Here is a 122,035-nt window from a genome sequence, read left to right as displayed (position 1 = left end):
GGCTACGGCGTAGCTTCGACGCAGAAGCATGAATCGCTGGCTTTATGTCTAATTAAAATTAGCACCTACATTTAGCATTTAGCATTACTATTAATGCTATTATTATTATTATTATTATTATATTACCTACCGTGATTCATAGGTGTCTTCCCCGCCCAATATTAATCATGTTATTCTCTGGTATTTGATGGATCTTTGGTCTTTTTTTGTGTTCTGAATATTCTGTTAAATGAAGGTCGAATGTTTGAGCTGGGGGGGCATCCGGGATTTTTTTTTTTACTTTCCTTTGCATTTTGAGATAGCGTGACACTTTTGTGAATTTCTCAAGAAATTATAGCAGTTCTTATTTTTATAAGAACAGTTACAGTCCCGCACAGAAAATTTGTAAGCAAAAGAAAATACCAATAGATAAATGAAGCATGATGAAAAATCAATAGTGTTATTATTAGTGTCACAGAGTATGAATCTCTCAAATTCATCTCGGTGGAGCTTGTACAATGTAAGATTTCCATTTTAATTTCTATCAATCCGCCCCCCCAAAAAATGTAATTCTATTTAAAACCCAGAGGATTAGGCTGCTTTATTTTACTGCCTCTGTTGTCCTGTGATTTATTACACCCCATGCCGGCCTGCAACCAAAAAAAAAGCAGAAATATTGTGATTCATTGGAAATCTCTTTTTGAACCCCAGATAATCCATGATTGGCATAGTATGATCCTCTGAAGCATTAACATGTGGGAGCGGAGCTTTAAAAAATGATTCCTCATGTAAATCCATCTGCGCTGAGATGCGTTCAGTAATACCGCCGGGGTGATTCCAATGATGTAAGCCACAGTCAAACTTCCCTGGGTGATGCGAGCACATCGGCAGGCAATGCATCGTATCACACAGGGATTTGCATCAGGCAGGTGGGCTGCCTGGGCCGTGAATCCACCGCAGAGACCAGCAGCTGCTCTCCAGATTTGTAACTACTACTTGTCCAGAATCAGATATGACTTTTTTGTGAACCACAGAATCTTTTGTTTTGATTATCTACCAAACAGTGGCAGGAACAGACTATACTTTAGTCTCTCATCACTTCCATATCAGATAGGTTTTTGCATAAGAATGAGAATACACCACACTTTGGTCAAACCAGCAGCAGACCACCCTACACTGAGATGAAAAAGTAGATAGCTTAACCTGGACCACATTTAAATTATAACAATGGTGTTAACAGCAAAAAAGGGCTTAATAACCTTCTATATAGATTTATTTATTTTTTTAAACCATAAAGTAGTTCCTTTCTAATTCCCTACACCAAGGAGGTCATGCTTTCACCCATGTCTGTTTTGTTGCCTGTTTGTAAGCAAGATTACACAAAAAGAACCGCCACACACACACACTTTGTTTAACATTGCAATATTGGACGTTTTCCCACCTTTTGGATTTGTCAGGTAATAATAATCCATGGGAAATCTAGAGTGTTTGAAAAATAAATGCAGCTAGATTATTGGGCTTTGGCAGAGGTAGCTATGCCCTTTGAGCCATTCTATCTATTTGATTGTCAGCAGGATTGCTCCAGAACGACTGAATGGATTTCCACAAAAACGTGGTGAGAGGATAGGCCACGAGAGAACCCATTCAATTCTGGCACGGACCTGGACAAAGGAACTGATCCAGGATTTTTGTTGCTTTAACATTGTTCGATTTTTTTAGATTTAATGATACATTTTTTTAGAAATAATCAATTGATCTCGGGTCCCAAAAAAATTGGCTCCTTTAGGAAACTGATATTCATGAGTTTCGTGCGGCTTGATTGAATTTAAGCCGACTGTTGGGCTTTGGTAAAGGTATGTACTTTAGTTGCTCCTTCTTTGTCAAACTTTCAAATGTGCAGGTTGTTTTCTTGTGTGGAAAGCTAGAGTCAACCAACAATATATAGAAGGACGTAGCATAGACAGATAGGAAATGAGAAGTGGGACCATCTGTCAGTATTCGGGAGGAATGGAAACGGGCCTCTCTCAGGCGACGTTTCTCTGATCGGTCGTGTTTTGCACATTTGTGGCAAATTACTCCATCAGACATTGCCAGCACCTGTCCGTCAGACAAAGGGGAAGCCTGATGTCTCACAGACAGGTGAGTGACGAGGACGAGCTCGGGGCACAAAACCGACCAGAGGCAGTGGTGCTAAAGGAAAGAGGAGCGAGAGAGAAAAAAAGGGAGGAGGGTGAGAAAAGCCAGCGAGTCTTTTGTACTTATATTCCCTCGGGTGAGGCAGTATGAGTCGGTCCGGGGCTAATTCATGTCAGAGTGGATATGTTGTTTCCTTCAGAGGGCGAGCAGAAGGCTGATAAGATTCAAGTGGAAATGAAGTTGGTTGCATGAGTGGACAGATGTAACACCAGAGAACAGGACAGAGATGCAATGACTTTTTCGTGGTATTTCTCTTGTGTTGGACCTGATTATATCTGGAAGAACCCGCTTGGCACAATAGAAAGCTTACATGGGTCAATGCATGTGTTTGCAGATACAGAAAATGTTTGGTGTTCAACTTTTTTTCCAAATGCAAAAATAAAACTTGCATTTCCAAAATCCTCCATAATCCAGCATTGTCTGTTCAGCATATTTGAAATGCATTAAACGCAAGGTCACATTAAATAAAAACATAAATGTGTTATTCAACGAAAAACAGTCTCAATGTTATGGTTGTTCCATCATAAAGTTGTTGAAAAATAATTTGATACCAGCAAGATATATCATCTACGTGATGATAAAATCAACAACCCGCATTGAAAGAAATAATCTATATTTAATTAATTATATGTATATGTTGTAACACTATGTCGAGATGAAAAAAGAATGATCTGATGTTGTGCTGAAATAAAAAAATAACAAACAGTAATATGGGGACATCTTAAAAAGCTTTAAACAGCCCAAATAGCCCTGGACTCCTCAGCGTTAATATTGTGTATTAAACTAAATTGATTGGGAAATATCTTTTAGGCAATTATTTTACATACAGACTTACAACAGCTATTTAGAATAAAAAAAGAGAGAGTGGCAGTGTGTTGGGCTGGTAGTTAGAGGCAGGTGAGAAAATCAAACAGATGGTGAGGTCGGGGCTCTGTGTCGAGTGCATAATGCGGCCTTAGACCCGGGGAAGCGATGTCTAAATTAATATGATTTGTCCACCTTTGATATGTAAGAGGATTAAACCTTATGTTCCAACATGGGGCTCTGAATAACCTGGGATGAAAAGTGACACACAGCCGAATAGAATTAGCGGCTCCTGAAGGACTTCTTCATTCTTTGTTAACTTCTCCCCTAATCCTTATTAGGACGCGCAGGTCTGAGGGAGCTGCTTGTGGCTGCAGGGACATGTGCCCCTATTGTGCGTGTGATGGTTAATCATGCTGTCATGGCAGGAGGAGGGGCAAGCAAATGGGAAAAGAATGAGGGATCAAACAAATGCATAAAGGCCCCCTGCTCTTCATGGGTGTTACCCAGTCTGGCTGAGCTCTGATCCGCCTCCACGGCATTAAATATGAAGTGCAGAGCCCAGGCACTGGGTCCCAGCATGGGCACATGAAGTATATCACACATGTGTTCACGCGCTCACCAACAGTACGTTTAAGAAGTGTTTGCAAATTTCAAGCGCGACCATTAAAGGTTCAGTGTGTAAGATTTAAGTGAAAGGGATTTGTTAGCAAAACTTAAACATAAAATAATCTGAGTGGTGTTTTCACTAGTGTGTTTCATCTAAATTGTACGAATTTTTGTTTTCTTTAACCTAGAATGGGCCCTTTATATTTAAAAACTTTATATTTACATCTACGGAGGCCACCATGTGTTTTACAGTAGTCCAAACTGGACAACTAAACGTACTAGATGTCACTAAATTCTACACACTGAACCTTTAAGTGGAAAAAAAGTGTTTGTGCACATCGAACATCAGTGGCATCATTGAACATCATTTCCTAAAACTATTTCAAATATTTGATTTCAATTGAGTTGTGTAGTGAACAGAGCCCCTCTTTCTTCTCTTTGGACTTGCTGTTTATTTCAAGAACAATCATGCAATTTGCCCGCCAAGACAAATGCACGGATCTCTTTCACTTCAGTGTTAAATATTGAGGTTCTCTCCATGTACAGTAACAGTGCAATTATACATTTTCTTATATATTTTTTTTTTTGTTTATTTAGAAGGATCCCCATTAGCTCTACCCTAAGACAGAGCTACTTTTAGTGGGGTCCACATAGAAGACATACATACAGATATCAAACATTTAAAACATACATTACAATACCTATATCAAATATTTAAAACATACGTTAAATTACAAATATCAAAAGTTAAAATACATTGAATAATGATCATACAATTATATGTTACAAATATCAAAAATAAGTTAGTGGTTATGCAGTTTTACCTTTGTCATGATATAAAATACTGATAGGTAATTCCATAGAAGTGAAAACGTCAAACCATGTAATGGAGTCCTACACATTTATGTACAGTCCAGCACCATCTAGTGTCACAAGTATGTTGTACCCAAGTGTTTCATTATTTGCTTTTTGAACATACATTTACGTGTCACGTTTATAATTTCTGTTGGTAGTAGGTTCCATGACTTCATGGCTCTGTAACCCACAGTACGTTTAAGAAAATTTGTATTAGCTCTGGGGAGAGAAAACCTTCCCTCTATTGCTCGTCTAGTGCCATAGTTATGAGAGGCTACATTTTTATTTAGTTGCCTATACTGATCTGCTGGTGTTTTAGACTGCAAGAGGCGCCATGTTGATAAGAGAAGTGCAGCAGCCATCCTGTCTTCAACTTTTAGCCACTGGAGACTGGCATGCATGCTCTGTATGCTGGTTCTGTAAGGACACTGTAGAGCAAAGCGTGCAGCCTTGTTCTGTACTAGCTGTAATCTATTCAGGTCTTTCATGGTGGCATTTGTCCATACTATTTGGCAATAATCCAGCTGTGACAGAACGAGGGATCTTACTACCAGTGTTCTTAGATCAGGTGTCAGATGGTTTCTGCATCGTCTGACTACAGCCAGTGCTTTGCCCATTTTATTGACAATAGTGTCAAAATGCTTTGACCATCACAGTTTGTTATCTAGGGTGACTCCCAGTAGCTTGGATACCTTTACTTGATTGATGGATGTTCCATCTATGCACAGTTTAAGCTCTGGCTCTGCTCTAAGTGAATGATTTGACCCGAAGATGATACTTTTTGTTTTAGTTAAGTTGAGAACCATCTTGTTTTGAAGGACCCACTTTCCAATGTAACTTAGCTCCCTGTTTAGGATGAGTGCCAGTTCTTCTGCTGTTTTTGCTGATGCATATACAGTAGTGTCGTCTGCGTACATACTTAGATTTGCACTTCTTAAAACTTGAGGTAGATCATTAGTGAAAATAGAGTACATTAGTGGGCCTAGACAGCTTCCCTGTGGAATTCCACTTTCCACCAGCACACTGTCCGAGTGACTTCCATTAAAGAAAACTCTCTGAGATCTATTTAATAGATAACTTCCCATCCAGGTAGCTGCAGATGGTTTAAAGCCATAGCACACCAGTTTTTCCAGAAGAAGGTTATGTTCAAGGAGATCAAATGCTGCTGTAAAATCCAGAAGGACTGTTACCTGTCCAATTTGAAGATCTTTACACACGTGTGAGAAGCCACTCATCCTCCTGCAGATTTCTGTGACCTCTTTCTTTGCCTCTCAGCAGGGGGGTGGGGGGCTGTCAACACCATGGAAACACAGCGTGCACAAGGCAGCCCACCTCATTTAAATGTTCACAGTAAAAGTCACATATCGACTAATAATTTCCTTCTCTGACATTGTTGGTCTCATTTCTTTTCAGGGTTTAAAATAACTTGAGTTGGATGTTATTACAAATCTGTTACTTGGAAAAAAAATGTCATCATCACAGCTGTTATTGTAGTTGAAGGAGATGACAAACTGAATTTAATGTCCGACTGCATGATTTCAAACTAGAATAGCACTCAGTAAGGCACACGCAGTCCGGGGAGATAATGAGGGAATATATTGGGCATCGCATGATATAGTTTTTTGCTTTTGTGAATTAACATTATCCCGGCTGATGGTGGCTGTTTCTTGCTCAGAACAAATGCATTTTTTTATTCCCAAGGTTCAGTGACACTGATCCACAGAAATACTGACAGTCCAAAGACTCCTTGCAAACCATAATGCAACTTCAGACTGAATTGAACAAATCGACTGCCTCAATATTCATCTTGTTCACAACGATAATTTTAATCATTCAGACAAAGATCATCATTCCAAACATTGGAAAAATTAATTTTCAGAAATTATTGGATTTGAATTCTCTTGCAAATCCTCCCTCAACTTTCCAGCTCCTGAATCTGTCGTTTGTATTGAGGTCATGTGTCAGTGGTGCTGAATATCTGACCATCTCACTTGGTGGGTGGATCCCTGAGCCCAAGTATTTCTCGGCATATGACAGATCAGTGTGACAGTCCATGAATATCTCCGTGAGTCGCATGCATGCAGGTGTGGTCAGAACATTAACTGATATATTAATTTAGATTTTGCAATAAAGTCAGTGTGCTTAGCAATTAGCACCAATATACAGTTACACCATGACAGTTTGCTATGTGCCTTCAAAGAGTTTTAGAATTTGAATGGGTAATCTGAACAGAATCTAACTTAAACCATACATACATATTAGAAAAGAAATAGAACCCCAACAAATTACATTTTTACATCCTTCTATTGGAACTATGGATAACAACATGTTTGGCCTGACTAACACAAACATATAAAACAACAGAAAGGCAAATTATATATTAGGTTTTACTTATAATCATGCTGAAATCACAAAGAGTTTTTGAGCAGGGAACGTCACTTCTAAAATCCAAATATATTACGGTAAACAGTGCTCAAAGCAAAAGATATGTATGACTGCTATAGAAGGTTAGAGGTGTTTACACAGGTTGCTGCTGTGTAGATATCTTATCCAAGGCCGGAGCAATGTGTCTGACCAGAAATGTCCATCGTGTTCTCTTCTCAGATAAGAACTGAGCAACATAAATGTGAAATGTTACTCGTATCCCTCAGGGGGGGGGGGGGGGGGGGGGGGGGGGGTTCACCTGCCCCCTCACCCCTCAACCTGCAAACCCCTCTCTCCCCATCACCAGCCGACTTTCATCAAATCCTACAGTGCACAGTCTGACCCCATGCAGCACGCTCACATAAACACTGTGGCAACACCGTCATGTAAATGAGGCCCGAGCCTTTGGGAGACCTTTTTTTTTTTAATCAGAAACACTCCTTGCCAGAACAGCTCACCATTGTCCGCTCACACCAGTGCGCAGAGAGCGTGCAGGAGTCGTATTCACCGAACCAAAGGTCAACATCAATACTGATGCACACAGAGACGCATACATAAAAGGCAATTCAGGCTGTTTCTACTCGTTGCTGCTGTCGTGCTCAGTGGGTCTCCTCTCTAATTCCTATATGACTCAAATCCTGCATATGCTTATTCTCTTTCTCCTTTCCTATATCCTCCTGTTCACATTTTTACATTTCTAATAGACAAAAAGAAACAAGAGACGACTGGTGATGGGAGATAATAAACAGTTCAAGTGGGCAGTGTTGATGCAAAGCAAACAGCTGTAGATTATTTGTGAAATCGACTCCCCTCCAATGTCTGTGGAGTCCCAGCGCACCAAACCATGCGTGACATTGACAGCAGTGTAACCTCGTGGTGTTTCCAGCGGCTGCAGAGCTCACCATTAAAAAGTTATTAAATTATGAACTGATAAACATCGGGCTCTTCACGCTTGTTTGTTTGGAGCTTCCATCCTGTGAATAAAGATCAGGGCTGAGCCAAGAGCCCCCACCCTCATCCTCCAGCAGTTACACAGCTTTCTTTGAATCCAAGCTTGAAACATACTTCTATAGCACCTCATTCCCTTATTTTACACAATTCTAGTTTTTATTATTGTAATGGGTTGTCATGCTTAAATTTCTTTCACAGGTTTCGTGGGAATTTAATAGTTTGTATTGTTACATAATCAATAGTATATGAAGATGAGCAATGTTTGATTACACACCGACTTTCCAGGAATCAGGCATACTTAGGGATTTGTTGCCAAAGGTCCACCAGAGAATTATTTGTAGTTCACCGAAGGAATTTTCCCTGTTTCCTGTCTGTTTGCTAGAACTGCAACTCCGCAATTTTGTGTGCAGTTGGTGGAAACGCTGTGGATAACGTGGACTAATGGAAACAGAAGAGGAGTCGCTGTGTTGCAGCTAATTTCCATCAACGACGTTCGTCATATTACACAAAATATTCAGGCCACACACAGACAGGATTCTGAAAAGAAACAGGAAAACCAGGGGGTGAGTTACACGTCTGAGAGTAAGTCCAAAGGCGAAAGAGCTTATAACTGAAAGGGAAACATAACATCATGAAAACATAGACGTTATATTTACCCATTTAAGACAGCACATATACGGTACTGCTTGTATGCTTTATAAGAGGGACATCCTCCAAGAAGTGAATAATCCCTTCAACACTTTTTTATTAGATGAAACAGTAGCTGTTGTGATCAACTTAGCTTTGTAGCTAAGATCTCGTTTTTTCCTGTAAGTTAAGACATTTAAAATAACATCACAAATAAATAAAAAAGACTGTGACCCTTAAGACTTTAACCCCTATGTCGCTTTAAATAGATGACATCGTTCTTGCAACAATCCATTTTCCTGTGGCTGGCTTTTGTCCACCTGCCCAAACATTTTCCCTGTGTTATGTTTACACAAACATAATTGAAGATGCATTATTGTTGAAAAGGGTGAATGTAGTTCCAAGTCTAGCGGCAATTCAGCCGTGTCTTTCTCCTCAACAACCGTTGCAAGTTACAATGACAAATACTGTTGTTCCCACGTATGTTTTTAAAAAACAAGAATGGCATAATTGAAGTAGTTAGAGCAAATTATTACACTTGTGGGTAAATGTTCTTTAAACTGCCATTAGAGGTGAGGAGGCTTTTCTGCCGACTAGAAAACGGCACGGAGAGCAGGTGGAGGGGCAACAAGCTTCAGCCTCCACAGTGGGCCATAATAACCCCCTCCATTAACACCTCCCGGCTCCCATTCTCCTGTGGGATTGAAGTGCTTTGACAGTTTCACGTGTGAGGCCGGCCACTTTTCTTCTTATCTGTATCACAACCGTTATGTGATTAAACTTTGATGTTCAGCATTTTGCTTTTTTAAAATGTTTTTTTTTAAAATTATCTTCAATCAGAAACCATCACATTTAGCCGGTCAAGCCAATGTTTGCCCTTTCCGCCTGAAACTGCATTTGATTTTTTTTGTCGGTAACGTGCAAGCAATTCACCATTAAAAAAGTTAATAATACAGATTTTTTTTTCAATTTTCTACAAACACCAATTTCAGGGTTAGTGAGAGGACATACATTCTGAGCACTGTAAAACTCACACGGTTGAATTTCTCCGTAATTAACAGTAAGAGCTCTTCAGTTGAAGAGTGTCAGCTTTTCTGTGGTCACTCCTCTCAGGTGTGGTACAATTAGACCAATTACACGAGCAGAGTGGCACTTGGTGCTCAGACAGGGAAAGTGTACAAGTCTGACTCCACTTCACATGGCGACGAGAGAGGAGTGCACGGCTCACTAAGGTTCTGAACTCTGGCCGGACGTCTGTGGTTTTTCCCTGATCTGTTGGACGTTCTCCGATGTGATGATGGTCCACTTGTGTCTGCCACTGAAACCCCTCTTCTCAATCATCATAGAAGTGAGTGTAAATGTGTTCATGCATGGAGAAAATGTTCTAATGACGAAGAGAACTATTGATATGTGGACTGTATGAATAGAAAATGTCAAGACTTGTAATAATGCATGTTAATGATACAGAAACACTGTATGCTGTAGTTTGAATAGTGCTCATAATCAGGTTCCAGCAGCCAGGTTCTTATTACCCTCATCTTGCATCTCTGCCTCACTCTGGTCGTCCCCTTGAGTGTTGGTCTTTTGTTTTGTTACCCCACTGGTCGACAATTTTTAAAATAATGTAACCAAGTTTAACATCTTATACACAGAAAGGGTTTTGACTGGGAGGTGAATGAAGGCTGGGCAGGGGTAGGGGACCATTATCATCATTTGAAGCTGAAATTGAAGAGCGATCGCGTCACAGCAACACGACTAAACTGTCCCAGTTGGAAGGCTCCACCAAATGCAGCCAACAAATGTGTCTTTCCACCCCAGAGCCATGGAGGCTCCACCAGGTGAAGTTATGTGTCAAAAATAGGTAGTAGGGGTACAAAAAAACACATCTTTTCAACGTTTTTAATCAACTGGATAACTTCTTTGTTCGGAGCTCTGTTGCTAGGTGAAACTCCAGTCCAATCTTAACACAACCTGTGCACTAATTTCACTTAGACAGTTAAATTGTCTTAGTTTAAAGACAGGACTCGTTGAAACATTCCTCAACAGAGAGCAACACAAATCCACATATCTTTGCTGAGGTCTACCTGGAAATGACACTTCAGCTTCATAACTGGGATCTGGCCCCTGTCTCATGTTATGGCAGTATTCATGGCAAGGTATGCTATCTGATAATAATCTGCTAATTATCAAACAAAAGAGAGCATTGTCCTTCTAATTAGGTTATCTTGGAAAGTGCTGGCGACAGCTAAGGGAGTCTGGAGGTCTGGGCTGTAAAACTAAAGGCCAAAGAGGCAGTTTGAGCGAGGGATCCTGGGAGACGCTCATGTTTTATCATTAGGGTAATATGGTCCTTTATCAAAAGCCCGGGCTACTGCAATTACCCCTCCAATCATTTATTTAGGTTCTATGGGCCTCATACTTAATCCTCATATATGTAGTTAAACCTGGGCACCATTAAAATGGTATGTCAGGAGAAAAGTGTGGCTCATCTACTAATGTTCTCCTTCTATCTCTCCATCTTCTTTTCTATCCAGTTATGGTCTATCCCTTAGTATAGTTATTTATATTTATTCAATTGAATTTGATTTAGCCTTTAATCAAACTAATGATTGAGTCATCTGCATAATACTTTATCAATATTGCCTTGTTCATTGCAGGATAATGGAGATGCTACAGGTCAAAGGAAGACATTTGAGATTGAAATCAAATTAAATATCATTGAAAATAATATTTACATTTTCTGCTCTACTTAGTTCTTCTATACTACTGAGTGTGTTGTCATGAAAAATGCAGTCAATTACATTTTTTATTCCATATAGTTAAATGGTCAAAATTAGCTGTCATGTAGTGTTTAGTCATATAAATTAGCCATAAATTATAATTTGAACAAAACATTTGGAATGTGAATCATGATACATATAACAGCAGTTTTTAATTTGGCAACAGTAATATATTGTTATTGTTGTTATATTGAGATGAAAAGATACCGACTTTAGTATCAGTAATACAGTGAACAATAAAACGGTCAGACAGCAAGTAGGACAAGAAAAAGCATGGAGAGGAAATCATTTTACCAGTTAACATAAAAATAACACACAGTCATTAAGGAAGTAGAGGACAATCAATAACTAGAGCTAATTAATATTTAGACATCACTCTCTAGATTCATGCCTAATAGGCTGACACACATTACATTGAAACTGGCACAGTGAATAAATGAGTATTCACGAAGCAGGCTTCTGTCAGAGTCGTCTTCAGGCATTATGAATATAACCATATATCAAACAGAATTGTTTCTACAAATAAGTTCTAGAGTCCAGTCATATTTAACAGCTCACGATATATCAACACGTCTGTGCACTGAGGACGTGGAATATGCAAATATGTAGCCTTTGTATTTTAATGAAACATTTTTGTTAATAAAGACTCACATTCTTTCAATTGAAATCTCCTCCATCTTTTCCCCGAAACATAATAAAATGACTAATTTTAGCATAATTTGAAAATACATTTGCTGAGAAGTGATTAATCAAGACACTTTTAGTCCTGTGCAGTAGTGCCTCCTGGTTAACATATTAAAGAACGTGTTAAATTTTAATGTTTAATTATAAGATTTCCAAATGAAACATTTATGACTTTTAATGATTCAGGTGCTGATTTTTATTTTTATTTGTAAGTGTATCTGTAGCTTCCATGTCCACGTTAGAAAAGCAATGGTCTAAATTGATAGTTAAATATCATCAGAATAACACTCAGTAGAATTGGTTAATATAATAATTCAAATCTGACTTACAGATGTATATTTTATTGTACTGTTAAATGATCTTTGGCTCGAATAGGCCTCAGGACAGGTGTGTGCACTGCAGGCTAATGGTTTAAATGTGGAGCACTTGATAAATGAGCCTGAACCTCACACCAACAGTGGACTTATTAATGTTTAAGTAGCTGCTCCACTCAGTCTGAGTGATTTTCTTCTTTGTCCATTTTCTGTGACTCGTCCTCTCTCTATTGCACATCAACTTTGAGGTGAATGAGATGCTTTCATTGACTTAAAGATGTTTTGGTGGATGAAAAAATGTGCATTTGTTTTTTTTTCAGGATTTCAGGATTCTTGCTGTTTGCACCACAGGGGTGTATCTAAGGGTGGGGCCAGGGGGCAGCTGAAATCAGAGTCCGCCCTGATTGCCCCTGACCTGACAGTAGTCTCTGAAAAAGTCACTTACTGACAATACTAACAGAATCATTTTTTGAATAACACAATGTACTTGAACAAGGAATAATTTTCGAAAAATATCTAATGGTGTGTTGCTCGGCTCAACGCTACGGGGCTAGCAGTAAAGACAAATGCAACTCACAAAATCAGGAATCGTGCATTGATGTTGGACATATATTGGCCATCTTTGTAAATTGTGGCCCCCTCATAGCCCAGATTTAGATAAATCCTAGATCTGCCACTGTTGCACCTGTATTACTGTTTGGAACACAAACATTTCTTTGGTTTCGTTGACTAATTCATGAACTTTTAAGATCCTTGTTCAAGATCCTCGTGTTTCCTATAATAACCATCAACAGAAAGGAGGTAGAAAATGGGAGTGGACTCTGTCTTGGCATCACATGCATCCATCAAGCATTGCAAAGGCACATTTTACCGACGGCCAACAAATTCCAAATCAGTATTGGTAATGATTATGCATCACTGTACTGAGCTGAAATGTGTGAGACGACACTGAAATCAATATGACCTGCAGATCCTTCCCCTCCGTGGCAGGAAGGGGATCTGCTGGGCCGAAATCATGATTTATGTCAACAGTCGGAGGGATGTCAGGTTGAGCAAGGGATGGAGGAGCGAGCCAATGATGATAAATGCCCCCGTCCCCAGTGCACGCCTCTGTGACCGGAGGTGAAGCTCCTCAGTGCTTCTCTCCATCCCTCCTCCATGGTTCTCTTCAGCATTGGGTTATGGTCTTCTGGTGCCACTCTCTCTTATCCATGCCGTTTTTTAATTCTCATCAGATACAGATCCTTCCTCTTCTCGCCCGTGTTGCCCATCTGTTGTCATCTATCCCGTGCGATCTCTCTTTGTGGAGACCAGTGCTGCTGCCCATGATGGATTCCAATGATCCAGCGCTTTAGGGAGCAAGGAGCGACGCAGTCACCTTTAAGCTGTGGCTGAGCAATCCGTCTATGTCAGATGCAACCCCCCCACCCCCCTGCTGTACATTAAACTTGGGCCAGACAGACAAGACAGGGAACAAGAGGAAGAGGAGGAGGGTGAGGAAGAGATGCAGCCAAGATGCTGTCTGGGATACCTGCGATTGAGAAAAAAAAATGGCGTGAGAAGAAGCCAAATATATTTATCGTCTGCCATGCCATTCAAACAACAAGGTTTGATTGAGTCTTATATCCTACACGTAGTGGGCAGTGTATAGAGTAGTAATAAACCACCTTGTGGGTTGAAAGAAATATAAGTGTGCTGCTGAGTGATTAATATAAAAATCAAACTAAATCAAGAGACACTTGATGTTATGTCGTCTTAATTTGATAATATGATGGTGAGTAAGTAGCTTAATTTGGATTATTGACATTTCTGTAATTGCCAATGATTTCATATTAATTGAATCAGTATTGACTTCTGCATCAATAAAATCTGCTACAAATGATATGTTCATTCATAACAAACACACTGAAGTGGTCATCAGTGAGGATTAGCATCAAGTAAGCATATTATCCTTTAAAAACGCACATTCTTAATAGACCAGAGCTATTGAAAATAATCTTCACTGGTTGCCATGGCCACCCTGACCTGTGTTTGCATCCTCTTTTAATTTGTGTTTCCTCCAGCGCAGGTCAGGTACCCGCTGATAACAGACTGTTAGAGTGAGTGAGTGATTGTGTGGTAAACCTGTGATCGACCTGAGGTAAGACCCCTCACCACTTACTTTACCCCGCCGCCAACAGGAATAAGAAAGAATAGATGAACGAATGAAAGCAGTTTGGTATTTTAAACCCAGCATGTGTTTCACTGAAATGACTGTCTATACACATTCAGCAGGCGTCTGTTGTGGATGCATGGTCGCGTCCTTTAACAGTGTGTGGTGGCAGGAGGGCACGAGGCGTCGAGTGTTTAAGTGACGCAGACAGATAGCAGTCAGACGTGATTAGTTCGGGCTTGGTAAGCAGGAGAATCAGCTGACAGGAGAAAACAGAAGCGGAGAGGCAGCAGTGGAATGACTGTGGGTGTTTGGCAATCAGGCAACAACATGCAATCAAAGTATACCTTATATAACATTAATTGAAGTCTGTAATGCATATATAATGAAATTTATACAATTCAGTTGGTGAGATGTATTGAAATGTGTTTATGCTGATCTGGTTTCCACTGTGCTTTTCCACCTCCGCCAAGGAGGTTGTGTATTCGCCTGCATTTGTTTGTTTGGTTGTCGGTTTGTTAGCAGGATTATGCAAAAGCTATACAGGACGGATTATTATGAAACTTGGTGGAAGGGTTTGGTAGATTTGGTGCAGATCTGATCAGATTTCTATTAATTTCTTGACGTATAATTCATGGATCTTGATGAAAATAATCTGAGATGTTAAGGTGATTGATATTAGTCTGTGCAATTTGGTGCAGACCCAAAATACAATTCTGTATCTATTTAAACGGGGTTCGGGGACTGATGGGCCTTGGCGGCGATATTTGTTCTCCAAATGCCATTTTACATTAGTTTTCTGTATAATTAAACTCCAGCTATATACTTTGAATGGGTTTTCACAGTTTGACCTTATGTCTGTGTGTATGCTTGTTTATGCAACATCTACCACAGTCAGATTTTTACATAACTAGGCATTTACATACAACAATGTCCCTGCTGATTGGGAAATAAATGGAATGGAATCTACTTAACATGCCGAGACGCATGAGTAAATAAGAAAGCCCCACTCACCGTGACTCCCCATTTGCTATGTGGCATGACTCCCTGACACCTCCCTGCTCTTAAGCTTCTATAAACAGGATTGTCTGCTGTACATTTACATATGGGATGGAGCGTTGATATCCCAGCACACCTGCACACTGTGTTGGGAATGTTAGTGGAAAGGTGAATTAGCTTTTGACTAAAATGATAGAAAAATACTGACTATCAAAAAACAAAAGCTTCGGATTACTTATACGATGTTACTTATAGATGTTTTGGCAACATATCTTTTTGAAAGCCTTTCTAAAATCGTTTTAGGACCAATACAGGATTTTGTAAAAATGGTGTAGCTCCCTAAACACGTCTCAAATCTAAAATCTGTATGGTGCTGCATGATAGAAAAGGACTTGATAAACAAAAAGCACTGAATGTGTTCATCTTTTAAGAATTATGTTCAATGAATTAGGAAAAAAAACGCTGAAAGATGATGTCAAATTTAAAGATCATCCTTTTTCCACAGATCCCCCCCCCCATTACCAGTCGAACAATCAATCTCTATCGGTGGCAGCTTGTGATTAGAATTTCCGTTCCGAGATGAGTTCTAATATTTCAGGTTTACTGGTGCAGGCTGAACAATAGCAGAGGTGCCGGTGCACAAACAGCTGACAAAATGTCTTTTCCCGAGCACGCACATGATCTAAATACTAATCAAACATCATTTACAGCGGGCTTTATTTGAGGCTCCTGAGACTGTCCCGTCCTGCTCTTTCACCATGGTAACCGGAGATTCATTTCAGAGGTGTCATGCTGCATTACCGTCTCAGCGGCTCATCCACTCCCCATCCGCCCTCTGGCTCACTCGCTATTGTCCCCCCACCTCCGCTCAGACCCCCTCAGTCTGGAACCTGCCCTGCATCCTGCGAGGAAAACATCTCATCTCTCTCGCTCTCTACCTCAGAAATACAGAGGTGGGATCTTTGTGCCACACACACACACACACACACACAGAGACATACGAACAGGCACAATTACAAACCACAGAGAGTATAGACACACTTTGGGCTATTTTCATACACAAAAACACACATGCCTAAGCAGCTATATACTTTATCTGATTATTCTGGCACCTGTTTTATTTATGCTTTAGGTCTATTTTGTGGATATAGTTTTATTCTTTTTCACATATTGTCTTGTTTTCGGGCCTCTCTCTCTCACACAGAATGACAGCACATGGATTAAATTCGAAGGGAGATGTTTGAGTTATAGTACCTATCTATTGCAGTTTGTATAGGACCCACGGTTGAGTTAGGAAGCCAGATAGATAACAACTGGAGTAAGGTACATTATATCTCTGACTTTACTGGCGACAGACAGAGAAAACAACAATGGTTTGGCGATAGGAGCCAAGGTTTCAAAACATTTCTCTAATAGAGTAGCTTGAGAATAAATTATTCTGCGTAAGATATCATCCGTCTCCAGGAAAAAATGTCTTTCCTTCACCCTGTAAGGTTTCCCTCACAGCACCTATTGAAACAGAGCAACGTGTGATGGTGGCAGAGTAACAAGGTGCATTATTTAAAGGGGAGTGCTGGCCTTCTGAGCCAATTTCTTCCTGAAGATGAGCGAATCTTTCATTAAATCTCAAAACCCTCAATTATATTTTATTAATCTTTTTTCTATTAACTCCAGGATTCCCACTTTTTCATTCACCCTTTATATGACCAAATAGTGGCTTAAAGAATCCTGTCTTGCTTTCGGACACTTCAACATATGAACTGCAGGGGCTGGGGACAGACTCACCTGTGATTGGAGGACAATCTACTCTACTTCCTTAGTGGCCTGTGTTAGTCACCTGGTCAATCCACCCTATGTTGTTTTGTCCTTGATGACCAGACACCCTCTTTCCACCTCTGCCATCATTCAAGCCTTTTTCAACCCTGCAGCCTCCTATGCATCCATCCATCCCCTCACTCCTTCATATACTCAGCTTATCTCTCAGGTTCATCATAGCAAAGTTCTTCCAGAGACAGATTTTCTGTGAGGTTTAACATGAGCAGCCTAATATATTTAATACTACTACCACTACTACTACTAATACTACTAATAAGAATAACAATATTTATTTACAGTAAATAGCATTTTACTTAATAATGTTACAAACTGCTTAACAAGACGAGGTAAAAAACATTAAAACAGGCAAGGTAGTTGACTAAAATGGACATTGACCACATAAGAGCATAAAGCAGCGAAAAAAAATTAAAAATTAAAACCGTGCAGATAAATGCAAATTAAACCTTTCAGTGGAAAGAATACAAGATAAGTTTGATTTCTCCTCCCTCTACATCCAGTCATCCTTATCACTGACTGGCAATGCTACACAACATCACTGACACTTAATTATGAAGTCGCACATCGCTTTGCCAATGAATAAAATCTCTTTCATTAGAGAAAGCACAATACGTGCGTTCTCTTCCCTGCATCCCATCAGTCAAAAGTCACGTGATTGATGTTGACACATGTTGACACACAAGCAAGCAGAGGTGTGTGCAGATGTTTCTTGTCCTTCAGCAGCCGTTCTCAATGAGTGGCAGAGGCAAATATAACAAACAATCAAAAGCAGGTTAAAGACAGTGATAATCTTCCTCCCCAATGACAATAAGTATAAAAATACACTGGATTATTCCTTTCTTTCAGTTTGCCAAACTGTGTGATTCAAGTTATCTGTAAAAGTGCTCGGCTTATTGTGACTTTTCTTGTAAGCTTATGCCTCTTGTGAGTCTACAAGTTGGAGATGGCAGCAGATTCACGCAGTTCTTTGTTTGAATGAGTCGTGGTGATCAGAGTGTATTAAGGAAGCTCTGACCCTGTGTGGTTGGAGAGCGAGATTTGGCATTTTGCCACATCAAACCACACCGGAGGCGTTCGGAGGCTTCACCCTTTGTTTAGTGCAAAATGGATTCCTGGGGCTGCACTTTGTAATAACAAAGACAGTGAGAGCGCTGTCTGCATGTGTGATTAGGACATGGAAGCCCCCTCCCATCAGCCATTGCTCTTTGAGCCCTGCAACACACACAGTGCTGTGGCAATACGCATCATTTTCTTAGATTAAAAACTTGGTCATGGAAAGAATGAAATCATTTTCAGTCTTACAAGAATAAACAAGAGCTCACATTCTCATTCAAGATCAGTTCTCAGCCCTGCCAAGGTTTGCTCTCCTGTCTATTTATTTGTTGGTTTGTAAGCAAGATAACACAAACAACTTGATGGATTTCCATTAAACTAGATGGAAGGTCGTTGTATTACTCAGGGAAGAGCCCATGACATTTTGGTCTGGATTCGGATCAGATCCAGGATTGTTTTTTTTCACATTGCGACATCAGGCTTTTTTCAACATTTTCACTATTCTCCCAGGGAATAATTCATTATGTAATTGGTGTGGCTTGGTTGAATTTAAAGGGACTGTTGGGCCTTAGTGTAGACATGTCCTCTACCAAGCACCATTCTAGTATTCAAATTCTATTACATTTAAGTTTAATGTCTGTACATCAGTCCGTTACAATATAACAAGGCATCAGTGATTGTCATGGCTCTTAATCAAAATTGCAAATGTCTTTGTATGAAAAAATCTTCTGCACATGTAGCATATTTAATTAAAACATAAAGATCATTAAACTTCCAAGAGAATGATTTGCACGCCTATAAACAAACAAACGATAAAAGTCTTAAATATACAGCACATGTAATATATGGTGCACAGACATGTCTTCTATAAACATGAAGTGCGGTGGCCCGTACACTGCAGGTCTATGTGAACAAAGGTCAGGCGTGAGAGGGTCAGAGCCTCAATGGAGCAACCAACCCCTGGCGGCAACCTTCATTTCTCCAGCACCTGATGCTCCCTCAAAGGTGAGACAGCTTTAACCCGTCCAGCTTCCATTACTGAGTTGACATTTCTCCTGCTATACTCCCTTAATGGCATGTTAACCACACTAATGGAACCCCGCTTCAGGGAAAGAGAGGTTTCCGGTAAAAATACTGAAAAGGAAAAAAAGTATCATAAATGTGATCAAACTGGGGAATGTTTACATTTTTCTATCGGAAAGTGATAAAAGAAACTACCCTAATTAATTTGTTATCTGGTTAGACAGGTTATTATTGTGTTATTGTGCATGTACTACATCTTTTAAATGTATTAATGTGATTCCAACTTGCAAATATCACATGGCAGGTGTTATGGGTCCCAAGATTGGTACCACAGCAACAAAGTACATTTCTTCATCGGTGGACTTCAGGTCGGGTGTACTTGGATTGTCAGCTGCGATGTCCCGTGCCAGCTGGTATGCGTCGCTGCCCGAGAGTTTGAACAAGTTCTTTTTGATGTTCCATACGAGCTCTTTGCGTGCGGTGAACAGCTGTGCAGCATCACTGTTATCGGTGGACTCATCCACGGCCAGAGACATCAATTCGGCCTTCCTCAGATTGTCCAAAAGCGTCTTGAAAACGTCCGATGCAAGAAGCTCCACTTTCCTCCTATTTGAAGAGTCAGATATTGGAACTTGCTTGATGGAATCGATAACACTTTTTCTTGTTTTCTCATCTGCTACCTCAATGGATGCTAGCATACACTCCTTGACTATCTCGGAGTCTGTAAACGGCTTTTTCTTTATAGCCAATATCCATGGCACACGTAACGATGCCACCGTTGCTCTCTCTTGATCCGTAGAGGCCCGAAATAAAGTTTGACATCTTCGCTCATAACAAGATTTGAGGCTTGTTATCTTCTTATTCCGAGCAGCAGAGCCCAGTGGGAAAGTGACATCAAAGTTAGCATGCGCCGTCTTCAAATGCCTTCTCAAATTGTACTCTTTACACACGGCAAGGCACTCATTGCAGATTAAACATACGGGGTTCCTACTATCCACAGTAATAAATACGTATTTCTCTGTCCATTCATTTTTGAACTGCCTATTTTCTGAGTCAACTTTTCTTTTTTTTTAGGTGGAGAGAGAAATTTTTGTCTCATTAGCGCACTTTGAAAGGTACGAGTCAGAAAGGTCACAGTGATGCACTCTAGAGCAGCGGTCCCCAACCTTTTTTGCGCTACGGACCGGTTGGATGTCAGACAATATTTTCACGGACCGGCCTTTAAGGTGTGGCTAGGGAGCCTCACTACGGAGCCCCTCTGGTACGGCCTCTGGTGACATCGGTAGATTTTTTTTTATTTAACGAAATTAACGAATTGTTTATAAGCGGCCTCAAATTAATTATTGTGTGGTAAGTTACCAGCAAGATGGAGACAGACGGATACCAAAGCTCCATCACGCACACGCTGCGCTTCTGTGAGCTTTGGAGAGGTTTATTTGTCATTTAAAAAAAATTCCAACGATGTCACTACAGATATGATGTCTGAAATGGCAATAGAGTTTTTAGTGCTGTTGTGGCGATCTCGGGGTATTCTGCCGTGACTTTTATCCAGAACACCGGCAGAGTTGTTTTCTCGAACATACTATGAGTAACTGCCATTTAAGTGTTACTTAATTGTAAGTCTCAAAAATTGTTAGTATTTTTAAAGTGATATTTTTATTCATGCACTTTTCGAGCACACTCCGGGGGCCAGTCCAAAGCATCTCGAGGGCCGGTTTCGGCCCGCTGGCCGCCTATTGAGGAGCCCTGCTGTACGGGGCGCAACTGCTCCCGTGCCAAACGTTCCACCTGAGTGCTGCTGTCATTTCCTAGATAATCTTAGATTACTATTAAAGTAATTAAATAAAATATTTTGGGGCATACCACACAGGCCCCTGTATTACCTCTGTCTATGTTCCTCCACCTATTTTACTGAGCATTCAATGGGGCTGAATCCTGCTAAACCCACCACAGCTGAATGCATATTCTACTCTAGACTCTATGAACGGGTCATTACATTAAACTATCCCTCGTAATTTGCATCCCCGTCTCCGCGGTGAACGTCCTGTGCGCTGCGGGGCTGCCGACACAGACAGGGAGCTCTAATGTGCTGCTGTATTAGTGGGTTAATTGCCATGTCCCGGTCTCCATTGGATTGTGAGTTGGGGCATTTTAGCTTAATTGCGAGCCATCCGCAGCCCACCACCAGTGCATTGTGGGAGAAGCCAGTGTGGGAGAGGGTCTTCACGATCCACTTGAGGGAAAGCTGACCCCTCATAGAAAACAGAGGAGTAGACCGCCACCTGCTGGCACTGTAGTACAACACACTTTAATGACTGGTGACTGAGATACAGAAGTTAAATTAATTTATACTGCAATACCTAATTTCTACAAAGTGTGTCACATTTTATTTATTTATCGTAAATTTGGGTACATCTAATGCTTCAATGTTCAGGCTCTGTATCTGCAATCTCCTAAACCGGTTTGCGCCCAAGGAAGGGAAATGTGAAGTGTGTAAAATGTAACTTAAACTACACAATATGCACCCAATTAATACACATTGGTCAGTTACTCATTTTTTTCTATTTTTTATTTTATTGTTCAGTCTTTATCGGAGGCTACTTTATCGGAAGCTACTTGTTATCAGATGTTTATGTTGCTTGATTGTTTTAATAACCATCAGATAATTAGAAAGTAAAGTGATCAGATATATGTGTTATGTTAACGCAATTGCATCACATTCAGCCTTTCAGTTCGGCGGTTTGATCCCAGTCTTCCCCGTTCCCTTTGCCGAAGTGTCCTTGGGCAAGACACTGAACCCCAAATTGCCCCTGAAAGCTGTGCTGCCCATGTTTCACTGTGTAAATGGGTTAATGGCAAAAAACTAAGCTGGAAAGTGCTTTGAGTGGTCATCAACACTAGATAAGCACTTTATCATTTACCATTTACAGACCATTTAATTACAAAGCCGTATTGAATAATGGATGAATAACAACAATAAAAGCCATTAAGTCCACTTGAATAACAGTCTATTAATACTAATTGTTGGTTTCTATTATAGAAGATGCATTTTTCTCTCACCCCTTCACTTTACATGTGGGATGTGGAGATGAAGATGATACACTCAGTGTTTTTCCTCTTCAGGAAATTTACATTTTAATGGCTCAAGCTGCATCAGAGTGAAAGCTCAGCTGAAATCGAGGGTGACTGCCCTCAGACAACCGACTAGAACACACCCACATAAACACAAGCAGGAAAAGTACCTTGATACGGTCTTAAAATTGTATATAGAGACAAAGAGTCTGTGGTCAGGGAATAATGTGGTAGATTAGATTAATCCGCTCCAGGTTCATATATAATCCATGTGATTTATACCTTCTTATATAGTAATTATGGCAGTAAAAAGATCTTCGTTTCACATACAAATACACATAATGAACATCAAATCATGCGAGACATGATTGAAGCAGATTCCTGAATCTAAATAAACTATCAATTCTAAAAACATGTTGTGTTGTAACTCCATCTGACCAATGTCAGAAATATGTACAGATTCTGTATACAGTCTTAATCATGTCCCATCTTATAATTCATTTGCACTTTAACACAGGTTCCCTTTTCAACTGTGCAATATTAATTTTCTGTCTGCGGAATTCAATGGCTAGCGTGCAATCCATTTCACTTGTACATTCTGTTTACACTGTACATTAATTGTTAACATTATAAGTATTGCATGTTACTTATTTTTTCTTTACAGATGTGTATTCCTGACTGCCCTCTTGCTGCTGTAACACAGCAGGTTTCACAACTGTGGGACTAATAAAAGTTAAAAAATCATATTTCTGTTCCTCCTGTTGATGTAATCACATTGAATGACATTTTAAAGTGCTATTTTTTTCTGTTGTGTCATGGAGGACTGAGTGTTGGATAGTGAGAAGTATGAGCACCACATACATATAATTATACACATACATGAGGTAACCAGAGCCTATATGAATTAGGACCTTGTGCATGCTTCCATCTAGTGATGAGCTAGTGTATCACCAGCTTTTATTTGGTGCTCAAATCATATAGTACAAACTGTATGTATTAAAGTAACAACTCTTCTTATAATGATCGTAAAAAAGTGAACTCTAGACTAGTTTCAATGGTGTGTGATTATACATTTTTTTTCAAAAGACTCAATGGATGTCAAAATGTCCCCTGTGAAAAAGTGCCCTTGTGAAAATCATGGTGATCGACGAATCAAACACGACAAAATTTTAAACAACAATTAATTTTATTATTAATCAGAGGATTATAGATATGTGAAGGGGATTTTGGTTTCCTGGATGTGGCTGCACCAGCTGTGATGCTGAAAGAAATATATTTGTTAGAGTGTAAAGGATGTGCCCAACTGATACAAGGTCTATCTACAAAATTTAACACAAGCAGATGCACCACAACAATGTAACCCAAAATAATAATACAAAAAAATCCATGCACACTGCAGGATTTTATTTTGTTCAATGGTCTGCATTGATAAATTGGCAAAACCATGTAGTCAATTGAATTTCAGGGATTTTATTTCAGGTTCTGCAGATGTTGAGGTGCAACCACATTTTGGAACACACACAAATGTACTAATACTACTTATTCTTTGAGGCAGACTTGACAGTGTGACGTTAAGCACAGCTGATGGGTCCCATGGGAATCCTCTGAGGCGATATGCAGTGGGAACCAGTCAGCTATGGTGGGAAAATATCCAGAATCTTTTGGTTTTGTGTGCAACTGGGAAAAAAACGGAGCACACTTGCAGTGCTGAGAGTGTTCGGCACAAAATAATAGTCGAGTGAAAGATTAGCAAACATTTTCACATGTTATTTTTCAGGTTATAGTCAGTCGTGAGGCACTCATATTGGACAGGCAGTTTATTTACAAATAGCAGACCCAAACATACAAAAACAAAGTGATCATGGCCAATATTCCAAAGAATGTTGGGTATATTTGGGATTTTGTATCCAACACACCTCAATAATGGATTATTGAGTACGATCCCCCCTTGATCGCTGACTGCTACTGGCTCAGGTCGTCAAAAAGTACTCCAAAACATACAATCACCGACGGTCATCAGCAATTTACATTATAAAAATATCACCATGGTGACCCACAGATTCACAGTTGACCGTGGAGACAGAGACGTATTTACAGTAATCCACACGAGGGGAAATATGGAAAGAATATCATCATTTGCTGACAAAAAGAAAAAGAGAAACGTTGGAGGGAAAGATGAGCAGTGCAGAGAGGGTCCCACAAGGCCACGCTTGAGCAACTCTTGCTTTAAGGTCTCTACATGGACACCTCTTTAATCGTTTTTTTTTCATTTGTCCTGTGAAGACCAGACAAAACAGATCAGTCAGAAACAGGATCAACTTTTGAGTGAAAAACTTACAAGATCCTCATTTACAATATGATACAAATAAACATGCAATATCTCAACAAACATTTTTTATCTTAAGATTGAATATCCGTGGACGTATTAGATAAAGGAAAAGGTCTTTGTAATATAGATAATATGTGTTGTATGAGGGGATTATTCAACCTGATGATAAAATACACACTCTGATGTCAACAGTTCAGTATGAATATGAAAATATAGATAATATCACATCTCCAAAGGTGATGCTGTTAGATCTTACTTTAGTGTGGAAAAATATTAATTGTTCATCATCATAACAATCATCACACCAGTATTATTGGTTCTTTTTCTTTGGTACTTCGTAAATAGCCTGCATTATTTTTAGTACCACAATTCTTTATTTCATTTATTTCTCATCTTTTCAACAGTTATTTATGTTTTCACTAATCTATAAGCTACTTCAGTTATTGGGCTCAAACACGAGGATGATAATAATAATAGAAATAATAATAAGAATAGTAATAGTAATGATCATAATAATCCCCCTAAAAAGAATCATGCCAGAAACCCCATTATCCCAAATGATATTGATTTGAGCAGCAGAAGGAGGAGATCTCACCTCATAGCTGTTCTGCAGTTTACAGCCAAATGTGGGCAGAAGGACTGGGTTTAGTATCTATGATTCTGTTGGTGCTGAAGGAGCAGGGGGGGAAAAAAGATGAGGACATGCTAGCAACTGACCAAGCACATAGGAAATATACAAAAACAATGAACTGTTAGGCTCAGTAGAAAATTGTCCCTAGTTACAAAGCAGCATATGGCTGTAGCATGGGTCTAATGTAATGACTTAACATAAACACTGGATGGTAAAACATTAAGTTTTTTTTTTTGTATTAAAAGAATATAGTCTATTGGCTCATCTATTCATTTTAAATACATACACATAATCTGTAAATAAATAATACTTATATAAATAAACAGTTGTATTTGTGCAGAGCAGTTTAGACTAGAAAAGTGCATTTTTACCCATCTGGTGAATGAAGCATGAAAAGTGGAACATGCATATGACATGAGAGGACAAACCAGCATGTTGATGACATTTGACACACGTCCTGTTACAGTTGGTCGTGGATGGAGGATGTTAATAACCTCTGGTGTCTGCATAGGATGAGGAGAAAGTGTTCTTTTCTTTAATATGTGAGCCTCATCATCAGCTAAACCTCCAGGTCTCACTGATGATGGACATGTTGTGGGGGTGAAGATGGTGGTGGATGGCCCCCTCTGCTGGTGAAACATGAGATGACGACAGGGTGACGGCCAGATGGGAGAGGATCAGGACAGCACACTGGTGTTGTGTGAATCCACGTCCTGCATGCTCATGACGTCTGTACTTACTCCACTCTCGTATAACGGGTTGTCGAAAGCTGACTCTTCCGTCATGTTGTCGTACGGTGGAGAGGACGTTGGCATTCTGATCGACTTCCCCTGCAGTCTGAGAAAGAAAGACAAGAAACATCCAGTAAAATCCTGTAAAGGCTCATTTGATGGTTGCAAATGAAAAAAAATCAGGCATCAAAAGTCAGTGCTTACTTTGCAAAGTAGACGTAAATCCCGAGGACAGCCACCAAGATGATGGCTGTTGGAATAAATACAGCAAGGGCGATGTTGGTTCCTTCCATGGCATAGTCCTTATTAACAACTAAAGGGGAAGAAAAAACACAGACATTATTTATGTGAAATATGCTAAACAAGGGAAAGATACCACAACCGTACAAAACTCACCATCCAGCTTGCGTTCATTCTCATACTGGGTTGCAGATGCTAAAAAGACACAGTTGCAGTTAAGTCTGAGAATATTACACTTAGACAAGAAAAATTATGTAAAGTCTTTGTATTTACAAACAGCAACAAAATCAAGAGCACATTCTGTTCCAGCTTGCACTGCATGTCCGAATGTGATGTTTCTGATAGCTTTGGTACAGTGTGTTGCTGTGGTTTACCTCTGCAGGCAGGGGGGGTGCTGTTCCACTGGGACGGGTGTCCGGGGATGCAGTAGACGGAGGCCTCACCCTGCAGCTCGTAGCCAGAGTGGCAGGAGAAGGTCAACGTTTCCCCTGCCTGGTAAAAGGCCTTTTCAGAGCTCTGCACACTGGTGGAGGCAGCGCCGGGGTTCCTGCACGGCTCGTACTTCTCAGCTGAGAGGAAGGACAATATCTTGCATCACAGAAAATATTTGTATGCATCTTTTTCAGCGGGTGAAATTAGAAATACTGCACTTTGCTTGTATTTTTTACAATTGCAGTTTCAGTCTACATGCATTTATTTGCCCGAGGTCATCATTACCTTGACCTTGACCTTTGCCCTCTGAAATCTAATCAAAATACCCATGTCAAAGTGACAACTAGTCAAAATTTAAAAAAACGAAACCCAAAAGGCAAACTTGAGAAAACATGTTCAAAATGTTTTGTGAGGCCACAATGACTTTTTACCTATGACCCCCGAACCCTAATAAGTTAATCCATGGATCCAAATTAATGTTTGTGCCAGATGTAATGAACGAAAACCATTAGGCTACGTGACCTTGACTTTTGTTCTTTGACCACCAAAATGTGATCAGTTCATCTTTGAGTCCAAGTGAAAGTTTTTATTCCAAAACTGAAGAAAGCAACTTTGACCTTCAACAAACAAAATCGAATAAGTTTATTTTTGAGTCCAACTTGTGTTTGTTCGTGATTTGAAAAAATCCTTTCAAGATGTCCTCAGACATTGTGTTCACAAGAATGGGACAGGTGGACGGGAAGACATGTATAAAAAGACAGGCAAGATTTTGTTTTATGCTTCATGCTGTATGTATACAACAGTGTATATAGCACTTGCACAGTGTGTAAGAGTATATGTGCACGTGAGTGTGACTTGTGTGACTTACGAACACACTTGGGCAGCCTCTCGCTCCACTTGGGTGCGGCTGTGTCCCGGTTGTAGCAGGTGAGGAGGCTGTTGCCGGACAGGACGTAGCCTTTGTTACAGATAAACTGTACCGTGGACCCAACGATCAAACGACTGCCTGAGACCACTTTACGACTGTGCTCCACATTTCCAGGGTCCCGACACGTCATAACTGCAGCACAAAAACAAATTAGGATTACTTTTCTAATATAAATGACAAGCAAATAGTAAACTGACAGATACTTCATGATCTATAATCCCAGGCAAGATGCATGAATACTATCCACAGTGTGGGAACTGCAGCTCCTGTAGCCTTCTTCTGATACGTTTGGTTTAAAGTACTTATTTGATGGTATATAAACAGGGTAAAATGTCATGATTGACAGCCAATACCGAATTCTGAAACGCGTGGATCATCGGGACCTCGATTTCGCGGCTCCACCCTTTGATCGCTGCTGCACAGACTCTGACTCTAAATGCTCAAGACGGCAGCTTTCGTCTGTGGGATATTTTGGCTTCATTTCTGATTAGTGAGAGGAAGTCCGGATATATTTATAAACAGACTATGGCTCACACGGTTGCAAACAGGAGGGTGTAGTCATAACAGACAGAACAAAGTAGAAGTGCTTCAGCAAAGAAAGTCAAGGTTTGACCGACACTTCAGTCTACAGGGTGTTAAACACTGCTTTGTGGCAGTGTTTGCTATTGTGAAACAGTCACATTAAAAATCGAATTACAGTATATACCTGCGTCATCAGTCTTTATCCAAAACCAAGTTATAGTGTGTATAAACACCAAATAAACTTTGTTTTCTATTCCTGCAAGTGATTATGAATTTTCTTTCTTTCATTTCTGTAAATAAATACAAACTGTAGGAGGTTTTTCAAGAGCTTTCGAAAAATCCAATAGACTCAAAATCAAGGTTTGCACTCAGAGAATGAGAATTGCATGATGTAATCGAATCAAAAAAATGAATCCAATGTGCTCACGGCAATACTTTAACCGAATGAATCTGAGAACATGGAACTGTGACGTCTTTCTCTCATTCACACGCTCTTCTCTCCGTGTGCTTTCCTCTCACCTTCCTCACACCTCGGCACATCACCGCTCCAGGTGAGATCCCACTGGCACATTAGGATCTCCGAGCCGACCAGCTCAAAACCAGGATAGCACTGGTAGGTGATGACAGTGCCGTGGATCAGATCGGGGTGGGACGTGCTCTTCCAGCCGTTGGTGACCTCCGGCAGCTCCGAACATGTGTCGTTCCTCGCCACCTCTGAGGAGTTTGGTTGGTAGAATTAGGAAAATTTCAAATCCCAACAATGGTGAGCACAATGAGAGAAGACACTGGTGCTGGGAGAAGGGGAATAATTCAACGTTGCTCTTTCTGGCATAGTAGATATTAAATTATCATTCTTTATACAGGATCTAGATTTCAAAAGAGACAGATGAATTTGTTCCTTGAGGAAATCCCGACACCTCAAAGCCACAGCTTCGTCCACAGAGAATGAATTTGACTGCGACTCTGTCTGTTCAGTTCTGCACCAAACAGCAGCCGCTTGCAGAGGAAGAAGTAAATACGGGCTTGTGATGATTGCTGTGGAGGAACACAGCATGTGGTTCGGCACTAGTCAATCTGTGTCTCTCTTAAATGCAACATACAAGGCCAGAGACACAAAGCACTGGGCCAAACCAGCTGATGTTCAAGTGTAACCTATTATTGTCTCTGTGTGTTTGGTGTTATCTAATCCTGTGCACCTGGGATAAGACAGGAAACCGACTGGCGGAGGCACAGCGAGAGAAGGAGGCAAAGAAAGGAACAAAGATGCTTTATTTTCCTAATTGGTAACCTGCTGAGTTCTAGCTACGACTAACATCTTGTGTTCCGTGCTCATTACCAATTTTTGGGTTTCTTGTGTCTTGCGTGGGGAATATTTATCCTTCAAATAAAAAAAAAATCACATAAGTCTAATAAAAACTGAAAAGGAAATTACATTTAACAAAGAGAAAGCCTCCGCCAAGGCTGATTGGCCTCTTTATCACTGTATTGCATATTGAGATACATATATGTAAACATTAAGGTTCTGCAAACTGTTCACATGCAGAGGGGGAAAAAATCTTTGATATAGCTGAAAGGAATATGTGTAACAGTTACGATGAGATTCCGCCTATACAAATAATTATTTAGAATCACAAAATCGGAATAACTATCAAGATTCCCACCGAATTTCACCAGTACAGTATATATATATCACGCATGATCTCTACTTTATTTCTTTATAATAAAAAAAAAAGATGAGCCTCACAATTTTAAAGGCAGTAGAATTCATTTGTGGATCCACACCAAAATATAATGGGTTCCTTCCTGACCCATAGCGCATCTATCCACTAAGTTTTGTTGAAATCTGTCCAGCTGTTTTTTCGTAATCTTGGTCACAAACAAACAAACCAACCAACAAACACAGACAGCAGTGACAAGTTGACAACATAACCTCCATTAGCTGGGTAACAATATGCCGAGTCTTACCAAAGAAGTGGACCACAAAGCCATTGTTGTAGCCGTATATGTTGGTGGCGGGATCTGACTGAAACTGGATGGTGACGTCGGCCATAGACGTGTAGAGCTTGAAGTGCGACCGCGTGCCGCTGTACTGACCGAGGATGTTGGCTGTGAGGTCATCGCCATCGTAGAAAGTCAGCAGGTCGTTCTTACCCACGTGGAGACTGGGATAAACATAAAGACAAAAGAGGTCACATGTCGTCCTCATGATTAAAAATGAATGTGTTTCATATACAGAGTGCAGCTACATAGGACGTCCCACGTCTGCGGTTGTGTGATGTGTCCGCTGTGTGTGTTTTTAACAGTTAAGTGACTGCTACACACTTTGGCAGATGAAAAGCAAGAGCCGAAGACAGAAAGCGATGTCAGCAGTACTCTGAAAATATTTCAATCTGTTTATATTGGATGGAATCTGACGTGAAGTAAACACTAAATAATTCATGATGTATGATTCCGGCCCCCGAGTGTGGTTCTCATGAATATGTACTGATGTGTATATGTGCAAATATATGAGCATAATTTCCTTAAGGTCACTGGACTTATACAAAGGAGTGTACTGTACAGTACTGTGTAATGTTTACATACAATTTAACGTAAGGCAGCCATGACGGTTTGACAGAATGTCGGTAGAAAATGATTAATTTAAGAATGCATTAACCTTTTCCATCTGGTGCTTCATATGTCCTTGCCCTCTTTATATAGCATCAGTAAAGCTTGACATTTATTCGCACACAGGGGATGATGAAAAAAAGTAATAAGCATCAGAAGTTGTATTTCCCTGCTGATATAATAAGCGGGGGAAACTAGTTGCTCCTCATGTGCCTTAAGGCTGGTGTCAAAATAGCTCCACAGATTGGCTGGATGATGGTTAATATTCACAAGCTGTGCCGCCGAGGACTTAATGGTAATAATTTGCACTGTGCCATTCTTCAAAACACGCGAAGGGGTAATTCTTTGAATCAAATGCCCCCTGCACAAGCTCTTCACCCGATTGGCTTGTTTTCTCAGATTTGGCAGAAATACTCTCCTGCCTTTCTCCAAACTGCTAGTTGCAATACCTGGAAAAAGAAAAATCACTCAGCCACACTGTGATCACACCTTCTTGTCAAATCCTCTGTTATTGTCTTTTCCCCTGCATTCATTCCTCTTTGTCACAAATTTACTTTTACTTTGACAAAGAGAAAAGAAGCACTTTGTTTGGTGTTGACCTTTTTTTGAAGACAAAAGGCTGCAGAACTGCGTTTTTTGGTCAAACTCAAGGAGTCAAAATATGAACTACAAATAAATGTGGCATCACAGGCTTGTTTCTCTTCACAGAATAAATAACAGAATAGAAATGCCGGTTCACACGTTGACGTCAGAACGAAGGGAGACAGAGGTGCACAATTATAATGCTGACGCAGCGTTTGTGCTGTTGTTTTAGTTCTTAGTAAAGAAAGAAAGTCACAGAGCACCTGATTGACACACAGGGGATTCAAATCAATGGGCTCACAGGACGATCGGCATGCACATTGAAATAGACTTCACAGAGAGGTCAGACTTTGTTGCAGAAATTATTATTCCAAGGAACCGACAAACTGAAAATAGAAAAGTATGGCTTAAAACCATTGATTCCAAATATCCTTGCAAAGCAGTAAATTCAAATTCAGCTATACGTCTGTAGAAGAATATAAAAATCTCTGTAATGTGTACAATTTTGAGTGAAATACACAAAGACAAAGATTTGTTAAAAATATCCTTCATCCTGGTGTGAAAAATATGAACGTGAATATAGATGCACACTCCACACCACCACAACAATTACCAAGCAACAACATTTGGGAGCATACGAAAATGTATAAATAATAAAAATGCTAATTCAGTTTTCATGCTAACACAGTGCAATGACGCATCCCCATTAAAGTAGCTGCAAGCAGCAAAAATACATCTCGTTTCCATAATGTTTTAAAGATGAGGGAGGAAAATAAAAGTAAAGAATCATTTGTTTTTGTAACTGTGGTCATCTGATTAAAAAAAGATCGTGATCCCACTGAAACACAAGAATATTAACTTCTCATGTCAAATTCAACGCTGTAGACATTTTACTCTCTGATTAATCAGTTTCGTATTTGTCTCTTTCTAAAGTTTGAGAATATAGATGTTGGAAGACTGACGAATCCCTCTAGCAGATCTATTTCTACGTTCACGCTGATGAGCTTGCTGATTCCACTCACCTGTCCACTCACTATACAAGTCAGTTTCAAATGTGGGCCGAGTTTTCTTTCCTTTAAACTTCAAGAGAGCAAGATGTACTGAAACATTGATGATGCTTAAACATGAAACGCTCCCAGTCTGCTCCCGTGCTCCCTTTACTGGCAAATCCTCAGATTGACCGGAGCTGAATATTGGCAGACTGCTGCTTCTACACATTCTCTGCAGCTTTTGTTGAAACAAACACAGCCACTGTGGGTCGGCTCTGTTTGTGATTGACGGTGCTTTACGGCGATGAAAGGGAACAAATGACCCGAGTCTGTTTACCTCGCCTCAATCTCCTATTCGCCACCTCCCCCACAGAGTCTCCATATAATTTCTGAGCAGAAACAAGCTGCAGTGGAAAATCAAAAGAAACTCACCCACTGCAGCTCTAATTACCCAGAACACTGGAACAAATCGTGCCTATTTATGTTGACTCTATCTGACTATACATGAATGAGATATAAATCTGTACATCCATTCAGATGAGACGTATTGAAGCTGAGACTTGAGTCCCTCAGGGTGACATTTTAAGGGGGGAAAAAACATTTTAATGCCACAAATTCTGTGAAATATGCTGCGGGTAAAACTTTAGCCGATAAATTTAGTTTTTACCTGACAAAATAAATTATCGGTTTTCCATTTCCTCACTGCCACAAGAGAAATATGGACCAATTGCCTGTCGTGGGTAAAAAAAGAGTTGAATAATCTACCTGCTGATATGAGATTAATTAAGATCTTTTTATTTATAGATTTCCCTCGTTATTAATGAAGCTTTCACTGTATAAATACACAGTACATCTTATTATATTTGGGCCTGACAAATATATCTGGTTAGATCTGGTGATCCAAACACACTCTGCTGTTTATATGAGAGTTGCTGCTTTGACCACCTTGTGGCTGTAATGATTTATTAATGAATGTGATCTGTTACTGTGATTCTTTTGTGCTATTTGTTCCGTCCCTCAAACTTCTGGAACCTCATCACCAAACTCTACTTTTTCCATCCGCCCTTGCACTTCTCCATTTTCCTCTGCGAAAAACATAAATCTACGATATCTGTTTCACTCCCGTTCAAGAATTCTGGTCAGATTTCTAGACAAGACGCAAGGTCAAGAGAGAAGCCATGTTGTACCTGCAGGGAAAAATATCCAGATTTATAGTCAACAGCAATAACAAATCCCATGTTTCCCACTTGACACATCGCAACCTCTCTTCTCGGCCCGGGTTCCTAAATAGCCTCTCGAGTCGCACTAACTCATCACGAATGCTGCAGTCGACCTCGGGTTTTCGAATTCTCCAACTGACCCCGACCGCTTTTTGCTCCAGCGTCTGAAGTGTATTTAAAACCCTGGTGACGACAGTGAAGGATGCCAAGTGAACAGAGCCTCTCGGTCTGGACTCGCACAGCAGTCTGCGGTGAGTCACTACAGGCCGCTCGGCTCCTTCTACGTGGCAACCTGGCAATCACTTCGGCCAAATGTCATCCCACCTGGCTCTTTTTTTAAACGGTTTCACCTGCGGCCGGGGAAGGCAATCACTCCCCGTCCCGCTTCGCACTGATGACTAACGATGGCGAGAGGAAATTCACACACTGTCTCCTTATATTCATCGTTCTTTTCTTCTCTATAGAGCGATGTTAATTTCCACAGTCCGTAAGTCAGCGAAGGCAAAGTTCCAGAGAAAAAAAAAATCCCTTTTTCTAAACTTCCCTGCAAAACCAAGGGCAGTGGCTCAAACCTGAGGGGATGACAGCTGTGTTTTGTTGGAGCCTCTGGGCGTTTTGTCACCATTCGCTGACCTGTCAAGTCGAGTCTGAAAGAAAGACAACAAATCTCCCGCAACTCAAGCCGAATAGAAATTGCTGTTTCGTGTCGAGATTTCAAATGCCTGTATCTTCCCGTACATATATTTAAGCATTTGAATTTAAGGGTGGGAAATAACACATTTAATTTCATATACATCCCACATGGGTGGATTTACTGTTGTAATGGTATCAGTCTCCACTAGAGGACTCTGTAAACCCAAAATGTCCAATCTGAGACGTCCCTGATCGTGCTCAGGAGAGTGACACACACCACTGGAAACAAGACTTTCCTCACCGTCTTGCCTTGTGGGACAATTCTGGATCTTCCCTGAATGCTAAAATCCACCTGTGTACCTTTTTTATTATTATTTCTTTTTTTTTACCTTGCTGCGTTCCACAGGTGGGGATATCAGCTGTAGCTCTTGTCTCCGGCTCTCGCTCGGGCCACGCTCCATGCTAATTAGCAAAGAGCCAGCCCTCCTGTTTGGCCTAAATTAATTAATCAGACTTCATTATGCGCCCCGCTCCTCTGTAATTGCCAGCACAGACACGGCGATGAATGATAATATAGAAAAGGTTCTCATTAATGTGGGAAAGTGTGTGCCCACCCTTATAATGAGGCAGCTCTCATCCACAAGAGCCTTTTTTTGCCACTTAAAAATGCATAGCACACGCGCGCAAATAAACACCCGTCCGCCCCAAATTACATGTTGACCGAGCGCTATGCTGCAACCTGAGCGGAGCAGACATGAGGGGTGGGGGGGTCCGCGGGGATCAGACAGGCTGTGGGTTTTTCCGCTGCCACGCATGACCAACCTTGAGATGAACGAGAGCCGGCCACAGCGCCATCGATTAACAGCGAGTGGCCTCATGTGGCTCAGATTAAAACAAACTTAAGGCCGTGTGCGATTTAAAAAGAATTCTCTGAATGAAAATCAGTTTACGTCAAATCAAACTTGTTTTTTGGCTGCATGGAAAAATCCCCCCTGATCCTTTTTTTCTTCTTCCTTACCCCAGATGCACCGGTTGACTTTGAACATCAGTCATTAATCACTAAGTCTTAAGCTTCGGCGAAAAAAACGAGAGAAAAGCAAGGCCGCACAAACTCCTTAGTGGCATTCAGACATTGTGTATTATTGGTATCCTACGTTTGATCTGTGGATCATATTTCAGCGATGGCTCATATCTCAGCGCCTAAAAGCCGGGGAGATAAACAGTTTGGGGGTATTATGTGCATTGTGGTCATGCAGCTGCATAGAGAACTGGGCCCGTGAGGAAACAACCACACTTTCTCAAATCTCTCTGCCTCTACGCCACAGATATGAGGGAATCCCTTGAAAATGTTTGTAATCGAAAACATGGGTTGGTATTTTTAGAATAAATAATAAATGCGTGCAGAGGCCGAATTGCATATCATTGCTCGCTAAATATGGGCTGGATAGGATGTGACACAGCCAAGTTATGTCAACCACACAAACGCTGGTGCTGTCGGTTGATGCTGTGACATGGTCGGTCAAAGATCACCAATGTTTAACTCCACGTGAAGCCTCTCTGCAGATTTTGCTTTTGCCACAGGAGGAGAATGTTTTATTCGCCCCCTCACTCGCACAGATTGGAAAAGAACTGGAGTCAAGTGTTCGCCACTGTGGCCGTGACTTTAGTCAATGTGGTTTGAATTTAATTCAAGAACATTTCTAATTGGATAAATCTAATTCTTTTTCAATTAAGTTGTTCAAATTATTTTATGAGTTCAGTGATAATACAGTCATTATCACTTAAGGAGAAAACATTGTTTTGATTAATTTTAGACGATGTGCAAATTGTTAAATTTCTCAAATACAAAAGATTCCTCAGCTTTTAACCTAAATAAATGTAATAAATGGACATTTCTACCAAGTGGTAGTGTCTTGAAAAAAACATATTGTTGTTTTCTTCTGGAACTCATCTGTGTGGACTGCAGGAACCTCATTCAATTAAACCCAACATCACACATGCATTCTTACAGCAAGAATGAGTGACTTATGAATATTGGAAAGCCAACCTTGAGAAAAAATGGCTGCGTGCATTGATGACCAATCGCTAAGAATAGCCTCGGTTTGAGATTTCAGTGACTCTATTTTTCTTGAAACCTCGGGCAGTATTCCTGCTGGTTTAATTGTAACCTCTCTCTGCCCTCTTGTGTGCAAGAGCTTCAGGCGATAACACAAATCACTTATGCTGGATGCTCTCTGTGCTCCATAGGATGCATGTTTGCTGAAATATTGTGTGAATCACTCACACAAGGCAAACGAATGAATCCGGAGAAGGGGGAGCAAACGGAGATGGAGATTGTTTGATGAAAACAAATAAATGTTTTTGTTTGCACTCCAGAGCAATAAGTTGGGTGAGAAGGCAGGGACGTGATGCGTGTGTGGTTCAGGGGGACACTCTAGCGTACATTAAGAGAGATGGGTGAAATGGAGTGTGTGTGTGTGTGTGTACATGTGTTTCTTTTTGAGTGTGTGTTGAATTACAGTTGGGGGAAGGCCGGATAAGTGGCTCAGAGAAGTTCACTGCCAGAGCATATTCATTTCAAAGCCAACTCTGAGACACACACCAGGGAAGAGGGAGCAGGGAGGCTTACTGGCTAATCTGGTCAGAGAGTGAGCTGGAAGGTACACAGAATTCTTAATGTGGCGAGTGGTGAGAAGAAAAAAAAAACTAATTAGCGACTGCAACCGCTTCCCCAATGTGTGTGTAACATGTGACCGAGAAAGAGGGGGGGGAAGAAACCAGAGAGTCTGTTTGTGTCAGGGGATGAAGTGTTTAGAAATCACTTGGCGAAATCAGACAGGAGGTCAGATTGACCTCCAGATGTTAGTCCAACACCTGAGCACAGTCTCTTACACTTGGATGTCAAGCATGATCCTCTTGTCCTCTTCCACATGGATGCCCCAGATGCAGTCCTGCCCCTTGTCGTAGGCCTCGGGCCAATTGGGAGACAAAACCACGCCGGCGGAGTCGGTGATCTCGCCGCTGCACACAGCTGCAAAGCACAGACACACATAAGGTTGATGCTGAGAGATGCATTTACGCTGAGAATCACTAAGAAGACAACATTTTAGAGCACAATAAATAAAATATAAGCAATCTTGGGCCAATATTTTGGGGCTTCTGTAGATATCCAGGTCAGGACGTCATCTTCCATTCTCAATACACTGTTTACAGACCAATATTTCTCCACATAAAACACAATACAATGACCATTATAAAGGTCCAGATAACATTTTGGCTACTCTATTAGAAGCTATCTGCATATGAATAAAATGGCTGATTCATTTCAGTCAATGTGTTCCTCCTCTGTTTCTCTCCGCACAGTCTGTTTACCTGCTGGCAACCAAAGCCTGTGATCGGTCAAATTAGTAATGGAAACCAGAGGGATCAAATCTTGTCCCTCTTTGAAAAAGATTGTTCAAATTCACGTGTATAATCTGTGTTAACAGATCATGTGATTTGTAATGTAACTCGATGAAAGATACTACAAATATCTACAGTTCTGATGATTGAACTACGACATAACTTCATAGGATATAACCACAACCTTGATGCTTATTGAAAAACCCAGCTGAAAAGCAGTGTGCAAGCTCTTTGACAAGAAAACTGCATGCTACCACAGAACTGCTTGGTGACCATGACCAAAAGGAACAGAAATTAAATTTCCCCTTATCTGGCTTTACTAGAGAGCTTTTCAATTTCACTGTGTGTGGCAAAATGACTATGCTGGCAACAAAGACAGGGACGAAGGTCATTGCGTGTGTGTGTGTGTGTGTGTGTGTGGGCGTGTGTGTCAAAGGGCTCAGGGCTCTACCAACGTCTAGTATGATGCTCAGTCTTTTACGCGGTGGCAGTTTCCCTTTCAGGCTGCATGCCTTTTAATCTTAAGCTCTTCTAATATCTGCCCTGCTAATACATATATCAAAGTAAATCATTGTAACAGTTTTAAGAGGAAATGTATCATGGATCAGAGGAAAGGGCTTAGGACGATACAGTTAGCTACCACTGGTATTTAATATTTGAATAGAGACTTCACTAACCCCTGCGCTGATCAAACAGACAATGAAAACCTCAGGTCCTCAGGCCACAGCCATATGTGGCTCGGAGTTCGTTTCCGGAGGAAGCACATTTTTTAAGAAAGATTTAATATTGCCTTATTACTCAAGCAGATGCAATCTGTTGACTCACCCCTGCAGGCGGGCTCCGTTTCATTCCACTGAGGGTTTTGTGCGTCCACACACTCGATCACGACGGAGCCTTGCTCCAGCGTGTAGCCGGGGTCACACGAGAATTCCACCACTGCAGCCACGCCGTAAGTGGAGTCGCTGCTGCTGAAGTTGCCGTATTTCACAAAGGGCTCGTAGCACATGCCTATGGCAAAAGCTGTGGAGAAAAGAAATGCGTCAATGCATTGCAGAAAGAAAAAGAAAAATGGACAAGTTGTGCGCAGTATTGTTTGTTAGCTAAATTTGAATTATTAGCTTGCCTTCATATCTGATGGCTGCACCAGTGGATGTTACTGTCCCGTCTGTGGTGAACTCTATGAACAGGTAGCGTCCGGTGCTGAGCACACCCTCATTGGGCAAATACTCCACCTCGTAGGAGTCGTACACAGGGGGGGAGTCGATGTTGTTGCCATTCTTAATCAGCAGCCTACACACACACACACACACACAGGAACACACAGACGGAAGACAGATGTAAAGAGACATTAAGTGAGGCTTGAAAGGTAAAAGAAACATAAAAGTTCCAAGCTATCTCTGAGCTGCTCACTCTTCCAGTGGTGCCTGTAATAACTTTGTGATAACATTCTTCACCACTTGGTAATGAGGTGAATGGCCATGTGTGAAGATAGCCATGTGGATCAGTGGAGAAAAAAAAAAAAAAAAATCTAATGCAATTGCGGTTTCCTACCTCTCACTACCTTCTGTAGTCCCTTCACTTCACTCGCTTGATAGGACACTGTTCAAGGATTAGAATGATAAAGGGTCCTTTCAAATCCGTCTGTCACTCCCTAAAGATTTAGGTTATTTAAAGCCTCTGAGGGTTTTAATGTTCCATCCCGAGGAGCTGTTATTCAGAAAATGAGTTTAAAGCCGCGGTGCCAAAAAAAGCCCACATTCTCCCTCCCTGCGCCCTCTTACTCTCTATGTGATTTTTTAGCTTTATGCATATACACCACCTGTCATCATCCTCTGCCAGAGCCACCTTCTCAAAGTGAATGTGAAGCCGGTGGCCTTCGGGGACCTCCAGGACCCAGTGGCATGTCAGGTTGTTGCTGTAGTTGCCAGGGAAACCAGGGCTGACGATACGACCATAGGTAGCATTTTTTATCATCCCCCCACAGGATGCTGTACGGGAAGAAAGAGTGAGGGTTGGGGGGGAGAAGACAAAGAGTTGGAGGGTATGAGACTAGATGAGAAAAAAGTAATGACACCAGCCATGGTTGAGGTTTTGGAGAGAAAAAAATCCCTGTCTGAGCATAGATATCATCAATATCCAGTGGACTGTGGCTGGGCTGTACAGTTGGCGGGCTCACCTGGGCCTAAGAGCGTGTGACTGTGTGTGATGGACTTGTAAAGAGAGAAACAGCAGCAGTACCCACTATCAGTTCGGAGCAGCTGCAGGCAGCCACAGAGAAATGCTGGGAAACTGGCAGATGAGCCTCTACCAGCAGGAGAAGGATAGTCATGCAGCCCAGTTCTAATTAATGCAGCGGCTCCAATGGCCTTGTTTTGCCCCGGCTCCAAATAATAGCTCGACGTGCTGCTAATCACATGCAAACACACTCATTTGGCCTCGAACTGTAAGTAATCAACTCAATAGGAGACGACTTGGTGAGAGCTACCGTAAATCATCATCACCTGGATTGTTGGGGAGAGCCGAAGAGAAAAGGGCTACATCCACTTGTTAACATGCTTCTATTCTGCACATCTACCTACAAGTCAGTGGAATGTCTGTTCCTCTTGTCATGTGTATTGTTAAGGACCGGAGGAAGTGCAGTGTCAAATTTGGACTTGTGATTGGTTCAGTATCCAGAAACAATGAATAAACAAGTAGTTTAAGAAGTCTGCTCCGCACTCAGTGTTAACTACTGTCAGGTAAATAAAGAAAAGAAAAAAGAACAATGTCAAACTGAGATTACATTTTTCACTTTTAGCATTTACGACGTTGCTGTTCAGTAAAGAAAAAAGGTGCTGCCCATAGATGTCCTGTATGAATATGTGTGTGTGTGTGAATGGGCGTAAGGCAATAAACTGTCCTGCTAAGTGCTTAGAGTGGTTGTCAAGACTAGAAAAGTGCTATATAAATACAGACCATTTACCATTTTAAAGACAGGAACAACATTGTGCTGAGGTCCTTCTAGCAAACATGAATCCAGCTGCTCTTACCAACACACTGGGGCTCCTTCCCACTCCAGTAAGGTGTCGTTGCGTTGCGGCAGGTCAGCATTTTGGGGCCTTGCAGCTTGTAGCCGGTGAGACAGCGGAAGTAGGCCTCTCCTCCGGCATGGAGGTGTGTCACGGAAACTTCCCCGCCAGCTGGCTCTTTGGGAAATGCACAGCTCAGCACATAAGCTACGGAGAAAGAAGGGAAGACAGAGAATGCAACGGTGATTGTATCTTGTGTCTATCGTAGAAATAATCTCGACTGTATGAATATTAGTTTGGGGTATTCAACAGGATGCTTGTTGCAATCTTCTGTCCAGTGTGTATTAGTGATGCCGAACAGTGATTAGACAGAGTTTCAAAACTGAATGCACGATCATCCTCCAATGCAATTAGTTCTCTACATCCAATCTCAGTTAATTATCCTGATGATCCTCATGATGAAACACTTGGAGCCGCTTTGTCTAACTCCATTATTATTATATATTTTTTTATCATCTCACAATCTAAATATTCTTTCAGCGTTGCGAAGCCCTGGGGAAATTTTCCTTTTAAAAACAACAAACTCAGTTTTCAGATATATAATTTCCCAAGACTCAGTGTTTCATTCAAAACAAAAGTCCAATTATGGCCAAAATATACACGCAGCAATGAGAGCTGGCTCCAAATCATAATCCTCCTTGTCCTACATTGTGTGGAGCTCTTGTTGTTTTTTGATGCATTGTTGACCATGTTGTCTGTCCAAACTACTGCTGAGCACCCAATACACATTTGGATATTTGTGGGCACACACACACACACACACATACTCTCATATGCTTTATAAACACCCCTCAACTTTGTTTTTAAACACTCCAGCTCCTAATGAATCGCAGTTTGTATTATGCAAATGTGCGGAGACATGTTTGCAGCACAACAGTAATTAACGTCGCCGCGTGGTCCGCTGCAAAACACTCTGACAAATGGAAACGTTGCAGATCAGCCGAACATCATAGTGGGTCGGTAATGTGATAGCTGGAAGAGGAATGGCCTCCATGGCAGTTGTCAAAAGAGTCGTGATTACAGCCGGGTAAGATCAATGTTCCCGGACGCGCTCTGCATTGTTGTCCTGTCCCTGCTTTAAATCAATGGGCTATGATGGGACAGAGTTTACGTGGATAATGGAGTGAACTAACCAAGTCTGTAATGGAAGCTATTAAACAAGCTTCTCTTCCTGTCTAATACCCACACTGTTCTACCTCATTAGTGTGGTCGCTTTAATGACCAGTATAAAAGTTTAAAACTTCGGGAGATGTGCGAACAACATAACAAGCAGCTTAATTGGGCCCACAATCCAACCAGTGTGATTGTCCTCCAGCGAAAAAAAGCACAGACTTTACTCCAACTCTTGCAAAGTTGCATTTCATGTTTCGGCTTAATGGAGCGCACGTATTACACCTAAATAAGAGTTAATGGTAGAAGTAAACAACAAGGAAAAGGGCAGCTGGAGGACCCGTCTGCATTGAAATCACATTTGCAGCCTTAAAAGCAATTATGATTGTAATCTGGCATGGGCCATGTAGGGTAAACACCTTTAATCTACTTATGTAAATATGATTGAGGTTATTTGGTGTTAACTGAATTAAGATGTGGACGACTTTCAGCTGCATAAATTTAAAGGGGTGTTTGAGCCCGCACAGAAAATTGCAATGGTTTCTTCCATTCAGCTCGTAATTGATTGATTCTTCTCCGACTTAACTGCATGATGAATCCCTGATAGATGCTCTGTGTGTATGAATCAACGGCAACATCTTATCAGCATTTAAAGTAAATATTTGCTACGAAATTTAAAGTCGCAACCTAAAAATGGTTTATTCTTTGGTAGTTTGTGGCATAGCCGACCCAAACGCAACACTAGTGAATAGCTAACACATTTCCTTTAACAAAAGAGTTGTTAGAAATGCGGAAAGCAAATCTGACACCTGACAGACGAGGCAGCACGTGTGAATACTTGAAAATACCTGAGGTCGATGTGTGCACAGATGCTGAGAAAGTGGAGGTTAAACGCTTCAAAAGAAGATGAGGACACTCTGCAGCAGGTTGGATTTGAAGTGCTTTCATTCCAGCCCGCTATTTGGAGATGAAAAACAACACTCTACAAATGTTTCTCATATTACCTTGAAGCTACATTGGATATTCAAAAATTGCCTCTTCTATTAAAATATGAACTCGAACTCGAGGGAAAACAGGCCCCAAATGCAAAATGGCCATAAAAGCTTGCAAAACTGTCCCCATCTACTATGTTTTAATCTGCCGACTTGGGTTTTTCTTTCACACAAGCCACTGGTTTCCACCATAACAAAACGGGCCTTTTCTTCCGCAGTGAATCAGTGAGCCACGGGGACGAGGCACGCTGCCCCTGGGTCATCCATTCAATTTATAGTTTATCACTATCTCCAATGAACCTAGTTATTGCCATTATCATAGCAGCATTTACATCCCCATTGAGCATGCACTGGGAGCCGGAGGCAAAAAATTGCGGAGCCAATTCCTGATGTATTAAATTACGCACTCCCTCCATTCCAGTAGATGCCGGGCTGGGCCATAAAGACTGATTGTTTTGCCATTTCAAATAATAGATCCACAGCGCAGGCAGGCGGGAAGATTAGCTGCTGCTACAGTGGAGCCACAGGAAGCAGATGTGGAGCTTATGTCTTTAGTTATTGTTTCCTTTTCAGAAGAGGGGGAAAGGCACTACTCTTCCACAAGGACACTGGTATGGAGCATCATTTCACCTCAAACTGAGACTGAGATTTTAAACAAAATGTCCATTATATATAATATTGCTGCCAAAATACTGTGTATTGTACAACTGAAGAAGTTCCAATGTACGCAACTGATATGTATGTATTTTCAGATTTTTTTGGCATAGCCAGAGGATAGAGAGGCATATAGGCTGCTGTGGCTCAGTTGGTAAAGCGGGTCATCCCCTAACCAGGCTGATAGTTTGATCCCACTCTCCCCCATTCCGTGTGCCAAAGTGTCCTTGGGCAAGATACTGAACCCCCAAATTGCAGAGTGTGATGTAGTAACAAATGAACGAAAAAAGAGAATAAACAAATAAACCCTGCTTCAGAAAATGAACAAACACATGACAAGAATTGCCACACTCATTTAAATTAGCCATATGGTAGAAATCCTTAGACAACAAAAAAACAGGATAACAAACTGGACACACAGCTTGGTGCATGACAGTTTATTTTTTTGTTAGAATGATTTTTTTAATGCAGTATGAAGCTCGTCTTAACCGTTATGTAATCCCGTCCTTTGAACATATTTTTTTTTCCACTTTATTTTTGTCATTTCACAGAACTTGTTCTAGGGAGTTTAGGAACCCATCCTGTCTTACTTCCATCTTTTTTCCCCCCTCTCTTGCTTATCGGTGCATCAGCAATATATTTTTTTTACTGCATTTTATTGTTTTTGTTTATATTCCTCCCTGCTGTTTCTCACCTATCTGAAATTACAACCTCCCTTGTCCTTGTTTAAAATATGGAACCACAAATCTGTACTTTGGCTTCGATAATGAATAATGGGATCTTTCAGCCGTCTGCCCAAAAGTCGCTGAAGACCAACTTTGAGGATGATTTAAAGAGAGCGCACTTTTTCTAGAAGAACACTTCTCTTCATGCGACTCACACACCGCTGCCTTAAATGAGCCATGCTCAGCTGCATGCACGCTTTTCATTTGCTCAAGTACATCCAAATGATAATGCGGCTTTCCAGCCAATAATGGGGCACACTAAATTAGGTGATGAAGCCAATGATAACACCAAACATATTTCTTCAAACAAATAAAATTAATTTCACTTTAATTACTCTTGCAATACTGTTTTTCAAGTCTTGGCTGAATAACTTCTAGAAGATAACTGGAATTGGATTAACGACGAGTGCGGGAGGTAAATGGGAAATGAAACATAAATAGGAGAAGGGCTGATTGTTGATTGTATGTAATGGCAGTATAAGGACAGAATATTATCCTCCACATGTTGCATAGAGATGTATTTTCACTGTGCTGATGACAACTTTACTGTCACTGTGTCCGATCGTCTCATCCTCGCTGTGCACTAAAGCGTTTCCTCTAACAGATCAATAGTGTTGTCTCACGGAAAGCGATCCACTTGTAGAAAACCAGACCGACGTTCTGCCATTTCCCATTGGTATTTATATGGTTGGGTTAAAAGCTAAATTTCAATGGTCATTTGCTCGATAAAGTCTATTAAAGAGATATAACTCAGGACTAGAGGCGGCATATTATCAACGCTATTGAGAAATTGTGGCAAATAGAGGATCAATGCCCGTGGCAGTGGCTCTCTCACCACCCCACTTGTCAGCCCAGCTTATTAGTTCCAGTTAATGAGTAATTTCCGTAAAAGCACCACTCCCTTTGGTCATTCTCTACTTATATCGCAAAACCCTGAAATGTCAATTCAAGCTAATATGATAATGATAATTTCATGGTAACATTTTCATCATTAAATGCTATTTTAAAATGAAGCAGTTCCTATTTTTTGAGCGAAATGGGTCTTGGGTTGTCCACAATTGCATGTGCAGTGTTACATTTAATCATCGGTACCTGCAATGTTAATACTTGACCCATGTTGTAAAATAAACTCTATATATATATATATATATATATATATATATATATCTCTTGTACCGTCAGATTCCGGTGCTGTAATAAACCAATTTTTATGCTTTCAGAAGAATGGTAGAGATTTAATTTTGCTCAATTGGTCGTAAACCCTTAGGATAAAGTGTCCTCTCTACAACCCTGCATGCATTGGGCCACAATAATTAAATTTTAGGAGTTAAAATTGCAGCCTTGTTAGAAATAAAACAACAAGTTCATTGATCTTACGATTTCAGCTTGCAATGTAATGACATACAGCCAAGAATAGTTGGGTCAGTAATAAAAGTTTATTTGCAGGGTGACTGAATTTGTCCCGAAGAGTAAAAAACAAACAATAAATGCACTTTTTTAAAATTCTTTTGTAAATCCCCTTCTTTCATGTGTGGAAATAGATGAGAAGGTAAATCCATATAATCATTTGTATTGATGTTTTGGATTTAACTTCAGAAAACGATTGTATAGTATATTTAAAGAAGCCAATACTGCAGTGTTCATACACAGTATTCAAAGTGAGGATGCGCCAATTTGTGTTATCTGTTTTTACATGCACGATTAATTATAAATACACACAGAGCTGCTTGTGCTGTCCGTGGACATAATTGCTAAATGTACGATGGGAAACACAGAACTCTCCATCAAAGATGAAGATCTGTGTGGACTGAGTGAAGATAATAAAGATGTAAGAGAGAAGCGGTTCACCCCTCTAGCCCCGCATGTCCCCCCCCACTCTTTACATATAAACAATAAAATGCATCATGTTGAAAGTGTCAGGCTCACTGCTGATGTTATAGAGGCATCAATCAGTCTGCCATCACAGGCCGAGCCAACGCTACAGCAGATATTAATTACCCTGAGCTGAGATCCATCCCTCCACTGTTCTGTGTCCTTCGCCACACTTGTCCAATCACATTTCTCACAGCCCATTATACAGGACAAGGTGATACGCGAACTCTGCTTACCAAGTAGGACAACGCAAATTGAAATATCTTCCATGCCCCCGATATACGTCCAGTCTTCAAGAAATCGGCTCAGTGCAGTTTTTCTCATTAGTCCAACTAAATTTGCCGCATTGACACAAACCACATGTGTACATCCGATGGTTTCATAAGCTTCTACAGGTGACAACAAACGACCACAGACGTATGTCGAGGTCAAAGTGTTTTATAAGGGATTCATGGTCGTAACTGTTGATGCTCAGGATTATCTACTGTAGCATCAAATACAACAGGAGTGAGCAGCAGATCCTGCAAAAGTTCTGTGTTGAAACATTTTTAACCAAAGTATTAAAAAGGATTTGAGACAGTGAGCAACCCAGGGACAAGTGGGCTGCCTGAGGCCTGACCTCCTGGCACTGCTGAAAGGGATCCATTCATCCATGGCCAAATCATTTTAAGGACTTTGTTTTTTAGCTTTTCCAGCCTGCACTGTCAACCTAGTCTGTCTGTACTGCCCCTTTGTTGATGGGTATGTTTGGACTATTATTTCTGCCCTGACTGTATCTTATTCTTTGTTCGGTATATTATATGGAACATGAGAAATCTGGTAATACATATTGTTAAATGATCATATCACTATTTTAGTTTCTGCTTCCAAACTCTGAATGATCACATATGTAATTTCTTTACAACATGCCCAGGGTGTATCTTGCCTCTTGCCCAATCGCAGCAGGGAATGGCTCCAGCTTCCCCTGTGACCCTCAAAGAATAAGATGGATGGATATTTTCTTGCGAAGATTAACATGACCACACACTATCATGGTTATGATACCAGTTTTCATAACGTTAAAGATTTAATATCGGCATGAGACATCTAGAAAAGACCTGGTTATTTATTGTCCTCCATGAAGCAATGTGAGAATACAAGTCAGAAAATAGGCAGCAGCCGGCTGTATGGATTAAAGCAACAACACCCAATATTGTGTAAGTGAATTGTGTTCCCACCTTGTGCGTCTGCAGAGTTCTGAATGTGGCACATATGGACAAAGTATCTATCTACAAACAAATAATAATCCTTTTTTGAATAAACGATGCAGAATCATATTTTCTAAATGCAAAGAGAAGCGAAGGAGAGTGAAGGAGAAAAGTGCACCTGACAGCGTAATACATTTCAACAATTTATCACCATCTGTCCCCATCTCTGCATCACCCTGTGTGATCTGTGCTGACCCCTCGCTGTCATCATTCAGCCTGACCACACACACACACACACACATCCCACAGCGATGGGCTGATTTATCTCACGTCAGCAGCACTGTTCTGATGGTGCCTTTCATTTTCGAGCTGATGATGAAAGTGCCATAGTGACATGGTGGGATGAATGTTTTGTCCACCAGCTTCCACCATCAACCAGAATCGATGGGGCATGTAATTGGTGGCCATTTTGTGTGATTGCTAAGATAAACAGACATTGTTGCGGACGCGGCAGATCAATGTCACGCACGAAACAAGCGAGAGCGTTGGCGGGGGGGGGGGATTTATTTATGGGACATCATGTTCGCCGACATTAGACAGTAAGTATTTTCTACTGATAGGGTTTGTTTCTGCTTCCCACTATAAATCAGATTTAATAGCATTTTGATCTGTAAAAGATGGACATAAAATTCATAAAACCAGCTAGATTGGGTGAATCCAAGTAGTGACCTATCCTGCTTCCTGCCTCCTCCTTGCTAACTCAACGGGACAGTTGATGCCACACACTGTATAAGACCGACCCATCCTGGTGGCAGTTTATTAAATAGTCACAAAATGTAATGTGTTTGAGTACACGGCAGTGACAATGACTTTAAAAAGCTAATTTTTGTGCAAGTAGATTATTGGGGTGGATGCTGCGTGTATAATAGGCACAACTGGGACTCCCAGAGGTCTGTTGAGTCAACAAAAGATAGAACAAAGATAACTAATCTTGGTTTTCGTCGGATTTTTTCTTTTTAACCTTACTTTCCAGTCAACCCGATTCTGTCTTGTGACTCTGCTATCTCTCTATTTCATCTCCTAAACATTTTTTCCTTGTATTTCTTTTATTCCATCTTTCAATTGCACAGTTTTTATTTAGCCATGTTTGTAAAGCACATTGAATCAACCCCTGTTTCTTTTTAATGTGCTATATTAATAAATCACACTTGACTTAAACAGGTTTTTGTGTATACATTTTGTACCTGACCACAATATTTTGCTATCCTCTCTCAGTAATATATTGTCGTAGTCAGTAGAAGTCATAATTTTATTATCGCAAAAAAAATCTGAAATTCCTCTACTCCATGTTCACAATACAATGTATTTGATTCTGTGGCTATTTCACATACTGCTGTGACGCTGGGTTGTGAGTTTAGGCACATGAAATTGTCTATGACTATTGACAGTTTAAGAGTTGCTCTTTGGAAAACTTTCTTTTTGAGTAAAATAAAGCAAAAACCATACAAACACAGCAAATCTTTCATCAGCTAGATTTACATTGTTTATAAATAGACGCTGCAGGAAAAAATGAGACGAAAAAACGATTCAGTACACATGTGGCAAATGATCACATCTCAAGGTAACTAGCTGTGCAGTAGTTTATTCATAGTACTCTAACTATGCAGGGTTTTGTGACTGAAAACTGCATAAGAATGTGACCTTTACTCCCTCTTTAAGTAAAGTGCTCACTGCATACAGTAAACGCATACTCTTATGCTCGGTCAGTCCTTAGTATCTCCTCCTCCTTATCTTGCTTGGCTCTAGCTGCAACACGATAAGCAGTGAGGCAGGAGAATCCCTGCTTGCTTGCGTTTTAGTAAAGATTGTCTCACACTCAACCCCGATGATAGAACCTCGGCTGTTGGCACGAGCACACTCAACTAAATAGTGATGGGAGCTGTCAGTGTAAAGGCGTTGCTCGACGTCAAAGTTGCCGCCGATGAGACTTTGATATTTAGAGTGAGTGAGAAGCCGAGGAACAGTAGGAGTAATCTGACATCGCAGCTGTGGCACTGGCTCACCTTGGTAATGCAGCAGCAGAAATCCAGAGTTGTGTTGCTGGTCGCTCCGGAATCGGAGGGAGATCTGGTTGCTCCAGCTGCGCAGGACGAGACCCCTCATCAGGACCGTCTCGTTGGCGAGGATGAAGGGTTCCCGGCCACCGGTGTCTTCCACTGTCACCCGCTCGCCCTCCAGCACACTCACATTTAGCACCTGTAATGAAAAGGGCACACGCCATATGATTAGAGGTTGTTTATAATGACAACGTTTACCAAAGGGTCTTGTAGAGTACACATCTGTAACAGTCATTACACATGTGTAACAGTCGTTGCACTGTATTTTTTTTTCTACTGTAAGAATGTCAATGCTGAAAAGGCCAGTAGTTTAAATTCATTGACTTTTGATAAATAAATAATCCCATAGCTCTCGACTGTTGGTTTTTCATTACACATCGAATGGAATATTTATGTTAAATCGGATATTGTTTCACTATATTGATGTAGATTCCATTTGATACTTTTCAGAGGCATCCTATTTTTATTCAAACCTAAATCTCTTCTTTAATAATGTGAATAGTCAGATTGGTCGAAAATTGCCTCCGAATGATTTGCTATTTTCCGCCGTTTATTTGCGTTGTTGTTGTCTTGTAAAAGCCTTACCACATGCAAATGTTATAACTAAGATCAACATTAAAATAACAAAAAATTGCCCATCTTACAGGTTGGTCGCTCGGATCACAACCTCGTTCACCTCGTCACGGACTACACCCCTGTGGTGAATAAACAACGACCTGTGAAGAGGACTGTTAAGGAGTGGTCCGAGGAGACCAGTGCCAGGCTCAGAGACTGCTTCGAGACTACAGACTGGGAGGCACTCTGCAGCCCCCATGGCACTGACATTGACAGCATGACCCACTGCATTACGGATTATATTAACTTCTGCGAGGAGAACACTGTGCCCTCCAAGCTGGTACGGTGTTTTCCCAACAACAAACCCTGGGTGACCCCCGAGATAAAGGCCCTGCTGAACGAGAAGAAGAGGGTCTTCAGATCGGGGGACAAAGAGGAGCTGCGCAGAGTCCAGAAGGAACTCCGGCTGATGATCAGGAAGGGGAAGGACAGCTACAGGAAGAAACTGGAGAAGCGGCTGGAGCAGAACAACGCCAGGGACGTTTGGAGAGGGCTGCAGACCATTGCAGGCCACGGAAAAGGTGTGGGAAGACAACAACCCAGCGGGGACAAGGACTGGGCAGATGAACTGAATCTGTTCTTCAATAGATTTGATTCTCCCCCCCCTGCCCCCTCTTCACACCTCTCCTGGCCAGCCCCCCCTCCCCCTCCCCTCCTCAGCCTGCCACCTTCGACACCTGACCCCCACCAGCCAACCCCCACCCCATCTCCAGATCATCATCCCCCCTTGAGACTCTCACCACTCCTCACCCCCACACCCCCACCACAGTCATCCTCCACCCCCCTCTCTATAACAGATGATCAGGTGAGAAGCCAACTCAAGAAGATCAAGGCAAGGAAGGCCCCGGGCCCGGATGGTATCAGCCCAAGACTGCTCAAGGACTGTGCTGACCAGCTCTGTGGTGTGATCAGGCATTTGTTCAACCTAAGCTTGAGCCTGGAGAAAGTCCCAGCCCTGTGGAAGACCTCCTGTGTGGTCCCGGTGCCGAAGACGCCGCGCCCCAAGGAGCCTAACCACTTCAGGCCAGTTGCCCTGACTTCTCACCTGATGAAGACGATGGAGAGGATTATCCTGAGACACCTACGACTGCTGGTGGGCACACAGCTGGACCCCCTGCAGTTTGCTTACCAGCCTGGGATTGGGGTGGATGACTCAGTTACCTACCTGCTGCACAGATCCCTGCTACACCTGGAGGACAGCAGGAACACTGTGAGGGTCATGTTTTTTGACTTCTCAAGTGCATTCAACACCATCCAGCCTTCACTGCTCAAAGTGAAGATGGAGAACGTGGGAGTGGACCAACACCTGGCTGCATGGACAACGGATTACCTCACCAAGAGACCACAGTATGTGAGGCTCCATCACTGTGTGTCTGACGTGGTGCTCTGCAGCACAGGTGCCCCTCAGGGTACGGTGCTCTCCCCTTTCCTCTTCACCCTCTACACCTCCGACTTCACCCACAACACCACCCACTGCCACATCCAGAAGTTCTCAGATGACACAGCCATCGTTGGATGTGTTCCTGAGGGGAATGACCTGGAGTACAGGGCGGTCATCACAGACTTCGTCAGCTGGAGTGAGCTCAACCAGCTTCAGCTGAACACCAGCAAGACGAAGGAGATGATCGTGAACTTCCGGAAAAAAGCATCCAACTTAACACCAGTGAACATCCAGGGATTGGACATAGAGGTGGTGGAGAACTACAAATTCCTGGGTGTTCACCTCAACAACAAACTGGACTGGTCTGATAACTCACATGCCCTCTATAAGAAGGGCCAGAGCCGCCTCCACCTGCTGAGGAGGCTGAGGTCCTTCGGAGTGTGCAGGGCTCTCCTCAGGACTTTTTATGACTCTGTGGTGGCTTCAGCAATCTTCTACGCTGTGGTCTGCTGGAGGGGGGGTAGCACGGACAGAGACAGGAGCAGGCTCAACAGACTGATAAGAAGAGCGAGCTCTGTCCTGGACTGTCCTCTGGACTCCATTGAGGAAGTGGGGGACAGAAGGATGTTAGCCAAGCTGGCGTCCATCATGGGCAACACCTCTCACCCCCTACATGACAATGTGGGGTCCCTGAGCAGCTCCTTCAGCAGCAGACTGTTACACCCACGGTGTAAGAAGGAGAGGTTCCGCAGGTCCTTCATCCCGGCTGCAGTCAGGCTCTACAACACCAGCACCACCTGATAATGTTGTAGTCCCTGTCTATTATTTATCTCCACTCAACCTCTCACCATAGCTGTATTTGTATTTTTATTTTTCTTATTTATTTTTTATTTTTTTACTCAGATCACTACTATGCACAATAATATTCAACACTTTACATCTATATTTATATCATGGTCACTTATAATGGTTACATTGCAATATTTATATTTTCCTTTATACTATCTTGTAGTATTATTTATATTATGGTCACTTACTTTTTAATTATTTTTTCTGTATCATGGTCACTACTGTTGCAATATTACTTATAATACTTTTGTTTTCATTACAATAACACTTACATCACTCCACTTTCTCCCCAGTACCTGCTTTTGCACAGTGTCTGTTTTGCAGGTTGTTTTTTGTTTTTGTTTTCTGTATATTTTTACTCTCATTATGTGTAGTTTAGTAGTGTATATATTTTGATCTTTCTTTTTTATTGTTGCTTCGGCACTGTTATTTAAATTCTGTTTTTCTCTTTTTTTGCTGTAACAAGTGAATTTCCCCGTTGTGTGGATAAATAAAGAAATCTAATCTAATCTAATCTAATTTAGGAGGTGAAATACAACAGGCTTCCAAAATCTTGCACTTGAATCCAAAATGGATCCCTCTCCTGTCTTGAAAGATGAGTGCTCCACCAAAGCTAATTCAACCACATCTACTGTAAGAATATCAACACTGAAAAGGCCAGTAGGTAAAATTCATTGACTTTTGATAAATAAATAATCCCATAGCGCTCGACTGTTGGTTTTTCATTACACATCAAATGGCATATCTATGTTAAGTCGGATATTGTTTCACTGTATTGATGTAGATTCCATTTGATACTTTTCAGAGGCATCCTGTTTTTATTCAAACCTAAATCTCTTCTTTAATAATGTGAATAGTCAGATTGGTCAAAAATTGCCTCGGAATGATTTGCTATTTTCCGCCGTTTATTTGCGTTGTTGTTGTCTTGTAAAAGCCTTACCACATGCAAATGTTATAACTAAGATCAACATTAAAATAACAAAAAATTGCCCATCTTACAGGTTTTAGGAGGTGAAATACAACAGGCTTCAAAAATATTGCACTTGAATCCAAAATGGATCCCTCTCCTGTCTTGAAAGACGAGTGCTCCACCAAAGCTAATTCAACCACATCTACTGTAAGAATATCAACACTGAAAAGGCCAGTAGGTAAAATTCATTGACTTTTGATAAATAAATAATCCCATAGCGCTCGACTGTTGGTTTTTCATTACAAATCAAATGGAATATTTATGTTAAGTCGGATATTGTTTCACTATATTGATGTAGATTCCATTTTTTTACTTTTCAGAGGCATTCTTTTTTTATTCAAACCTAAATCGCATCTTCTTTAATGTGAATGATCAGATTGGTCCAAAATTGCCTTCGACTGATTTTCTATTTTCTGCCGTTTATGTGTGTTGTTGTTGTCTTGCAAAAGCCTTACCACATGCAAATGTTATAACTAAGATCAACATTAAAATAACAAAAAATTGCCCATCTTACAGGTTTGAGGAGGTAAAATACAACAGGCTTAAAAAATCTTGCACTTGAATCCAAAATGGATCCCTCTCCTGTCTTGAAAGGCGAGTGCACCACCAAAGTTAATACAACCACGTCTGCTTCGGCCAGCAGTGTAATTCATGTCGTGTTCAGAAAACTGATGCTGTCATTTACAGTGGGCTTAGGACTCAGGTAAGCCATGGAGCAGAAAAAGGCCTGTCCTTCATAGGCTGACGTCTCCGAGGTAATATGTGTGCGGGGGTGTTAGCGCAACAGCCTGGAAAAGCTGAAACAGTGGACAGGGCGGACACATTGCACACAACAGTGGCAGCAAAATGAATTTGGTCACGTTGACGAGCTGTCACTCAGTCGAAGGGGAGCTGACAATGAACACAGCGGGGCTAATGGACACTCGCAGACTGAGCTTAGAGGTGACTTCTTCCAGAATGATCCATGAGGTCGGCCACTTCAATCGATTTCGATTTTTGCCCCAACCAGGATCAGACACGACGCCACTCCGTCGGATTTCAGGCAAACTCGGAGCGCAGTTAAACAGCAGCTGAAATAATCAAACAGCAGATATTCCTGTGCTGTGTCTGAGTGACAGAATCATTTCTGTTTGTTTTTAATACATAAAATGCAGTTTAGGTATTTGCAGTTATGGTAGGAGCCTCATTCAGCTGTGTCACAGTGAGTAATAAAGGGATGCCATATGATTTTAGAATCCCTGTTTCACAGTTTCTCAAGGGCAACGGCAATGACGCAGCCTGAGGCAAAGTTAGTTATATTCACTTCTGCCTTTTTGTCTCAGAGTTATTATGGAGGGCTCAGATGTTTTGCAAATCAGGTGACATTGGTTTTATAAAATCTCCATAATTCACCGTACAGTGAAAGGCTTTCACATCAGGGACCTGAGCTCAGATTAAATACATTTGACCCCTGCATCCGGGTTGTTTAATGAATACGAAAATTGTTGAATAAAACGCAAATAACTGTTCCACTTCATACATTGGTCACCAGTTTGGTTCACGTGTAAACTCCACTCTTCAGTTTTTTGTTAATTTCAGGTCACAACCTAGCTGAGTGTGCACTGTAAAACCTGACAAGTTAGGTCAACTCAAACTGTTTGCTGAAACTGATTGCCTTGAACCATTTAAGTTTATTAACTCAAACAATGTAAGGTTAAAAAATTATTTGATTTAAGCAAAAGTAACTCAAATATTTGTTGATGAGGCAACTTGGGTAAATAAAGTTAATATTGCCGATCCCTATAAGTTAATTGACCTTAAATCTATTTAGTATTCTATACTCATATGCAGTATTTACCCAAACTTATTTACAATGTGTTGACAGAATGTAAGTGAATTAAGTAAGACTAACTTAAATGAACCTTCTTTATACAAATGTTACCACTTAAGTTAAATTTTGGAAAATGATTAAGATACAGATAAGATACATTTATTTATTTGTCCCAAACACATGCACAGACATGCAATTGTAGGGAAATGTAACCTCTGCTTTTAACCCATCTGGTGCAGGACACACAGAGCAGTGAGCAGCCATGTACGGCGCCCGGGGAGCAGATGTTAGGGGAGTAAGGTGCCTTGCTCAGGGGCACTAGACAGGGTAGTGAGAATCCTCTTGGATTTTTGGACAGATCAATCCAGGTTCGCCTTTTTTTTTTTTTTCCCCGCGTGGAGTCGAACCAGAGACGATCCAGAGACCTTTTCTGCCCATAGTCCAAGTTTCTGCCACTAGTCCACCGCCTCTTGTAGTTGTGATAACTTAAAACTTTATTATGGCTACTCAGTTCATTTGATGAAACTGATTGCCTGTTTGAGCAATTTATTTTCTTATTCACATTTCAATGCAACCAGCTACTGAAATTCAAAGAAACATCTCTCAGATTTCCTTGCTTTCCCAGGTATATTAGGACGCACACGTAGGCAATAGACACAATCACACGCATGCACACACACACACTCGGGGTCAATCCGACGTATCGTCACGGGGTTCCACGTCAGTAGTGAAGTCTGTCCAAAAACTCTTCGTGTCGATCTTTTAAAACACGCCGGTGACAAGTGCAAACCTCGTGCTGACCGGTTCGAACCGGTCACGCCCTCCGACCCATCGGTACCATGTGCGACAGCAGGTGAACGGCAGGTTACCGGTAGTGAGCGCCAGGTCATCAGCTTAAACCACGCCCTTCTTCCTCTGCCCGTTTCAGAGTAAAAGCCCTCTCGCGTTTCTGTTGACTGAGTCGATTCATTTATTTTAACAAGGTTTTATTGTTGCAGGAGCGGAAGATGAACGGACTAATAACTTAGAGTTTTGCAATTACTTGCGTGTAAAGCATAGACTATAAGAGACGTGCTTTTATTTCCGGACTATAGAATACGATAATGATTATATATATATAACTTTCAAATGTACATATGCTACAAAATGAATCACGTATAATATTAGTTGGCAATTCATTTTCTGTCAATCAAGTTGTTAAAAATACCTGCTTGTACGTTATGTAATTAACATCCTCACTTAGGTTCCACTTTGGAGGATTATTAAAGATGATCTATCTGGATGCATACTTATCCAAAATATGATGATTTATAAACAAAACAAAAATAAAATTTAAAATCCTAAGACATAGAAAAATAGCAGCCCATGGGAATTGCATTTTTTGTAATAGTGTAAAATCAACTTAAAGAAAACGAGTCATTGAAAAAAATAGATTTATGTCAGCAGTACTCAAAATGCTCTACGAATTTAAGCCCACTCAAAATAACTAAGTTATTACTTCAATAATTTACTTTTGAGTTATGTTAAATTATTGATAATAAGTGGCCTCAACTTTTTTTGAGAATTAAGTTATTGTAACTTACTTCATTTAGTAAGATGTACTGTTAGGTTTTACAGTGTGCGAGTGATGTTAGTGTACTCTGGACAGAACAAAATCACCAATGTTAAACGTTCAGGCAAGAATAAAAAACTCCTATTTCACCAACCATGGGTCAAGCGAGTTTAGATCATGGAGAATTAGTTTCAATTTACATCCATCATCGATATTATAACGATTGATTGTTAATTCTGTGCATTGCAGTCCTATATAATGTATCTTAAATTTGAAATTATTTTCATGCATCAGGAGGTATAAAAATGCTTTTGGGAGCTTCAGCGTGTAAAAAAGGTAAAATATGGATTCGTAATATCAGGGAGTTCAGACCAAGTGAAAACGACCAGAGCCTATAATTTACTTTGCACCTTAATTTCCACTCTAACATTCATATTATTTTAAGTAAAAATACATAAAACTGGTGAGTGAAAGATGGTTGGTGCTCCTCAAAATATTCATACATATTTCAGTTTGTCATTTCTCCATTACAAAAGCCAAATGCCATACCTGCTAAAACTGTGGAACTGGTGAAAACCTGGTGTAGTTCACCTGTCGTAAACCACACCAATTTCATGTAGTTTTAAAAACATTAAATATAGTTTTTATGTCATAACAAAGCAGTTAATTACATTTAATAAACATGTGGCAAGTCTTTAATAAAAAATTCTATAACCTCTATTTTCATCAATGCATTCATTGTTAGATCAACCAGTTTGCATGAAAAACTACAACCACCTGTGTCCGACAACGCAAGCAAAACCTCGCAGAACAGTAGGGTTTGATCTTTATTCAGTGAACACCTGTGCACATCAGTGTGACGTGCAATCTGTGATACGACAACAACTCATCATATTCACTGAGGTCAAACAGGTTGCAGGTCTGTGACCTCTGGGTTTGCATATACCAGGGAGGCTTATTGAGGACGGGGGAGCTGATAGTGGACAGTGAACATTTGGACTGACAGATAGTTTGGCCCCAGAAGGCCCTATCATCGGTCATCCACCCTGGGACCTGTCAGTGCAGCCAGCAACAGCTGTCCTGCCTCAATTATGAATCATTGACCATGTCAGGAGACATCACACTATCCTTATCTTCACCACTGCTGCAGCCAAATGCCCAGAGGGACCACTACTTTCTCACTGTCTCTCTCTCTCTTTCACTACTGACATACATGTACATGCATGCGTGTCCATGTACACACACACGCACACACACACTCGCATGCATGTTCGCCCCCGACTGTAATGGGAGCAGGCATTCTGTCCTCCTTGCTGGAAATTTCTGCCTCAGTAGACACAGAATGGGGATTTGGCTGACCAAGCACACATCTGCACCAACCACGACATTATCACAGGATGCCATCTATACAGTGGCTTGTTCCATTTTGAGATTTGTGTTGAGAGAAGACAGAATGTGCAGTTTAGTGTTTTTTTTTTCCGGTTTAAGGAAAAAGCCCCAAACAATGCAGCGGTTGTAAGAAATATTCTAGTTAAGTAGTTTTTCCACTCGCAAGCCTTTTTCCTCAACCAACCAATGTTGCTTTAAAAAAAACAAGATACTGTGTGTAAAAATATGAAATATATATAGGCCTCTATATGCAGGACTTTGTAAAATTGAGATTACAATGTGCTGCAGTGCTAAAGAGTGAAGAATGAGCAGAGTTGAAGATTCATGTGTTGTGCAATAGGAGTAGACTTGACGTTGGCTAATTATTAATAATCATGAAATATGATTATTAAAATAAAAATTATCTATCAAAAATAATTAAATTATTAATTGAAGATGATCAGTAATCAAATAACAATAAAACCACTAATGAGAAAATAGGAATTATCAATTAGAAAGTACAAGCTATCAATTAACAATGATAAGGTTATCAACCAAGAATAATGAAAATAATTAGTCAAAACAATAAAATTATCAATTTAAGAATAATACTATCTATATTAATAATTGAGAAAGGGGGGCACCACCCTGGTTACCAGGGACCAACGATGTCAAGCTATAATTATCAGTCTCATAATGATAAATGTCAAATTAATAATGTCAATATTTTAATATTAACGATTACTTAATAAACAGTGAAGGCTTCTAAGTTCGAGCACAGGCGATCATAATCCAGCTGCAATCACATACATATGCACAAATAATCACAGACTACAGATACTTTAATTACAAAAGTATTTATTAAAAAGGGGAAATAAAGTTATAATGTTATTCAATGATTTATCATTTTAACAAGCTCCAATATTTCAAAGGTAAACACAGCAGCAGCACTTATCACAATTCAGAAAATACATGGACAACCTGCGGTCTACCTATGTATGTCTGTCTCTATGTGTGTGTGTGTCTGTGTCAAAGTGTCTCTCTGTGTGTGTGTGTCTATGTGTGTGTGTGTGTGAAATAAAGTTAGTGTTATTTAATGATTCATCATCTTAACAAACTCCCATATTTCAAAGATAACAACAGCAGCTTATCACAATTTAGAACACGCATGTAACCTCTGGTCCATCTATGTGTCTCTGTGTGTGTGTATCTGTCTGTGTCTATCAATGTGTGTGTGTGTGTGTGTGTGTGTGTGTGTGTGTGTGTGCGAGAGAGAGAAAAAGAAGGGGGGTGGCGATGACGCGTAGTGACATCACATCTAAGATGGAGGCCGATCATGATTCGTGGAATCAAGGCCTAAAAACTCTCAAAATGGCGGATTGACTACAAAACAAGATGGCGGAGCCGTTATGAATTTAGAGCCAGGATGGGAGGAGAGAGAGAGCGGAGGCGTGGCAATAATAGACTCAAAATGGTGGGTTAACTTGCGTTATTCAAGATGGAGTCTATGTTAATGACACCATGTGGCCGGAGCGCACACTGGTGGTCGTCACATGAATTACACAAAGGAAATTTTAGACAAAGAGAATTCTTATCTCTGCTTGGCTTTGGGGGCCGAATGGTTTCCAGATGTGTTCAGCCTCTCTAAGCATAGATTTAACTATGTGACATGACCTGTATTATAAATACAGGTCAGAAGTGTGTATAGGTCGGTTTAGAAGGAGAGAGAGAGAGAGAGAGAGAAGACATGTAAGGAGAGTTCAAAGAAGCTCTTAAAAATACGTCTGAGATGAGTTAACAGTGATTCACCCCTCAGCCCTCAAGCGAGCGTTGTGGGCCGAGGTTCTGATCGGTGAAATCACTGCAGACTCACACAGACGTTAACAGTGCGGGCGGAGGCGCTTCTCGCGGCCCTATTTACTGCAACACAAAACATTGCGATCCAACCGGAAACCGGAAGTAGCGGCTCGGAGTAGTGGCCGGCTAAAACAATGGAACACGGAAGTTCCATCAACAAAATACACTCAAGTATTAAATCAACACGCTACATATTAAAACTAACATCTGCCCAGACAACATAAGCCTCTTACTGTGACCGTGATTTCGTGGGTTGCATGCGACTTGGCGCGAATCCCCGGAGGTTCAGTGAATCGCTTGAAGTTTCTCAGACGGGCTCTCGTGAGCACCGCAGCTGGGCCGGAGCCGATCCGTTGTGCTCCGTGGCGAGATGAGGTTTCGTCTTCTTCTGCAGCAGCGGAGATCGTGCTGCCTCACAGGGACGTTCGGCTGCTTGTAGCCGTTGTAGATCGTGTGGAGAAAGAATAAAGTAAAGTCCGTGTGGATAAGGAAACAGTCTGAGATCGTCCAGCGAGCAATTTCCTGTTTTGGTCTTTTTAAGTTAAAAACAGGAAAAGTCCTTTTCAAAATAAAAACGTCATCTAAGGTAAAAGAAGAAATGAATGAAATGAATTGAAATGAACAAAACAAATGTCTTATCGCCTCCATTAGCTACTGAGTCGTGTGGTTAGACCTCTTGAGGTCAGAAAACAACTTGAGCAGCGTGGAAAAGAAGACAAAAAGAGTCTCTTAAAAATACCGAGTTAACTAGTAGAACCCCGGAGGGGTTCTGTTGTCGCTTGGGCATCTGAGTGAAGAGAGGGAGAAGTCTGTGAGTTCAGCCCTTTTAAGTCATGTCTCAGGTGACTCCCCCCTGGGAGGAGGGGTCAGGGGTCAGTGTGGCCCTCCAGCCAATTGAGTTGTCAGGATTTGGCCCCCAGGGGCGGGCTTACCGTGGGGGACCAGGACGTGATCTTTTGCCACATGGAGATAAGGGTCCATGCTGGGTTTTTAAATGTAAGGGGTTACCCGAGCCTGGCCTAAGGTTTTACGACCCTTTGTTCTAAGTCGGATCACTGGGCCTTGCCCAACAGTCCCCCTTTGACCTGGGAAGTGGGTCGTTACCCAGTTTCCAGGGCACGCTAGGGTCGAGAGTCCAGTGATAATCCATGAGAGGTAATCCTTGAGTGGAGTTGAAGCATTGAAAGTTAGTTCATCATGAGGCATAAATGTCTTTGAGGCATGAGTCTAAACAGAGAGAGGTAATTGTCTGGGCAGACAGAGGCTAAACAACATATATTCTAAAACACGGCGCACATTTCAATTTCACATAATGCTTATCGGCAGTTATTGTTAACATACTGATGAATTTCGGTGAAGAGTGAAATGAAAGAAAAGTGGAAAAAGGAACAGAAGAAAATGTTTGAGTAGGTGCTGGTGTTTTGAGGTAAACATGTGTGTTATTCTGTCAAACCAAAACATTTAGAACGGCGAGTCACGTTCTGTTGTTCGCTAATCTGTGAATATATGGTAAATCCTATTTCTAGGTTTGCAAATCTACAGATATTGAAATTTTTCTGCCAAGACTGAATTGCCAACTGTACCCGTGAGGGCTGCACAACCGTAGTGGTAACGACTTCAAAATCCTCAACGAGGTCTAAGGAGTTCACTACCTGAACATACGTTATACAATTTACTGACAGAGGGTCTAAAGCATGCAGCTATTGATGGAGTGAGTGGTTTGAGCGGTCTTTGTTTTAAAATTGGGATTTCTTCCCCCCCCCTTTCAGGTGTGGAGGTGAGAGGGGGTTTCTGGCAGCGCCTCGGTCCTTCCCAGTCATTGAAGTCATCTTTAGGAGTGGAGAAGGAGGGCAACTGCTTCTAGTTTCGCCAACGGGGTTCAGTGTCTGGTCTCTTAGGGGAGCCTGGAGGAACACGTGGCACAATGTCTCTCATTGCTTCATCCACACATCTCCGTATTAATTCCTCTGTGCCAGGATGCATCCCATGTGTTGGATTTCGGTCACCATCACTATACTCCTGGTATTGATGAGGTTTCCTTTGGTTACAGCCCCTACTTCTCTGTGGAGAGGGATTCAGGTGCTGAGGTCGAAACTGTTTGTGGGGCTGGTTGAAATCCTCACCCCCTTGGTTTTGAGGGGCACCCTGTTGGAAGGGTCGTTGTTTCTGGTTCTCTTTGCTGGGGTTCATCCTGGCGTGGGGAAAGTTGTCATCTTCCAGCGCCGGGTCCACATTGAGTTGGACTTGAACTGCCAGAACCACGGTGTCGTCTTCGTTACACCCTCGGTTGTCTGGGTCGAAGCGATAAATGTCTTTTTCAAGGGGCTCTTGCCGCCGGTTGCGGATTTCCTCTCTTTGAGGGGGTGCTGAGTCATCAGTGTCTTTTGACTCGAATGTGCCACGGTACTCATCTTCGTGGCCACCATCTCTTGCACCGGGGTTGGCGGACCATCCAGGACGCGACCGTGAGTCATGGTGCGCCTCTGCCTGAGTGGCAGACTGGGAATCTCCTTCAGCCCTCCAGGACGGAGTCCTTCCGTCGTTGTGATGTGGATCAGCATGGCTCCGTGCAGGATGTGTTCCTTCTGGCTGGAGTGGATGCTTAGTGTCCGCTGGACAGGCATTTGATGTTGCCTCATAGCGGTCGCAGGTCACTGCACGTCTAGGGGTTGAGTCCTGCTCCCCCTTTGGTGTTGAGTGGGTCGGAGCGGTGGACTGCTGGGTGTGTCTGGCTCTCCAGAGCAAAGCTCCCTCTGCATGAGGGTTGTGGAGCTGTGCTCGCAGCTGTTCTCCCAGTGTCTCTGTTCCGCTGGCTCCACCGGGAATGACGTCAGCTCCTGGCCCTGTCATCAGGGATCTCAGCTGGAGGGGGGGACAGCTCTGTTTGACTGTGCCCCCCTTTCTGCTGACCTTTGACCTGCGCATGCTCCTGCACCGCCTGGTCCTGTTCTTTGCGGGTCTCGATGATGTGCCGCAGGTGGGAGTTTTTTTCTCCTGCTCCGCTCGACATGCTGCTTGCGTGGCTATGAGCGCCTTCGCATGTTCTTGGGTCTGCAGCTCGGCTCTCTGCTGGTAGAGGAGTGTCAGTTGACCCAGAGCATGGGGTATTTTTGGATGCGGGCCAGTGGGGTTGATGAGTGCATGGACAGTTCTTGATCTTACGATCGCAGGTACTTATTTCATACTCACTCAACTCACTCACCGCATCATTAGAAAAAAAAATTACTCAGACTGGCTACAGTCTCTAATAGGACCTCTGGTCCTGAGGGAGCACTTGCCCCACGGTGTTACATGCTACTCATCTTCTGAGTGCGAAAAGGCACCTGGTGGACTGCTCACGCTTGCTTAGAAAAAGTGGGTAAAACACTTAATTAAAAAAACTACACAACAAGATGCACAGGTGAGCTTCACCCTGTGTCTATAAAGTGTCAATGAAGGATAGCTCGGTGGCTCAATCCTTAAGACCTAGTTGTTCAACAACTAGTCTCCTCAAAACTAGTCTCTCAAATCTAGTTTGTCTCCTTAAGATCAAAAAGCATGCAGAAAATCTCCTATAAAAATTACCAACTACTGAAACGCAGTCAGCAACCAACCAAAGTTACACAAAAGTCTGCTTAGCAAAGGGAATTAAGAATAAAGAAAATTCAAAGAGAAATTAGTTTCGAACCTATGTCTCTCTTCAAAATTTTAATCATAATTATTGTGCATTGAGATACACAACCACTTATATGCTAGAAGCAACCAACCACGGATACACAATGCACTAGTATACCTGCTTGGGACAGGTGCAAAGGGATTAAAATAAAAATTTTCAAAGAGAAATAAATTCCTAGAATTATTTTTCTCTTTTCTTAAATTATTTATGATTCTTGTGCTTCGAGAACACAACCACCGATTGCAATCTGCAGCCAATTACGGATACACCAGGCACTGGTATACCGGTTTGGTAAAAGTTCAAATGAATTAAAAATAAAACTTTGCAAAGAAGAATAAATTTCCAAAACTATTTTCTTCTTCAACAACGAATCAGGATCAATACCAAATGAGAGAAAGGAAAAGTTTTGAAAAAAATTAAAAATTTTCAAAAAAATTTAAATTTTTCAAAAAAAAATAAATTTCTGAAAAAAAAAAAAAAATCTGGATTATTGTACACAGTATTATGATACAGCTGGAGTTAGATCGCCTCACAGGGGGCACCATTTATGTTGTGCAATAGGAGTAGACTTGACGTTGGCTAATTATTAATAATCATGAAATAGGATTATTAAAATAATAAAAATTATCTATCAAAAATAATTAAATTATTAATTGAAGATGATCAGTAATCAAATAACAATAAAACCACTAATGAGAAAATAGGAATTATCAATTAGAAAGTACAAGCTGTCAATTAACAATGATAAGGTTATCAACCAAGAATAATGAAAATAATTAGTCTAAAACAATAAAATTATCAATTTAAGAATAATACTATCTATATTAATAATTGAGAAAGGGGGGCACCACCCTGGTTACCAGGGACCAACGATGTCAAGCTATAATTATCAGTCTCATAATGATAAATGTCAAATTAATAATGTCAATATTTTAATATTAACGATTACTTAATAAACAGTGAAGGCTTCTAAGTTCGAGCACAGGCGATCATAATCCAGCTGCAATCACATACATATGCACAAATAATCACAGACTACAGATACTTTAATTACAAAAGTATTTATTAAAAAGGGGAAATAAAGTTATAATGTTATTCAATGATTTATCATTTTAACAAGCTCCAATATTTCAAAGGTAAACACAGCAGCAGCACTTATCACAATTCAGAAAATACATGGACAACCTGCGGTCTACCTATGTATGTCTGTCTCTATGTGTGTGTGTGTCTGTGTCAAAGTGTCTCTCTGTGTGTGTGTGTCTATGTGTGTGTGTGTGTGAAATAAAGTTAGTGTTATTTAATGATTCATCATCTTAACAAACTCCCATATTTCAAAGATAACAACAGCAGCTTATCACAATTTAGAACACGCATGTAACCTCTGGTCCATCTATGTGTCTCTGTGTGTGTGTATCTGTCTGTGTCTATCAATGTGTGTGTGTGTGTGTGTGTGTGTGTGTGTGTGCGAGAGAGAGAAAAAGAAGGGGGGTGGCGATGACGCGTAGTGACATCACATCTAAGATGGAGGCCGATCATGATTCGTGGAATCAAGGCCTAAAAACTCTCAAAATGGCGGATTGACTACAAAACAAGATGGCGGAGCCGTTATGAATTTAGAGCCAGGATGGGAGGAGAGAGAGAGCGGAGGCGTGGCAATAATAGACTCAAAATGGTGGGTTAACTTGCGTTATTCAAGATGGAGTCTATGTTAATGACACCATGTGGCCGGAGCGCACACTGGTGGTCGTCACATGAATTACACAAAGGAAATTTTAGACAAAGAGAATTCTTATCTCTGCTTGGCTTTGGGGGCCGAATGGTTTCCAGATGTGTTCAGCCTCTCTAAGCATAGATTTAACTATGTGACATGACCTGTATTATAAATACAGGTCAGAAGTGTGTATAGGTCGGTTTAGAAGGAGAGAGAGAGAGAGAGAGAGAAGACATGTAAGGAGAGTTCAAAGAAGCTCTTAAAAATACGTCTGAGATGAGTTAACAGTGATTCACCCCTCAGCCCTCAAGCGAGCGTTGTGGGCCGAGGTTCTGATCGGTGAAATCACTGCAGACTCACACAGACGTTAACAGTGCGGGCGGAGGCGCTTCTCGCGGCCCTATTTACTGCAACACAAAACATTGCGATCCAACCGGAAACCGGAAGTAGCGGCTCGGAGTAGTGGCCGGCTAAAACAATGGAACACGGAAGTTCCATCAACAAAATACACTCAAGTATTAAATCAACACGCTACATATTAAAACTAACATCTGCCCAGACAACATAAGCCTCTTACTGTGACCGTGATTTCGTGGGTTGCATGCGACTTGGCGCGAATCCCCGGAGGTTCAGTGAATCGCTTGAAGTTTCTCAGACGGGCTCTCGTGAGCACCGCAGCTGGGCCGGAGCCGATCCGTTGTGCTCCGTGGCGAGATGAGGTTTCGTCTTCTTCTGCAGCAGCGGAGATCGTGCTGCCTCACAGGGACGTTCGGCTGCTTGTAGCCGTTGTAGATCGTGTGGAGAAAGAATAAAGTAAAGTCCGTGTGGATAAGGAAACAGTCTGAGATCGTCCAGCGAGCAATTTCCTGTTTTGGTCTTTTTAAGTTAAAAACAGGAAAAGTCCTTTTCAAAATAAAAACGTCATCTAAGGTAAAAGAAGAAATGAATGAAATGAATTGAAATGAACAAAACAAATGTCTTATCGCCTCCATTAGCTACTGAGTCGTGTGGTTAGACCTCTTGAGGTCAGAAAACAACTTGAGCAGCGTGGAAAAGAAGACAAAAAGAGTCTCTTAAAAATACCGAGTTAACTAGTAGAACCCCGGAGGGGTTCTGTTGTCGCTTGGGCATCTGAGTGAAGAGAGGGAGAAGTCTGTGAGTTCAGCCCTTTTAAGTCATGTCTCAGGTGACTCCCCCCTGGGAGGAGGGGTCAGGGGTCAGTGTGGCCCTCCAGCCAATTGAGTTGTCAGGATTTGGCCCCCAGGGGCGGGCTTACCGTGGGGGACCAGGACGTGATCTTTTGCCACATGGAGATAAGGGTCCATGCTGGGTTTTTAAATGTAAGGGGTTACCCGAGCCTGGCCTAAGGTTTTACGACCCTTTGTTCTAAGTCGGATCACTGGGCCTTGCCCAACACATGTTATCACATACAAACAGAAAGAAGCCTGGCATGTTTTTTTAATCTGTGACTAGACCCACTGCTGATACAGACATAGTCCCAGAGATAATCCCCAAGAGATAATCTAATCTGTACCATGCAATTAGGAAATTTCTCTCAAAACAAATTCAACTCGGACAAGATAAAAATCTCCTCTAATGGATTTATAGAAACAATCTGTCATATATCTTTATTCACTCATTTATTAATTTATCCGTAAGCACACAGTGTGAGTTAATTACTCTCAGTGTAGTATTTTCACTGATAATTTACTGCGGGAAACATCTGGTTGTGCGCCGCGATGAACATTTACGGGGACTCGCAGGAGCCATTGCTGATGCAGAAATGAGCAGTATGTATAATCAAAACGATCCCACTATACATGGAAATTAAATGACCCTGCTGCCAGGGGCAATAAATCAACAGCAACTGGCCTCACCAGCTGCAGGTTTATCATTGCTGATGATAAAACCCACCGGCTTCTACATTGGAGCAGCGTGGTGCCTAACCCATCACAGCACCACATCCACTTGGTGTTCTTTTTTTCCCTTTTTGTGTGTGCATCTCCTGATAAATTCATACAAAAAGACTCGTCTTCCACTGCTCATTATTTGAAAAGCGTTATCTTAATTGAACATTCACCTCTACAAAAAACAGCCAAGGCCATTTCCTGTTTGCCCTGTCGTCTAAGACAATGGATCCTTACCAATCAGCAGCAAAAGCTGCATGTTAATGAGAATGTGCTGCAGGCGGTCGGTGGACACAATACTTATTTGCTCCTCGTCACTTATGGGATTTTTACCAAATACCACCGCTCCACAGTGGCCGTCTTCTCCAATATCATCCTTTTATTTCCCCCTCCAGAAGCGGAGAGTCAAGCAAACGTTAAGACCCTCCGCGTTTGGAAACACTTTTCCTGAGATGAGATTTCTTACCCTCTGATGAATCAGCCCTTACTTTCTGAGTTGCCTCTTGGGCTTCGACACCTCGGTTTATTTGCTGCAGCGTGCAATTTTTTGCATGGATTTACATTCACGCTTTGCTGATTATCCTTCAAATTTTCCCCGCGTTGCATCTTAACTCTCCCGTCCTCGTCGTGTCGCTGAAGGAGTTGGGAGAGAACACAGCCTCCTGTCAGGCAGAGTCTCCTCCCTTTATGACAGCTAAGCTGGGTGGAGGAGCAATTAGTGTCACCTGAAAGCATTTCTCTCAGGATGGCCGGGCCCCATGAAAACTCATCTCGGCAAAGCCCTGACACCCTAAAAAGCTCATCAAGATCAAACTGGCCTTCTTTATGTCCTGCTTTACTCCCCTAAGGCACAACATGATGAAGGCTTCCTTCTGCCTCATCTCTCGTAGATTAAAGGCAGCAAACCTGTCCCGGTTCCCATTACTCAGACAGCCTCGGCGACATCTCTGCGACGTACCGCGCCATATGTGCAGCCGGGGACCCGAGTCGCATAATCGCCAAAACATGTGCATTACCTTTTTAAAATGCCACTTTACATATGTCAGATGTACGGAGGAAAGATCACTGACACCGCTGCATTGTATTTATTTTTTAAACAAAGGAATCAAGACTTGTTTTTTCACTTTCCATCTAATGAGAGCGTACTGGCAGTCACTGAACACCAACACAACAAATTAAATTCCCTTTCTCAGCCTCGGTCAATGCCGTCAGCGCTTTGCTTTTTTGGGGGAAGGAATACTGAAATTAAAATGAGAGCGCGGGGATCAATACGACAATTCAAGCAGCACAGAGAGGAGGCTGTGTGTCAGGTATTGTTGCAGCTTATTAACATGACTATTGATTGGAGTCAGGGGAGCATGGTTGAAGAACCAGCATCAAATAGCAATCGTTAACCCCCTAGTTGGGGGTTAGCTTTAAACACATGGCAAACTCTGTAACATCTCAATCCTTAAAGGGCCAACAGCGCATTATCCTCATTTTAGGTATGAACTCATTAGCGCACGCAGCCTTGGGCTCATTCTTTGTCTAAGTTTTATTTTGGCTTGTTTGGAATCGTCTGAAACAATATTCAGTCATTTGAGGATGAAGAACTTGGAAGCTATAATCCCCCCCTCCCCATGAGACTCAAAGCCTTTGTTTGATATTCATTAGTTTTAATTAATGGAAGAAAAGTTGGGTTCTATTCCTCTCAATGTATAATTCTACATTTACTGTGAAACTCTAAAGGGCTACTTCTAATATTGTAATCAACCATCTCTGGTACAATGTCTAGCCTGCTCAACATTTCACCATCATCTGTTTTCTTAAAAGAAACAAAATCAGATCTGCTAATTACTGCACTTCTATGAAAGAGGTTATGCTTGTTTTTTTGTTCGTAAACAGAATTACGCAAAAGCTGTTTACGACGATACCGGTTTGGGTCAGAAGAACCCATCGAGGCTACATCCATACTACTACAATTTCATTTAAAAGAGGTGTTTTCAAACATTAATATCTGTCCACACGTGTCCACGCTTTGTGGCTCTGTATCACCCTGTTACTGCCTGAAAAAGCATATAACGTAAATACTCGAACATTGGGCACATGCGTCCTGCTGGACACGGGAACTATTTGAATAATACTTTGTCTCCTATACATGTGAGCAGTTATAGCAATTACAAAATAAAGTCAACTGCACACCAGCTGTTAGAAAAAAAACAGGGTCAGCAATGCTTGTAATTAATTATTCACGTTGAATTCCACGCTGGTAGCTGAGGCCAATGTCGGTTGTTTTCATAAGGAAGGGGGTCCTTCGATAGGAACCTGACTAATAGGCGAAGGCTACGTCGTGAACGAAAAGGCACAATCAGCAAGCAGTTGTGTCAATTACGTCGTAATTTCCACATATCTCCGTTTCTGCCTTTCCAGACGTAAACGCATCCCCGGAATTTTCAAACTACAAGGGCCAGCAGTGTTTCTCTATTTCAGTGGCTTTAAAACTCACACATCCACCAGAAGTAGCGTGGACGCCAAGCTTACCCATGGCAGAGTTGATACAATCATGATCTTTTAACAAAAAATTTAGGAATATTTTTCATAAATTTCTTTAACATTGTAAGATATGATTTTTAATTTTGACAGTTTCACAGATTTCCCCCATAATTCATGGACCTAGGTGAAGAATATCAGGCATATTAAGGATATTGATATCTTTAGATGTGTGCAATTTGAATTGAATTTAAGGGCACTTTATTGGGCCTTGGCGGAAGTACATGTTCTACTGAGTGCAATTCTATTTTGAGAATATATTATCATTACCAGGTTCACTGCAAGACCGGAAAATGATAACCACGGCATAGAGGACCAAGATTAAATAAGAAAAAAGTAAGAAAAAAGATCAAATGGTACAGAAAACGAGAGGGTGAGAGAGTTTGAAGAGGGATGGACAGAGTATTGACCTCAATATTCTCCCTGGCCATCCTCTTGAATGATGCTGCTCTAAACCTGTCAGAAAAAAAGAAACACTTCCCCAATAAGTCTTCGTGGCAGCGAAAGAAATTGGCCACGTCTGGGCTCCTAACCCCTGAAATGTATCAACCACTCTCAGTCGTCGTCCCACAATGCATTCTCCTTTAGAAAAGGTGCAGGTTGGAGCCTCCATGAAACGGAGCCGGGCACAACCTGTGCAAAGCCCTCAGAGTGCACTAACTCCTCGAGGCCCAGGCAGGTAGATCATTGAGCAAAGGAGACGGAGAAAAATCAGAGTGGGACAGATGGTCCGGAGAGAGCTGATAGCCGGCCAACCCACAGGATTTATTTGATCGAATAAAAAAAAAGAAGGTTTTAAGCACTTTAATGCCAAAGACCACTTCTGGAAAACGTCCGTCTGTCCTCGACTTAAATCTGTGGTGAAACGGAGGAGAAGATGAGGGCAGGAATAAGATGTGCTTAGGATATCGACAATTCACTTGTAAAAGATTTAATTTCCAATTGTAATTATACAGTGCAGTGTCAGGCTAACTCAATACACTCACATCTACTATTACACTCTAATATTTGCATCCCTTTAAAGCTAAACCCTTAGAAAATATCTCTGCCGTTATAATTCAATAATCTGAAATTGAATGACAGATTTTTTTGATATGCTCACAAACATGTTTTAGTTGCCACATTAACAGAACTTCTATTTCTGCTAATAGCAATGTTAATAGCAATGATAATACATCACAGCCAAACCTATGAGTGAATGCTAATATTGGTTCATTATATAGCTGCAGTTTCAAGGACATAAAAAGTGAGTGAACTGAACCCTGTAAAAAAGCCTTTCTCTTGCAATGTAGTAACCCACTCTGACTTTAAAGCTATTCATCATTTCTTAACCTTAATATAATAACTGGGAATGTCAAAGAAAAATCAATACTCCACATCTCTCCTCATAACTGATTGTTTGCACTGTACGTGTTTAAATTTCATTCACCTACTTCGCATATTTGGCTACTTTTATTTGTTCAGTGTTTATTACACTATTGGTTTATGTCGGTGCTGAAAGTAGCTGTTACATCAACCTCCTAATATTTGTGCAATTATTGTGGAAATAAATCATAATGCAAACGGAGTCATCGGAAGGGGCAATGCATTATGTGCTGTTAGCTGTGGCGGAGGGGTTGAACAGTCAGGATGAGGGCAATAAATTCTCCTGATACATTTTTCATCCTCCCTCTCCTGCAAACTGCCAGACTGCTAAAATGAGTATTGACTAAATACAGGAAAGAAAGCCCTGATCTTCTTTATTTGTTCCCAGTCAAATCAGAAGAGTGTCTCTGGCGGACACTCTCTGCCTACTATGTTTATTTACTGAACTCTAGCTACGTACACCGACATAAATATTTATCATACAGTCGCCGCATCTGTCCTTCAGTGAGTTTTTCCTCTCACCCAATTTCCCTCCTTCAACCTTGCAAGCTGCTGGTCTGTCTGCCGTAATGATGACTCCCTTCCATAACAGCAGCCGGCTGCCAGAACAGGAACACGCACCTCGACCATAATGTCCCTCCTCCAGCTCCTCTGCTCTGAAGTGCGGAACACAAGCATCTTTCCTCATGGTGATGTTCAGCGCCGTCAATGGTATCAAAGCCCGACTGATCAAAGTGAATACTGAAGACATACGTTCCTGTGTTTGAACAGCCACAGTGTAACACGGGTGGGGGAAAATATTAAATGACCACAAATCAACAAACTGTCCATAACCTGACTGGAAATAGACAGAAGGGTTTGTGCGATGATGACAAATGCGCTCACCAGGAAAATGGAGGCAGTCAATTCAGTCATTTATCTCTTTCACTCTGATTTAAAGGATAATCGTCACAAAAGGACAAATAAAACATGATAAAGTAGGACTCACACTGACAGGACAGAGTATTTGTATTATGTATTATAAATAAGCGCCACAGAAAATGCATATTATCAAATGCTGTTCAATAGAAAATGAACACATTGGCCTTGTTACCTGGTCTCATAGATCATCTTTAAGGAGACATATATGCTTATATTCAGATTGATGATTTCAATGTGAGTTATTAAAAGGTTATGCTGCTCCAATGTTCCTTATAAAGTCCAGTCCGCCCCGATTGGCAGCTGGCAACTCTGTTGTGATTGGTCAACTGCTTCCAGCGCATGTTGGTAATGTTGGCGTCCTCTCTCGCTTGGCCTGACTTTGTAAGGGGCATATCAGACGAGAGCTGCTTAGCCATGCAATATGCAAATGTAGGCCATTGTGATGTTATGTGACATCAGGGATGCAGTCTTTTCCGATGTAATCTTATTATTACTTATAACAGTCTTAACCTTTGAACCTGTCTGATTGTCGCACCAGCTGGAGGCCACTAGGTACATGATGAAATGGTAAGCATGATGTCCCTGGTTCAATTCCTGCTGGGGAGCATTGATGCATTTCAGCAACATTCTCTATATATTTCAGGATTCCTAAGGGAATCCTAGATAGGTGTTACAATTCCAGGTGCATTTCTCCAACTCTCAGATTAGAATTCCAGGTGTCTGCGTACGTGTGTGTGTGTGTATGTGCGTGTGTGTGTGTGTGTGTCGACATGGTGTATAAGTCAAATCAAACAAGTAAATCCCATTGCGCAACAGCTAAATGTGTATCCACGTCTTCCTGCTTATTTCAAGAACACAGGTGAGGGACAAGGTTATAAATTGTAAATTGCTAAGAATTAAATATCCTCCAAACCTAAAAACATGTAGAAAATGAGGAAAAGAGAGAAATTGGCGCTGCTTGCATAACATTTTCCACAGCTCCACAAGCCTGCTCTTGTGATCTCCATTATCCCTTTAAAACCTTGAGACCTGGATAGCCTCCAGGCAGAGGAGCTTCACACACTGCTGACGAGAAGCTATGACAAATGCTTGACTTCAATTTTATCTTTCTATCGACAGTCAGTTTACGTCTTCGCTGGAAAGAGAGAGAGAGAGAGAGAGAGACTGCGGCTCCCCCGTTCTCTTGAGCTGTGCCAAGAAGTTGTCTGTATAGTTTGCCATCAGATCATTATCAGTTTAGCAGTAGGAGGGAGAGAGACAGTGGGTCCCATCTGTTCACGTTGTGGCGCTGAAGCACATGTTTTCCTCCTGTTTTCTTTATCGGCCCTGGTGGACGTGTGAGGATTACACGTCTATATGTTCTCCCTTTATAGCTCTGCCGTTTTTTAATGTCTCAGGAGAATTTTCACTGCCATATATGCGGAAGATGTGAAAGTTTAGCGCCGACATTCATAAGTGATGAAATGTTTGTGTGTGTGTGTGTGCATATACAGGTGCAGGTGAGTGAGTTTGCCTGTGCTTATAAGTGGTTCAAGATTTACTTGAGTAACCCAGAGGAAGCTTTCAGGGGGAAAAAACACACTTTCAAACATATACTCTGTCAAGACTTATCTTGGCCCTCCAGAGGCGGGCGAGACAAAGCTCACACATTTGAAAGTCTCCAGTGGTAAATGAGGCGTTTGAAGAATTGTAAATGCCAGAGAACACTTGCACACACACACACACACATAGCACGCTGCCAGTTAATTTTTATAACCTTTTACGAACAAGTAAACATTAAACCTGAGACAGTCCCTGTCACTTGTGGCCCCATCCGCCCCCTCAACCCATCAATTTGCTGCCTGTCTATCTCCATAAACCCATACGACAACAGCAAACACTGTCACAGCCAAGACTGAACCAAAACACGTCAGTACTCTGCGGTGGAATTAAATCTCTAATACTTTTGCTTTAGTGCCTCGTAAAGAAAGGGGCAGCACAGTTCATGGTGAAATGGCCATCGTCATTATTTTTAAATTAACAATTGATTACAAGTACTTTTGCTCCAGTAGTAAAAAGTCCACAAACTGTTGCCCGAATCTTAAGTTTCTCTCAGCTCTGTTGAGCTTTATAGCATCTTTCAGCTAATTGTTTTAGTTTTATGGCCCAAAACTTGAACGTTTTATTTCCGTCTCAGCGCTTTCATTCGTGCCATTTCCAAATAAAGGCAGCTGTCGCCAGTGAAAAAAGCTCTAATAGGCTACTCTATTCCACTTGCTCACCATCAAACAACAAACTTAGCGACTTGCCACTGAAACTAGTGGTGCTGAAAGGAGAATAAATGGTGGACTTTTATTCATTGCACGGTCAAAATAGGTTTATTTTGCCCTGAAAACACAGGATTTGCAAATAGGTACCTGGGTGTCTGCCGCAACAGATTAAAAGTGATAAAATGTCAATGTTGGATTTGCAACTTGTGTCTGCTGGTGGTAAAGGTGGTTAAAAATGATCACCTCATAAAAAGTTGTGATAGTAATGGAAAGCATGTGGTGCAGTGGTTAGCACTGTCAACCTCACAGAAAGATTCTTCCCTGTTGGAACTTGGTTTGGCTGGGGTCTGTTTGGGCCGGATGCCTTCAGGTTTTTGTTTCTACTGTGACCAATTATGTTTGAGCAGGCTCTGGTTGCCTGCAGGTAAACAGTCCGTGTGGAGATTAAAAGAGGCGGAACACACTGACCGGAACCCATAACCCAAATGCTAATATCTCATCAAACGATAGCCAATGGGGTCTGAGATTAGGATTTGGAGATTTAAATTGACTGTAGGTGTGACTGTGAGCGTGAACGGTTGTTTCTCTGTATGTTGACCCCCGATACACTGAGCCCACCTCTCATAATAACAATATAACAATAGGGGACAACTCTAGTCATCCATTAGCACTGACCTGGACCTCGATGCCGTATCCCAGGTAAACAGTGATCAAATAGTTGCACTCCATTCGAGAGTCAAGTTGCTGCAGGATTTCGATGTTCCCCTCAGGTTCTGTGAAATTCAGACTGCACGGCTCTGTGGAGAGAGTAAAGAAGACGAGTGATTCCTTTTTTTTCCCGGACCACTGATCAGTGTGACGGCTCAACTGGGTCTCCGTGGCCCTGTAACCCTCTAACTATGCCTGCAGATTTCCTCTGCGACACTGCTCATCTGGGCCCGCAGCCCTCCGCGGGCAGTGGGAAGGACGGGCGGGACACATCAGGGAAAATCTGATTGTTTTTGACACATGAGCAACTCTGTTATCCCTCGGTGGAGAGAAGAATGGCTGTGCTCCGCATGTAAAATGAACAGCGGTGATGCTGATGACCTGATGCTTAATTTCCCTGTCCTCTGGAAAGGATGTGTTAAATCTTAGGGGGGATAGGCACACTCGGTTTAGAATTTACAATGACGGAAAAAAGTAATTTCATTGCTGCGCTTGCTCATTTTAAAGTCACCGGAACGTTTGAAAGTCAGAGAAAACATGAGCTTGTGCCTACCTGATGTTTGTGTGATGGTGGTGGTTGTGATGATGGTTGTGGACATTGTGGTGGAAGCCTCTACCCGGGTCACCTCAGTTAGCTTGGTTAGAGGACGATCAGAGCTGCTTTTGTGTTTTAGTGGGGTCTCCCTTGCTTCGTCTTTCTCCATCTTCGTTGACAAGGGTTCAACAACTGGGTGGTTGTCCCCGCCTGAACCTCGGTTACTCGGTGTCACTTGAGTGGTGAGGTAGTCTGTTGTCGGCTGTGCCATGTTTACCCCGCTGGGCTTCTCCTTAGGGAGAGACAGGGGCGGCCTTGGCGGCGTGGGAGTGAATGTGGTCATTGAGGACGTGGCGGCCTGAGTGGCAGTGCTGGCGATGTCCGAGAAGGGAGGGGCGTCCTCGTGGGGCACCACTTGAGTGGCAGCGTCTCCCGCGTCCAAGGCGGACATGGAGCCTGGCATGGTGGGATACCCAGCCACAGAGCCGTCCCTCATGAAGAAATGTTGGTCCCCCTGGAAGTCCCTTGTAAGCTGGTGCTCGTGAAACAGCATTCCCTTGAGGACGGGCCGGTGGTTGGGGATGTTCATGGGTGAGGCGGTGGTAACCAAGTGAACTTCGCTCTCTGTGTCCTGTGTTGGTGAGTGTGTGAAGACGTCACTGTCTGGAGCTCTGGTATTGACATCTCTGCTTTCATTTGGCCCTGGGAGAAAAAGGAATAAAGATAGTTTGGTTGTGTTGTGCAAAATACAACAGTCCAGTGAACTGCAAAAGCAACATATGGTACACAGGAGCAGTATGTGAGTACATTTATGGAATGATCAGAGTATAATCCCCCAAATCTAGGCCTAATGAGCTGAGTGACAGTCCTCCTGTTTTATTCTTCCACATTTATCTTGTTGCCATTTTAATCAGTTCTTAATACATGTGTCTGTGTGCAGTTTTGGGCACAGTATGATCCTTTATTCTATCTTTTATAAAAGGTTTTATGAAACTAAAACTACTGTCTACTGAGTTGACATTCTGATACATGTATATGTATATAGCACTATGTCTCTTAAGTATTAAAATCATGATATAGAGTTTCCCTTTAGTACTTGACACCCTATACTGCACATTCCATTGAACTGCCATAAAGGACATTCTCGTAGAGGTCCTGCAGATTTCTACTGACATTGTCAGAAGCACCTCGCAAAGAGCCTGGTTATTATCAAAGATGAATTCCACAATCACAACCCGCAGGCAGTGGAATCTCAGAGCAGAGGAACACTGAGAAATAGTCTGGTTACTTAAAGGATGAAAGGCCCATTTTTTTCCCAAGGTCTCCCTCTGTAGGCTGCTATTCTTACTCCCTCTTGTTTTTTTCCCCAACTCACTAAGACAAACACCTTGTTCAAACACAGTGCAGGCATTGTCAAAAACAATCCACAGGAGCAGAACTCAACCACTGAATTGTTACTTAACAACTTTCACATGCGCATGAAACTGCAAAACATCCATATATGCAGATAAGGGAGATAATTGCACCAGATAATGACTCTTAAATGAACTACAGTATAAATGTATAAATGTGTGTGTATGAAAATAAATCAGGTTCGACCAGAAGTTTCCATGCACTGCACAGGAAATGTTTCTTAATTGGAATTGCACAAAAGAATGTATTTCTTTTTTTTCTTACACTCATCATCATTGTCAAACAGTTTTCATCATATAGATAAGTGTTATATTAATGCATAAGTCACAGAAAGATTCCCTCAGAAAGATTCATTTAATAGTTGATTAAGCAGTAACTTAACTAGTAAATGAATAATACAGTATTACAGTCAGTGGGAGGTTAGCAACACAGACTTTAAGATTCAAGCTGCACTTGTTTGTTACACCTATCTGACATGTGGCTTATCAGCCTCTAGCGTTGTATAGTAATGTAGACGGTCATCCCTTTAAATGAGGAGGGGGAAGAGGAAGTAGCAGAGGATTCCCCAACTAGAAAGTGACTAGATAAATATAACTGGAGGTACAGTACAGCCTCATATAAAATTCACTTTGAACTCAAATATATATCATTGCAAACATCAGCTCTTTTTTTACAGCTTATTTTACAGCTCTAAAAGGACAACCCGATATCAGTTTCTGAGTTTTCTACCATATTCAGCCCATTATCTGCTGCCTTTCCTTTCGCATCAGTTGTTTGGGGGAAATTCAACGAGTTTATTTTTGTGTAAAATTTTCCAAACAATGTGAAAGTCAGCGAAGAAGAACTTCTTCATGTGTCCTCGATGGCTTGGATTCTGAAATGATCAAATGTTGTCCAGCTGGTTGCCAGTTAGATTTTTTGCCTTATTTGTTAAACAGTTGGGGATTTTGTGATGGTTTCGAAATTATCTCATGCTGACTTGCTGTTGTGTGATGGCTGGGTTTCTTTCTACCTTGTTAAGATAGATATGCAGCAGATATTTGAAGATACAGCCAAACGAAATAATAATGAAATATCGATGGCAAACGCCCTAATATGACGTTGACAGACGACTCAAAATAAAATGGCCGACCATAAATCTTTGCTTTCATAACGGCATTAATGCAATATCCATCCCTCTGTTTTTACATCAAATTTTATAGTACAGTTTCATTTAGATGGAATAAATGCTTATAGGGACATAAAAGTGAAAATAAAATTAGTTTTATAGTGTGAAACCTCCAAGATGGCCATTAGGAGATGATGCCTGTACATATCCCTACTAAAACCGCTCTGCTTCACTTTATTAGAATAGGACGTGGCCCAGCTAATATTCTGATGTTGTGCTATGGATTCCTAGAGGCTTAAGGCAACAGCTCCATGATTTTTAATAGTGATAATATTTTAGTTTTTAGGCGGACATGAAATGTTATGTTCCATCTTCAATTGCTCTGACCCTGACACATCTATACTGAGGCCTACACCTTTGCAGACATTTCATTTCAGTGTTGCCTTTGTATAGATATCAAAACTATTCACATAAACCCAGCAGAGATGCATTCATTTTTGAGCAGGGGCAGGCGAAAAAGCAGCTGGATAACTGCAATGGTTAACTTGCAGCTACAAGATGGACATTTTAATCAAAAATAATTCTACAGGTTCTGAAGTATGACATAAAAGGTGTCTGAGATAAACACTGAAAAGTCTGAGGGAGTTCATATAACCCTCTTATGCGTCAACGTACATACAGCGTGTCTACATGAAACAATGCTGTCTGCTTTGACACCTTAATTAGCTTGCATTCCGGGTGACAGTTTGTCTTAATGAGGCAGAGCGGCTGCCAGCGCACTTTTCATGCTTGTAGATGAAAGGATGTTGTTGACACAGGCAGCGAATGACTGAGATATCATCACGGTGAGTGTTTTCTATTAGGTACTGCGCTCCATGCAGATGAGTGAGCCTCAAAGGAGGTCAAAACAGATGTAAGATTAATTTGAAATGGGCTTCAGAGGTCGGTAAATACAATGTTAAAGGTCGGTTGAGAAAAATGCAGTCGTCGCAGCTGATGCAGTTCTCAAATACATTTCAGGGCAAATATATATTTGACCTTTCCTTAAACATATTTGTTCACTGGAAAGTCTTTGAGGAAAAACTACAGTGTCAGAAACGTACCGTACAAATTCTGGTTGATGGTCCTTGGTGCGCAACTATTTACGTTGACATTTTAAAGCTTATGCAGTCTCTAATAGACTAATCTAAAAATTCTGCTCAAGATTTTACAGCTCGAAAGATTACCGTTACTGTATCCGCTATTAGGTTTTTCATTTACTTGCAATCATTTGCAGATAGCTGTTAATAGAGATCCGCCAAAGTGTTTTTTGGACCTAAAACAACTTCGTCCTTCGTCGTTTGTGTTTTTTGTCGAGAAACCTTCGACTCGTGACAAAAAAAAAAAACTAATCACATTTTCAACATTGTGCGGTGAAGAGAAGTCAGAGTGTTGGCCCGGATATCTACTGTCTACACCGGACACCCAAAAATAATGGCGGTTGCCCCCAGAGGCTAATTCCTTGTCAATAGCCGATGGGATTGACAAGTGACCAGCTCATTGAGGCTGTACTGATTAAAATTGCCGTTGCTTTTATTGCTAGGGCAAAAGTTTAATCCTGGGAAAACTAGAGCAGGAGGCATATATTTAGCTCTTAAATGGGAAATATTAGCCGGGCCACAGGAGAAGCTGCTTTGCTCATAAAACTTTGAAAGAAATTTCCAGCCATTGTAACAGTTTTGCTGAGAGTAGTTCTACCAACATTCAGTGTGCTAATAAAAGTTTGATCAGCCTATTCAAGAGGAAGAGTAAACCATTTTGCTGCAAAGCCTCTCCCGGGCTGACAGAATTGACACATGGTTTTACATTTTACTTGAGGCCGCGACAACCCCACATTTATCTTTCATGGCGACAGAGGCAATTCAAAGACCTTTTGATGTTCTAAGATGGAGGAGAAACATTTCCTTGTAGCCTTATTCTGTCACAACAAGAGCAGCCAAAGCTGCGCTATAAAGGCAAGCTAAGCATATTTGACATATCTTACTACCACAGAGAATAAAGAGTGTAAACTGAGGTCTGTATTAATGATTTAAGAATATAAGGCCGCCCTACCCCTCACGACTGGAAAGTAAAGAGGGCTCTCAAGCATATACACACTACAGTACAACTGGGAATTATCATTTTGCTTAGATGATAGTTATTCATGATTTCTAATCTTTATCACCCTCTTTGTCTATATATGTGTGTCGGTCAGTCTTTTGAACATCCATGCTGTCCCTCTGTCAGAATATCGAGTGAAAGTGCAGAGTGAGAGAGGAGAACTGGCTTAAAGCTGAGTTTCTCATACAGCGATCGATACAGGATCAATGGGTACAGGTTAGAGACCTCACTGTGGTGATTACAGATGAGCATGTTCTACAGCTGCCATGCACCATTCTCATGTCTGGAACATAATTGAGGGTTAACAGTTGTAGTTTCAGAGAATGGAGCTGAAAACTGAGTTTAAATTTGTATTGTAAAGATATAAAATATAAGTGTAATGTAACCAATAAACTCAAAAGGAAATATTAAAACAAACAAGTGCAGTTTCTTATGAGTCACAGTCATTGGTTGCAAATGCGTGGAAACATCCTTTCTGTGACTGATCACTTGACATTTGAGTAAATTGTGTGAATTTTGTGAGACTATTTTTACAAACATAAACTCATTTTCAAAGTGCATCTGAGCTGGGAACAATTTATAAGACCATTTAGAACCATAATTTCATTTCAGAGCTTTCCAAGCAAGTAGTGATACATTTGCAGAGCATGTGAGAGTTAATAGACGATGTTGCTCTATATTTATAAAACATGGTTTCGTGCCAGAGGCTGCAGCGGGGGAATCTGGTTGACCACCGCTGATGCAACTACCAGATTCTAAACATGGCAGACAATTAGACATACAATTATGTAACCATTGTTTAGGTTTTGAGAATATGTTATTTTAAAACCATTTAAAAATGTCAATATAGAATAAGCTTTTAGATGGAATTATGTTCACCAGTATGTCAGATTGGATTGTTTTGCTATTCATAAATAAATTGCTTCTATTATACATCACCTCCATCAGTTTTTATACTGTTCCTTTAATAAGGCTTTAACTCTACAGTACATTTTTGTGTCCGTCCTTGAATTAATGTCAAGCTCAGAAAGTCCGAACCATTCTTCCCAAAAACCCGATGTCATGTAAACACAGGCGGGTTCTGCTCTCACCTTTTCCAAGACAGTTAGAAAATCACACCCTATGGGCAGCCAATTTAAATCTATTGTGCTTGAAGGACTCCAGTCAGGTATGGATGTGCTGTAATATGCTTTCATAACCAGTGCACTGTCACAACAAAGTGATCTTGATGTGGTCTGTCAGGTTCACACAATAGGTGTCATCCTATCATTTTAAGTCCTCAAGTCTTACTGGATGAAACCACGAACTGATCATACGTGTGTGAAAGTTGTGTGTATTCTACTGAACTTGTAGTGGTCGCAAATGTCTTGCAGCAAGTGTAGTAGACGGAAGCTAATGTGAAATCTAATGTAGCTTGTTACTCTGCAGCACGTTAAAATTAGATTTACAGCGGTGGAGCTTAAGTTATATACCATGCTGCACATTCGAGAGGTTATATGTGTGTAACCATGTTTCATTACACAACGGTGTAGCCGGTTAATTAGCGCTAATTCATAAATTAAAGGCGGTAATTAAAATGACATGACATCATTCTGAGCAGTGGCACGAATACAATAAAATACCATTTATCGTCCTCGGGGAAATTCACTTAGTGTTTCTTCCACGAGCAGATTCAGGAGAACACATTAAGGATATGCACGGGTCTCATAGGAAGAAAATGGGACGCAGTATGTTCTAGAGGAGCCTAGTGTGCCCATGTGCTCCATCACCTCCAGCAATAATGTCACACACCATCCTTGTTGCTAATGTATAACCCTGTTTTAAAACTAGATTAAATATGTAGCCCCCTCTTAGTTATAGATGCAGAAAAACCTGCAGTGAAAACTCATCAAGACAAAGGTAAGAGTTGTGGTAAAACTAGTCTGGGTGACCTGGGACGAGGCACATGGAAACTTGGTGAAAGTAAAAATATAATTATCACAGTCTTTATTTTGTCCGGGCATAATCTTAACAGCCCAATACCAATATCATCTTTAGGAAAGAAGGAATTGCCAACGATATAATGGCTGGTGTATATAAAAGATTGGCAATGATTCCTGTAATATCGCCTGATGAGCTCTAATCATCTTATCACGGATTATACAGAATATAATATAGAATATATATAAATACCAACACTAAAAGATTATCTCTATTGGTAACACACACGTGAACTAACTTTGTTCAAATTTATTAACAAGTTGTATTGATGTGTTTTTTGGTAAACTATTTCCTTTTGTCTGTGTAAAATAACACGATGTAGTGCCGTATCTTAACTGAGCTGTTTATGTGCTTTTCTTTGGCATGAGTAAAGGAATCATGAGGCATGCCTGCTCACCTCTAGTGACATGTTTACAATAAAAGGTGTGCGGCCGTTCTAATTGCGAGTGGTTTGGAAAGTGCAGGAAAAAAAAGCTCTCGTATATCGCTCTGATAAATTCTACGGATCCTCGAGAATTGTTCAGTCTGGGAAGATGACAGGGTGAGCAATCACAGGGGAATCCTCCTCAAGACGGCTACAGACAGCCTCCTCTCTTGAGTTGCATATCAATGGAGTCATCAGTGAACCCTCAGTGCATAGACGGAGCGCTAATAAGATGGGACAAGGCACACTTGAGGCAGGCGGCTGATTGACATCAATCTCCTCATATCCAGGGGGATTTATTTCCTTATTATTACAGAGAGCCACTAGACAAGCAAATCAATAAGCTGCTTCCGCTGGGCTCAGATACGAAGCCTTCAGATCGCTCTACATGACTCCTCATGGGCTCCTCGCTGGAGCTTTGCGCTCACAAATTCATTTCGGTACCTGAGGTGAAAATTTCCTGTCGCCGGCATTTGCTGCGATTCCTCGGGCGTGTGCCGATTCCACACTTGTTTGCATAAAGCAACGAGGAGAGACTACGGAAAATAATAGGGTGACACTGATAAATGATTCCATTATCCAACTTAATGAATTGATAATTTAATTTGGTTTTGGGGTGTGACAGGTGCATGAAAGTGGAAATACATTTTAAAAGAGATCAACGGAAGCAAATGAAGCAAATTGAATTAGGTGTGCTCCGGCTGAAAGAACAAGCTTTTCAAAGAACAAACAAAAAAATTACTAGGTCACAGTTCTCTTCCCGAACACGGTAATTTTCAGCCTAAAAAACCACGATCCCCAGCTGCATAGATATGCCAACGTCAAAGCTGCCTGGGTTTGGAGTCACGAAGATAACAGCATATTGAGATGAGACGTGCTCTTATCCTCCATCTGCCCTTTGACTTCATTGAGTGGAACCAAAACTTTTCCCTTTCATTTAATATGGCCTGTCTATGTTCCGGTTCATTGAGCATTGTCCTTCAGACAGGCTTTAAACAAACTGTCTATTAATGGTGCTGGGGGAAACTCATAAGGCCTGACCTTTAAGCCGGAGCATTACGAAAACAGAGCTACCCGGCACCGCTATTTGCATGAAATCCACTGCAAAGCGGTAAAGCTGCGGAGGGTAAATGGGTCGACCTTAAGCAAATCTGAACTTTGTGGTGAGGGGTTGAAACCATTTAATTGGTAATAATGTGTTTTAATTAATTTGTAATCCCAATGTCGCATCTATTCCTATTTTTTCCTGCATCTAAACATATTTTCCTTATTTCTACCAGGACACTAAATAATGAGCGCATGTTTCCATTTACAAATGCCATAAAATTAAAATTGCTTAATTTCTGTAATCATGGCAAAACTCTGTCTTGTATAGGAGCCCGATCCTTGTTGTATTTCAATTTACTGACGCGAGCGCCTTCTAGAAAATATTGGGGGGAATGTCTCTTTTCACACTTCATTTCCTTCCATTAGAGTAATTTATCTTTTCATTTTCTTCTCATTTACTCCATGGTGGAGTCAATTAGGGAGCTCTGGGTGAAACAAGACCTACAACTTTGAAATCTGTGGCGGATTACTGCGTCGTGAGGAATTCACTAAATGTTTCAGCGGTTGCGAAGGTTTAGGAAAATCAACAAAAGAAAGATTAAATAAGCAGAATTATTGTCTTAACCTTCCAATCGTCTCTATGTCCTGCATCCCCAGCATATCCCAGATGATATAAATATACTGTTAATGTTATTATTTTATGAGTATCCTCTGAGGGTGCGGGTTGCGTGTCTGTCTCTCCCTGCCTGACGTAACGCACATTAGCGTTGACATTACGAGCGCGTTGATCGATGGCGTGCACCCTGTCCCTTTCTCAAAACCATTTCCCAGCCCCAACAAATCCATCAGCTAAAGGAAGAACACAACCAAAGGACAATACTTGGTGATTTTCAACCTTATCTGTTACGTGTCATAGATTGACATGCACCATGTACAACGATTACACCTGCCAATACGGGAAACAACTGTTACACCGGCGAATTAGTCACACGCCACGTACAGAGGAATTTCTGTCTCAAGAAACGTCTCCATTTTCTTCCCCCGGCGGAAGCCTTTTGAAAAGCACCTGGTAAACACGCTGACAATAACAAGTCTTTGTTGTTCTTCCATGTGTTGCCTCTGTTAACAAATGCAGTCCTCTGGTGTCCATGTTGTCAGCTGTTTGTGAAAGCACGGCGGTGTGTGGCGAGGCCTTGGGGAAAAATCTGTGAGGTGGCCTGCTCGGTGCTATTTCAGCTGTCTGTTATTGCAGCAGAATGGAAGAGAACGCTAAGACACCAAGACAATTAATGCAAAAGAAAAACGAGACAAACTTCAAGGTAACTTCGACGACAGCAGCTCACTTCACTCTGGCTACGTCTACTTCACTCCTCACAATAACTGCCCACATTGCTCACATTCACCTGCCAAAAAACAGTCGTGTAAACCGGTGATCTTACAGGATGAGGGAGTCGTCTCCTACAGAGTCACCTTCCTCTCTGAAATAAGCCTCCCGGCGTTCTCGGTAACACAGACACGGTTTCTCGCCTGTGTCCTGTACATCCACACTTCAGACCCAGAACAGTTTACCTTGAACCTGACCAGCTGTTCCATTTGTTCCTTCATAGTGGGATCTGTGCCGCCAGCTGCGCTCGCAACACAAACACAAACAGCTCAACTGCAAAGAACAGACACACACTTCAAGTCCTGTTTTATGACATTTCCCTTGAGTATTGTACGCACAACCCTGCTCACGTTTAACACTGAATCAAATAGTGTCTCATTATTCTACAGCGTATTGTTCTGTCTGTGATGATCCAACGATGGATTCCATTGGCTATTGTCGATGAATTAACCTCTGTGGGCAACAGACAATACTTTGGGAAGATTTAAGCTGAGGCTCTGCCTAAAGACGAGTCGAACATTTCTCCAACACAAAACACAGACAGGTGGCTGTTGTTTTAGGTCCAGACAACATTTTGGCTCATCTCTTTTAACAGGTATCTGAAATTTAGACCCAAACTCTTGTCCCACACCAACAGAGTCTGCAATTTCACATGTACAATCTGTTTATAGAAATTATTGACAACCCCAAAAATTGGACAAAGTATTTAAAAAGTGGTGCTGCGTCATGTTACAGGATGATAGAGCACCACTTCGTGATACTTTTCTCTAACGATCAGTCAGAGGATTTGATGGGATCAAGTTTGTGGTCCCAGTCTTCTGATCTGTGACTTCAGACCAGTGCTGCTAATTTCCACACATGTTGCCATGAGGAGATTGTTAGATAATCACGTCATGAATATTATATCTTCATAAGTAATTTCTTAGATATCAAATGCAGAGTGTGCAGAGACTAGTATGCAGGGAATCTGCTTTTCTCTATTTTGTTGTCTCAAAAAAGAAAGCTGGCGATGGAAAAGAGAGAAAAAAACTGGGCTTAATATCGCTGAAGGAGTCTAAAGAAGATTATATTCAAGGTTGAACCTTAACTTTCTCAATTGGTTGGAAGGAGGGGGTGTGAGCAGACTGTCAGACAAAATTCACATTTCTTTGGCACTTACGTCTGCCAGAGTCAACTAGGGCGATGTGAGCAGCACAAGTTTTTCTTGTGCCGCTTCCTCTGTGCACTCCTCTGAGGCAAGCGAGCAAAATAAAGCATAATTGGTCAAAGGGGCTAGAAAAGGAGAGAGAGGGAGAGTCCAAAGAGCAGAGACACAATAGGTTTTGAAGTCGGTGTGTGTTTTTGACAGATGACGGTTGAATCTCTTTTAAGGAAAGCCAGCCATGCGGCTAAGTTAGAATGGCCCGTCATCAGGTCATCACTCTCCCAGGAAGGTCTTATTTTCTTCGCTGTAGACGTGACAGAAACACTTTGGAAAACTGCATCTAATTGCAGAGCCAATATTCACCTAAACAGAGAAGTTGTTTTTGGGGGGGGCTTTGATCTAAACTACAGCCTGAATTCTTACACCTGAGCCTTCGATTTGAGCGTGTTCAGCCCTCTGGTTGTTAGTTTTAGAAACATTCTGTTTTTCTGTCAGTGTCAGTTGGATAGCTGTGGCAAAAACATTTTGTTTTCCACTTTTTTTTTACCGTTGTAGCAGGTTGTGGATTCAGACTCATAACAGTAGTTGTTAAAATGAAATTCTTATCTGTCCTTTCTTAACAATGGAAATCCATTTAGCATTTCAAAGATGTAATCGATTACAACTGCCTGGAATCTCTGCAATTTAAAGAGAACATTTTTCACAGCAATCTCAAAACCAGATTCTGAATGTGAAATACAGAAAAAATATAATAATAAGCTAAATCCTGGAGGGAGAGATGAAGGAGAAAGGGAGAGGGAGCGAGAGATGTCTTCTAGCAGGGGCATTTTAATATGCTGGCTGCATGTAATGTTGAAATTAGTTTTATGCTTTTTGGCAGGGGGATGGCAGAGAGCAAAGCCAGGTGAGGGCCTGTGAGTACACAAGTCTGGAAACATAAACGCTGTAAACCAAAACACAAGCCGCCTATTGGGAGGTGAGGGGAAACAATATTAACCCTGACAGTGATGGATGATGCTGCTTCCAGTGGAGGTCTGATAGATACAGGACCCTTCGGAGCCGAGGAGGAACCGCACTCTAAAGGAGAACGCGTGTTTCACATCCGCAGGTTAATCGAGTGTTTTTTAACTAAAAGGTGCTCAATCAAAAGCTCAACCTTTACTCTACAGTTAGTGTTGGATATATCAACACTCGTAATATGCAGCACTGCTTGCATTGTCATACACACGTTAGTAAATGCTTACTGATGTGCGGTCTTAAAAATGTATGAACCACCGCTCTGTTCTCATCAGTCAGAGCAAATGAGCAGCATGTGGTCTCTGATAGCTGTTGTTTCCCAACACCTCCACCTCCTGCTGATACATTTTTGAACCGCCCACAAGTTTATAACAGCAAATGTACTTCTGTAATTAATTTGGTAAATTCAGAGGAATTTGAGGTCAAAATATATAAATGAAATATATAATACTTGGCAGAATTTTTATTTTATTTTAAATCTACTCAATGTTATCATGTCAAGTTGTTTCACAGAATCAAATTTGAGACGTGTATCGAGACATAAACTTTAAGTTTCGTGTACACTTTAAAAAAAGTTTATTGTGCCTGTAATGTTTTTGGTTACTTGAAATGAATTTTAGAAATATATGTAGTGTTAACAAATTCAAATCCATAAATAAACCAGACTGAAACCAATAACATTTACCATGGGTCAGAATCTTTTTTTACTGTGTGTAGCCACATAAGCCACAAATGAAGTTTACCTCACTTCACTGACCTCTTGCAAGAAAACATGTTCTACTGTTGAAATAAACATTTGAACGTGAGTTGTCTGACTGAAATGTGTTTTTGTTGAAAACAGTTTTTTACATAATGTGAAAAGGTTAGAGTGAGATATGCTCTGGGCGCATTAAATACAACATGATACTTTCATTGATAATAAGAGGAGATATGATGACTCTGCTAAAAGCTGGGGCAAAAGCCAATTGTCATAAATAATTAAAAAAATACACACAATTATTGATAATATTGACTTGTAACTCATTTTTTTGTACATTTTTATTAAAGCAATGATCCATTAAGAGGATATTTCGCCATAGATACTTTAAATCTACAAATCTCAGCCGCTTGTAGCTTATTGCCGTAATAAATGTGACAGGCAGATCAGTGAACTCATGATTGAGAGATTTCAAATACTCATCTCTGAGCCTTTTTTAACTTCTCCCAGAATGGGAGGGCCCCACCTCACGGTGCGAGAGCACGTTTTTATGAAGTGCTGTAAATTACCATCGCACGTAACTGGAGAGAATCAGTAGAACCAATAAAGTTGAAGCGCTGGCAGATGGCAAAAACAAAACCCAGACGATGAACGAGTCTCTTAGCAAGCTGTTGTTCTTTTGCAAACAAACTTTACATTAGCAATGTTGACTTCACGTGTACAATCTCAGAAACACCTCTCACTGCACCTAAGGTGCATAGTTGTTTTCCACTGGCACCAGAGAAATGAAAAGAATCTTCACAGTTTGTAAACTTTATTTCATTTGACTTATCTATTTATTTATTTGGTACTTTATAGCTTCACCAAAATTGGATTTCAAGCCTGGCTACCCTAAGAGGATCTACAAACACATGTGGTGCAAGAGCAAATCTGTGTGGAAGAGCATGGAGTGAAAAAATAAAAGAGTGGAAATTAAAGTGGTTTAGCCTGAGTGGATTTAAGGGCTGGAAAATACATTTTAGAGTCTAAACCTTCCATCTTTCTCACACCACTGATAATATACATCTTTAAAGGTTTGTCTGCTTCAGCTCGGCAGAATTCTTGAAATGTTCCGTTCTGTCATTTTGCTCTCACCCTCCCTGATGAAGGTAAACTGTTGTGTGGGTGGCATTATATTTGTGCATCATTAATTTAGTTCTAATAATTATAGATCTCTGCAAGCAACAATAATGCATAACCGATCAAAAACATTATTGTACTAAGAGAAAAACTGTTATAATTTATCTTTATCAAACATTTATATTTTGACTGGGATAAAGCAATGTTCGTGCGTAAAAATTAACAAGTGGAACAATTGTCTTTGACATTTTAAGGCACAGCTGCATGCAGCTCATATTTGCAATCGCTGCTTTACCTCTAGTCTTATTCCTATAATTGTCATTACTGCCGATCTCCATTCTCTTAATAAATGTGGTGACAGATCTGATTTAAACGATTGTCGTCCAGTGTCAAATATCCTGTCCTGGGTCACTTGTTAATGAATGACTGAAATGATTATCCTTATCATTATTATCCACACATTTATTTATATATCCTTTATTAGCACAGCACTATTTCTGCTACTTCTTTGCTCATCTTTAACCTAAGTATAAGGTCACAGAAGACTCTGTGCTGCTCTATTTCTTATTTAAAAGCTTATACATTGATTATATGCAGATGACACCATCCTTTGTAGCTGTGCAGGTTTTATCACATGTACAGTTTTCATAATATTTTCTTCAAACTTCAAACTCGTCATGAACTGTTCAAAGAGCAAATGTATTTAGTTTTTAACGTGAAAACTATTGATAATAATAGTTTTTGATTTTGTTCTGTTAATAACACAATAACAAAGAGTGCTACAACATAAATATTCTGATATCTTGATTGAATAAAACTTTCAGCAGAGATTGAAAATGTGGTTTTGTCTTAGAAATATATATTGTTCTCTTTACAAGAAAAATAAATGCTGAGGTAGTTTTCCTTTTCTTTGGGTAACTATGGTGATGTTATTTAAAGGGGGGGCTGCTCAACCCAAAAAACTTCCATTATTCACTGGAGATAGTTATGGGACACTACTGTACCTAAAGAGGCATGCATGCTAAAAATCTATGAGGGGTAATTAGTTTGTATAACATATTATCTAAATATATATTTTATTGCAAACATTCCCCGTACATTCTGGTTTCTATTTGTTATGCAAAAACACATCTGCTTTAGAATAAGAATTGACACGAAATTTTGAATCTAAGTAAGATAGTCTTGACTTATTTTTATCCAAACAGCGTCATGTGAACTTATCTTGGATTCGCAAGAGTCTCAGTGTTTCTCCACTCTTGATACAAAATGGGAAGCATATGACTATACTGCAAGCTGTGTCCGCTTTTTGATGTAAATCTACTGTAATTTATTTGCATTGTAAAGCACAATGAATGATTGTTACCATCTGGACCGAACTGCACAAAAATAACACAAACGTGGAGTAAGTAACACATTACTGACAATTCTCTAGCAATGAGGGAAAATCTTCCCTCTCAGGTTTCTTTTGTGTGCCACTGTTTGAAACCCTGTTGAGAATCCAGCGCAGCTCCTCAAGATCATTTAAAGACAGCAGGTGGTCACAACACCCACGACTACACTAACCCACGTGCCACTGCACATGCGAGAGACATACATCAAAGCTGAAGCTCTGCATCGGCAGCTGTTTGTTTATTCTGAAGCTACGTGGCGAGATAGAAGATGAACAGCTCTTGATTTTAGCGCGAAAAAAAACATTAGTTATCTTCAGCTTAAACACACACAAGCCTCCCTTTCAACTCCAGCACTGTGATGTGGTATCATTATGCTGCACAATCAAACTTATGCTGCACAACCAAACTGCCAAAGAAAACATTGTTCATTGCCATGTAATCTCTTTCCATCCGATTGGTAGGCTTCCATTCATTTTAAACCTGCAGGTGAGGAAAATTTTCCACTAGGGGCTGTAAGTTAGATGGATCCATCCTTGCATCCATTTTCCATACCGCTCATCCTTTAAGGGTCTTCGGTGAGGGTGGAGCCAATCCCAGCTGACATTGGGGGAGAGGTGGGGTGCACCAAGGACAGGTCTCCAGCGTATCAATCATTCACACTCACTTTCCCAACTAAGGCTAATCAACCTATCCCCAACCTACAGTACATATGTTTTGACTGAGAGGAAGCCGGAGTATCTGGGAAAAACCTAGGCAAACACGGAGAGAACATGCAAACTCAACACATAAAGACCCAGACCGAACTGGTATTTTAATCTGTAACATTCCTGCTATGAGGTGCTGAACACTGCACCACAATGCCGCCCAGTAAGGAAAATTACAAAATTATATTCTGATGTTTTGTTATTGCTCTCTTGCATTCTGCACTTCAGTGTCACCTTGTTGTTCAAGACGCATCTCGTAATTATTGTGACAGATTTCACCGGAGGACAGCATCTCCTGTTCGTTCAGTCACATGACATCGTGATAAAATGCATTTCAAACCTTGCTTTTTCTCACAGATCTGTTCACATTTGAAGTTTTAGAGAAAAGTTAGAAGCTGAAACTCTCAATACTTTTTTTTAAAATATAATAATGAAAAGCCTTATCAGCGCTGATCAGTATCCTCTGGCAGGTTTCACAAACATGACCCAAAAACTTCTCTCTTATCTGCTTTCAAAGTGAAGTGGACCGACAGTGGCAGTATCATGCATGAAGCAGGGTGACTAATTCAGCGTGTTTTTTTTTTAAAAGGACAAAAGACTCGGAGAGAGTGACAACTTGTCAGCGAGAGATAAAGCGGGTGAATGAATGGGAGATGAAAAAAATAAAAGCGTGTGCTACCTGATGTCAGTAGCCCATTGTCATCCACTTTCCCCGTGGTGTCCTTTGATATGTGTTTAACCTTCTTGTTGCAGTTTTATGTCTTTACAGGAAGGATTCGAAAAATCTTCTTCCACAATTTTGCAGTTGCTTTTCGTCCGACGCAGTGGTATCTAGTCGAAACAGGCTTCTAGGTTGGAGAGGTGAAGAGATGGTGACTAACACTGGCTGCTGACGCCTTTGGCCACTATGTGACTCACTTTAGCTGCTATCAAAGTGAACCCTGACCAAGTGTGTCCAACGCATCAGCCGAGCGCAGGGCCAAAGGGGGGGCGATGCACGAACCAGACAGGGGGGAAAGGGTGCCGAGTGTAACTCCAGGAGAGGCCGGGGGGCGGGTTCTGCTGTGATGTGACAGTTTATGGTCACTGCATTTATCACAAATGTCAGTCCTCATCACTGCTGAGCCGTCCCACAAAACCCACGTCTACAAAGTGTACAAGGTAAAGGTCTGGATGAAGGCATCAGTGAAATGGAATGATTGTTTTAAGGGTGTGTTGTTCAAGAGTAAAAGTAATAAATGCCAGTTTCCAGTAAATTAAATGATCATCTAATGTAGCATAATTATAACACAAGGTATATTTCATGTAGAGAGAATAACCAGGATATATCACATATATCCAATGCAGTGCAGAACATCTTACTCTGAAATGCAACCACAGAATAAAATAACTTTGTTGTTCTGTTTCAGCGATGAACTGTTTGGGATTGCAACAGCATGGTGTGAAAAGAGAGAAAGACATCCTATGTTGAAGAGGAGCTTTCTTTACATTTCAGCTTTATTGTGAAAATGGAAATTTTGAAACATCTTTACTCGACCAAGGTAATGCATGAAAGCCAGCAAATGTGTCATGGCACCATATGTGATTCTCTGATGCAGCTCAAGGAAACTATTGCAAGCCCTCTTTGTGTAAGAGATGTTTTCATTTTAACTTCAGGGTCATAGTGCATTTGAAATGCTGTTTTATTAACTGAGTGCACATTTGAAACTATATGTTACCTCTCTGACCTTCGGATTTGAAAGGGGAAAAGAAATCACCATTTCCCATATTTGGCTTAGATGGATTTTTTTTTCTTGATGCATGAAAAGATTAAGTCGGATGTTTGTGTAATCAGATATTCTGCTCTCCACAATCGCTCTTCACTGAAACCTTGTGGGAAACAGTTTAAGCCCATGTGATTAATATCATGAGAGAGTAGAAATAAAAAAGTTCAAATTGAAATTAGAATATCAACTTTCTGACTAACTGAAAAACTACAGCTATGAAATTATTTCTGGTATGAAATAAAACATACTAATTAAGTGAGGAGCGAGAATTATGAAAGTGCTTTCAAATCATCTCTGATCAAATTCTACAGATATATTTCCTTTATTGATTGATAAATTACTTTTTAGAATAAAACCCTTCACTTAGTGATACCTCCCTCTTGTGTGTTTTTTTTTTAATGGAAGACAATAGTCTGAAGTTTGCTCCTGCTGTTCACTTTTAATGCTGCTTTTAGCTCGGTAATAAATGTTCAACTTGTCTTCTGCAATCCACACCTTATTTCTGTGGAATATAATAATTGTTATCAGTCCTGCACAGGACAGCAAACATGCACTGTCCCAGAGTGCATCTGGTCAGTGTGAACATTCGCTGGTTAATCTGAGTGGAGAACGGTTGTCACCGCAGTGCAAGGTTAAGCGGTTTGCAGCACCATGGAAAATAAAACCCGGGTCTAATCCTTTCAATCTTGGCAGATCTACCAGCACCGGGGAAAACATCCCAGCCATCATTAATAGGAACAGATACTATGTGATACACATTGTCTCATTGTTAAATGTTTGATTAGTTCAGCCTCCTGTGGAAAAAGAGCTTATACCTGACATTTGTCCCATGCTTCAGCAGAAATAAATGAAATGAACAGTTACTACAAGCATCATATAAATCATCACATTGCCTTAAATATCTATTTGTTCTGGGGATAAAGATCAGTGTCAAATAATGATTTTTCCTTTTAAAATTAAATTCAGAGCGATTGCAAAATTGAGTACCCAGCATTTATTAGTTTTGAGATTGATTGCCCGGAGACAGGTCTTAAAAAGGGCCTCGGTGTCAGAGCAACCTGTGACTTAAAAAGTTAAATATGACAGGGTCAATGTTAAGGGCTCGTTATAGCATCCGCTGTCATCACCACTGAATCAACCTTCACCCACACACAGCTCCAGCTACACCTGTCTGCTCCGTCCTGTAGGGGAGTTAGTAAGCGAGCGGTCCGACACGCCGGTGCGTCGGTGCCGCAGGCGGTGCCAGTTGCAAGGTTAAGGGGACAGCTCCCCTCGTGTACGGCTCTTCACATGGAGTTTATGCTAATGCTGATCTTAACCGAGCCTGAACGAGTTGCTGTTTCTCATTTCACAGCAACGTATCATTGCGGTTTCAAAGCCTCTCCTGGGGAAACGAGCAAATAAAAAAGTATTTTGTATTTGAGAGATTTAGTCTGACTTGGAGCCTTAGAGCATCAGACCTTGTCGCCGTTATTTTAATATGCTGCACCCAAATCAAAGTCACTAACACCCACACACTAATGAAATGTTTTGAGGTCAGAGTAAAATAAAAAAAGAAGAGAGAATTAAAAAAGCTCCATGCAAAAGACTGGAGGGATTATGAATCTAAATGAAATATTAATATGCCAAATAAAATATGATTACAGACAAAAAGTATGATTCAACACGACGACTTTGGTTATAAGGCAATTTTTGTAAAGTCTTAAATTGAAGAGTAAAGGTTGATACATCTGTTTTCCCATCAGGGTTTTGCCCACTGGAATATATCAGCATCCTGTGCAGCTCGTCCTGAAGGATTTCAAAAAAATAAATAAATTCTGCGGTTCTTCTCCAATCCAGACCGCCAGTCGCTCACTCCACTAAACCGTTTCTTCAATCGATGGCCTCTGCCATCTTGTAATCAAGCTCACTGCTGATGGCTGACTCCCTGGATTGGGGTCTGAGGATGAGGGACGTGTCGCACAGGGCACGGTGATAATCTACTAGTGAGGAGGTTCATCCTGAGAGCAGAGGCTCGAGGTGGGATATTGAACATGGAGTTCATACAGACAAATGCATTCTGTTACTTAAACTGCCAAAAATGTAAATAGGTTGTCGTTTACTGGGCTCATCTCAGTTAATTTTGTTTTCAGCCAGACGATCTTATTTTTCCTCTTTTCATTGCTGCACAGGGAAATCCAGCAGCAGCCCCGACCTGCAGACTGGCCTGTAAAGTGCTCCTCTTATCAGCCGAATTTATGTCAGCACGTGTAGCGCAGTGGCTACATATACAGATAAAACCATCTATCTCTCTCAGTCTGATGGCTGAGGACAGAGAGAGTTTAGGTCACGTTGCTGTTATAGCAGATAGATAACTGATGAAGCGATGACCCTACGTCGACACAGAGATTGGCACAGGTGGAGTTTTATGGCCCGTAAAAGGTCACAGGCGCCATAAACAAAACCGGGTTGCCGACAGAGCCGGCCAAGGTTGTTGATTAAAACTCAGGGATTTTGCTCATAACTCCGTGGGGAACTTCTAAATGAGACACAGACTTATCGAACAATCCGACCATCAGTGTAACTCAGTGACAAAAGGGGCAGCTGACATTTGAGACAACAAGTGGCACAACGAGAGCAGGAATAAATAAAACAGATAGGAACGCCGGCACCATTTATATGGTCTGATAAACGATCGGTTACACAGCTTGCAAAGCAGGGCAGATTACTGTCATCAAAGATCCTTCATAGTGCACTGCTGCTTCTCTGAGTTGGTGACATTGCCGTCTGTACGATTTAGATAAGACCATGATTGCTTCTTTATGTTTTCTTTATTTTTTCTTCTTCTTTTCTTTGACTGCTGTCATTCTTAAAATCTGGTCGGGATCAAATCTGTTGCAACAACTGCACTTTAGATTTGAGTGCGGAAGTAAAAAGAGCGGAAATCAAAACATGCAAGCGGAGAGCTCATGTTCCTCATGCAGAGGGACAGAGGGCAGCTCATGGATTTAATGTCGCAAACTGAGAGACGAGAAACAGCAGAGAAAATACTTTTTATTTAACGCACAGTGATTTTCATTTTGTTTTAATATAGTACCGTGTTACACTGTGGTGTGTGTGTAAGACTCGAAATTAAGGAAGTGAAAGTCAAGGTCTCACTGCAGTTCTTTGTTAAATGTCCTGTGTTACATTTCAAGTTACTGACTGTATGAGAAGAAAACTAAGTTTTTCTCTGAGATGATTATAACGATGATATCGGCGGAGGCCATCCACAGATTATATAAATTGCTGCATTGGTCCAGTGCAATGATTCACAAGTTTTGTTTTGAATTTTTGAAATGATTAAGCAGTTTGTCAGACACAGGCTACAGAATTTTCAGACTTTACATAGAGCTGATTCTGCAACAGGACGCACAATAGTATTTCCATCCATCTGTGATTAAATGCAATTGTCGAGCTTTGAGCTATAATGTCGCGGAACACATGTTTATTGAGCAACGGAGTGAAGAGACAGCAGCAGCAGAAGGTCACATAAATCCAAGAGACATTTCTAAAAAAAATCTGAATAAGATTACAATGTAATGACAAATTCCAGTGTCAGGGAAGAGGTCAAAGATTGGAAATCTTCTTTGGCACGTCACCATCGTTGTGGCACATTTCTCTCGACCACATGGCTGCCCTACAATGATTTATCATATATGCTACTTGATAAGGTGGAGGACTATGGCTTGAAATGTGCCATGTACTGGTCCAGCTCAGGCATATTGTTATTGTTTTATTAATTGTTCTTTTATTTATTTTTTATGTCTGTTTTGTCTTTCTTCAAATGTTCAGTCTTTTGCCTGGCTCTAGATGTATTGTTTATTTTCTTCTCATTTCATGTCAATCCGATACACTCCTTCGCAATTAAACATTTGTGAAGATTGTATGGGTTGTGAGAAAATAATGAACTACGAACAATTCTAATAAAATGAATGACAGGGTAAACATATTTTTTCTTGACGTTTAAACCTCTTTGTGCTGCGGAATAAGAGTTTAAACAGCAAAACAATACGAGTCAATAGACTTTGTTTGTCCGTCATGTTGTGAATTCAAATTTCTTTCCCAACCTTAATCAAACACCAGTCGTTCTCTGCCACCTGCCTTTTTTGAAAAGCCACCAAAAACAGGAGAAATCTTTTCACTTCCACATACTGTACACCAGCACAACCACAATCCCCGAGATATGATTTCTGTCCAATGGTTGTCATTGGAAATCTCATTGGACGATAAGTTCTTCGAGCTTATCGTCCGCTTCCGCAAGAAAAAAGACTGGTGTTATCAAGTTTGAAATGCACTGTAATTGATTAGAACTTCTGAGAGGGACAAAAGGACGAAGAGAGTGATAGACAGACAGTGAGTGATGTTTGGGGCGAGATGACGGCGGGAGAAACCCAGGCCATCCAGCAGAATTTTAATTACTGCCGGCACCAGCGATTCTCGCAGACTAATCTCCTCCACAGTAGGATTTATAGGCATTACTGATGCTGACAAAGTGATCGCTCAGGGAGAGATAAAACATTGTAAAATAAAGCATGAAAATGGATATGAATAACACTTCCTCCTCAAGGCAAGGTTGTTTTAATGTTTGTTTCACTAAACGCCATTGCTCATTAACAGATTGTTCTGGATTATTACATTTTGTGAAAAAGTAAGCGGGTGTTTCTGCGATGGTAAAGGCTTAATGAAAACGATTTTGATTGAATTTCCGACAGACTGCATTTCACTCCGCAGTATTTATGGGGGGGAGGTTTTTGTTTCAAACAAAGTGGGTGCAGACAATCTGAAACCACATGTGTTGAATTTGTCTTCCCGGAAAGGTTAATGCTACTCCGAAGATGGTGTGAGTGGGCACTAATAATAAAGATTCGACTGTGATTTCAAAGGCTCCTCTCGCCCCTCTTCGCCTTTCCTCTTCCCTCTTCCTGACATTTCTATTATTGAGAAAACAGCAACTCTGGGATAGCATGCCTCTGCTGCGCCACTACATCCACTACCGACTTAATCCTCCTGGCATTTCTCTAGCCGGCTCGCCTTCCTCACACACGCCAAACTGTTCAATATTTAATCCACTTTGGATGAGATTACCACGCTACGGGTTAGTTGGAAATTTTGGCAGGGGACGGCCTCATCAATGGCTATGATGCATGCCAATTTTCCTTTTATTTCCCTTTGGCTATGGAACGGAACGTCGGCTGATTGTGCCTGGTGAGTGTGAACGGGGATTGATGAGAGGTCTGAGACTGCAGAGGGAGTTCCTAATGAACAAATAAATCAAACATCTCTCCGAGATTGAGCCGGCGTCTCGCGGCGTGGATCGCAAAGTCACAGCACATCAGACTTGCTAAAGAAGATGATCAAGGGCGCAAATTGAATTGCGGCATACACACGCGTACAGTGGAGTACGCCCCGCCCCCTGAACAGCCCGAGCTACCACCTCGCTGGATGCTGCCTTTAATTTCACAGCCTGAAGTCAATTTCACACCCTGCAATCTCCATATGTTTATCTACAGAAATTTAATTTCTGTTATTAGTGACAGTCCTTGTGGCCACATGCTCAAGTGCTCTGACGCACACACACACACTTACACTCACATATCCCCAGACACAGACATACATTACACCCACACGGTTTAAGCACAAACATGTTGTGTAAATGCAGTGCAAACTGAATGCATTGATTTGAGCTGATACAGAAAATTACTAGCTGATAGTAGAAACACCAGTGGGGAAAAGGCAAAGAAAATACAGATGACTTTGGATCGACATTTAGTTGAAAAGCAGAAGGACCTTGTAGCTTTGTTATGAGCAGTTACGTGGGTGGTTAAAACATAACGTGTAGTATTTCCCTTTAAAGGAGAGCTCATAGTATGATTAATGCTTGAGATGAAGCGTCTCCGTATATCCACATGGCTGAGATGTTCCCTTTAATTTCTCAGACTGGCTGTTCGTCTACGGGGAGTCATGCTGGCGTTCTCGCAGATGGAGAAGATGGGGATCATTACTGGGAGAAAGAAAAAAAAATCTGGATTCTTGTGTGATCAAAATAAAAGAAAGGGCCCCTCTGGAGGCTTGTCTGGCTAAGAATAGAAACAAAAACATCAGCTCACAATTCGTGTGATATAAAATTGTGGTGATGGAAATCCAATAGAGCTCTGTTCAAAGACCATCCGACTTTAGCACTGTGGGAGCCTACAGCAGAAACGGATAATTTCTAGTAAAAGGAAAACAAATGTTTTGCAATTGTTGATCTCTGAGTTTTGACAATTAGAATTGTTTTATTGATACCATAAAAATTTGCATCTGTCTAAACACATTTAGCAAACAATTTATTACATGCATAGATTTAAAAAACAGAAAGAAAAGGTACACCAGTGACTAAATATGGAATGAATCCTAACCTTGTAAATGTATGTTTTCACACTCTATTCTGATTAATTACCAGTAGTGATACAGTTTTGTTCATTTTGTGCACAGGCTGCACATGGCCCATTAGGCTTCTTTCACTCCCCAATCCCAAAATTATGAAGTCGATTTAAGTGAAGAATTTGTGCAAAGTCTGCTGAATCTTTTCAATACATCATGATTAAAGTGTTTTTTAAATCATATTTGGATTGATTGAATCCCCTCAATGTCAAATCTTACATCACCAGTTTCCGTGAGAGAAGCTCACTGGCTGTTGATGTACAATATGGACGTATTATCTGTGTCCTGCCAACCCCTCCAGCATTTTTTGAATCTGGTTCAGAAAACATCAAGTCTAACGTGGAATTGGGAACCTGTAGGAAGGGGGATTTAGATATCCGGCCTGCGCGATTATTGTGAAACTGCGTGAGAGCTGCGGCGCACCAGCGTGAAGAATGAGATTTGTAATGTCGAGATGTGAACCCAATGTGACAACACGGACTGTTGGGAGTGCCCACTGGCCTTCTTTCCCAAAGCTTACATTCGATAAGCCGCGGCTATCTGCTCCTGAGCCGCCGAGTCGCTGTGTAACACGGCCTCATCTGGCCGGGGCAGTGGGCTATAACATTTCAACGCCCATTCCCCTCTCCTCCCCTCCCCCCCGGGATCCTTCCTCTGGCTCCTCTCTCCGAAGACCCCGTGGCCCCTCGGAGCAGCGTCAGCATGCAGATGTCGGCTGATTGAATTAGCTGACACAAAATGGATTCTACTTGCTCTACCTGCTGGACAGATGAATGCATCACTGACAGACTTTGAATCCGGGCTATGTGAGCACATGTTCCTGCGAACAGGCCTTCACTGGGATACAGCGGCTCAGACGGCCATTTGGATCAACACATTCTCAGCGAGTACAACTGTAAACGATAACAACCCCCGGACCTTCGCATGGAGTTCTCCGAGGCTCAGACGAAGGTTTCTTGTTTCTGCAGCGATCAGAGACACGGCTGGATGTTTGAGGTGTATTTACGTGTTTCCTAGCGATGGGCCGGTGGACGCCTCGGGTTAAGGAAGCAGGCATGTGACTGGGGGGGTTGCTCGGAACATCCATGTTGTCTGGGAAATTAATGAGAAACACTTCGGTGTGGTTGCAGCAGGCAGCCCTGGAGCACTGAACGAACACAGTTCCATAAATTGCATATAATCATCCTTTCCCCGTAACTTTTGCCCCAAGGATGTAAATGAAAGTGAGCTATAAGTCAACATACCTGACAGAGGAAAATGTAAATTTCCTGTGAAATCTACAACAACACCAGCCATTAGTGCCATAAATATGATTCCGGCATGCCCCAAGCAGAGTTACACTATGATCAAAATACTCAAGAGCTCTAATGGATGTTTGGACCACTGTTGTGGCATTTGGTACACTCAGGGCCACAGGGCAAAGCAAACACTGCAGGTTCAGAGTTGCTTCAGGCAGGAATTCCTGATCCTCAGTATCCTGGTTAGATTGTTTGGTAGAAAAACGATGCTTTATAGATAAAAGGATGAATATTTCGGGATATTTGGCACGAGCAGTTTTTGTGCAATCATTTAAATTAATACATTTCTATCAGATCCTTTTAAAGGACACTGTACTGTGTCCTTTAACAATAATTACTTTTCCCTTTCTAAACTTTAGTGCTGCTGCCTCCACAACGAGACATTTAGAGAAGAAATCCGCAATCGGAACAATCCTGGAGGATGGGCGAGGGTTCAGCCTCGCGGGTCGACTCATTGATTCCCCTCAGCCCTTGAGTCCTGCTCTGAGAGCCACTGGGCAGGTTTCAAGGGCTCTCATTACCGACGTGCACATGTAAAGCTGTTGACTACCGCCTCGAGCTGTCTGCAGGAGAACCCTAAATTGAGCGTTGCGGCGAAGGATGATGGATTGTCTTGTCCAGGATACAGATGGCTCCTGCAGGGGGGGTCCGGCTCCCCCCCCCCCCCCCCCTTGGGACGAGTCAGCTGGGCTGAGGACCACATGTTGACAGCCAGCTTGGAGATCTTGCACATCCCTGAGATATACAACACTACAACCATACGATCAATAAAGCAGTCGAGTGTAACACTAACAGCTCCGACGTGCGTGTTTTCCATTCTTGACTCTGAACAGTCGTGTCACGTTTGATGTGTGATGTCTTTGTGTTTATCCAATAAAACCTCATAATTTGTCTGTATTTACAGATTTTCATTACTTATTTTTTATATTTGCATGTATTTGTAGAAATAATTGACACGTATTTGAACATTATTGATAATATATACAAATGATTTGATGCAACAGTCATTTAAAGGCATAACATTTAATATATTTAATATATGATTTCCACGATATATATTTATATATTTAATGTATTTAACTTATCATATTTATTATATTTAAAATAAATATATTAGAAACATGACATTCAACAAATTTAACATGTCATTTTTATTATACTAATATATATCATATAAATGTTTAGGTATTCTAACACTATTATATAACCATCTCAAGTCATTGCAAGTCATTACAATGCATGCACATGTCTTTTCTAAAATCAGCCACATGCTTGGAGGGTTACTTTATCTTCATGTGAAGCTATCGCCACAGCAGAGGAAGAAACACACTCAGATATGTGTAAAATAAAATCTAATCAAATATCGAAGAACTGATGTAATGTATCCAACCCTCTGAGCGCTGCAGCGAATGTGCTGCTACACCTCAACAGCGCAGGGGCAGCCATATAAATAAAAGCGGGCAAGTGCAGGTTTAGTGGTGCCGTAGAAAAGGAAGATCTGCGCTGTGTGTCACTTTGACAGAGAGAGCAGGAGGCCGGTGTGTGATGGAGTGCACTTGTGTGAGCGAGGGCTCCGGGGTCACATGTCTTTGTGTCCTGCCCTCAGAACAGGCCTTGCCCTCCTTTTCCTGCTTGCCCTGGCTCTCTTGTTGGTACAGGTAAGGCTAATCACACACTGTGGCAGAGGGTCCACGCAGTCAGCCCTGAATAAAACATGGAGCGAGAAATTTAATCAAGCGAGGGCATCTGCGGCTGTCTCGGGCCGCCGGTACTAACACTCCAGCTATTCACCACATGTGTCCTCATACTAATGACAAGCCTAAAATGAGGCAGAGGGGCAACCTCTTTTCATAATCAAAGTGTTTTTATTCACAACATGTCTATTAATTAGTTTGGAATAGCTGGCACCATGTGCTCTGGAGAATTTAAATTGGCTGAAGAGGATTTGCCCTTTCTCTGGTGAGCCAACGATTTCTTGGCCAGTCTTTATAACCGGGGAGGGACAAAGAGGGGGAGAGGACACGGAGATAGAAAGAAAAGTGTGTGCACGTGCTTGTGCATGTGTGTGTGTCTATAAAATCACTGGGGGGAAACAAAATAGTGACTGTAAGTGCTGTTTGCCTTATTAGAATGTATCTGTGCATATTAGTGCACAAGAGCAAGCATCCTTAAGCATCATTTTGATCCGACACATCACCTGAAAAGGCAATGCAGTTTCAAAATAAAAGGCACTATAAAAGCTCGAGGGAGTATTCTTGCAGGAATCCGAGGTTTGTATTTATGCTAAAGAAAGGCAGAGTCAAATGATTGTGAGGGAATGAAGAGGTCTTCAAGTGGATTAACGAGAACGAAAAATGTTATTTTCTCCAATGAAGGTGAAACATATTTATATAAATACCTAAATGGGATTGTTTGATGTCGCAGCACCGTGGTCTGGAGAGACAACTTCACGACAAACCTTATCGCTGGAGTGCGTGATTTCCTTTCAAAGTCCTGCGCCGGTGTCTCCCATGTATTTCTCCACGGTGACAACTTGCAAGACCTGGATAATTAAATGCCTTCTCTCGTGGCTTAATCTCATGCCCTGTGCGTCTCACCTCCGCGGAGAAGAAGCTATTAATGTTTGTTTACGTCTCCCGTCATAAGAGCTGCACTTCAACCTCTGTTGCAGTATATCCTGACAAGCCGGAACATTTATATGATCCAATACCGGACACTTCGCAAACAACCTGTCCCCGGCACCATTAACAAATAGGCGTTCAGTATTGACACTTGTCAAGACATAATCAGCGCTGATGTTTTAGTCATGGTGACGGATGGAACAGGAGGCAAATTGTTTGCTAATTCTCATTTCACACTCCCAATGTGAAACCAGCCAGGCACGCAGAGCCCCAGTTCCTTTACATGCACAATGGCCTGGCTCGCTGCGTAACACCAAATTATCTTTCCCTTGGCTTAATTATTCATTAGGCAAACATAATTAATTTAAGGCGCTTCTCTCACAGGATGTATTTCAAATAAAGGCCAGAAGGACAGCTTTCTGCGTAATCATTAACTGAACACAGGGTATAGCTGCGAACCTGCGAGGGGCCCGAATGCTTTACTGCATGAAACCACATCCGAGCCAAACATTTTTTGGGGGCCTTGGGAAAATTGGTTGCAATTTTCTAATTGGTTTAGCCGAGCTAGGACAACCCTCCAATCTCAGCTCTTAAACTTTAAAATCCCTGTTTGTAGCTTACACGCTAATATGAGCAAGGAACAGAACCACGGCACGGAATCTCAGATGATTTGAAAAAGGAGCTGTAACATTTTCAAGTCCTCACTTGTATACATCATTTATCAGGCCCATTTTGTCAAGGTGTCTCGTGTGACAAAGCGGATGCGAAGCCCAGAAAGACGGATTTTTCCTCCGCGCCCTTCTCAGCCAAAAGCAAATTCCACCCTTTGACGTATTTACCGAAAAAAAAACACAACCCTAATTAGACACACCGAGTGCACCGACACACACACACACACGTGCAAACTTTGCACTCTCCTCTCCTTCTTTATCTCCCCTTCCTTCGCTCAATCTTCCCGACACAAACGGAAGAGACTTAGAGAGACGGCACACGCTTTGATCCATCTCCTCCGTGATTCGGAGCTTTCAGATCAAGGGGTGGTTTGTCTTCAAACTCACCGAATCCTCAGACGGCCCGAGACAAAGAGCAAACATACTGAAGTGCCTTTCCACATCCATTTGCTTAATGGCGGAACACTGTGAGTTTGTACAGTGTCTCTCTGTGTGTGTGTGTGTGTGTGTGTGTGTGTGTGTGTGTGTTGTATTGACCCTTTTCTCTTGCATCCCCTCGAGAATCATTACAGACTTCTTTTGTGTTCCATGATTCATTTTTATTGTCCCACTCTATTTTCACTCTTGATGACATGTCTAAATTGAAAGATTGGGGCTTTACTGCTTTTTACCGTTGTCTGAAATTCACCTTGTATCAAGTAAAGTTTCTTGGTGGACTCCGTCTCTGCAAGCCAACTATCCTCCCTCATATTACCATGGAAACAACAAGATATTTCTTTCCCCGGGGATCTATTAAAACACTTCTATTCAGAGGATCTATCCATGAGTCGAAGAAAAGCGTGAATATGACACCTCCCTGCGATTTCAGCCAGTGAGTCTTCTGGTCAATAATTCTTGGTTTAAAAGGCCCCAAACCACCGTAACCAAGGAGCGGAGTGTTTTGATCATAATGTTTTCTTGAGAAAGTACACCTCACCTTTCAAAGATTTTCTTAGCTACATTCAAGTTTTGTTTTTCAGTTTCGCACTTTAATGTGCAGTCTTAGCTGCTCGGCATCTCCATGAGTGCATCCTGTTGTTGTTGTTCTCTGACATGTCTCGTCTTTTTTCTTATACCCCCACAAAAAATATCACAATAAGACCGAATGAAGAAAATGTTGCTCGAAAAAGGATGCTCTCACCAATTAATCAATAAACCTCAGCTCTTTTAGATCCTGAGCACTCATTCAGTTTGGTAGAAATATCTTGATTTTGAATATGACGGGAAAAGTGAAACTGTGTCAGTTGTTTTGTTCGTAACAACACGTAACTATGTTAAAACTTTACTTTTAATAAGACACAATAGGACTTTACTATCTTGCAACTTGGAACAAATTTCCATGAAACTTTTTCTCGAGAAAAAAATCCATGGACCTTAATGAAAAAAATTAAGCTTACTTACGGGGACTGATGCCTTTTGAGTAACTCGCTGCAGCTTGATTGAGTTTAAGGTGTCTGTCTGGGAAACGGTATGCTCGCATTTTTGCTTGGTTTGTCTTTTTACCCATCATCCCTCTACGCAGTTTATGATTTTGTGATCAGCATTGTTTTTGTTGGCTTAGCTATAAGGGCTGGATTGAATTTACAGGGACTGTCGGTCCTTGGCGAGGGTATATGCGCCCGACTGAGTTCATTTCTAGTTTACAAAGATTTGTTTTTCAAGCCACACATACGTTGAAACAATCAGTTTGCAACGTAATCCCTGCAGATCCGTCCCTTTTGCAGGCAGAGGCACAAATAGTTAAATGAGTGGATAAAAAAAGAAAGAGATTTGTAAACTTTTAGAATCTCTTTGAACTCATGTTTTCAGATGGCGTCCTCATATTTGCCTTCATAATCAGTTTGGACAGAATGGATTGTGCTGTGAAATTAAATGTGAGCTTCTAAATCTCATTGGCTTGTAGGGGTACAAATCCAGTTGGTGTGAGACCTTTCCCTTATCCCTGATTTCATTTACAGTCGAGTGCAGTAAATAAGAAGGAAAAAAATCCAAAGTCCATTGTCAACTTTGCAGTTTTTAACCTTTTCAACTCGAACAGGGAGCAGCCTTGCAAACGGCAAGGGATGCAGAGATGGAGAGTGCACATGCAGACAATAAGAGGAGAGGCTGCAGAATGAAATTACTCCAAAATCACAGCTGACGTTTAATCCAATTTCCTTGGCAGTTGGAGCCGTGCAAAACTCACATGGTGCTTTGTCCCCAATAAAAGCCACGGAGTTGGCTATATGCCACACGAATAGGAAATTCTGAAGTACCGAATGCAGAATTATTCAATCTAAAGAGAGAAAGACACAGTCAAACAGAATGTGTGAGAGCCTGAGGACAGAGGTAGGAATCAGAATAACTAAGTAAACACAGGAAGGGCTGTGAGGAATGAAGAAAACTTCTTTAATTAATAATTTAACTTGTGTAGTCTTCTCTTGGTTCAGATTTGAAAGGTTAAATTGTGGAAGATCAATAAGTTATCGTGTTTTTTTCCTGATGTTGTTCTGTAAATGAAATCCCTCAATACCTTGATTAGATCTGGCTTAGACAAAATGTTAGCTCCAGCAAATATCTCAGATATGGATCTGCCCTGGACCTTAGACCATGCATTATCTCATTTTTGTATTCTCTCACTCACACTATTCAAACTCTCAAACTTCCTGGGAGCTGTCTCCTCCCGTCTGTCTCTGCATCAGGGCCGGGTCTAGGCAGGGGCAAGAGGGGGCCTGGCCCCCTCAAATAAATGTTGTGCCCCCTCAAACTAAATCCCAATTTATAATAATAATAATATAATAAAGCACAATGCCCCCTCAAGATTTGTGGCTGCCCCCTCATACATGCCTGTCTAGACCCGGCCCTGCTCTGCATTACCTTTCATCACTACACATCAAACGTGCGTCCACATGCAGAGACCGGGGCTCCTGGAGCCGGGCCAGAGCCGCGTCCCTGCCGCCTCTCAGCAGAAACAGCTTTGTCAAACTCAGTTAGCCGCCTCTGAGGGGGAAACACCTCTTCCCACAGTAGTACTCCCAACTATTCTCCTCATGCCCCCGCCCCCGCCTCTGCCTCAGCCACCTCATCAATCCACACAGCAACAAAGGTAAACAGCCTGGCACCTTCTGAACGGCAGGGCCCGGCGCCGCTTTGTTGACACGGTGTATGTGTGCGAAAAGCCGCCTGCGCAGAGGGCGAGCGCCACGGCGGATAGACCGAGCTTCATTTACAGAAGGTAATTGCACTGGAGCCAAGTGGTGCACTTTTCTGATGAGATTTTTCACAGCTTTGCTAAAACCTTGTCTGGATTTGTTTACCGGCCAGAAGAAAAGCGCCGTGACGGGGGACACATTATAAGTTCAGATAAACACAAGCGTGTCACCTTCAAGCGGAAATGGTCACCGACATTGACAGGCCATTTGCCAACAGCGCTCCTTATTGTGTACACCTAGGCATGAAATAACATGACACTTGTCTGGATGCTGGGAATGAAAAACACTCATGAATATAAACATTTTGAGCAGTGTGGGGTTCTGTATGCTCTCCTGGTTTTGTTAAGTCACTTTAGGTGAAAAGCATGGACAAAATAGTGTATCTAATGCTATTCCTCGAAAAGGATTTAAGGAGACGCGATTCCCCTCGACTTTGTCTTCATTTCTGCCCTCTTCTCTATAACTGCTCTCACTTTTGCACCCTCCTTCTCAAAGTGTTTCTTACCTGCTACCGGAGTTGAGCCGAGGCACAATTCTTCCCATGAAGCACATGATAAACCCTCACTGCTGAAGGTGCTATGCTCCTCAATGAAATCTACCACTTTAATGCTACATCTTCTTCCGTCTCTGAATGTCTCTGAATTCAGAATGATTAACACACCAGGGCCAAAAAATCATATTCTCCCAGTGTGCAGATATAATAAGAGACCGGCACTTTATTCTGGAGGGTCTAACCAAGTCATTATTTCAACAGCTGTCCTTGAATTCAGATTTATTCCTTTTGTCCTGGTGGAAAAAAATCGGGCTGTAGAACATTTCATGCACAATGCGGCAACAGGGATGGAGAAAATAACTCAAGGAGCGTATGAGTGTTTGGTAGCAGCATGGACACTTCAAATAAACAAAATACTCCCGGATGATCTTTCAAGGAATACTCTCTCTTCTTTTTCAATACTGCCATCTGAAAAAACATCTGGATTTGGTTTTGTTCTTGCAGAAAATCCTCTAAAGGAAAACAGAGATGAGTTAATGATGGCGAAAAATAATAATATCTATATATATATGATAAAGAAGGCAGGTACTCTGGGCAAGAGATTGTTGTGCGATTTAAGTAGAGTCTATTGTTGATGAGAGATGAAATGGAGAGACAACCATGCATTCTTTGAAGTTGTGCACTTCTAAAAAGCATGGCAGGTCACATGGATGTTGTTGTGTCACAGCTGCTGGGATCTGGTTGGTTTTCCCTTTGTAGATTTTACGCTAAATGCATGCTGGGATAGATTTAGACATCCATCCATCCATTATTTCTGTCCTCTGAGGGCTGGAGCCAGTCCTCATTGACACTGGGTGAGAGCGGGTGTACCTCATGGACAAATCACCAGTCTATCACAGGCCTAGATTGAGAAATGTGCTTTCCCTGCTGCACCAAAGACACCAACACATAGACTAACCTGAAAACAAGAGAGTGCCTGCTCCAACATAGCCAAATAAATGTGGGTAGTCATGAATTTGTTATTTCACAAAGCAGCTGAGTCCACATCCCACATTGACTTCCACCATTCATACTGAATCATGACCAATGTAACAAAATCATTTCATTATGTTGTGTATCCAGACCTGCTCATTGACGGACATCATATTCACTGTGGATTTAAACAAAACAACTCTTCATGCTACAACAGTACAACAGAGTGGTGAACACTATGATCTGAGGATTAAAGCCCTGCTGAGCTGAGAAATCAAGACAGGATTAGTAAATGGACGTAATAATCTGCTTATAACAATGGTCAGACTAGATCACTATTCCTGGTAAGACATCTACTTGTGTTTCTACAACGGTTGTTGGATTGATAATACTGTTTGACCACGCAAATAGCAGCAATACCATAAACAACTTCTTACTATAATGAAATTTCTTTGGAATGTCTTCTCAAACTGGTGATTTTCTCTTTATGTGTTGCTTGTGAAATGAAACTCTTTTATCACTTATTTTGGCCAAAATTGATTTAAATTATAGTATTTTGAGGACAGTAAATTGGCAAATTTGACATTGATGGTTGACTCTCTTTCATTCCAGTGATGTTCACATTTCAATGTTTTATACATGAGGGAATCACAGGAGTTAGTAATACAAATGGCATTACAAAGAAAGTCATTTGGCCTCCTGAGCCTCTCGGTTTGCCACAGACAAACTGTGTCAAAGGCCTTGTCCGAAGCTCAGCAGAGCTCATCCTCTACTGTCAGAATTCCTTTTCTCTGTTTGCCTTTATAATTCACACATAATCCCATAAAGTACACAGAGCCAGGCTTCACACATTGAATATGAGCTCCTCCCCGAAGCTGCCGAGCTACGTTTCAAACCTCCAGGTTAAATGAGGCGTTTGATAAGGATTTTAAAATATTATGTAATGGTTATGGCATATTCACACTAGAATAAGTCCAAAAAACGACTATAGATGTAACTCTAATACAACAGCATGAAATGTAAAACAAGTTCAGTTTATTTTCCTGGGGTTGACCTTTCACTAATGTCATAAAACCCTTGATTCAGTTAAAGGAAGAAAGAGATGTAATTACATATATCAGCGGAGTGCAATGCTTGAGTAATAACCAATTAATTTAAATACATCATGCTCTGTGGATACATGGGCCTACAGGCTTCGGCACATCAGCACCAGAACAACAAGAAAGGCAACCAAGGGGAAAAGTTTAACAATATGCACACACATTTCTGAGGCAAATGTTACGGTCTCACGTATAAAATGATGGATAAAAAGCAAAACTATAAGCAGTTTAATGGAAGAGATGAACATTTTACCGTCGGCAAGTGATATTCTCCCTGTACGAATCAGCAGTTCAGAAAGTTCAGAATGAAAAATGAAAAACTGAACCAAAAGTAGGATTTGTTGAACTCTTCTCTCATGCTAGGGCATCCAAGGTATTCCTGATATTTAAAACACAATTAAGGACCTTCAACTAAACCACAGCGCTACTCAGACAACAAAGCCAAATAAATGAAAAATGTAAGATCCTCCCAGTCAATTGCTAAGTGTGTCTGCTTTATAGCAGGTTGGATGACTCATTGAAAAACACATTTGGTAGCAGGCCTCTTCACTCTCAGCAAGGTCCTTAAAGGACAATCATATTGATGGGTTACTCCAGAGATGAGCACACTGAGATTATGACAAGAGTCTCCATGGGCAGATGTAGGTGGCTCTTACTTAAACACAGTGATGTTCTGCATCCAAATGCTAACATCAGGATGGAAACATTCTCACAAAAGGAAACGCTAACACAATGATGTTAGGCACCTTGGATTAGGGGGTTAGCATGTGTATATTTCAAAGCTAGAATTGCACTCGGTTGCCTCAGAGAGATCATACCTACGCCGAGGCCATGAAACTACACTTAATTTGACCAGATCTGTTTTTTTTTATTTTGATTTGCATTTTCACACAGAATCATCAGATCCCTTTTATCAGAGTTTTTTTCCATCAAGATGCATGAGTTACTCTCTGAGAAATCAATGAAAATGTCCTCGCAAATCCTCCATCTTCCCCCTGATCCCGATCATCATTCCTTTACCCTTCCCCAAAAGTTTTTAGAGGTTTTTGCAGAATCCTGCTAACTAATAAACAAGTAAGGAACTAGAAGTAAAGGAAAACGTCCTTGGCAGAGCTAATTAGTTCAATCACAAACCAAGGCTGATGGGAATGTCCTTATTTTAGAGATATTTGCTTGAAATACAAAATGTTGGACAAATGCTGACCTGGTGATTTTAAAGGCTGGGGTAAGGTTAATGATGTCTCTTCCAAGTTTAATGGTAAACAATCTTAATAGTCCAGGCAAAGTAACCCATTTTGGAGCCAAAAATAGAAAGTGTTGTAAAAGATTTTTTTCAGCATAGATTATTTCTATGAGGTGTCCAGAACAACATACTAAAAGTCCTAAGAAATCGTAGTTGAGGAAATATGTTTAATTCTCATCAATGTGTGCATATAAGGCCCGGCAACAATACACCCCAAAAAGACTATTTTTTTCCTTTACTCCTATCAAAATGAAACTTTACACAATGAAAGTAGCCATGAAACGTAACATTTTTTGTATTACAAGTTTCTTTGAAAATGAATTTATGTATGTATTTGTAATACATATGAATGGTGTTTGCCTATGCAAATTAGGACATATTCAATAAGTGTGGAGCTCATGTGCTTGTCAAATTCATTTCAAAAGAAACTTGTAATACAAAAAATGTTACGTTTCATGGTTACTTTCATTGTGTAAAGTTTTATTTTGATTGGAGTAAAGGAAAAAAATAGTCTTTTTGGGGTATATTGTTGCTGGGCCTTATTGGCACACATTGATGAGAATTAAACATATTTCCTCAACTAGGATTTCTTAGGACTTTTAGTATGTTGTTCTGGACACCTCATAGAAATGATCTATGCTGAAAAAAGTTATTTTACAATTAGTCGGTCGTAAAACTTTGCCTGGACTATAAAGCTGTCACTCAAAACCAAAACTTTCCACTTGAAGAGGAGATTTGAGATTGGCAAATGTATTCCAGTGGATCCAGATATTTTTGACTAAAGAGAGAAAATAACCTATACTGAGTTGAGGGAAGGGCGTCACAAAATTCCGAAGGTTTCATTAGTCAGACTTGAAATTGAAATTCATCCATCGACTGATATGTAAAGAATAGGAAACACAACCAGATATTAGACGTTACAGTCACGTTATTCTGCAGTGAACGGTATTGTCGGCTTCACAAAGCGTTGCCTCCATCAATAGGAAGCCACATCTCTTCTTTTGTCACACGCAATCTAAATGTCAGGAATGCACAGCCCAGCTTTCACCGCTAAGAGCTACAGTACGGCAATCAATGGCGCGGTCTCACAGAGCCCTGCTAAGTAGTCCATTCTTACGGGCGAGTATCCCACTGCTCTGACAGATGAAAACAGCCACAATGAGCAGGCTCCCCCATGCAAGAGGGAAGCGGGGGGGGGGAGGGAGGGTCTGCCTTGTAACTGACAGACAATTGCCCGACCACCCGGCAGGCTCTCGGACCGACAATGTTCGATATCTTGACGATGGCGGTCGATGTTAGAACCTGAAAATTATAGACAAGGTCCTCTGGGACATTGCCTGGACGTGTCTCACTGCAGAGGCCCGCTGTCACATGGCAGCTCTCCTCTCTGCGTCTGTATTGTCTGGACTGAAGACATGAGCTGTGATAAAATGCTCAGAAATGGATGTGGAGCTCTGATTCATTTTAGCCAGTGACTCTGGCTACACCCACACTACGTTTTCATTTGAAGGCGGCAAAAAACAATCTGTATTCTATCAGTTTTAATCCATACTAACACACCTCAAAATGCATATCACGTGACCGCTCACTAATACTGGGGATAGGTGTGCCGGTGTAAACAGGAAGGCGTACGCATCCCGCTGGACACGTGAGTTATCAGTTGCTCACACAATAGCTTGTCACCTTTGTGTGTAAACAGTTGTATCATTGTAAAATGCAGAATTTAACTGCAAAACAGTGATAGCAGAGACAACAGGTCAGCAACACTTGGCCTGCCGTGGCTGAGGGGTAGAGCGGTCGTTCTCCAACCAGAAGGTCGGCTGTTTGATCTTCAGTCTTCCCCATATGCATGTCGAAGTGTCCTTGGGCAAGATACTGAAACCCTAAATGGCGCGTCACAGATGCTGAATGCACCAATTATACGTCGCTTTGTATAAAAGTGTCCACCAAATGACATGTAGGCCATGCCGCATTTCTACACGGGCATGCTTGTTGTGTTCCTATGGAAGCGAGTCATGTGACAGGATCCTGCCGAATCAAGGCTACCTCATGACCAAAAACATCCAATCAGGAAGTGGGTGTAAGTCACCAAATCATTGTTTCCGATCATCTTACTTTCTGCCCGTCCAGACTACCAGACTAAAGCAGCCGTGTGGATGTAGCCTTGAAGGCAGTGATGTTACTTCCACTGTTTTGGGTGATGTTATAATAAGTATGGTTTAAAACCATTCATCATTGGAAATAGAAATGAAGACATCATGTGAGAGCACACTGAAGAGTGCAAAGCAGACACACTCCAGCTACAAACGCAATAACTTCCCCCCCCAGCATCTTTCACACTTTCTCCTCTCGTGTTTGTCTTTGGCCATTTTCAATTACTCGCGGAGCTACTATCCCCTTCCTTGATCTATCCACAACATTGTTATCTTTCTCTGCTACTTATAATATGTTTACTCATCCTGATGAATTCAATTACATCTTTTCAGAGGAAATTACTGTGGGGGTGGCTCAGCCTGCCAGAGGTCAGAACTAACTGTGAATACTAAAAACTGCCCCCCCCCCCCCCCAACCCTTCTCCAACACATTACACAGCCTATTACCTGCTTCTTTCCACACAGCACGCTCTGACCTAACATAAGCCTTTCCACTGGCACAGATGTAATGCTTTCTAGATGGGATCTGGCGTGAAGAAGAGGGGGAAGAGAGCTAGAGCTGTCGCCGGGCCTAATCGTTTCAGAGCGCCATCCCGACTGCAGCCCCAAAACACGCCAGTGCTGATTAGGGAGGTGTGCTCACAGCCAGGCAGAGCGTGAAAGGTGCAGGAAGGAGGCTCGGCCTGGGGGAGCCCGACCATGCCAACTGTTTAGTTTTTTTGTTTTTCAGTGTGCGACTGGTCGCTCGATAAGGTGCGAGGCCAAAGGCAAAGCAGGTGGAAAGTAAGCCGGTGACGTGCAGCCTTGAAAAAGTGGCAGGCATGGTTTCATTTAGGGTTTTGCTGGAGGGGGTAGTCTTTACTCGGAATAAATTGCCACCACCGCCGACTAACCAGGACCAGTTTCCGAGTCCATTGCCCTCCCTGCTGGATGCCGGACCACAGTCGTCTGCTTTGAAATGGAGAGCGGCACAAGCAGAGAAAATTTCCCCCTCATCCGCCGACGATGTATGTTGTCAATTTCATCGCAAACGTGTGACTTTAACGCTCTGAAGAGATTACTGTGTTGAGACAAAACACAGGAACCTCTCACGCAGTTCTCTAAACGGAAGAACCCATTTCAGGTCTATCCTGACTGTCAAACTGATTAAACAAACAGAGTGGGAAATGGGAAATCAAGGAAAAAAACACTCTCCTCTCGGCTTTTGACTGCTTTATTGTAACACGTAGTACTTCAGCATGGACTATTTTTAATAGTAAGAACAAAACTCAAATTTACCCGCGATAGAATATAGACAAAATGTACAATAGCATATCAAGTTGCAACCTTGTTGTCATCTCTGTGTTAACACGTATCTCTAGGTGTAGGAATTAAAAAGTGACACTTGAACAGGAGCTCATATTATTATGGTTCTGATTTAATAGCTTAATTGCTAAATAGCAATGTATCCAGCACTGTCATGAACGCGGGAGAATTAATTACAGTAATTACAGTGGTGATAGTAAGTGTGATGTCAGTGTTGGTGTAACTTTAATATTCAAGCAAATTATAACTATAGACTTCAAATTAGAGTTGAGCCAAAGGCATGGAATTCAACATTCAAGGGTCTTTCTTTTTATATGAACAATATAAACTGTTGTCGAACAGTATGATAAAATTCTTACCTAGCTTGGCTACCGTTACCAAAGAAACAAAGACATATTGAACATAGGTCTCACTTTCTAATAATATGGATATATTTATATAAATACATGTTTTGTATATATGGATACATTCACATACGGGTGTACTGTATATACACACGTGTGTTTTGTTCAAAGAGCTGCAGCAGAATCTCAAGGTGAACATTGTAGAGTGTGTGTTAGTGTTTGCTATAGTGGTTTCCGTCATAGTGTTGACTGAGAAGTGTGTATTAATCTGCCTGATGGATAGAAGCTTTTCTGTGTTCAGAAAATGAAAATTAATTAAAATAGAAAGATTTTCTCTCTGAATGGCCTGATTTTGAAAGATGAAGCTGCCACATGGTATGAATATGGGGAATATGAGTCTAATCATTTCACAGTTTACTTAAATTTAGATTTAAACCAAGTAGAGTCAGATTAAGTGACGACACACAGATTTTTTTTCCTGTATAGCGTAAAACCAGCTGTTCGTGAACGCAATCGAAAACGAAATCCATAAAGATCCTCACAGAAATACTACTTTTTCCCCTCTGACAAATAAAGCTTTGCACTTTTGAAAAGCGGAGGCAAATATACGAGGCGACGACTCAAATTAGGATGCATAGAACAGTCTCACGGAGCGAGAGAGGCATTTGCACATGAAGAGTTGAAAATGAGTCGCATTCAGCCAAGCTGTGAGCTCCACCTAGGAGGCAGTGAAAGAGACCGAGACAGGCACAGAGCCGGGCTGAGGCAGGCAGGCGCCAAGCCTTGAAGAGGGCCACTCTGGCATAATGACTCTCATTTACCATTGACAGGCCTTGGGAAAGTTAAACTAATTATGACAGCACACAGATGCTGAATAGCCCTTGATGGAGTTAATCACTGGCAATCTAACAAACAGGTGTTGAATGATTTCTGTTACCTCCCCTAGAATTAGAGGATGTTCGAGGTTTTTTTTCTAGCGCGCCAGGATCCCGGGAGATTTCATTTTGCGAACACGAGCAACACTTCCAGCTCTGGGAAACAGAAAGCCGGTGCTGTGACCTCTAATGATAGCGAGACAAACAGAGAGATTCACAATTGAGTTAGATGAGCACACGCAAAGTGCTAGTTCGAAACATGAAATGAGCTCCATTCCACTGTAGTGAAAACAGGTGTCAATACAAAAGCGAGGAAATGTTACTCCATCCTTTCTGTGGGTTCATTATCTCGAACACTCTCGGTGGAGCCGATTCCAATATCATCCTCTTCCCGTATTAATCTTGAATCAAGACCAATGCTTCGAGGTAAAATGTATTTCAGTTCGTTTTTGACTTTGTCATTTGAAGGTGGAGTGATTTATTCTGTTGACATTTGAACTCGACACCAAATCAAATAGTCCTTAGCCGCCAAATTCATGGCTGTGAATTACCAAGGCAGCAAACGCGGCATCCAAAACACTACAGTGTAAAAACTAGAGAGAGCTTGTTGTTTATTACCTCTCTGCTAAAGATGTTTTCAGCCTTTATTTCTGACTGCAAGATAACACAAAAAACAACAATACAGATTTTCACCAAACTTTGTGAAAGGAGGCATCATGGGTCACGGGTGAAGCCATTCAATTTTGGTCAGGGTCCAGGATTTTTATTTTTTTTAATATTGCAGGAAAAGACAATTAAAACATTTTCACTATTTTAATAAAAATGTATTTATATCATATTTAGGGAACTGATATTTCTGAGTGTGTGGAATTTGTTGCATCCTGTTTTGAGTACAAGAGGACTACTTCTAGTACTGCTACTGCTACTGCTACAATATCTAACCCACACTACTGCGAATGTAATAGGTCTTCCCACACCTAACATCTCTGATCCCAACTGTAAGGCCATCACTCTTACAACAACCTCAAAAGCACATGACATCATTCACTCACTCAACTGCCACTTATGAGAGGTTCTTACGATTACAAACTAATGTCTCTGGCCTGTCAAGCAGAAAAAAATCATATTTCTTCATGGTTGATTGATACAATACAAATGCAATATGTTGTGTTAAGTTTTGTCAAATATTATAATGATGTCTTGTCCAAAATGAGTCATTAATCTTCTGAACTTAAACCACAAACTTTCAGGATTCTGCAGTTTGCCGCTGTTGTGTCCCGTCTGTTTCTCTCCTCTCTGTGTGTGTGACCCCCCCCCCCCCAAGGAGCTCTGGAGCCTTCCCACCTCCTGGTCGGTTCACCTGCTTGCATTCATTCCCATCATCCTGGTCTCCACAGTATAACGACCACGACTGTGTCTGAAACCACGCACTAACATAGTGAGTTAGCCATTTTGTAGTGCTGTCCTTATGTTTAGTGACATTTTTTATACTTTATACAGTGCACTCATTGTTTCACACAATGCATACTGAGAAATAGTGTATAACCAATATACCATAATGCATTTTGTCGCGGCGGACAGGAGAGAAGGTACAGGTAACAGTCAGAGAGGGAACAGGGAACAGTCAGACAGGGAACAGGGAACAGACAGACCTATCGTACAAAAGTTAATACGAGCAAAGTAGCACATCACAGCACAAACTGACACAGACAAAATTATTTCTTATTTAACGATGGTCATTCAACATGTTTTTCTACCTCACAATATCATCTTTCGTGCCAACTTAACATTTAAAATTGACTGTGGGATTTCCCTCCAACCAATGTTGTTGTTATCACAATCTTGGACAATGACCTGCACCAAGTAGTTCCCCAAAGCATTTTTTATTCTGCCGGTCAGCTCACTATATAGTCCTCTAATTCACTACAAAGTGGAGAAGGGTTTAGTGGATGGTTTCAGACACAGCCCCTTAACACTATCTTCGTTGGATCTGCCACAGTGGTATTTGTGCCATGACAAACTGTGATTCCAACATTTGTTCAAAATTAATCCCATTTTCCCTGAGCTCCAGATCCACTCTGTTGTTCTGTTTTTACCCTGGTTCAGTCTCAATCCCTGGGGTCATGGAGACATGGCCTCCTCACCTGCCTGACCCTGATCTCTCCAGTTCAGCTCATTCAGATTCCTCAAATGTCTGCCACTCCTGTAACTCTTTAATTATGTGAATAAACACAACTGGCTTTTTGGAAGTGCTACTTCTGACTCTGCATGTTTGGTCCTAAATCCAAATCAGAGACTTGAAGCTGTTTTGGATTCATAAACTTTCCAAACTCCCAGATCATTACACAGCACTGTTGCCAGAAGATAATGTTTGGGCATAAAGATAATAAGCCTGGCTGAATGTCGTTAAGTTGTGTAAAACTTCAAGTGCTTCACTCACTCGGCCAAGAAATGGACGCACGATTAGCCATTAAGTATCTGTCATGATTTTATTAGGCAATTTGAAAACATCTAGAAAATTTATGTCAGTTTGTTGGGAATGAATGAGTCATGGCTGTAAAATATAAATATATTTTTTAAGTGAATGTACTTGAGTTTCAGTACGCCCACTTTGACTGAGTCTGATTTCTACAGTGTTTCTGACACAGAATTGTATGTGACAGAGTCCTGTGAAAGTAACTGCTACCACTGATGGCATGCTTAAAGCAGAGTATAAATTTGATTGATAGCACTTGTGACGACTTGAAGCTGTTGCCTTTAGGTTGCCTGTGCAAGTTAATGTTGATAAAAAGTTTTGTCACTCTGTCCCTCAGAGATCTGCAGTGAGATAATTAAATGCCTGTGGCATTCTCACACGGCGCTAATGACTTGTTACAATTTGGAAATCACGTCCTCGAAACGTAGTTGCTGGGAATCTCTATTAATCATGCAACACATACCTCACAACAAATACAAATAATGTTCTAATGAAATGAATGCTGATTTCATTCAATATTTTATTTACCCATTTCTGAGGATGATGAATTGTAGATATAAGGAAAGCGCAGACTCAGAACCACTGAGTGCCTCTGACATTTCTACAAAACATCAGGGTCAGGGACAAACAAAATAAAAGTGCCTCATGAAAAGCCAGATTTAGGGGTTGTCCGTTTTATTTGTCCTGTTGTTGTTTTCTGCAGTTGAAGTCGAAGGGCGGTGAGGTTTTGATCAGACATTTAATGATCTTTCCCTCTCTCTCTCTCGCCCCAAATGACCTCCTCTTTCTAATGTGAAGGAAAAATGCAACAAAGGCTCGACCAATGCATTAGCATAACAACACTATCCATCATAAACTTGTACTTTGTGCCGATAGTCTTAAATACTGTATTTCTTGCACAGTCTTTTCCTTAATTAATCTTTAATCAATCCACTTTTTCCCTGACTCTGAAAAGGCATGAAAACTTAGAAGCCGATATAATCTAATAATAATTCACAAAACAAAGAAAATTACAACAGCAATGTTGTAATGTTTCCCCATTTAATATCTACAGAGGATTCAGCGAGTGAGATTTTAATAAAACAATCCTGCCTACTGGTTTTGTAGAAAGAAAAAAAAATCTTCACAGATGCTGAACACTTCAGTTGCGCGGCACACAGGAAAATACATAATCAGCTTTTAGAAATGAGTGTTTTATGAGTCAGAATCGATGTGCTGTTAAATCTCAATTGTGAAATCCCCAGTAACAAAAGCAGTCTGATCTTGCACTGCAAATAGCAAGTGTAAGGAACAACGCAACATGAATGCAAAATAAAAACCCCGACGGTTGAAGGAACAATCAGTTGCTTGTACCTTTGATGACCCTCTGAAGCTGTAATTATAAGGAAAACGATTAACTGAAAAAGAAGTTTTTCTTTTTCGCACAATGAATTGCTCGGTGCCCAATGGGAAATAATGGCACGGTTCTCGAAGTTTTTTGCAAAACGTCTGTGTCCCTGTGCTCATGACTGTGAGATGCAGTCAACGGGTGTTTGTGTTCCCACGTTAGAAGAATCACACTGAAGCATATTCACCGGATTTGCCACAAGTGAGACCTCTCTTGTAAACCTTAACTTCCCTCACTCTCACTCATGTATATAAAACTGATTATGGCAACACATCAAACCTTCAGAATTCAAAGGTTAAATGTCCCACCTTGGAGGATTACAAACAGATGAAGGCTTCCTGGCCAAGCATCAGCGGAGAATTCACTAATGGGGCCTGTTTAATTAGATTTTTCTGAAAAATAAAAAAGTGCACGGTGCACTTTTTCCTCTCCCTAGAGTTTTGAGCTGTGACTGAACCATGCAGGGGTTTTTATTTGGATATGTGCAAGAAATAATCCTACTCCATAAGAATTACTTCATAGTTCACTGCTGCATGAGTGTGTGTTAACTTAAAGAAGTTAATTAAACATTGAAAGAATATAAAATGTCTCCTGTGGGTGTTAGGGTTAAGGTTATACAACAAGTAATTGAATTTGCACTTTAAGGTTGTGAAACTCTGCTGAAGGAACGCAGCACCTTTCTTTTACCATGGAATTCAATCAGCAGAAGCTATGTTGATAGTGTGAGATCATTTTACCGGCAGATTTTGGATGCAGCTGAGATGAATCCTAATGACTGACACTGCCCCAGCAGGATGAAGTCATTTTCATAGTTATTGTGTTGTTTAGAAATCACTCGGTTCTCATAAATGGGTTCATTTTCAATCCAAAAACGGAAAGCTTTCGCAGAAGGTTTCATCAAAAGAGGTTGTACAGAGACATTTATTCCACCTCATACTAAAGGAATGTGATATAATAATGTATGTTACTCGTGGTCGAATCAAGTATGTGAATAAAAACGTGCAAATTGTTATTTTTTCTATATATTTAACACTTAATGCTTATTATTTATATATTAGTATTTACTAGATATACATATTAAAGTCCTTACTTATGTCCAGCATAGTGGACAAACTGTATCTGCATTCACTATCTCTGGGTGTGACTCATGTCTTCGTCCACTATCTTAACAAAATGAGATTTACTGTGCATTCTCATTAGCTGTACAGTGATTCTAAAACTTTGCAGACAAGTCGAATCATATAAAAAGCGTAGTTATAGTGATGATGAAGAGAGGGCAGATGCACAATAGAGAAATAATTAGGACAAGGCCACTGTGCACAGATCCGTGGCCGCTTCCCACAAGCACTCAACTGTGTCAAACAGCTTGGTCAATAATCTTCAGCAATTCCCGAGGATTAGAGTCTTATTACCGAGCACCGTCTGTCACACAGACCTCAGTGCCCAAACAAGTCATCCTCACTGAGTGTTTACTCTGCGGGTTGCAGCAGATAAATAAGAATGTCACAGGGGATCTGACCACATTAGGTTGAATATGGATTAACAAAAAAACTATGTAGCTTGGGTATCTTATTATAATTTCACCCGAGGATTTTCTTCAAGCTGCATCTGTGTCCAAATGTGTGTTTGTGAGTGTGTCTGTGTGTACGTGCACTCGGGGCAGCTCTCTGAAGAGGTGCTGTAAGTTCTGACCATTATGTAACTGACTGTTAAACACATTTTACCCAGTGGCAAAATGTGAGGATCTATAACTTCTAATTAGCCATATACTCTGTGTGCAGTGTGGAGCCACATGAACGATTTTCATTTAGCTCCTGCGTACTTCTGATTTAAAATCTGAGAAAAAAAAAGTGGTATTTCATAATGTGTGTGTGTGTGTATGGAGGAATTATTTGTGGCATGCAACTTTTGCTTTTTTTGGCAGAATTGTGGTTTCTCTTTTACACCTTGCTTATTATAAGATTTCACCACCACATTGACTTTCGATTTGTAAGCTTTTTTTTTGTTTTGTTCATACAGCCACAAACACTGAGTGGTGAAGCTGCTCTCATTTCCCAACACTTAGCTGTGTAGCTTCGCCTTCCACAGTTTAAAAGAAGGAACAATCCCCACGCAAAGTACCTCCGTGCAAACCCCAAGTTCCTACCTTGCCCGTGCGTTTTGCCCGCGGCGGAAGCCAGAACCAAAACCGCGAGCAGGGTCTTGAATTGACAGTCCTGTCGCCCACACATGTCTCCGAAAGTCGAGGTCGCTCCTCGCGTGTACAGCCGCACACCGCGTCTTTGTGTTAGAAAAAGCTGAAATACTTCCAGGGATTGAAAAGAATAAATAATACGGGAGGGGGGGCAAAAATAAGCAATGCGAGGATAGAACGGGCTGTATGAGAGACAGAGAGCCGCCCTGGTTGCCGGGGCACTTCCTCCACGACAGGCGGAGTGGAAAGAGTCGAGGATAATCAAGTGAAATGCGGAGGTCTCTTTGTAACGTGGCCGCTCAGTAAAGCGGATTCCTGGCGGTGAGAGCTGGCGGCACATGGAGAGGAGAGAGAGAGAGAGCAGCCGAGACTTCAGCACCGCGGACAGCTCCTAGCGTCAGCGCAGGGAACAGCCCCCTGCGAGTTAGTGAATGGAGAGAAAAACCTTTATTTAAACAACTACAGTCATCTGATTATCATCAAGCAAGTTTATCATCAAGCATGTTTTTTAACTGTTTCCATCCCCATGCCAGTCATTGTAGTGGTCAGATATACAGAGGAAGGGATATATTTAGGAGTGCCTGAATA

At 41.3% G+C, this 122,035-nt stretch overlaps 1 protein-coding gene across 1 annotated transcript; it reads right to left on the bottom strand.

The window, feature by feature from the left end:
- Positions 1 to 25,992: 25,992 nt before the first annotated feature.
- On the bottom strand, positions 25,993 to 121,484 carry LOC133019841 (seizure protein 6 homolog). The gene is made up of 16 exons (XM_061086412.1): positions 121,400 to 121,484; positions 75,327 to 76,010; positions 74,741 to 74,862; positions 49,273 to 49,465; positions 40,631 to 40,816; positions 39,421 to 39,589; positions 38,725 to 38,891; positions 38,427 to 38,621; positions 37,092 to 37,230; positions 30,134 to 30,330; positions 28,688 to 28,882; positions 27,587 to 27,778; positions 26,661 to 26,855; positions 26,443 to 26,481; positions 26,251 to 26,359; positions 25,993 to 26,152 (listed from the first exon to the last, which is right to left on the bottom strand). Exons 1-16 carry the CDS (start codon positions 121,482 to 121,484, stop codon positions 25,993 to 25,995), a joined length of 3,027 nt encoding a protein of 1,008 aa, XP_060942395.1.
- Positions 121,485 to 122,035: the final 551 nt, after the last annotated feature.

Source organism: Limanda limanda, chromosome 14 (genome assembly GCF_963576545.1).
Source record: "Limanda limanda chromosome 14, fLimLim1.1, whole genome shotgun sequence".
Taxonomy (NCBI): Eukaryota; Metazoa; Chordata; class Actinopteri; order Pleuronectiformes; family Pleuronectidae; genus Limanda; species Limanda limanda.
The sequence above is the reverse complement of the archived record's forward strand: the minus strand, read 5'-3'. Positions and strand labels throughout refer to the sequence as shown.

What these genes read in the sequence shown, in the direction of transcription:
- LOC133019841 (XM_061086412.1), bottom strand. Translation starts at nt 121,484, where the DNA reads ATGTGTGGGCGACAGGACTGTCAATTCAAGACCCTGCTCGCGGTTTTG. An exon ending in GAAGGAGCCCCAGTGTGTTG is followed by an intron (nt 39,590 to 40,630) that starts GTAAGAGCAGCT and finishes CTTCCCGTACAG; the next exon opens with CATCCTGTGGGGGGATGATA. An exon ending in CACCCCCCCTGCCTGCAGAG is followed by an intron (nt 26,482 to 26,660) that starts GTAAACCACAGC and finishes GTGTCTTTTTAG; the next exon opens with CATCTGCAACCCAGTATGAG.